General features: G+C 41.0%; 1 protein-coding gene across 3 annotated transcripts; it reads left to right on the top strand.

Moving 5' to 3' along the window:
- Nucleotides 1–5,019: 5,019 nt before the first annotated feature.
- Nucleotides 5,020–117,667, top strand: LCLAT1 (lysocardiolipin acyltransferase 1). Of its 3 annotated transcripts, XM_054290210.1 has the most exons (7): nucleotides 5,020–5,067; nucleotides 5,202–5,295; nucleotides 43,531–43,699; nucleotides 45,845–46,043; nucleotides 58,356–58,502; nucleotides 67,006–67,122; nucleotides 113,562–117,667. In XM_054290210.1, the coding sequence occupies exons 3-7, from the start codon at nucleotides 43,535–43,537 to the stop codon at nucleotides 114,068–114,070; spliced, it is 1,137 nt and encodes a 378-aa protein (XP_054146185.1). In that variant the 5' UTR covers nucleotides 5,020–5,067; nucleotides 5,202–5,295; nucleotides 43,531–43,534; the 3' UTR covers nucleotides 114,071–117,667. The 3 variants fall into 3 exon arrangements, with proteins under 3 accessions (XP_054146185.1, XP_054146187.1, XP_054146186.1); XM_054290212.1 differs by lacking the exon at nucleotides 5,202–5,295 and having other exon boundaries at nucleotides 5,038–5,067; XM_054290211.1 differs by lacking the exon at nucleotides 5,020–5,067 and having other exon boundaries at nucleotides 5,181–5,295.
- The last annotated feature ends 26,512 nt before the right edge of the window (nucleotides 117,668–144,179 follow it).

Genomic DNA, 144,179 nt, shown 5'->3' on the forward strand with positions numbered 1-144,179 from the left:
GCCAGTTACTATATTTGTAGGATAGTAAACAGTGGCCTTTATTGTTTGCTGTTCATGAGGCTGTACATAAGAACGAGCTTAGTCTGTCTCCAGAGATATACACCTACCTTGCAGGCACCAGAAATATTATAGCAGCTTAAATCAGTGCAGCTTTCCATGCTGTCACTGCCTCCTCTGTTTTGATTTGGTGACAGTAATCTCTATTCACTGCTGTGCTGATACCCTTCAAGTCAAGGCCCCTTCTCTACTTCTGCTGTTTCTGGAAGAAAAATTAACAAGTGCAGCTTAGGCATGTTATGAACAGTTAGCAAACTTCCACACCTAGGAGGGTATGTGGGCTCAGATATCTGATTTTCTTTGCAAGCAGATGGAGAGGTGAAAATCCTTCTGCAGGCTTGTCATATCCTTATCTCAAACCCTCCAGAAAAGTAGGCAAATGGAGGTGAGACGGTGAATTATCCAGACATCAAGTAACTTAGCTCTTCTCACAGGCTGTGAAATTTGCTCAGAAAACCCAGAAGAGAGGAAAAACTCAGGTGGATGTGGAGCATGGCAGTTTCAGCAAATGAGCTACATGAGGTCTGTTAGGGGAGAGCATGGATGTGAGGGCAGAGCCATCCCAAGGTGCCCTTGGAGTAAAGGCAGTAGGGACCCTGAGGACCTCATCTGCACAGGGCTTTGGGGAATGCACCTCATGACCTCCCACCTCGGGCATTTAATAGCTGCTTCTCATCTTTCACTTTCTCTCATGTAATCCTTTCCTCTTCCTCTTCTTCCATTCCTTGAATTTATCATTTAATACCATCTCTGGGGCTAATTTTGCAACTGTTTACACGGCATAGGACCATTAGGAAAGCAATTAACACATACTGATGAGATTTAGGAAGTGGAAATAGCCATGTAAACCGCAGATCCATAAGTAGTTTGTGAATCTCAATTTGAAAACCATTTGATGCAAGCACAGCCCAGGCCATTTCTCAACAAGAGCTCCTAGAAAGTCGCTTTATTCAAGTGACTGAGGCTTTTCCAAGGAACAGGAGAACATAAGTTATCTTTTCTGCTGTTCTTTGGCAGTTATAGAGAGGCGTGACTGGCTGCCTAATGATATTTTCCATACTGTTTATCTTTTTTTCCCTTTGAGTCCCACATGGTCTATCATTCCCTCAGTTCAGATATGGGCCCCAAGGGGACTTAGTCTGCAAATAAAACACGGAGCTAAGCAATAGTGATTAAAACCCCAAATGTTTTAGGCATACTGCTCGTGTTAGTAACACTGGTTTCAAATTATTTCCCTCCTCTCTGTGTCCCCTCTCGGAGACCTGCTATGAGCTCCATGATGCCACTTGTCATCCAGCTGAGCTAACGCAAGATGAATGGAGGGGTCCTGCTACAAAGCATATAGCCAAAAAATGTTTTGTAAAGCTAACCCCAGCTATAATAATAATAAAAAAAATTTCCTTGCTCTTGTGTTCCTATGAAGATCTTGAATTCTTCATGCCATATGTTTCCAGGTCCTGTCAGTGGACAGATAGTAGCTTGTATCATTTTCTGTTTTCCCTATTTCTCAGGTGCTAATAAAATTTGAAAGACTCAATCATTTTCAATTTCACCCCCTTGCAAAAGGATTTTAATTTTTGTGAGGTTTTCCCCCCCACGGTGGGCAACTTTCTAGTTTTTCAATCTGTTTTTTCACATGAACTTCCCTTATGTGGCCATGCTGCTTTTCAGTCTGGCTGCAAGTCCCTTTCCAAGAGCTTTTGAACCTTCCTGATGAATTTTGCTCAAATTTGATGGAAGGGCAGAAAGGCAGAATTCTCAGAAACAACCATGCTCTTACAAGATCTGTTAATACAGACATTATGATAGAGGAGTGAGAACTAAATTCATGCCCTGACTAAGCAAACATTATTGTTTCTCTTGGCAGCTGGTACTTGCTGGCCCACCTGCACCTACTGCTTCTTGCTTTGCAAGGATGCTGTCCATGGAGTGGGAAGGAGACAAAATTAATGCAGTGGGGATGGAGATGGGCTGAGTGGCACAGGGAAGCATGGCTGTTGGGAATCAGGCCTTGCTGCTTCCAGCTCTCCCCACAGGAATTGTTTTGTGGCTAAATTAAATCTATATTGTTTTATTTCAAACACGTGGAAAGCTTGACTTCGGCATCAAATGGCATTATTTTTGTGGACATAAAGCCAATACCTTAATATTATTTTAACAAAGCCTTCTGAAATGCACATACATTTCCAGTCAGCCGGATTCTTCCTTTTTGCTGAATACTGAACATTCTTTTCTTCCCCTCACTGTTGTCTTTGGCTGTAGAAATTGTACTTTCCACTTTCACAAAAACTGTAGGGGCATTATGAATGCCTATATTTTTCTTGAGCAGACTTTTTGCTTTCTAACAAAATGCCTACACTAACTCACTTCACACAAGTTCAGCTTTCAGTGTCTGTGTGTAAAGCACAAGGTGCTTATCTGCTTTGCCCGTGTAGTTGCAACTCAAAATTAAATTTGCCTTTGTATTTTCTGCTAGAGTGCTAGGGTGAATGCTTGAAAAGATGCCATGTCCTTCTTCAGCTGCCTGCATGTCAATGTGATAGACAAAGAGATTTATCTCCAAATGGTACAAAATTGCTCTAGGGTTCTTAAGGAAAACAGGAACACCATTACTCATTATTGTTTATCTTACCAATTTATTTTCTCCACAGATTTAAGTAAAATATCTTAACCAAAAATTTATATAGTGAGGTGTTGGCATTTCTAAGCAAATTACAAACTTTGGTTATCATCTCCTGACAGCACTCTGAGCAAGAATAAAATGTCATTATTCTTACTATGCTGATAGGAGAGTGAGATGATTTATCCAGGGTCACCCTGGAAGTGGCAGAGAGTGGGCTGCTGTAAGATTCTGGTCTACATTTTGGTGCATGGAGTGCCAAAGCTCCTTATTAGCTACTTAGAAAATCTTTCTCAGTATTATATTAACCCATTTTAGCATGTATTTCTTCCATGCAGAGACCTTCAACCCAAGAGGCAATTAGCCATATGCATTTTTGCCCAGTTTATCGAAAGAGCCATGACTGCCCTTTGGTACAAATACCAAAAGTCACATGTAGATATATGCAGTTTCACCCCTCTCACCTTCCTAGACTACAGCAGAATAAAAATTTGGGGGCAGCTTTCCATTTAGCATTACAGGGTTGCACCAGGAATTTTTGCAGATATTGCAGATGCCATCACTGCCTTGTTTCTGTTTGAAGTTCTGAGGCTGCCTAGGAGCCTGGCCACAAGTCTATGGCTGACAGCCCACGGCACATGTTACCCTTGGGGACATTCTGCTGATGATATGTCTTTCATGCTAAGTTATAGCTAATTAAAATCCAGCAGTTTGCCTTGCTCTTGTCCTTTTTTTCGGGAGGCATCAGCAAGGACTCATTTCACCTGGCTTTAATTATGTCATCAGCCAGAGTGACCTCAAGGTGAGCTATTTCAGCTCCCCACATGCTGGGCTGTTTTAGACAGTTTGGGACAGAATGGGTCACTTTTTAGAGCTGCCTAGAGGAGGGAACCTTGGTGACTAAGTCTGACTAAATGCCTGTTTCCTGGTTAGCACAAGTCAGCTGAGGTGAATCACACAACAAAGAGCCTCCTGACACAAGAGGCAGAGCGCTCCAGCACAGAGCTGGCTTTGTCTCTTCAGCTAAAGCATTTCGAAGGATTTGAGATGCTATTCTTAATTTTACATAAGACCTGGTCCATTCTGGGTTTGAGATTGCACAATGTTTAGGGAAGCCCATTCCAGTGCTTGACTGCTCTAACTTTGAAGAAATTCTTCCTGTTAACTAATTGGGATTTCTCCTGTGGCATCGTGGGACCAGTGCCTCTATTTGCTTGCTGTGCACCTTGGAGAAGAGTCTGGTAGTAATTTCTCAATTACTTTCCACCAGTTGCAGACAACAGCTAAGTGCCCCCTTAGCTCCTACTTCTCCAGACTGAATGAACAAATCCCTCAAAAAGCGATGACAGCAGAATTTCCAACATTTTTGACTTTTAGGGAGAGATTCCCCAAAGGCTCATTCCCTATTTTTTTTTTTTTTTGAAATTTCAAGTATTGACCAAATTGATGACTGATTCCCAAGTCCACACAGGTACTCTTTAAGGCAACAAATTCTCACTGGATCATTGTAAGCGTATTGGAAGAGACAATGTTGTCCTCAAAGCTAGCTGCAGTGGGAAAGAAGGATCTCAGAGGGAGAATGGCTATGGGGGATATATTCCCAAGTGGATATGGGTTCAGGTTTTGCCCTGGCATTTGTGCTTTGAAGCAGTTTTGCAGAGGAACGTGTTTATCTATAGACATGGAATTGATGTGGAATCAGAGAGAGAGCCCAGGTTGCTCTGGTCCCCATCCAGCAGCTCTTGTCAGCCGGGCACGGAGTCACTTTGGTTTCACACAAACATAAAACTTTATTTAAAACCTCCTGGAGTTTCCCTTCTCAGACTGGGGGTTTCACCAGCTTTGTTTACCTTATAAAAACAGACATGTGGAAAGAGTATAAAGAGGTTAACTCCATCAACAGTGAGCGGTGGCAAAGGGCGGTGTAATAAAAACTGAAAATACGGCTTGTTTCGGGGAAAGTTAAGGGGAAAGTTAAGTTAAACCATCTCCTCACAACAGTGGAAAACACGCCATGGTCGTTTTCCACTACTCTCCCACCGCACAGGCTATTTTATGACGAATTTCGGAGCTAAGCAGGAGTACGGTTTTCCCCTCGGTGCCGCGCTGCGGGGCGGACGAGCCGCTGTCCCTTTGGGGCTCATGCCCGCATTGAGCCCCGCAGGCCCCGAGCCCCGTCCCGCGCGGTCCCTTTAAGGGGGCCCGGCCGCCAGCGCTGCCATGGCAACGGCGTGACCGCCGTGACCGGAAGTAAGCGGGGTCAGAGGCCGCGGGAAGATGGCGGCGGCCCTGGCGCCCACGGGCGGCGGCGGCGGCGCGGCGGCTCCGTGAGCTCCTCCCGCCGCGGCGGCTCCCTGGGCTCCTCCCGCCGCGGCGCTGCCCTGTCCCAGGTGAGGGAGGGGCGGACGGAGGGGAGGCCGGGCCGCCGGGGCTCCGAGGTTCCGCAGCTCCGCAGCTCCCCTGGCCTCGCCGGGTGGTTGTCGCCCGCCGGGCTCTCTCTCAGCCGCCTCCCGTTTGTCCCCAGGCATGGTCGCCGCGCTGTAGGACGGCCGGGAGCCGCGGCGATGGAGGAGAGCGCTTGAGCTTGTCTGCGGAGGCGTTCCGTGTGTGTGAGACGTGTACGGTACCCGAAAGCTCGGTTTCAGTGCTGCTGCTTTTTTTGCACCTGGAGGAATAAATAACCGGAGGCCTGTTGTTATAATCTCATCCTTAGTGTCTTTCCTTCTGGGGAACAAACTGAGTGTCTTGTTTTGGCTTGTACATACACAGAAGCCAGTCAGAGTTTTTTTTTCCAGCTGTAACTGGGTGGTTTTCCTTGGTTATTGTGTCTTTGTTGTCACTTTTCCCGTTAGTATTGGCGTGCCTGCTGCCGCCTGGGCTGGATGTGCTCTCTGGCAAAGCTAAACTTTGACCTGAATGGTCTTTTGTGCAGGGAATGCAGGGCGAGTGCTGCAACAAGGCTTTGCACAACCGGGCTGTTCAGCACATAGCTGTGGTTGCAAGGAGCTGCACACTAAAAATAAACGCTGGAGTTTTAAACTGGGCACCCAGCTTCACACCGGTGCTTGTGTGCATTCATTGCAATGCAGGTCTTGGTCACTGGGCTTCTTTAATCTCTACTTTGTTAGTGTGTGGAGTGGGCTACACTAATGGGTAGTGTATTTTACTTACTGATTAAAAATATCACCATATCTCTCTCACTTCATAGCAGCTGGGTGTTCTGTCCAACAGCCCAGTCACTGCTTTTGGACATTTCATTGTAGATAGTATGGTAACCTTCTGATGTTTCTCAAGCATGAGCTTATTCTAACACTGTAAAACAGAGATTAATAGATGGGTCCCCTTCCATCCTGCTTCTTACTTAACAAATGGGGAAGCTAGGATTTAAAAAAAAAAGCCGCAATATGTCTTAAATTGAACACAGAAATCTAAAATGAGTTGTTTGACTTTGCAATGATGTTTTACAGTATTAGCTCATAGTCTGAGTGTAGAGCTGCAGTGGAAGCTGTACCTCAGCACATCAAGGTAGCCTTTACCAGTGTGAGTTCATAGTTTGGTCAGTGTGTGGGCTGCAGCTGAAGAGTGTGGTCTCACTCCTTTCCACGGCTGGCCATGGGTTCTTGTTGCTCTCTTTGTAGTGGATTTAGTGGTTGGATGACTTCAGGGACAGTTGATCTAAGAGTTTTATGGGGATGGATGTTATTCCAGTGAGTGCTTGCTCTGATATGAATGAAAGCTGTTTCTCCCTCTGTGCTAATGTAACCCAGCTGTAGGTCAACCATAATGTGGAACTGCACCTCGAGAAACCAAATCTCAAAGTGGTCATTCAGAAAATCAGAACTACACCTCAAACTTCTGAAAAGTTTCAGTTTTAAAAAAAGAAAAGTCAGCCATGTGTAGGGAATATGTGGTAAGACTGAAGAGAGTATAAGCCTGTGAAGGAACTTTCTCATCTTCCAAGGGTTTTTTCTCCATTCACTGCTTGCCAAAGTTTCTGTGCTGAAAGAGGGAAGGCACTTACAAACCTTTATTTAGACCTCACATGGTCCACCATGTGTACTCAGTGAAGCAGAATCTTGAAGGAAAGATAATTTTGTACTGTACTATGAAAGCTAGACTGAGATTGTGCAGGGAAACCTTGTTCTGGTATGGTCCAGCTCCTCAGTCTCAATGAGTTTTGCTTTCTTGGCGTTGTCTGCCCTCCCCAAAAAAGCAATCTGGAAGGAAGACTGGCAGTGGAATAAGGTATCATCTTCACACCCACCTGGGGTTTTAGCTGTGTTGGGATTTGCTGGATCACATAAACCTTTCTCCAGTTGCTCACATGGGAAACTCTCACGTGTTTCGTCTGTTCCTGCAGAGTCTCTATTCCTTCACCAGCTATTTTTAGTAAAGCCAGATTTTTAATCCCTAGGTTCTTAATGTGAACTGCCATAGGTGCAAATCCTCTTGTCCTTCTGCTGGCTTTCTACCTGATTCTGTCCAAGAGTTTTCCCCATAGAGTTTATTTCTCCTAATTTTTGTTTGGACAGTCTCATGTATGTCTTTTCTTTCCTGTCACTTGTCTCATCCTTCAGTGTGCTGCTACCCCTTACTCCTCCCAACTCTGCTTTGCCAAAACACTTTTTTTTTTTTTTTTTACTTTTGTTGGCTGCTTCTTCCATCTTCTTGCGATGTGCAGAGTCTTTGTCTCAATTTATACTTTCTTCCTACCTCATCATTATTTACAAATAATTGTGTTTTCCTCTGTCCTTCTTTCCTTATTTCATTCTCCTCTTCCCCAATTACAGTCTTGCTCAAGGCTGTCCCTTCCTTGTTCCCTTGTTTTTGGGAGCACACAGACACGAGGCACTGAGCTCCACAGTCTGGTTCAATGTTTTCTTGGCACTGGCCTGAGGAGAGCTGCCTTGTTTGTGTCCTGTGTGTGGTGCTTGGTCAGCATTCAGGGCTAAGAGAGGGGGACATGGAACCTTTGGAGAGTTGAATTTTTGGAACAGGTCCCTGCTGACTGTGGGCAAAAGCTCACAGTTTGATTTTACTGTTTATTGCCTTGGCCTAACAAGTAAATTGCTCCTGAAAGACAATTCTGCATTGTGAATTGTCCAATTTTTTGCTATAGCATGGCACAGTGAGATATGATAGAGCTATGATAGCAGAATTCTTCAAACATACCCAAAATATCTCTTCATTTTCCTAATTTTTTTTCTCTTAGCTGAGCTAGTTTACTTGTGAACTTGACCTTATTTTGATACAATAAATTTAATTTACCTAATTACATTTGTTTGTATTAGAGTTTTTGAATGCTTAGGAGTTAAAAACTGGGAGAGTCTTTACTTGCCAATGCAAAATTAGTAGCTTCACACGCTATCCTTTCATGAGTTTGAGGAAATTAATTTGCCTTTAATCTGATAATCAGCTTAAGGTGTTTTCCCCTTAGGAACAGAACTGCTTTTTTTCACCCTGCTTTTCCAAGATTTTGCATGTGTGATACTAAAACTCCCCTGACTCTTGAGGAGCTTGTTTCAGGCATCCTTTGGTGTAAAACCTGCTATTGATGTTATTTTAGGTGTCAAGGGAGCAGGTATTGCTTTCATTCCAGTGTTTCTGAAAGACATTTCCTAATCTCAGGTGCTTTTTCATTGAGTTTACGATGGTTTTATTATTTTTAAGGCATCCAGCATCTCTTACTGTTGAGAGAAATTGATCTCTGTTTGCTCTTCCCCTTTGATGGCAGCTCCAGAGGTGCCATGAAGGCTAAATGAAGAGTGCCTCATGAGTCTGTATGAAGCAGTTATGTGGATCAACTCACACTGCTGGTAGAAAGAGAATTAATTTTTACTGAAAAGTTTCTCTGGTCCTTTATAAAATTACTCTTTGAATGATGGTGGTCCTGTGAACTGCTGTGTCCCCAGACATGCTCCTCACAGTTCCTGTGTGTTTTTATCTATAAATGACAGATTGTTTTGTACTCCTTTCACCAGGTCAGTGAAACAACAGACTGGGCTGCAGTCAGAAGAGTCAAAAGATAACTGAACACTCAGGCTTTCAAAGGAGACCCAGAAATAGAACACAACCAAGTCATTAATTTTTCTTACTAAATCAAAGCCAGACAATAAAAGGCAGTGCAGGTACTGACAAGTACATGCCATCATGATTTTTAAACAAGAATGGAGTTACTTTGAATTTCTTGCAATCCTGCTAATTGCATCAAACTGTTAATGATTGTTGCAGATCAAGATTTAACTTACTTTGCAAAGTAACTGGAATTTACAATGGTTATACATGAAATGGACAAACACATCTGGGGTTGAGCGTGTGATTATGTTTAATTTTTGTTTCCTTTTAACTTTTGCATGGTCAAGTATGGTAATGATCCCATGAAGATATGAATGTTAATTTTTTGAAGTAGCAGAATATATGTTCTATGACCCTTTGAATCTATTTGAAGACCCTCTCTGGTGTTGGAAGGTAAAAATGTTGCTGTCTTGCTACACATGAGAGCTTGGGTGAAATGCCTCCTGCTGCAGTTTTAGTGAGGATAAAATGGCTGAGGACCCTCTGTTCAGCTTGAGCAGCTCTTGGAGAGGCAGAGGCAACAGAGAGAGATTCCAAGCCTTTTTTTTTTCCCTCTCCTCAGAGAAAATTCTTGAACTAATGAATTCCACATCACTTGATAATTCTGCTCTTAGATTTCATTATGGTTACTCCTATCTAGTGTTGGTATTGATGTTTAACATTGATTTCCTCAGTCTTCACACAAACAGTCTGCATTTGTTCAGATGGGGTATTAGCATTGTGTTTGAATTCAGAAGATAATTGCATATCTTGCAAATTACCCAATGGCTGTTTCATCTTGAAACATTTAGAAATCCATTTCAGTTTCTCATAATTATAATGTTTTAGTCAGACAGCCATCTAAACTTAGGACTGCACTTTGGCAGTGATATGCTTGTTTTTCTAAAATGAGCACAGTTTTTGTGGTTAAATTTTCCTTTCATTCAAGTATAGATTTTAATCAGTGTAGGCCAAACTTTTCCAACCATCTTTAAAATTAGTTCAAGCCATATTTTAAAAAGTATGTTCTCCTAATGGGATTTAACTTACATAGAAAAATGTATGCAGAAATTAATGTTTTTAAGCTGATTAATGTTTTTGAACTGTTTTTACAATTTGTTTATAGACAGCCTCAAATAGGATACTAGTAGTTCCTCTGTAATAAATACCACTGAAAGCACTTCACGCTGTATTTCTGAAATTTGAAAGGTAGCTGTTCAGAAAGAAACTGTAAATTCCATTCATCAAGCAGCTAAATTACAATATCAAAACACAGTAAAATGCCTCTGTTTTTCCAGACTTCTCTGCAAGCAGTGTGTGAAGTTTTGGAGATTACTGAAGTTTTCATTGTTGTTGTATGTATGTCCTTTGTTGTCTTGTATGTCCTTGGGCAGGGTATAGTCACCATTTTCAGTTGGAGAGTTAAAGCTTTAAACAGATGTACAGCAAGTGCACAGCTCTGGCTAGATGATACTCAGTATTTTATATATTCCCACACAGAAGTAGGAAGGGATTTGGATTGCATCTATCAGGTGACTATTACAACCTTCTGAGTTGCTAAACATTTGCTTGTTTCAGTTTTTAGAAAAGTGCTAGAAAAATCCTCAAGTAAAAAGACTCTGAAAACTGTTACCAATCTTGTATCACTTTTTTATACCCAAATGCAGAAAAAAATGTCTTGGCTATACTGAGAGTTTTCCAGTTGGCAGAGTGTTCAGAGATCAAGGGAGTCAATTTGTCAGCAGACTTCTCTTCAGATTGACTATTTCTTCTGATCACAGGTAGAGTAAATTCCTTTCCCTAAGTGTGAGGAGAAATGTAAGAGAATGATGAGTCCTCTGGATTTCCATTTTGTGTTTTTATATGAGATGTGCTGGTTAGCTTGGAAAAACTGTTTCTCTAGTGAAAATAATGTCAGAAAATTCTGTCCTAGTTTGGACATGGAATTGTGAGAAAGCTCATTTCGTTTTTTTAGATGCTTTATTTTATTACTCAGATGCTAGAAGGACTAGATCCTTCTGGTTCTTAATACCTACAGCAATCAGGCATTTGTTCAGCTGATCAATTCCATTTGTTTTCAAGATCATGTTTGTGGTTTGCGTGAGTGTAAAGAGCATTGGTTTTGAAAAAGCAGATAGTACTTCAGCAAGAATAAAACATTATAAATTTAATAATGACTGGTAAAGCTTTTTTTTTTCTTCTAATATTTGCAGCTTGTGCTATTACCTTTAAGAAACTTATATGGTGAAGCACTTTCAATTTCAGTGAATGATTTTTTCTCATAAACTCAACTAACTCTTCCCCAGAATTCTTGTGGTACAGTGGGAATTTCTTAAGCATTCTGTTCACTGAAAAGCAGTTACATATTTTGTCCTCATTGAGAAACAGCTTTTAACTCTTCTGGTATGATAAGCCAGGAGACAGTGATGACCACATGCTGATCCATGGAAGATACAACTGTTCAAAGTGAGCCAAGCTGCAAATGGGCTTTCAGACTATGGTCAGAACTTGGAGCCTGTTTCTGGTTCTGCTGGGTAAATTTTTAAGATTGTGGATCAACTGGAGCTGGGGGTCATGTGCTCCAGGGAAGTCATTGCTTGGTTCTTTAACAAAGCCAAGGAAAACTGCAAAAGATTTCTCAAAGAGCAAAACAAGTATAAGAAATACTTACCTGTTAAGTTTCTGTTGGGAACCAGTCCATTTTTTTTAAAACTATTCACTCATGGAAATCCTGTTTTCTTCAAAAGTCCAGCATTTTAGGAAGTGTGAGGTAATACACTCATGCCAAGGTTATGGAGACAGCCTGTAGTCTGGTAAGGCAAGGCTAATCGTTTCCTTTCAGCCTCCTAAACAGACAGTAGCTTTCTTCTGGTCCCCCCCTCTTCAGTGTGAAAACACCGCTCATCTGTCAACTTACCTAGTGAATTCCTTTAAAAAGAAAACAGTTTTAGCAATTTCTTTTAGGATCTCTTGCCCAGGTCAGTAGATTTATCCTCAGGACAAGTAAAAATGATGGGTTGACAGGCAGCTATTTATGTGTAATTCATCATCAGATAGTGGAATTCCCAGATAATGCCCTGGGAATTGGCATGCATTTTACATTTGGAAAGGGGGTATTTGGTTTGTTTGAATCTCTCTTAAATAATTACAGACTGTCTAGGAAGATGGAATGTAGTGTTCTGGTTATGTTTGATCTTTCTAAACTTTGGTGATAGACTGTTTGAGGAAAGGATTGGTTTTGCTGCATTTTGTGCTGCCTCCATGAGATGGATAGATTTTGCACTAGAGTTTCCTTCAAAAATACTTGTCTCAATATGATTTACAATAAATGTTTTGCAGACTCATCTATTTCTAACCATTGGAAGTGACAAAGGGTGTGTCTCTCCCAAAATTATGGTTTTACTCAGAGAAGTGTGTTCTTTTATTAGGAACATCAGGTTTAAATTTTCTCTTGAATACCAAGTTTGAAATGAAATCCTTACAGTTATCCACTATTTTGAGCGCTTGCATGGGTCTGCCATTCATTACAGAATGAATACTTCATTAATTTGTTATAAATTATTCTATCTTGAGATGCCAATTTCCACAATTTACATTTTAATAATTATTATTCTGTCTCACAGAATATTTTTACTTGTGTTGCAATAAAGATAGGCATTGTATGTCTTGTACCTCAGTCCTGCTATGAAGAAAGAATCTTGATCTTTTTGGTAAATGTTGAGAAGCATTTAGTTTTGCACCTCTCTTGGATGCAGTGTTAGATGCTGAACAGTGTCAACTCCACTAAGCAATAAAAAACCTCATACTTTCAAACAATGCTTGAATTGAACAGCATATCTCATTTAGATTATGACAGTGGGTAAAAAAGCTTCATGTTTATCCTGTCTGCCACCTTAATAGTTTTTGAAAGACAAATGCCTGCTAAGTTGTCAGAGGTCAAACAGCTACTTTTTTGTGTGTGTTCTAATTACAGCAGCCATCAAAGGACTTGAGAGATGACTGACCTGCAAAATTGAGACAATGGCTCTGTAGTTATGAAAATATGGAAATTAAGTTTAGGCAGAAGCAAATGTGCCTGAAGTGGTCACAACAGGGATATTGCTAAAATGGTTATTGATAGCACAGGAATTTATATTCTAAAGGGAAAAATAGCTGAAATGACGTGGGTTTTGTTGAAGTAATTATGGTAGGCTGGTCTACTGAGGAACAAATATTATGTGTTACATAGTGCTTTTGTAGTTCCTTTTGAAAACATACTAATAGCAATTATTTTTAATTGGAAACAACCTTATGAAAAGTCTAGAGGATTTAGTAAAGTTTTCTTCTTTCAGTCACAGGTTAGGTGGGTTTTCTGAGGGTCTGCCTTCTCTCTGTGTCTGCACCTTGGCAGACTTTCACCTTCCTGCAACAGCACAGGACCCCTGGATTTCCCCTGTGGAAAATCCTTCCCCTTTTTAAAGCTGTCAGGTATTCCCATGTTCCTTCAGGTCCTTGTTCATTTTACATGTCGTCAGTGGCAAATAGAGGTGCCAAATACAGTTGTTCTTTCTTTTGTAACCTTATGGAAGGTATCCATAAAAATCTTTTAGACAAACTGGCACTGCACATATGTCCCAAAGCTTTGTTATCATGGGCTCTGGGCATTCAGCTTGCCTTCAGAACTGAAGGTAGCATTGCTGTGAGCAGAAAGCTAAAATGAGTTTGCATACTAGAAAGAAAGATTATATTCCCAGTCTCCATGATCTCTCAATGTGTATTGAAGTACAAAAGTAGCTGGAAAAGGCATATTTAGGACAGGGTTTTGTAAAGTTTAGAAATATGTAATTTCTTGATAAATATAAAATAGACAAGCCTTCAAATTTAGGGAAACTGTCTGGTAGCTTTGGATTTCAGTGCAAGATATTCTCTATGAACACAGAATTAACACAGATGATAATGTTTACTAGAAGTCTCACAAAATGGCATATTGGCTAAGAGATGCCCAAAAATGGAAAGTAGCAAAATATTACTGTAAATATAGTTCCACAGGCGGCAGAATATTTTAGAATAAAAATTTTTGACTGTACAGGAAATTATTTGATCTGTTAGAAAAGTAATATTTTAATGAATACGTATAGCATAATGAGAAGAAAAAGAAATTAACAACAGGTATTTCTTTATCACTTAAAGACTGCTCTTGCCCTCCAGCCATTTACCCAAAGGTTTACAACTTTTATAGGGAGTGTATATTACAAGCTGCAAACCCAATTGGCCTTTGGCCTGAATATCCTGCTAAGATATTTCCTGCAAATTCCATTTCCCCAAGATTTTTACTTGTGGAACCTTAGTTCTTCTGCATCCAGCTGATACAAGTCTCCCTCTTAAGAACTTGTGTTTTGTTGTTAATATGGAGGAGTGGCTCACCCCTAGGAGCTGCATCTACTTCTGAGAGACCTCAGTGTCTGTCCCCCTCCTGAGAAAGATTATGGTGTGCTTTTCTGCTGATTTCAGGGTTTTGATTGATTTTGGAGGGAAGTTATAAGAACTTTCCTTTCTGGTTTGGGAGGTATTTGTTACAGAACTACCAGTCTGTTGTTCTTGAAAACAGTCACCGAGTTAACATCTCTCTCCTAAGCTGAACCTTACTGAGATCTGTCAGATTTCACCAGACATGGAACTGAGGAGTAGAGCATAAAAGAGAACTTAATGTTGGAGTGGGATCTGGAGAGAAGCAGTGTTGTGGGCAAGCGTTTTTCCATTTTCCAAATGTTAAGCTTCAACAACGTTAATAATATTTCTACAAAAATATTACTCGGCTAATTTAAAGCAAAACTCTAGAACAGTTATATCCCACATGGCATGAAACATTCCTGGTTGTTTTTTTTTTCTTGGTGTATTAACTTCTTACACAGAAAGGAAATGAATTTTAGAAAGAATGTTATACATAAACCATTTGAGACATTCTCTGTTAAGGAAATACCATCTGTCAAGAAAGATGCAGCCAATGTTGAGTTATATTAAAAACATTGTAAAGGAAACATTTCTCAAGGAAAAGTGGTTTAATTAAAACATTTTAACTGTTTTTGTTCTGGAAAAAGCTTAGGAAATGTATATATAAGCATTCTAAATGCAATCATAATAAAAGCTCAATTAATTTTTTCAGAAGGAAGTTAGCTTGGATAAGTTGTTCCTTAATGTAGAATAAAGAAATTTTCTGGCTACAATGTAACTAGTAGGAAAAAAGAAAAAGAAAATCCTTAGAATCATTACTTTATTACCTTCAAATTCTATAGTTGGATTGATGTAATTGACTTTTCTTGATGGGCAGAATATATTTCAAAGGGAAAATAGATTACATTTTAGGGTTTTCATATTAAGGTTTTTATTTGAAAATCAGTTCTTTTATGAGCATTTAATAGCACTAGAAGACATTATTTTGCTTCTGGGGAAGAAAATAGTGAAGTACTCATAAAAAGGTACCTAGATTAGGCATGAGAAACATTAAATATGATAGGATTTGCTCTTTCTTTAACTCAGTTGAGTCTGCTGGTTTAAGGAATTGTACACTGACTATACAGATTTACACTAATGGCTTGAAATAAAAGCTTTTGCTTTAATTAGCACTTTGCTCTTTCATCCATTAACCTGTTGGTGATACCAGACCTACCCTGAAATGTAGCAAATACAGAAACACTTATGTCTGATCTCTTTCTAGCTCCAGTTGTTGTTTTTTTTTTGTTTGTTTGTTTTTTTAATTTAGTGAAAGAATTTGAAGGGAATGCTTGGAAGTTATGGGTTTTGGCCAACTTAAATGCTGAGGTTTTCATTTTTAGGAAAGCATGCATATTGTACATGGGAATGTTGGGTCTTCCTCTGTTTAAGATATCCTACCCTATCATTGGAGTGTTTTCCTTTCCTTTGTTCCTTGAAAATAATAAAATGGCATTTCTTAAGTTACAGGATTGCTATTAGAGATGAGCAGCTGTTACTCTCCCAGATTCTCTTCACAGTAGGCTCATGATCTTAGACTTCATTAAAATACCAACAGAAACATAAGTGACAAGTGATATATGGGCTAAGTTTTTTAATGCCACCCACATCTCCTTATTTGAATTGACAGGATGTATTTTCATTAACACATTATCTTTATTTCCCCCATTAAAAACTGGCTGTTTACCACGGCTTGTATTTTAGGAACACCTTAGATTTAAAGAACGTGGTCTGTGGAATCTGTAGAACACATTTTACTTGTTGCATGTGCCTGATGTTGTATCCTGAACTGAATAAAGAATTGGAGATGATAATCTGAAGGTTTCTGTAGTTAAATCCCACTGAAGACCTGAATTTTACTTTTTGCTTAAGAAGCAAGATAAGTAACATTATTAACAGTAACCACTTGTGATCCTTGTATTTCAATAGTAAGGTTCCAAATTGGACATCTATAAAATAAAGAATGCAAAGCTTTCACAGCTGCAACTGAAGCTCATAACAACTGTGAATTGTGCTTGTGATGTACTGCACAGTGACAAATATTCTGAAAAAAAATTAATCTGGAAACATTCCAGATTAAGCAGACACAATTCATATGCTTCATGCTGAGTTATAATACAGGCCTTGAGTTATTAAAATACAAATAGGATATTTTGTGGAAATAAGTTACTGAAATACAGCACTTTCAGAGAGCAGTATAATAAACTTAAGATGGAAGAAAAAGGGGAAAAAAGAGGGTTTTGCCCTAGAATTTTAATATCTAAGCACTCTATTATGGGAAGGGGAAAAAGAAATACAAAGTAATTTCTCCTTCTTCACCCTGCTGTCATGGCCTGTGCATTAGATAAGGGGGGTTCCTGTGTGAAAAAACAAACCAGCCAGGGAGCAACAGCCTTAAATCTGGTGCTTTAAAATTTCTCTGTGTTTCATTGTGCAGCTGCAGTATCCCAAATGCTTTTTTGAGTGGTGCTGAATCCCCTGACCTCCGCTGTGGATGTAGCAAACTGTACTTACACTGAGAATGACCCCTTGCTAAATGTCATCTTCTCCCTCCTAAATTCCGATGTTGCTGTATCTGACTAAAACACTTTCTGGGCCAAAACTAATCATTATATGTTAGATTTCCACACAATCACTACATCTGTAGTCTGAGACTATGATTTCCTGGCAGTCTGTTTTATTTTAGGCAAATGATAGATACCTGAGATCAATGCTGACTCCACAGAGAGGTAACTGGAATGAGTTCCTGAATATAGGATCAAGAGCACCAGAAAAAGAAATATGTCAGTATTCCAAGTTATTTCTACAAAGCCATTTACAATCACAAATAGTCCTGTAGTTTGACTGAATTCTGCTTTATGCCTCTCAAATTGTGCTTCATGCCTTAAATCTTGCTTTGGTCCAGAGTGAAGCAGTTCCTTGTGCAGTCCCAGATGCATGATTGAACACATAGGTTATTGTTCCAAGAAGTAGGAGGAAAATAGCCTGTTCTAATTTCCCTACTCACATTCTGAAATTTTCCTCACAGTAACTTGTGAAAATTGTATTGGCCATCCAGGACCACTTCTTCTAGTTTCAGGCTGATAGCTCTGCAGTCAAGGTGAAGGATGTTGATTGGAATGCCTTTCTCCCAAGGAAGTAACACTGAACCTCTGTGCTTTGACTTTTACTTCCTAATTGGTGATAGACAGTTTTCCCTAATCTTTGTTGGCTTTCACAGTGAATTTCAGCCTCCTAAAAATGTGCTTGACGTTACTTGATGTTAATATACCTTAGTTTTTTTTATGATATTTAGAATGAGACGAGGGTGACATGATGAACTGGCAGATATCTTTGCAGTTGATAACTTGGAGAGATGCATTTTGAATGAGGTGAGAAGCTTGGAGTTTTACATTTATCATACTTTACCTTATTTGGTAGTCAGTTCAGTCTCTTTCAGCTTTTGATGGAGGGCACAGTGATTGCCTTTATTGACACATCTGATAACAAATTACAATTAATGCCTTGACTTCCCTGCTAGTGGTAAAAAGTATAATATTCCTCTATGCACGAAGTAAACTTGGATGCCAAAAAGTGTTGCCATTTCTGTTATGTGGTCTGCATAATAGAAAGTGACTAAATTATGCTATCAAAATGTGTAACAGCTTTACAGAAATTGCAGGTTGTAGATTTTTTTTTATAGGGTATCTTGCAGCTCACTTGAGGTAGTTCATAATGTATAGAAAAATCTACTTTCAGCTTAAAAGAGTCAGTTATGATATCTCTTAATGTAGTTTCCCATTTATATGTTTGATATCTCTATCTGACAGTATGGAAGCTGGAGATAGAAAGTTATAAAGAGAAATTATTTGGCTAGATAAAGTGTTATGGGAGAGTTCATGTTGAGTCCCATTAGCTATGTTGTGTTGAACTGCAGCCAGACATTTTGAAATACTTTAAATCCCTAACGTTCCTGAACAACTGGAGGAGAATCCTATTCTAATATTCCTTCTAAAAGGGATTATTATTTATTTTTGTTGTAGTTTAGTCTAAGAATTTCAGTGAAGTATCAGGAAATTATTATATTTTTCCTTACTGACTCATGCAGTCAAACCTGATTTGAAGCTTGGAATCTGTTACCAGTAAAAAAAGACTTATAAGTAGGCTGTTAGAGGTTTTAGATCACTTTCAATTTTGTATTTTCCATAATATACGTAAAATACCATTTCTTGCTTGCTCTGTTGCCATTAATCTCTTTCTTCTTTGCTACAGTGTTATTAAAAATTCTGACATCCTAAGAAATGCTCGTCACATAATGTCTCATTTTCTTTGTTACATCCCTTTTTCATAGTGCAGATTACTGTAAACTGCTCAGGAAGCACTGTGAAAGAATAATGGCTTAATATAAGTAAGTGCGAAGGAACTTGCAGTTGTTGCTCATGTCTTCTAGTCTGCCTAGGCATTTGGTTCTCTTACCAAAATGTGGAGGGAGAAAAGTTGGAAGATGGGTAAACTTTTTTTTTTTAATATATTTATGGTTTCCTAAAGTAATTTGAACTGTTTTGATAGGTCATGCTGTGACACAGAGTTGCTGGTTTTTTTTCTCAGCCTTGCAATATTTCACAACAACATTGTCTGCTTTATTATTTGCTTCATGAAACTTAAACTGTTTGAAAGAGAGCTGAGGAATGGTGAATTTTTAAGTGACTTTATAGTCTTCCTAATTTTGCACCTAGGGAGATATTTTCAGACAGAATTTAGTTTCCTGAAAGCTAGCCTTAATTGTTCTGCTCTGAGTTAGGACCAGGACCAAAGCTATTATTGTGGCTAAAGCAGAAACCCCCTCATGGTGAATTTGGAGGGCTCTTTGCCTTTTTGTAAAACCCTGTGCAGCAGCTTGGGTGAAACTTTTAACCCTTCAGGCTCAGCTTCCCAGCTTATCAGGATACTCCATTTCTTTCAGAAATGTTTAGGATTGATCCCCTGCACAAATACATACTGGATATACAGGAGAGAGTTCAGTGAAGGGCCACAAAGATGGGGAGGGGACTGGAGCATCTCTGACATGTGAGGAGGGGTTGGGAGCTGGGGCTGCTCAGCCTCCAGGAGAAAAGGTTTGGGGAGGGACGTGTTACCAGTGTGTGCAAGTGCCTGAAGGGAGGGTGCAGAGAGGATGGAACCAGGCTCTTCTCTGAGGTGCCCAGTGACAGGACCTGAGGCAATGGACACAAACACAGACACTGTCGTATTTATGAGGTGCCCCGTGGCAGGAAGGAATGATGAGTCTGACTCCATGCTCTTAGAAGGCTAATTTTTATTTTATGATCTATATTATATTAAAGAATACTAAACTATACTAAACTATGCTAAAGAATACAGAAAGGGTACTTACAGAAGGCTAAAAGATACTAATGAAAACTCATGACTCCTTCCAGAGTCCCAACACAGCCTGACTGTGATTGATCATTAAGTCAAAAACAATTCAAGCAGAAACCAATGAGACAACCACCTGTTGGTACACAGTGTCCAAACACATTCCAAAGCAGCAAAGCACAGGAGAAGCAAATCAAATAATTATTGTTTTCATTTTTCTTTGAGGCTTCTAAGCTTCCCAGGAGAAGAATCCTGGGCAAAGAGATTTTTCAGAAAGTATGGCAGTGACAAGCCACATCAGAAAACACCTTTTTTGACTGGGAGTGTCAGTGAGCACCAGCACAGGTTGTCCAAGGTGGTTGTGGAGTCTCCCTCAGATTTTCATAAGCTCTCTGGCTGCAGTTGGTCCTGCTTGAGCAGGATAGGACCAGAAGACCTCCAGAGATCCCTTCTATCCTCAGCCATTCTGTGTGGATCTGTTGTTTGTAGGGTACTGTGTCTGTATGGGTTTGAGATGACTCAGGGATGATTCTCTTTAAAAGAAAAAGATGTCTTATTAACTCCTGTAAAATTCTCACAGGAAATAACTACTTAGCTTTAAGTAAGCTGCAGAATAAGGGGTGTTATTTGGGAAACAAATTTCCTTTCCACTTTTAAGTCTTGGGAATCATGGGAATTGAAAACAGAAGCTGTAGTTTTAGCTGCTGTTAGAGCAACTTAAATGTACATTTTAACTAAGCCACCCTAGGAAAATAATACTCCTTCCTGAGGAGGGGAAGGACAGAGGCACTTACTATGTAGTCTTACTATAGGCTGTTTCTCCTCTTGTGTTCATGGTCTTGCCCTGAAAGAAAGGAAAGAAGCACTTTAAAACACAGGAAAATGTGGTTGTTGAGCCACAAAAAAATAAGTTTCAAGAGTGGTTTTGATGCTATTCACAATCTCTCTCATTCTTGATTTTTTTTTTTATTTTGATAGTGACAGTTTAAAGAAAATTATTTGAAAACCATAGTTTTCCTTAAGGTAATGGAAATCTGCTTGTCGTTTTTGTCATGCTTCCATTTTGAAAATGCTGGTTTATTTTCATAACTCTAAATTCAGTGACTTCAAAACGTGCCTGTACCTTTTAATTGGCCTTCTTAACACATGCTTTGTTGTTAAATGAAACATTTTTATTGGCACAAAGATATTTGCCCCACCTATTTTCATTTGCTAGTGGTGGGAATGGTCACATTAAAGGCTGTTTAAAATATATGAAGGGAGTTCTGGGGTCATTCCCCACCTGTTGTTTATTTTGGTTTATGCGAGTACAGTCAAAAGTAATCATGTTGGTGAAGCTCTGTCATTTAAGTAGTGCTTTTGGAGACTCGTGATTTACACATCAACAGGTTTGGCTTCTTCAAGCAAAACTTGGGAATTTTGTGTTAGTGAACAGTGAATGCTGGCAAGAAAGGTCACAGCTTTAAAGTAACCTAGAGTACATTGTATTATGTTATGGAACAAAAGACAGTAAATACAGAAAGTCTTTGATTAACTTCTCCTTTTCAAAGTGTCCTGACCTTTATTGAGTTCCTCTAGCTGACATTTTTAGAAGAGTTTTAGTATTCCTTTCATTATAAAGGGTTTATTTGTGTATTTGATCCCACATATTTCATTGTCATCTTCTCTGCCATTTGACTTTCTTTAGTTACAATGGCATCTACATTTCATATCGGGATGGTTTCTGTCATAGTGGAATGATGTAGTCCTTTTTTGTACAAAATTCTGGAAATGCATTTCTGTGACTAGGTGGTATCTTGGTACACAAAAGAAATAGAAAGCAAAATTGAATGAAAAACAAAAAAATTACCAAAGCTGAAAGCACCTAGGAAAACATTTGAAAGACAGCATAATATATTCATGTTAGGAGTAAGTCCTATAGGATTCACATCACATATCTTTCTATTTTTAGTTTTAAAATTATTAGTTGCCATTTCTATTTAAAGATAATGACATATTTAGTCAGACTTAATGCAAGTGAATCATAGTATTGCATTATTATTGTATTAAACGGTGATTGTTGGTTGTGTTTCTTATACTCCTTATATTTTGGAGGGCAAAAATAACTTCTCAGTGCTCTGGAAGTTGCTCAGACATTTCAGTCTGGGGTGGTGATGAATAAATTATACTCTAAATAAGGCAGGCAACAGGAATTCATATTTTTGTTTTCTTCGACCAGCCTTGTCCAGCTGGCCCCTTTCCTTGTCTTTACCCCCTGTGGGTTTAGCCATGTAGGCTGGATAAGATTACAGATACTTGTTTTACAAGCACTCACTGCAGACTTGGTCTTTTTACACGACTGTTTGTGCTGGTTCTGCTGTCTGAGCTGGTGGCTCCCAGCTGTTCTTTAAAGGGTGTGCCAGGGCTGCCTTTTAGTATGGTTGTGTCCTTCCTTTGCCCAGCTCTGCTCCTGGGCTTGCTGCAGGAGAATGAGAACTTCCTCCAACAGTTAAAGGTTGATTAAATCTTTGTAGTTGGTGCCTTGGACAGCTGGCCAGCCCAGCCAGACCTCCTGGCTTGGAGAGGCAGCTTCTCAAGAGCATCCCTTGCTCTGTAATAACTGAACAAATCCCAGATGTAAGATTTAATCTTCTCCTTACTACTTTCTTCCTCTGTAATACTGTGCTCCCTGAAGCCTTGAAGCTGTTTTACACACTCTGAACCAGCATTCACAGCTAACAATGCCTCCTAGTAAGATATTCCATAAAATGGAAACTTTTCCTTAGAACGAGATACAGCATTTAGACATTATTTTAAAGTCACAGGACTTCAAGTGTGGGGCTTCTGACTGATTACCTACTACTGGCAGCTGAAGGAACCCGAGGATGTGATTTGTACCTTTGTTGCTTGAATGGGCAGGTTGTCTGGCTGCTGTCAGTCCTTTTCCTTCATGAATTTGGGTACTCAGCAAGAGTGAAGAAGGCTTAAAAATTGCTTGTGGAACAAAAGGATTAGGTCTTTTTATATAGAAGACAGGAACAGTCTGCTAATGAATGAGTAGTAGTGAGAAGAATGTAAGCCTGAGTATTTTATGGCATAAGATAAATGTTACCAGAGGCTAAGAATAAACTCACCATCTCTGTCTCTTGCAGGCTTTCTTCCTGCACGTTCTTATTGAGGTGTCTGACAAGACACTGTCAGACAGGACAGCTAGCCAGCACTACTGCTGATTGTTTGGCAGTTTCTGTGGTTTTTCCACTGGTCATTTCTTTGAACTTCATACAAGATAACAAAATTTCCTAGGTCAAGACACTGGAAATATTAATTCTCCATAAATGTTGTTCTGTTCAGCACAAGTCAGATCTGAGTTTATAGAATACTTTCTTTCTTCAGCCTCGGCAATTTTCCAGTTTTCTGAGGGCAAGCAGCCCAGCAAACACTCCTTCAGACAATTCCTCATCTTTCTCCTTTTTCCAGAATGAAAATCCAAAAATCTTGGCAATGGCAGCCAAAATAACAAAAGAAAAGTGGGTGTTGCCCCTTCTTGCCAAGTTTTTTGTAAATGTTTCTCTCCTTCCCTGTCCCAGCATAATAGCAAAACTTCCCAAAAAATCCACAAAATAAACCAGACTCTTTTTCAACCTCTTCTCTAATTCAGAATAAATGCCATAAGGAAAATGCTAGAGAACAAGTACTGTAAAGGGTATATGGTTTATCTGACTGAATGTTTTATTCCTCATCAGTTAGGTTGCAGGAAACTCTAGGGCCACTGGTAGGTCCTTGATGATGCTCAGGTTTTATTCTTGTTTCTAGGATATTGGTTGGGTTGGTTCCAGTTGCTTTTCTTTTACTTGGTTGCCAGGAATCTTAACTGGGGCATAAGTGGATAGATCTGTAGCTTTGGGCAGGCAGGAGTGAAATACTGTTTTAAAGAAGTGGAAAACAAGGGGGTACAAGCTCCAGAGCGTGATTCTAGGCTAGGTGTTCTCCTGCTGGCTTGTTCCTCCTCCAGTGTCAGTGAAATGATTAGAAATAGTAGGGAAGGGGAGGGGCATGGTAGGCAGTGAGATCCCGGGATTAGTGTTAAGCAGACCAGAGGTGAGAATTAGCAACCAAGGCTGTGCTGGCAGAATGAGTTCATACAACTGAGGGGGCAAAGAGCACTGCTGGATCAGAACCTAAGACCAAAGGGCACCAAGAGGGACAGGAAGCAGGCTCTTAGAGCAATAATCAAGATGTTATCTGTAGCTACAGAATAAACCCTGTTTGGGTTTCCTCTGTACCAGGAGTGTGTGGCAACCTCCACTGATGGAGGTCACAAGTTCAGCTCTTTGGCTCCTCTTATGCTGGTGGCTGGCTGCAGGTTTTGTCTTGAGTCACATGTGCTGCTTTTTCTACAGGTTGTTCTTATTTTAATTGAAATTCTTGCAGCTACAGTGAATTCATTAGTAGGAGAGTTTTAAGAGGTTTTTTCCCCCCAGAGGTGTTTTTTATCAACAAACCATTGAACTTAAACATGTTTATACATGTGATAAAGAATAATTTTTTCACCAGTGGCTTTACTAGAAGAAATTCTGTTTGAATTTACACACTCAAACTGTTGAGATTGCTGCTTTTTGATGTGTCAGGTCTGCAAAATTGATCTGTATAATGAAATGGCTGTGTGTGAACTTTGCCATGGCACATTCAAACAGCTAATAATTGATTCCTTGAAATTATCTCTATGTGTGTGAGTCATGGTTGGACTTGTGACCTCCCTAAAATGTTGAGCTTTTTTTCAGGATCCTAATTGTGACCTTTCCTCAAGAGTTAAGTATCTATAAAGTATTTCCAGGTCAATGACTGTCAAAGTAGAGTTCCAAATCAAAAGGAACAGCTGTCCAAATTGAGACATAGTCTGGAATCTGAGTAGCATGTCTGTGTAGGGAAAGAAAGTCTCAATTTCTGTGCTTTTGCTTCTATTTTGATTGCTAATATAGTTTCTTCTTTTATTTATTTTGGAAAGTGCTAAAGCTAGAAAATCTGATTCACTGAATCCAGGCAATGTCTCATTGGAAGACTCCTGGAAAACCACACTTGTTCAAGACAAACATGATGTCATTTCAGTAGCAGAATCCTTTTGTGAGCCTCCTGGAAACAAATGTTTTGCATGAGGACTCAATTTTTCTTGTTCTGGATTAATTCAAACAAATTACCCTGCAGACTGTATTTGTGGTAAACTTTTTTTGACAAAGCCTTTTCTTGGGTCACATTCAGAGACAAGACTGACTCTGAGTGATGTTTAGAAGCTGCAGAGGTTGTTAGCTTGTGAACAGGTAAATGTATCAAGCAGAGCAGTGTGCTTCAGTCTTCTGAGCAGCTGGGAAGATGAGTGTTCTTTAGAGCTTCCAGCAGGTGTTTCCATCTGCTCTACAAACTATTGTGCTCTCCATAAGCAGAGTATGTTGGCCTGGAACAGCAAGGCAGCTTGCTTTTCTTTCTTTAATTACGTGATGACTTAAGATATTTGCAGAGGAAAGAAGATAATTTGCTTAAGTAAAGCCAATTTATAATAGGGATGTTGAGGACTCAGCTTTATCTCTTAGAATCTTTTTTCCCCTTCTATATCTGAACATTCCCAAGTTTCTGGTTTCTCTAGTGCAGGAACGAAGACAGAAGGCTGCCTCTGAATGTCAGGGAGGGACTTAAGATATAAATCCAAATGACCTTATTGGGACTTTGACACATTTGCTTTCCAGCTGATTGAGAACATAGCCATGAGAAGAACGTGCTTGGGAATTTTCCACCTGCCCATTTGACGTAGGAGAAGAAAGAAACCATTCATTTCCTGACAGCATGTCTGAAAACTGGAGATGGAATGGTTATTTAATGTGTTTGGGTTTTGGCAATCTGATTCATAGTTTTTGAATGCTTGTAGTTGCCAGTTCTTGATGCAATGCATTTTTTTATTCCATGAATAAAAAGATGCAGCAGACAAATCTTCAGAATGTCAGAGCACACTGTGGCCTGTTCTCTGTTTTGTTCTCCCTCTAATAGCAGGATAAATAATAGTATTTTGAGGCCTGTCCTCTTCCATCAAGCTTCTGGGAAAGAAAAAAGAAAGGATGTGGGGGGGGGAGAGGGGGAAGGCAGCATGGAAAACTTTATGAAATTGCTTATGGGTTTCCTTTTCATGTGAAATTTCCCTGAAATTTTCCCCATGACTCATTTCCTCCTTATTCCTTTTTAAGTCTGTAGTTTGGGCTTTTTAATTTTTTTTTCCTTTTCAAAGACAAGTTGGTAGCTTTTTCCGGCCCAGTGTGATGTTGATTTTGCAATGGTATATATTTCACATGTGGGCATTGCAGTCTATTCTCCATGTGGGCAGTTTTCCTCTTGTCTCTAATTTCTCTGCACAGAGCAAAGACAGGAAGCAAGGAATACACTTCCACAGAAAACAGATATAAATCATGTGTATTGTGTGAGGGAAGAGGTGGTGGGAAGTAGGTTTTTTATTTTAGCAGATGTGTATTGATGCTTGCAAAGGTCCTGTGCTGAAAGAAGGTCAGTGAGAGAGTTTGTAATGATTTCATAGCTTCTGGCTTGCAGTTTTCCATTCATGCTGATGTACACTCCCTGCTGGGTATAGAATTTTCTAGAACTCATTCCCTGAAATGTGACCCACCATCTTCTGAGTAATAAAGGCAGCTCTTTTCTGGATTGAAAACTTGTATAATTAACTCCTTTTCCTTGTCCAGTGTGGGAGATGCGAAAGCTTGACAGAATGCCAGTCTTTAACCAAGACATAGTCATTGCTACTCAAAAACGGAACCCAAAAATACTTATATTTACTGTGAATCCATCTCGTCTGACCCAATTCTTGCATATGCTTAAAACACTACAAACTGACTTCTCTTGCAAGGGAAAAAAAATCAGTAATCTCAGGGTTAGGGTTCTTGTACTGCTAAGATAAGGCTTACTTCTTTAATGGAAATGTACACAATAATGTGTTCCTCTTGTGCAGCTAGTGTTTAGTAAAGCAATTCAGTGCATCTGAAGAATTATAAACTCTTCAGGACCTTGGCAGTGTTTCTTGGAATATCTGATTCCATAGAAGCTTGTGTGATCAGATCACCAAACTGTCCTCACAGTGAATTAAGGCTACTCCTCTCCTTACCCTCATCCAGGACTCAGATAGATCAGTGTGAGTATTTAAAAAAATCGTGTGATCCCTGTAGTGAAGCAAAATTATTTGAATTCCCAATCATTAATTTACTGGGAAATAAAGCATAAATACTATAAGTAAAACTCTCTGCAAAGATAAATTAGATTTTGATCTCTACATTGGTAGAGGTCAAAATAATGACATGATTTACATAAACACATACTACTTCTATAACTAACTGTTCCCTCTTTAAAACATAAGCAACCAAATGGAAAACCTTGAAAGAAGAATGTCACTTACCCTTAATTAGAAATAACTGCTCTCCTCTTAAGCAGTACAATCCTCCTAAATGTTGAAAAGTTAATGGTTTAGTATCCTCATCCTTTATGAAAAAAGAGCTTTTCTTTTAGAGAAATTAAGTGACTTCTTTTCTAGGCCCTTTCTACGTCATTAATAACATAATTTCTTCTAGTTGGACAGATTGCTACATCTGAAACAAGTTCAGGATACTCAAAAAGAGGTCTCAAGAACAAACTGGAAACTGGAATCCAAAATAAGCTTAAAGTAAGTTTATAAAAAATACTAAACTCCCCATGCACGCCTTCCTATCCTAATATAACTAGCAAAATATCCCCTGCATTAACTTACAGCTGTTACCTGGTAGGATCTTGCAAATACTAAGAGAAAGTGGCATTTTCATCAGCTGTGGCAATGCTGTCTTAGTTCCCCTTTCTAAAATCAAGTGAGTTTTCCATCCAGGAAAACTGCAGCTCACTTTCAATTCTGTAGGTAAAGGGTGAATTCTTAGCTTGCTCTGGGATATCAATGCATCTAAACATTGATAGATGCTCTCTAACTGTTTGTTCAGCCAGATAGGAGCCCTGAGCAAAAGGTTTGCAATCTAATTTTTATGTTCTTGTTGCTGAACATACAAATAAATGTGAGGAGTAGTTGTTGAAAGGCCAAGTTCTTCAAAATTGCTCAGAAAATCCTCTGTTCAACTAGGAAAACTAAATTTTTGAGCTTAGTCACTGTTTATTCTTTTGGATTATGAATAACTCAACTGGAGACCGGCTGAGCATGGTATATTATTACTTTTATCCAGTTCATCTAAGTGAAGACTGAAATTTTGTGGTTAGCTTGCAATTCTCTTTATAGATCAAAATAACCATATGAAAATAGGGGGAAACCTTTTTGCAGGCCAACTGTTGTTGAATATTGTGGAATAGCATTCCATAAACATTTGATTAAGTGAACTAATGATATCTTCTGGCCTTCAGCTTTGAGAAGGACAAGTCCATGATATTTGAAATACCACCTAAATCTAACACAGTTTTTCCAAACTGGTGGCCTTGACTAAAGGATCTTTTGTATGTTCAAATCAGCAGGGTCAAACTGAAAGAACACTGAAGAGGGAGCTATTTTGCAGAAGCCATTAATTTTGCTAACGGGGATTTTTTTTGTTACTGAAGTTTGTTATGATTCTGCACATTTAGTAATTTTTTATAGGTGAAGAGGAGAATGGCAATTTTATTGTCACTTTTTATCCTTTACATATCTCAGTGAGTCTGATGATCTGGCTCTGGAACTGATCTCCAAACCAGCTTGAAAGGGCTAAATTTCATTACTTTGTGAAATTCAGTTTAGAAATCCAAGATGTGTGGGTCTACAGAGATAAGCATGTTCTTGTAAGAAACCTTTTATTCCTAACACAAAGCTCTTCCAGGGCATCTTGTGCCTTTTTCCTTCACCCCTTTTTCTCAGAGGAAAAACTTGAAAAATCTTTGCTTTCACAGTAATTTGCATTTGGAGGGTCCTAATGTGACGAAGATGTGAGGCATTCCTGAGGTTAAGTGTCTCTTTAGCTTTTCCTACTGTGATTGCAAATTTTACCTAGGAGTTCTGAAATATTAACTCTCTGGAGATCAAGCCTTCATGAAAATAAGCTGTATGTATATTTGCTGCTTCACAGGGAGAGAAAGTGCAGTTTTCTTTTGTGAAATTAGATTATAGGATGAGCCTTCTGAATAGAGTGAGATGGGATGGGGAATGAGGGAGAGTAATTCCAGTGACCCAACTTAAGGTACTTATGTAAATGCCCAAAATGAAATGAAGGAAATCCTTCTTTGATGGATTGGTACTGGGCTTGGCAAATTCAAAATTGCATAATGTAGTTTTGATCCAGGATTTTAAAAATCTGTACTACTTTGCTGGTAGGAAGCAGAAGGCAGCTAATTTCTTTTCAATTTAATCTTTTCTCAAAGATTTTTGAAAAATAAAAACAACCAAACCCTTACTCCAAAAACACAGTAATGTATTGTGTTATACATACAAAAGAGGTGAAAGCTGAGTTAGAAGACCATTCTTAAAAGTACATTAATATCTATTTAAACTAAAACACTTGAAGAAATGTGCTCCTTTACATAAGCAGGTCTGGCTGTGGAAGCTGCTTGTGGTTTAATGTTTCATCACAATAATGGCAGCTTATATGTGCTTGCCAAGAAACCATTGCTGTTTCTTCTGCTGCTCAGGCTCTTCCAGTGAAATATCTTTAAGGTGAGAAAATGCATATTTAACAGAACCTGTCATCACTGCCTGTGCAGTGAGAGAGTTTTGTGTGAACTTCTTACCCCATTCCACCAAGCATAATTGCTGATGTTTCTGTGGAGAAAAGTTTAATTAAAAAAAAAAAAATTAAAGGAAAAAAAGGATAAATTAAAACCCAATAATAGAATTCAATGTGACTTACAAGGAGAGGTTTTAAAAGTGACTTATGTAAATAATAATTTTTTTTTTATTGTAAATACTGTAGTATTCTACAAAAAGTGTTTTCCTTTTTGTAAGGAAATAATGGGGTATGTTCATCTGATGTTGTCAGAAAATTGATTGTTCTGTATTAAAACCTTGATGCTTTGAGTTCTTTATTTTTATCCCTTAATGATATTCCTTTCAAAGAACCAGCTGTACCTTTACCTCAGCATCCTTTGCCTGATGGAAACAAATCAAAGAGCAGCACACACTGGGACCAATGAGGGCTGCCCATGTGCTGTTTGATCAGTCAGCCTCTTCCAGACAGAGTTCATATGGCTGTATTGCTTCACTGGGTTTGTATACATTGGTTATGTATTTCTCTTTGAAAAGGGTGTTAAATTGTCATATCATTAAACTAGTGAAGGCGGGGGAAGGATCTAAAAATGTTGGGTTTGATTACTATTACTAGCTTACCTTCTATAGCAGAAATCCTCAAAGGTGTCACTTTTTTGTCTGTTCCCATTTCTCTATAGCAAAAACGCCCAAACAAACAAAATAAAACTTTGATTGCTTAGTAAGTATGTTAATAATATTATTTAAAACTGAATTTACTGTATGCATTGACCATAAAACTTTTTAAAATATTGATGAAGAGGATTGTTTGCATTTCTTAATATTCAGATCCAGGGCAGAGGGAAAGTAAAGACTCAAAGAATAGTTTCATGAGCATTTGTCTTCAATTTATTTTCCTCAATGCTCTGTTCTGAAGTTCTCACCAATACATTGAAATTAATAATGGGATTTAATTGCCCAGCGATCCTTGCCATCACTTAGTCTGATGATTGATTCCTCTTACGGGCATTGCTTTAATAATATATCTGTTTGATCCCAAAAGAAGAGAACTTCATAAAGTTGTTGTGAAAGCTTCTTTTCTTACTGTAATGGTTCAATGAAATGTTCAGCTGTGGCTGAATTGGAAAGGAAACACATGCTGTTGTAGCTTGTATCTAGCTTGGAAAAAAATTTCAGTACAATAAATCTTAGCTGTTGTTGAAAACTCTATGCTCAGCAGGAATCCATGTTTCCTCAAGTTGTTTTCAAATTTTCTCCTTATTGCATTTTCTAAATTCTAAGCAGCTCTACCCCTCCTTCCATGAGTTAGACAAGGATTCTTGGGAAACACAGGCGGTGGAAAACTCAGGCTCATCCATGCCTGAGTCAGTACATTAATCTTCTGGCTTGTAATTGGTTTCAAATTGTCTTTGTTAGAAGGCATGTTGTATTGCCTTGCTTAACTGGAGCACAGGGCTTTCCACTGGCTTTAGGCTTCCCCTTTGACACAGAGTGTTCCTTCACTCCCAACGGTGCATTGTTTTGCTGCTTTCTGTCCTCTCTCCCTGGTTGTTCATCTGCAGCAGCAGCAGGAGCAGGTGAAAATTATTTGTGTGAGAAGAAAGTTTTGAATGTTAAGCAACTTAATGTAAAATTAATATTTATATGTTTTAGCCTTGAGAAATTATGGCCTTCTTTCTTTAAAGTTATTTGTGTTAGTCCAAGTATATAACTGATACTTTAACTGCCATGGATTTTTCTCACAGCATATTTGTAGAGACCAGTAGAAGTTGCAATTTGTCTTCTATTTAAACTATGAAAAATACATTATTTATCTTTAAATAAAACAATACAATGCTGTTTGTATTTCTAAAGAGAGCTTTTAAGGCCATCTACATATTAAGAGCTATCTTCATGGAAGCTTGTGCTCCTGTATAAATTCAGATCAAAGTATATACAAGAGCTCATATTTAGTGTTAGGAGTGGAAGCTCTTAGAAGTGTCCACGTATGTTCTCCTGTGGAAGTTGGAGAAATTAACAATCACAGCTAACTTTTTCAGAGATGCTACTTCCTCAACCACTGTTCAAGGGGGGTCTGCTGAGGGGAGAAGTCAGAACTATGAAGAGCAAAGCCTTGCTTGTCACTAGGACTTTTATTTCACTGCCATTCTGGAGAATTAGGTGTAAAACCCTGCTTAGTAGAACTTAAGACATAGGAGTGAGTTATCTTCATTTGGAGCCTCCACTAGAGCAGAAATTCCCATACTATTCATTCTGCCCATGAGATTGGAAAGTGTTGTCTGTGTATTGTCTTGGGTTTATGCCTTTGTGAAAGACAGCAAATTGACCCAGCTGCCAGTTAATTAATTAATAACATTTTAGCAAAGTGTTGGAACAATTTTCCTGTGCCTTGTTTGATGAAGGTTATGTAACTACAGTTTCTCCAAATCGTTACCTTGTATTTACTTATGTTACCATAAATTAATGGCTTTAAGAGACTCCAAGTGATCCTGTGTAATTTCAGGTCTTTGATCTCTGTGTTGCATCCTTTGCTGTCACTACTCTTGCTCTTGTTTATCAAGCTCTGATGGTCTTTCTGGCAACAAAAATATTTCAGAGGTGAATATCTCAGTGTAGGAGAATAAAGGTGTTTCTTTGTTGCTCAGATGAAAAATGTCACTTAACTCTGGAACATAAAAATATTTCATAGTCAATGCTCTTAATTTTAGTGATGGCTTTTCAGTGTTTAACTTTGTACCTGTATTTGTGATGTTTTTTCTTAACTTGAGCATGCCTTGCAGTCATACTTAAGGTGGGGTAATTTTCTTGAGGCTGTTGTGTTTGAATACAAAGTATCGCAGTAACTAAATGCGTACTGTCCTTTGATTATTTGAAACTACTCTGGGAGTTTCAGCTTTGTGTTTACTTTCAGACAACACAGGGAGAGAAGCCTCAACCTGATGAGGAAGAGAGTGAAGTGGAATGTCATAAGCAACTATTTTTGAGAAGTCCATAATTTATAATTTCCCCAATAAAAGCATCACTTCTTCAATGCCCATTGCAATGAACTCATTAAAAGCATTTCAAGAGCTGTGATTACATTTGAGAATCCTTCTAAAAATGCAACTAGAAAGATGTGCTTGCTTTCTCACATATACTTAGTTAGTTGCTCAGTTACTTACTAATGAGCATGTTTTATACCTTGAAGGTAAGTTCTTGCTTCTATTTCTCTGATATTACTGTGCTAATCAGAAAGAGCAAATTCTTTCCAGGAATTCTGTGTTTTTGTATAATCTTTTTCCTGCAAGGTCGGAGCTCTTGCTAAAAGGGAAAGTGCACACCAGGGTGTGTTCCCACTTGGAAATGACTGAGACAATACTAGGTCTTCTTGGAAGAGATTCTTGTAGTAAAACAAAAAAGGGGGAAAAATCTTTATAACAAATTGATAGATCATTAAATCTTTCTGGCCCTAATGAAAAGTGTGGATATGGCTGATGTTAAATGTGTTTCATTACTATAAGAGCTGCTGTGAGAAGATTCTTGATTTAGATATTTCTGGTCGCATGACCTGCACAGCCAGATTTGAACAGTATCTTCCTTTTTGGATAAGATTTATCTAATGCAAAGATTGACTCACTGCATTTCCTCTTAGATTCCTTTTTTATTGTCATTTATTTTAAGGGGGAGAGGGGATACCAATAAATAACCTTTCCTAGACTATTTCTACCTTGTCACTTGTTTCCTTTGTCTTCCACATGATAGTTTTGGTGTAGGTCAGGGTATTATTTATCTTTTGGCCTCTCATTCTCTAGGTATGTGCTGTGGAGTTTTCTGAATGATCCAAACGAATATGTTTTTTTGCTTCAGTGGTCTTCTAAAAGTTGTTCTTTTTGTTTCTTTCCGCTATCGCTTTTCAGCTTTTAAGGTACTTTTGTAGCAACATCAGTGGTACTGAGTCAGAGACTGGCAGGGTTTTTACTTGGTCTGTAACAATGCCCCAGATGTTGTTGGGAGGCTCTTTATCTGTAGCTCTTGCAGGGTTTCCTTCTCCCCCCCTTTTTTCCTAATAGCTCTTGTTAAGCCAGAGCATTGCTCACACGTGTAAAATCTAGTAGTCCCTGAGTAGCTGTAATAGGTTATTTCCCTGACTGGGTCACTTGCTGTTCTGTAGTTATTTCATGGATACTTTGTTCTTGGATTGACTAGCATCTCTGTGTCTGCCCCAGCATGTCTGTCTAAAGCATCTGCAGCTGCCAAATGTGTTTGCAGCTGACTTGAAGCTCCTTCTTACTGTACATTGACTTGGTCTTTGTGATGGGGAGTGCAGCCCCTATTAAACCACTTCTAATTATTTTTATAAGCTCCTTTCAGTTCTGGAAAACTTTACTAGAAACTGAGTTTCTGTTTCAAATGAGCTACTATTTTACCTAATAAAAGGCTAAAAAGCTAAAAATCATGGTCTTAGATACTGCTTTTCCCCCCCTGTTTGTCTTCTGGTAGCTTAGTAAAGTATTGCATAAGCACTGACAGATAAACTTCCCCAGTTGTCTCAGCACTGAATTACTTTATTTAGCTTCTTATGCTGGTAATTTGTTTTAGGCAAAAATGACCTTGATAAATTTTCATGGAAAACATTTTCATACTCATTTGTCAATAGCCCTGGATCCTTTGCATCTGAATGCCAAAAAATTTACAAGTAAGAATCACATGGTCGCTTATATCTTTGTAGGTGTTTGAGGGACCAAAGCCATTCAGCTTTAACAAGGAACAACATGAGTTGCTTTATTGTACTGTACTGATGAGACATTTTCTGGCTTTGAGAGCATTTAAGTCTGAAGAAAAATGCTTTATAGAATCAGATGCAGTAGCCCTGGAAGCAGAGGCAGCATGTCTGCATCAGGCTGCTGCCATGAGTACCCCTGCTGAGCCACGGAGCTTTACTAGCAGAAGTACAGATGGACCAACGTAGTTGTGCTTCTTCCCAGTCACAGCCTGCATCCATGCACAGCACAGCACCTATGGTTTACACCCTGGAATGCTCTGCTAGAAATGGCTTTGAAGACCTCAATCCACCTGAAGCCCTGGGGACATCCCTTTTGGAGTCTTGTCAGAAGAGAAAAACTTCCCATTGTAGCTGATGGAAAGAGGAAATTGCAGAGCTGAAGATGGGTTAAAGGTACCCTGCTCAGCAGCGGTTTGTAATGTCATCTTAGAAACAGCCAGGTATGCTGTTGACTGATCCTACTGGTGAGCTGTGCAAATGAGATGTGAGGGCTGTTGTCTGGAAGACTGAAAAGCACAGCAGATCTTCATCTCTGACTGTAAGGTCCTGAAGCAGAAATATTGTTAGTTAATAGTGGGATGGTAATTTGGCAACATGTGAGTTTTGACTATGCTTTGGATATTGATCTACACCAAAATGTAGTAGATTGAAAACAGCATTTCATGTCCAGAAATGGAGCAAATGCAAATAAACTCTTTTCTGCTGCTTCTAGTGGGAATGAAACATTTATAAATTTTCTGCAGAACTGCTGCATTTTTCTTCTTTTGCTTTGGAGCCTGCCAGGTAACCCATCTATTGTTTGTTCTATGCTTACCTTGGAAAGCGGCCAGCTTGTAAGCACAGCTCACTAGAAAACTACAATTTATGTGACTTTTAAAGTTGTTATAAACTTATGATATTTGCTGATGTGTAAGCATGCTTCAGAGTGCTGTGTACTCCTGACACAAAGGCAGCCCTGCAAAATTTCAAGTTCTCAAATGGAATTTTCCAATTAAATGGCTAGGGCATTTTTAACATTATTTGCAATTTTTTTTTCTTTGATATTTGTCTTGGAAATACATTTTTAAAAGCCTGAGGCAGTTGCAGAGACTCAGAGGCTTGGCAGGATTATATTCCATTGATAATAGCAATTTATCTTTATTATTATTGGAAAAAAAAAGTGGCATAACTTTGTCTGTAGGTGCTTTTCTCCATCTCTCATCTAAGTGCTGTTGAGCCAGAATCACGTACATGGTGGGCAAATGAAGATAAGTGTCTGGTCTTTCTCTTCAGTCATTTAATAATTTGAGAGTAGATAAATTCCATAATCTGATCTTGCAACTGATTTTAGGTGGAAACTCACTTGCTTCAGTAGGTTTGCTGTTGGATTTTTAGCATAGGACCTGCTGAACTTTTGCAGCATGTAATGTGCTATTGAGAACAAGAATAAAGTAGTTTAGCAATTGTTGCTCTACAGGTGATGACTGTCACAGGATAAAAGATGCTAAAAACCAACAAAGCTGCAGTGGATAAGAAAAACAAACCACACTGCAGTATTACCCATCCAGAATCAAATTCATTTGCAGCATACATTATAGCTGGAAAAGGAGGAATTATTTGTGCCAATATATTCTGTAACAAAATTGAGAGAGGTTGTTATAGAGGATGGTCACAAATACAGAGCTCTCAATTAAACTTTTTCCAAGCTGGGTACCTTGCTTAAGGCATCTGAAAGTTTGCTTTTACATCCCCCCTCTTTATTTTCATAATTGCACTCTCTGAATAACATGATTTAGCATAAGCTGCCATGCTGTTCCTGTCCTGGTGATAGCCCCTGGTTTTCCCAGGCTACATGAGTTTTCTTCACATGCCTTTCCTGTATTTCTTGAGTTGTTAACCTGATGAGAAAATTCTGTCTTGGTGAGGGCAAAAAAAGCCATTTGAAGTTTCTTGGATGTCTTCTTCTTTGAGAGTGATTTTTAGTTCAGTGCCAGTGGCAGAGATTTAAAGATACTCCTGTGAAAATTACTAGTTTTCTATTTGAGTAACTCTTCTTCAGCATGAAGTCCTTTATTTCTGTTTCCCCACTGAGGATTTTATTGTGAAATAGATACTTCTGAAATTATAAATGTCACCCCTTCCCACCAAGAATAGCTCTGAACTAAAGTGTTGGGGTGCTCTTATGCAGGGGAAAAGAAATTGATTTATTGGTTTGTTTGTAACATATCCAGTTACAAAGTGGAATATTTTATCTGTTTTTCATAATTTCTACTTGAATTTGTTATCCATCAATGTTGGTCAGCTTTTTGGTCTGTAGACTTTGAAAACCAACAGGGACAGATTTGCCAGCTGTTGACCACAATAACTTTTTTGAACAACAGAGTGGGCCTCAAGCTGACTTGCAGGTTTTATATAAAGTACTTAATAAACCCCCAAAATTGACACTGCTCCATGTTTATTGCAAGGTTATGTTGGGTTTTTGTTTGTTTCTTTTATTTAAAGAGGGCTTGGGAGGAATACAGCAGCTGTTTTTCATCTGCCAAACCTATTCTTGATGACTTGTCAGCCAGGGCACTCTGTTTATATTGGTTGTTGTTTAATACAGGCTTGTGAGGCCCCAGCAGCTTGATGGATAGTGCAGAACACAGCTCCATGCATGGAAAGCCATGAAAAAGGAATTCAGAATTATTAGTGTCTGCAATATGCATAACAAAAAAAAAAAATGAGGTAGCTTTTGGGAGTAAGAGCTCTTGTGCAGTTCTTCCTACAGCAAATTTGTCAATTCATCTAGATTTTCTGATTATAGTAAGGAATAAAAGCAAGCTACTTTTCCATAAATCGTTGTTTCTTTTTTTTTTTTCAGGAAGCAGCTGTAGCTATTGCATGATACCCTCTTACAAATGATTTCAAATACCTTAGCTCATGCTTTCATTCAAGCTTTATTGGTTTAATGGTTATCTGGAGCAACAGTGGAAAGAGAACAGGTAAAGGAGGGTGAAAAAGCATCAGACTGATTTGATGTCTGTACCCTGACTGAATTACCTGCTTACAGTGTCTGAAGGCTGTACTGCAAAGAATCTCAGCCAGCATTTTTGCATTTGGGAAGACACAATTACTTGGAAGAGCACATTCAATATTCTATTAAATTTTTTATTGAATTATAATAGTCAGATTAAGTCTTGGCAAATAAAAGATATAATAAATTGTAAGATGCAGTAATAATAATATTTTATTTGTTATATTTGCGGAAATTGTTCATTAAGTTTTGTAAGTTTTTGTGTAAGCTAATATCTGCTATACTGTCAGCGGTAGGGCTTGTGGTGATATTACCTTGTATTACCCTGTCCTGTATTGTTTAATGATGAATGTATCTCTTAAGTTTTTTAAATGCAAGAATTATATAAAAAGGAAGTAGTTTCAGTGGTCAAGTGCCTGTTTCTTCACTTTTTTTTTGGTGATAGTGATCTGTGCCATATTTGTGTGTTCCTTAAAATACTGAAGTGCTTAAGAGAAGGATCAGAAACAAAATGTAGTTCATGAAGAGTTCTGTGAAGACTGACGGAGCTTCCTGCTTGTGTTGCGTGGACTTCTGATTAGAGTGGCTATTTCTGCAATTAATAATTCAGCTTCCTCCTGCCATTGCTTCCCCTAGAACCTCTTCTATTTCTCAGTTAAAAGAACTGAGGCACAAGTGAGAAGTTACATGATCAAAGAGACGGGGTGAGTTGTAGATCTGGAAATACAACTGAGTCAGTCTGCACAAACTTGCTGCGAGCAAGTTTCTTTTTAATCCGGTGCTACACAGAAAGTAGTTTCTTGCTCTGGGTGCAAGAATTGATAAAAATTTCCTTTGAAATGCTGTTATGGAAGAAAACCATAAAATGCTTAAATAGAAAAGTGTGGTGATTTTGTTGGACTTGAAACGTTCTGCTAGGATGTGTTATTTCCACTGAACCTTTTGTTTGCTTGGCTGATGTTCAGCACCTGCTCAGACCTCTCATTTGCATCTCTAAAACTGGGAAGGGTTGTCAGTCTGCCTGCTCTCTTGTCTAGATAATTTTGTTTAGTAACCTGAAAAAACAATAAACAAGTGAAAGTTTGGATCATTCATTTGCTGGTTCATTTAATGGACACCTAAGTAGTTGGCAAACTTTGTTCCTCTCTTGCCCACCTCCTGGAACTTCAATTCAGTGCACCCAGATCAAAGGTTTTTAAAATTGTTGTGAAAATGGTATCTTCTGATTTGGAAATTATGTTTCCAAATGCAAAACTGAACATTTTTAAGCTGGAATTTACAGTTCACCTGTTTAACTTGCCCTGCTTGGAGGAAATGCAGAAGTTAAGTCAGTTTGGAGTTAAGTGCTGGCTTTCTTTGCAGAGCTGTTAGAGAAGAGGAATCACTGGCTGTCTGTGCGAGTTTCTGCTTGATTTTAATTGAAGATGTTTACCTTTTCTACTGGTAATTGACTGGAAGAAGCATTAAATCCAGTGCCTAGTATTTCCCATTCGGGTTTGAAGGCTAATGAGCAGTTTTATTGCCCATGCTGATTGAATGGAAACGTGATGACCAGTTTTATTGGCACTGAAGAGCGTTTCTTTATATTTTCAATGGTGTAATAAAACCTGATTTGCTCACTTCGTAGTACTAAGTGCTTGAAGATTTCTCTCATCAGGCAACTGGCTCTGTTTGTCAGGTAGTACTGCTCAGTGCTATGCTGAGGCTAAAATCTTGTTTTACATGGAGCCTGGAAGATGAATTAACCTGTTTGTACAAGCACTTTGAATTAGCTGGGAGCTGTTAAGGAAGTTTGAATCATGGGGTGAGTTGACTATGCTGAGACTTTCATACCTGAAAGTTTTGAAATTTTCTGTTTCTTATCAGATAAACTTATTTTGCATCCTTTGCCCACTTACAAGCCACAAAAGCAGTTGTGAAGAAAAGTTTTGTTGTAGAGAACAGTCTGTTTAAAACCTTTTGAAATCACCATCACAACAAGCTGTGGTTTGTCTGTCATTTCAGTTGTACCTTCAATAAAAGTATTTAGATGTCAAAGGGAACAAGCCAAAATCCAATCACAGGAAAATATCTTTGCTTTATGTTACTATGCAAATGTTTTGTTTGCATAGTTTATCAAAATAATTTCATGTAAATATTCTAATAAAAATGAAGTTTACAAAACTGTTTGGGAAAGTATTTTCTCCACTTGTAGCCAAGAATTTTTCGAATGAACTGAAATAGAAAGCAAAAATTGTATTTAAAGAATTATTGTTTCCAGTTACCTGGAGACAGAGCATGTTTCCCTTCTGCTATGGCAACAAGAACATATGAAGTACAGTACCCCAATAACTTGGAGTTCTGCCATGAAATAGATGAAGCCCAGTATGAGGGTGCTGTCTTTATCACTGCAGCTTTCAGTCTGAATTGTAAAATAATTTTGACTGACTTCTCACAGCTCTGACCCACACAGCTAATGGAAAGTGGCTTTAAGATACATAAAGATCATCCTACACATCAAATGCAGTGTTGAAGGAGATTGCTGCATTAGAAAGAGAGTTGTCAGCAGCAGTAAGAGGATACTTCAATACTTCTGTACTTTGAAAATGCTTGCGTCCTGTTCAGGCTTCCTGTCGAGATCTGTAATTCATTCCTTGGGTGTCTAATCTCTGACATGAGTCAGCTCCAATTTTCTTTGTTTTGAGATTTTTCACATTTGCTTTAGATCATTTTCCAAGTCCTCATTAAGTACTCCTTTCTTTGGCTGGTTTTTATCATGTTTTGAGGTTTCAGGCATGTATTTTGCATTGGTTTGTAGCTGTTACTTGTTGAATGCAGGTGTTAGATTTGGGATGGCTGACATATCTTAGAGACAGTTTGTTTCTAAGGTAGGTATTTAAGGGCTGAGGAATGCAAAAGGATGAAAATAGTCAGTTCCTTCCTTGGTGGTGGGTGTGTGGAATGGTAAAATGGGTACAACAGAGCCTGGCCTGGTGTAGCTGTGTGCCAGCCCTACATCCTCAACCCTTACAAACTTGTGCACCACACTCCCAGTTGGATCTGCTGAAAGTTTCTCCCTTTCTCTCCTTCCTTGGGGTGGAGGTAATTCAGAGACAAAGTCCAAGTCTGTCTGTTACTCCAGATAAATGCGTGTCTAAAGATATGTAATGTGTGATATAGAAGCAAGAAGCAAAATTGGGTATTTATCACACTAAAAATATGGCTTTAAGAGAGATAAATGGCTTCGATTGAAAACACGCGTGGTATCTTTTGTGTCTAGAAATAAACAGCACAGTGTTTAACTCACTGGAATGCACTGTAACTTACAATGTATACACTGGAATGTAAAAGAAAGTACTGCTTGGTGCTGGTTGAAGAAGGGGAATTTCAGAACTTCCTCAGGTCTTTTCCATAGCTCAGATACTTTCATCTAAAACAAGCAAACAAAAAAGTGTTTATGAGGCAGTCTTTCACAGAAAAGATGATTTTTTTCCCTTAAATCTTTGGTTGTGTTTAACAATTTGAGGGAAGGACCAGTGTCAACTGTGAAAAAGACAGCCCCTAAATAAGTGACCCACACTGCTTTTCTAAGAGTCTAGAAGGATGACAGAGCAGTGTCTCCTCTCATTAGCTCTGGGGGTACCTGTGTGCAGCAGCCAGGTGTTTGGAGCTGGAGCATGTCCTCAGTCCCTCTTGGCTGGCAGCCTTTTGGAGCCACAGTGTCTGCCTGGCAAATGTCACTGCGTCTTGTGGGATCTCAGCACATCAGTCCTGATGTGCAGGGACACCGAGACAACCCTTGGGGGGCTCGGAGGTCCTGAAATGTTGCCAGAAGTGTCTGGTGGCTGGACTTTGATCCTGCACAGGGGACGACATCTGTATGAGGATGGGAGGATCTCACTGGGATAAATGGTGATGGGATAGGTTAATTATAGTGTGAAACACAGGTTTTAGGATTTCGGTACAGGGGGGTCTAGAGAAGTAAGATGGAGGAATTGGGGCGTGTCCTGTCCTTCTTCTTCTTCTTCTTGGCCTCCATCTTCTGTGGTGGTGGTGGCACTTTGGGATTGGTTCTTACTAAAAGTGCACTTGTCAATAAGGGTGAAAAGCATTGGGGAAAATAGGTAAATATCTTATACGTAGTTTTGGGTATAAAGATAAGTGACCGCCCCGAGGGCTCGCAGTGTGCTCATGGCTGGCGTGCTGTGCAGACCTCTGTCGGGCCGAGAGAAAATCTTGTAGATAAAAACTAATAAACACTGAAGACCGAGAAAAAACCTGAAGACTCTTTTCGTCCTTTGGAGCGCGGGCTGTCCCAAGGCCTCCCCGAGCCTTTCCAGGCCATCAAAAACAGCCGAGAACGGGACACGTCTGACTGATGGCTCTGAGAGCCTCACAGAGGAACAGAGCAGCTGGCTGAAGCCTAGCAAACTCCTGTCTGGTAGCAGGTTTTACCTGTCTTAAAGCTGTTTCCAGTTGTTTAGGTACATTTGTTCCTCAAAAAATGCCTGTTCAGATCAAGCACATAGAATTTTAATTCTATCTGCTGCCTTTTGCAGTAGGTATCAAATCTTGATGGCAAGAGAAGGCTTTTTCTTCTGGTCTTGCTGCAACTAATAATTCCCCCCTGACCCCCCTTTCTGTTGTTTCCTGCTTTTTTCTGGGTTGGTTTTTTTTTTGGGGTTTTTTTTTTTTTTTTGGTTGGTGGGGGTTTTTTTGGGGGGTTTTTTTGGGGGTTCGGTTTGGTTTGGTTTGGTTTTTTTTTTTTTTGGTCCTCTTCTGCCTTTATCATGGACTTCCCCCACAGAGTATTGCAATAACAAATAGAAAAATTCCCAACAAAAAGATAATTTCCTCCAGGGCCTTACTCTTCAAGGATCCATTCATGTGTCAGAATTGATACTACTTAGTGCATGCTTATGTGCAGATGTGGTTATTTAATTCCTGGTTTAGTACTCCAGGATATAAATATTATGTTTTTGTTTGAATTCAAATTTCATTTCCAATGCAGCGATCAGCAAACATTTGTATTTAATGTTGCTTTTTTTACTATGCTGCAGAAGCAGAGTTAAATACAGCTTCCTATACCCTTCTTGCATTAAAAATTTGCATGGCCCCTTGTCTCAGCCTTTCTCCAAATACCATACAGTTTAGGCAATTGTTTAAACCTAAAAGTATCTCAAGAGTAGATCTTCTTTCTTGTTATTTGTCAAGATGAAGTAGCAGAAGCAAATTTCATTTGCTAGCAACCCTAGTGTTGCCATTTCTTTACTGTCAAATACTTTGCTGTGCAAACATCATTGCTATGGACATTGTACAAAACATGCTTGAGATAAATCATGTATGTTACAATACACAAGGCTTAATGGATTGCTTTTCCATTGCTCATTTTAAAATTAAATCCACCAGCTTCCTGTTTTTCTTGTCCTGAAGTCCTGTCTATCTGAGCTCTTAAAATTTCTAAAATAGACAGTCAAAAAAAGGAATTCAGTGAAGTGACTAAAAAGTGACTACTGCTTAACCTTTGGTTTTATAAACAATTGGCTGGGTCCTAAATAGATGAGAACAGTCTATTTTTAGGCCCTAATTTAGAGAATTGATATTTCCACATTTGCTTTGTCATAGCTGGTAGTAGTTGCTAAATTGTGAAAGCTTGTAGCTATTACAAATGCTTGGAGGATTGCTGAGTGTTCTGCCATAATGCACTAAGAAGCTCAGTGTACTGTACATTTCAATTTATAATAAGACAGTGTAGCTGATAGCACAGACACTGAAATATTTCAAGTCTAGACTATGCCTTAAAAAACACAGGCTATTGGCTTTTTGGTGCAGCAAGTTGGAAAATAACTGATAAGGGCATTGAAGTACAGCAGACTTCAAAAAGTGATGAGTTCTCTAAGCCAGGGTGGTTGGGAGGGTTCAGCCACTGCTTGCCTGCCTTGTTGGGATAAAAAGGGACCTGGTGTTTGAAAGGGCTGGTCAGCCTTGCCAGGTTTGAGTGGTTTGTGAGGGAGGTCACACAAAGATGGGGAAGAGGAGTTTCTGCAACGCTGTGTTTACTAAGAAAAAATGGGATGGAGAAATAGAAGAGCAAAGTTTCCTCTCTTCAGAAAATGGTAATATTAGTATTTCACCACAGACAAAGTGGTAATGGCCAAAAAGTTTAATGTCACTGGTGTTCTCTTAATAGCCCTTTTGTACCTTTGGATAATAAAAATAGCTTGCTGAAGGTTTTGAGTGGAGCTACATATTGTAGTAATGGGAGGAAATTATGATGTAGCTGATACTTTTATGGCCCCTTTAATATCCCAATTCACCTTACAAATCACTGTGTTTATAAAGTCCTTCTCTTACTGCTGCTGGGGAAGAAGAACATTTTGGTTGTGTTTGCTGTTGTCCTGTGTTAGCTGTGGAAAAAAGGAGGAATGTTACCTCAGACCGGGCTTGTGGACTTGAAGAATTACATAATTTCTTTCAGTTTGTCTGTCTAACGTAATGCCAACCGTGTTTTTCAGAGCCATGGTGTCATGGAAGGGGATGTACTTTGCACTTGCACTATTCTTGGGAAGTTTCTTTGGAAGTATATTCATGCTGGGCCCTTTTCTGCCTTTGATGTTCATCTCGCCAGCCTGGTACCGCTGGATCACCGACTGCATTGTGGCCACGTGGCTCACACTCCCTGTGGTAAGTGCCACATCATCCAGTCTGGGCAGCTCTCCATAATCCCACAATTTAGCTTTCTCACTAACACTTTGGATTTTATTTTAGGGCTTTTAAAGCTCTTTATGCTTCTTTCTAAACAGGCCCTTACACACTTTCTATCTGTGGAGACTTTGGTTTGCAGTGTTGTAAACTATGTGCCTATTTACCGTCCCCCTCTTCTTTCACAGTTTAATTTATATATCAGCTAATCTTGTGTGTTCATGTTATGCTTGAAAAGGTCTTTTTTTGACATCTTCATCCAGTGTCAGTCAGATGCAGAGAAGAGTAGGTGAAACTTTAATAAACAGAAGAAAGATTTTTTTTAACAGTTAGCTTCCTTAATGAGTTATCTTGTAAACTCTTTCTTTGAACTGTGCTCTAAGTCTTAGGAAAATTATCCACTGTCTGGTAGATTGTTGTCAACCTTCACATTCCTTAATCCTTGTAGAATTTAGCCCTTCTGGTTGAATTAGAGATAAATGTTTTCAGGTGGGCAAGAAGAGCTCCCCCTAGAAAGGATGTATTCCTCACGTATCATCAGCTTTACAGCTATATGAATCTGGAAATCAATAACAAAGCTCTTCCCTGAATTGTTCCAAAGGAAAGGCAATGTGAATGGGATCTGTCTCTTCTTCCGTTCTCTAAAAGCCAGGGAATGTTGTTCCTCTAGGCCATCAGAGATTTGTTTAACTTTTTCTGAAGTGAAATGCCATTTTGGTATGCAGAAGTATGTGTCTTGTAGAATAAAGGAAGTTCTATCCTTATAGTAGATCAAATAGTTTCTGCTTTTGCTGTTTCTGCCTTCTGTGTTTTAAAGGGGTCTCAGCTCTTTCTTATTCTAAAACTTTTGTAGATTTTATCATTACTAAATGCAGTGAAATTAGGAGGCCTGATGTAATTTACAGTAAAGGAAATAGATTGTTATTTCTTGTCATGATGAAATTTAACTGGGTACTGATACTGTCACAAAAAAACCCTTTCTCTGTTTGTCTTCAGATTTTTTTATAATTTCAAAATCTCCAAAATCTAATACCAGTCTTTTCTTTGATTAGTTGCCTGGGCTTTATAATTCTGGGTTATTAAAGCAAGTTTGTGATAACTTTTTCAGTCTAGAAGTTTGATTTTTAGCCCACACTAGAGCTACACAAAAATAATTTTAACATCTTTGTGAAAAGGATTCTGTCTTCTGAGAATTGTGGGGATTTAGATTCAGAAAAGGAGTCTCAAAAAGATTTTGCATCCAACCATTTTGAGGCTCAGACCTTGTCTGCCTTAGTTTCTATCCTTACACCCACTGCATTCTTAGTCAGGAGAAACAGGTTCTTGGTTTGTGTCTCCAAACAATAAAATGCTCTTGTGCCAGTTGGACTCCAGCAGGGAAACTCTGACCCCGACCTCTGTGATGTAAGAAATTTTCACCTTCCTCACTCTGCTATCACATTTTACTTCCTTTCTAGGAGTCAGCAGGGTGGGACAGTGAGGTGGGTCTGAACTGTTTCAGTTTAGTTTGGCTTCTATTAGGCACACACAGAGCTGGCAGAAATATGAACAGAAGTTGTTTTACTTTCTAGAGCTCTGTTTAAATCCCCAGTGTTTGTTCTTTTGTGGTTTTTGGTGGGGTTTTGGTGGTTTTTTGTTTTGGTTTGGTTTTTTTGGAGAAAGAAAGGGGAAGAGAGGGTAAGGCGGTAATTTGAAGGCCTTTTTCTTATGGTGTTTTGCTGTTTTCTTTTTCTGTGCTGACTGGGTTGGACAGTGTGCTGCCAGTGACCTTAGGGGCAATAAATGTTTGTGCAGCCAATCTCTCCTTAGATTACCTACCAAGTTATAATCCATACGAGTCACTTATGTTCCTACAGGAGAGTATTCCTGGAAAACCAGGGAAAGGTAAGCTCAGTGCAGTGATGGGAATAGAGTGCTTTTTAAGAAGTGCTGCTTAATTGTTGTTTCCTCTTCCGTGAACAGCTATTACTGGAGAAAAGCTGGCTGCTTTATTAGAAAACAGAAGTTTGTTTACCAGTTAGTGTGAGCGAATGAGTGAAATTATATAACTCAAATTAATTTTTATTGCTAATGGGGTGATGCTTTTCTTCTGGGAGTAAAGCCATAATACTGAGATGCTATTTCTAGGCCTTGCTGGAAATGGTGTGTGGTGCCAAGGTGGTTGTCACTGGAGATGGATTTGTTCCTGGAGAAAGGAGTGTCATTATCATGAACCATCGCACACGAATGGACTGGATGTTCCTGTGGAACTGCCTGCTGCGATACAGCTACCTCAGACTTGAGAAAATCTGTCTCAAATCCAGTCTCAAAAGCATTCCAGGATTTGGTATGTCACTAAACCCTTTAATTTGAAAGGAAAGTATGTTTAAATTATGTCCAGCATAGTTCATAACCTGCTAAATGACATAGGTTTAAATTCTGTTTCAGTATTTAAAGAAAACCTTGTGTAAAATATGTGGCATGTGGAGCGATTAAACCATAAATCTCCAGAGGACACCTGGACTAAATGCCTAAGCATTTCTTTTTTAAGATATTACATGTGCTGCTGTTGCATGTAGGTAAATATATTTCTGCTTTACATACCAAAAGCATTTTTCAGGATGATGAAAAATGATTTTAAGTTTTTTCAAAGTCTCTTTCAGCATTGTGGTTTGGGTGCTATTTCACCCCACATTGCAAATGCTCTCATCAAGCTTCTTTCTTCATTATCCAATGTAAACTATTGAGAAGATTAAAAAAAAAGGCTCTGTAGGCAATTGCAAAGTTAATGGTTCATTTTAATAACTAATTTTAAATTGAACTTGGCTATGCAAAATATTCTGTGCAGGATATGAAGTCATCAGGATTTATAGTGATGTAGGCTGGAAAGAGATCTGAGTTGCACGTATTCAGAGAAATTGTTTCAGATAGTCCAAAAATTGTTGCACAAATGGTTTCTGAATAAATAGGCAGACTTATCTGAAATAAAAGCATCTCTGCATTTTATTTATCTCTTAGATTTATTTGCTGTTTTATACAAAACTAGCTTGGGCAGGATATGCGTCAACTTTATGATGTCGAAAGAGTAACCTTATTTATGGTTGCCTTTTGTCAGGCCATTTATCTGAACAGATAATTTTGGCAGGATTCCATCCTGAGGAGCTCTCCTACTGTTGCATTGTGTTGCATTCAGTGCTCTTTAAGTAACACCAGCAACAGGGTAATGTGCTTTTATTTCTCTAACAGCCACATATTAAGGTCAATTTTACTTGACAAAAGAAAAATCTCTTTTAATATGACAGGAAATGAGAAAATGCATATTAGATATCTTCATTATACAGCAGAAATGTTTTGAAATCTTGGAATCAGCTGTGTATGCAACTTTTCATAGCAGTGATGGAAGATGAAGTCAGGAGTATCCTGGGGAAGATTGATAGATTTCTGTCTTCAAAAGTAACATGTTTTGTTATTAAGAAAACCACTTGTATTTGTGCTTATTAATGCCAATAATAAAATTGAAAGGTCAGCTCCAGAAGCTTGGATGCTAAGCTGTGCTTGGTAAAATGCAGTTCCTGAAAGGATGTTAGGAGCCATTTAGAGATTGTTTGGTTTTTTTTTTTTTTAATTTTTAAAAAAATTCTCAATTTGCTGCATAAACTGAGCACATCTAATAGATTTGATCAGTGGGCTCAGGCAGATGGATCCATGTCAGGTCAATATTAGCAGACCATGATGCCATCTTTGTTCTGATATAGCAGCTTAAGCCACTAACAAAATTTTGGTCTTGTCCTCCACTTTGTGATGTGGAGGTGACACATGCAGACATTTGCTCCTGTTGTTTCCATTACAGAATGACAATTTCTGGTGGTAGAGCTAACAGTAGTTGGGTCTGTAGTATTATAAACAGCTAATTTTATGCCCAGTCCCCAAGAATTCTCCACAATACATGGGCTTTGAGGACTTTGGCTGCAATTTTGTGAATTATGGCTTATTTTTCAGTAAACTGTTAATGCTGGATTATTAATCACAGAAGGGGACTTCAGTTAAACTGCATCCTTCACTGAAGCCATGATTTGATGTTCTGAAATTCTGAAAGATAAACTTCTGTTTTATCTTAGTGTATCTAAAAAAGAGGCCTTAAAAATGCATGCCTCTGTGTTCAGTCAGGCTGTGGCATTTTCTTGCAAAAATAAAGTGTTCTGTTATCTATGTAATTAGGGGATTGTTAGAAAGTGAGACTCTTGGATTAAATGAAGACTGATGGAAACAGATGAAGCTGTATGAAGTTTGTTGGGGCAGCATCACTGCAGAGAATGGTGTCTAAAGAGGAGAACCCTAAATCTCACCAGAGACAGCAGAATTTCTCCCACTTATTGCTCTCAGCCATGCTATGTTATATGATAGACCCTTAGTAAGTGTTTATTCAGGTTTTTGGCTTGTTCTTAAGTTGTGTCCTGTGGTTTTTAACGAAATGTTTTATTTTATGAGCTTGTAAAAGCCAGAAGATCACTTGGAAATCAACCAGACAGTTTCAGTGCACTGCATCTGTAATTGATACTTTAGATGTTGATCATTTAAGATTTGATATTTGTGATAATTCAATGAGCTATTTTTATCATGTCTTTCAGATTTATCTTTTCATGTATTCATATGGATTAGTTGCACATAGTCAGATGTATAGGGTTAGGGAAGTTTGATACACTGGCTAAATGCATTGTCTAATAAATCTTAACCTAGTGGTAATCATGCTCTGAATTTCAGAAATATTTGAGTGACTATACCATATTTCTTTCTTTGCATTTTTTTGTGATCTTTCAAAGGCTTTTTTTTTTTTTTAACAAGCATTAAATTTAAAATTATGTTTAAGGTAAGATTTGTAATGCAAACCTTCCATATCCATGTTTCTGAAAGCCTTACTGTATTCAGCGTAGCACTTCTGTTGTCATAAGTAATTTCCCATTTGGGTGTAAAAATAGGTCTGTGAGAGATTATGCTTTTTCCAGTGGCATATATGATAGGTGAAAGGCAAAGCTGGGAATGGAAATAGATCCAGAGTTCTTGTGTCCCCCTTTGTAGGTTAAAAGTGTAAAGGTATCAGATTTAATGAGTCTGTATTACAAGTAGGATGTTATTTTCTAGTTAATTATAATTAAAATCAGAGGATTCACTATTTCAAGGAGACACATTGAGTCATTTATCTAGTTCTTAAGTTATTAATTCTTTGCATTCCAGTGTATGAAAAAAACTTTAAAATTGATTAAAGGTGAGCTTTAAAAAAAGAAGTCCAAAGAAAAACAGATGGTCCTTTCTTCCTGGAACTGTAGCTTTGGCTTGATGAATTGTGTGCAGTAAAGTTTTCAAAAAGCGATATTACGTTTCAGTAATCTCAATTTCAGAAACATTCTTGCAGCATTTCAGTACATCTTGCCAAAGCTGGAGTCTCCAGGGAGCACTACTCTGCTCTTGGCTGTTGCTGCAGTTTCTCATCTGACATCATCAGAAGCTACTGACACATTCTGCAGTATCAGTTTTCAAGGAGAATTTCTAATGGCATTGACAGTTTCCTGCATGGTCTGACATGATCGGACTTCTCTACAGTACTTGTAATAGATAGGAGCAATTAATATTCTCAACTATTCTCATTTAATTAGGAGTAGTTGTGGAAGTGATACAGATTATGGTGCAGTTATGTTCAGAATGTGCTATGGAACACATATTGTTCCAGTAGGTACCAAGGAACATACAAGGTAGTGTGGGATGACCAAATAATGTTTAGGAGATGGTTTTAATTTTTTTTTGAGCATTTGTGGAATTTCCACATTCATTTGTGGAAGTCTTCTTGTGATAACCAGTAAGACTTCACTGGAAATAGGTATGTGTTTTAATGATGGACAATTTGATTGTGTTGGATGAGCTTGCAGTAATATTTTAATTTTAATTGTTAAATGTGTCTCAATATGTATGTGAAAAATAAATTGAAATTTGGGTTTGAGTGCTATCAGATAAATTTATGGAAAAGTGAGAGAGGGTAACCAGAAGGACTAATGTCAGAGCATGGCTGCCACATGAGGTAATATTAATTCTAGTTTTGCTTAGTGCAGATGGAAAAGATAAATACCATCATAATTTGGTGTACAAATGTAGAGTATGCAGGTGTTGCAGGCACCATTAATGGACATATCTTCAGGACTTCTCTGTTCTGAAAAGGCTCACTAAGGCTGCTAAAGGAGGGAATTATAATTGAAGCAGACTGGGCAGGAACAGGTAAGGAAAGGACAAGATGACAAAGAAAAAAGAGGAGAATAAGCAAAGCTGACAAGCCTGGAGTAGTTAAGCACAGATATAACTGAGTAACTCTGTCCAGATCTTCATCTCTGGATTCAAGTTATTCTGTGGCTAACATTAACATATAATTTAGAAGATTGCAAGATGTTGGAGCTTTTTAGTCGTTTTTCACTCATCTGTTCACTCACATGTTATAGCTCACAAAGGCTCAAGTTAAATGCCGGGGGGGGGAAAAAAAGGACATTTGCTCTATTTCAGCACTGGGCTCAGCCCCACCAATCTTCTACTGCACGTCAGTTGATCCATTATAGCTGTCCAAGTGTGCGAGCCTCGCCTGAAGCAAGCTCAAAGTAATTTGAGTCATCTTGTTTTTCAATGAAGCAGGGCAAAACAACTCAAACTATCCTGCCTTTGCCACAGGCTAAGAGCATACACACCGACAGCTATGATGGATCAGCTACCAAGAAGTAAAATATTGTTGTCACTAAGCCTAGAAAATTTTAATGCTTAACTCAATTGGAGTATGGCTAAAGCAGTGCACTGTGGAGGATCTGTACACATTTGTATTGGCATGGAAATGTTTGTGCTGCCGCAGCTACCTCCATAGGTAGGGATGGAAATGCTTCAGCATAAAGCTCCTTTGCTCTGGCAAAAGCAAATCTATAGCTGGATTTGCATTAAAATTGTTACCAATAGAGCATATTATTCAAAAAAATTGAAACTGTAACCTACTGAATTTCCTAGTATAGTTCCTGTGTCAAGTATCTTACATTAAAATAGGCTGAGAGTTTTGAGGAGCTGCAATGTTTTGTCTTCTAGCAATTCAATTATGAGCTGCCAGACTTAATTACCATAGAGTTGTTAACCTACGTGATTTTGAGAGTAGAAGTAGAAAAGCATGCTCTCTAATGGCAAGCACAATTGTTATTCTACCAGCTATTCCTGCTGAAGACTCTTGAAGAAGTTTTAAGTGTGAATGAAGGATTATTACTCTGCAGCAGAAATGCAGTTTAAGTTGGCTGTAACCTTTTATGCTTTTTTTTTCCTTTTGTAGGGAAGAAAAGCTTAGGGGCCTGTTTCCCAGCTTGTCTCATCCAGGAAAGGCATAATAGGTTTCTCCCACCCCTGTCAGGGAAAAAAAAAAAATCCCACAACCAAAGCCAACAAGCCTGTGTTCCATTAAACTTTCCTTATCCTTTCTATATAAGAAGGACTCCATTTGTTCTCTACCCCTTTTCCTCTCCAAAATGCACATCAAAAGTGTGAGATCAGATGCTAACTTCTTTCATTCTCCCCCTTTTGCAAACAATAAGTGATGGAGGGAGGGGTTATTTTGTCCAAGCTCACAGAACAAATGAGAGCAGAATTAGGTTGGCATGTTTTCCTGACTTGCATTCCTTTGCTGTTACCAGTGGGTTATGCAGCATCTGTACAGCTCAGCTCTTCAGGCTGAGCTCCTTTCATGGTCCCCCATGGAGCAGATGAAGCATCTGAAGAGGATGCAGGCCTTTGGAAGATGTGTTTTGTTGTAGATTCTCTCCCAGTTTCTGACTGGCAGTTCGGATGACACATCCGTGGGAGAGTCTCACACTGTTTGGTAGAGCCTGCTTGTTCTTCCTCACAGTCTCACAACTGGAAGTTGTTTTCTGCATGTCTTTGGAGATTTTGGAGTGACGTAGGGCTTTTCTTCAGATACGTATTGGGCAAGACTCATCTTTTTTAACACGTAGGTTTTCATGTGCTGTTTCACTGTATTGATGTATTTTTAAAATGCAACAGAAAAAGCTACTTTCCAGCCATCCCAGAGCCTTTGCTTTAGTTTTCTTTGCTTTTGAGTGATGTTATGGTCTGTTATTCTGATTTTACACAGTGCATCAAATCAAATAAAATTCAAAATAAAATTTAAGATGCATACTATAACCCAAGAGGTTTAATAGTCCGTAATGCCATTTATAGCATTTTGTAAGTGGCACTAATATAATGGTAGAGTTAATCATCTAATTGTCCATATTCTACAACAAGAGCATAATTTAGGAAATGAAATAAATTTTTGAATAATTTATTTCCAAATAATATCCTTCTGAACCACGATTAAGGCACTGAATATTGAAAGAATACTTTCCAAGAAGATGGTAAATCTCTGGGTGCTTTATATGCACACATATCTTGCTGCTCCTGTAATGAATCTTTCCCACCTCTTTTCACATGCTTTGTGTTTGTGCCTTGGCTGAGAGATACCAATTCTTCAATGGAATATTCTTTCTAGAAGGTTCCACAGTTATATTTTCACTGGTGAGACATAGGCCACTGTATCTGACTAGCTTGTTGACAGCATTGTTCTTGCCCTGCAAGGAAATCTTGTGCTGCAAACCTTGTTTGAAGAAGTTTTTATTCTTCCTAAAGAGAGTGAAGCAGAGCAAAGGAAATTAAGAAAGCATTAAGACTTGAATGTGACTTAAATGAACATAAAATTTGGAATCATTTGATACTGAAATAAATGCATGAGAACTATGGGGAAGTCAAAGATAAAACTAGCTAATCAGAGCAAGACCAGAATATTTTTGGTTTTTTTCAGTTACCTTGAAAATCTGTGTTTTTAACATTGCTGTTTGTTAATTGCTTTAGTAGGGAAAAAAAATTTGGTTAGGCTTCACATACATTGAAGGACATGATATTCTGTAGAATGCATGGTAGACTACATAGGGATATATATATGAAATAAATAATCTGAACAGAAACTGGACATCACCATAAAAATAATTTTAAAACAGATGTAGATTAATGTTCAGATTCTGTTAGTGCAAGGCAATAGCAAAAGCATGGTGGTTTTTAAATGAACACCTCACATATTGAATCAAATTAACAAATAGACTGAATCAGATGATTCACTATAAAACCAAGAGAACTACTGTGAATTTGTATTTGTGAATTTTATCTCTTAGTTTACCTTGTAATTTGCTTAAAGAATTCACCCAATAAGACAGTAATAATTCAATTCATTATACTCCTATTAACTAAATTATTGGAAATGAACATGGTTAAAGAAAACTTGCCAGGAGCAGAGATTGTACTTTACGAGATTGTTTCAAGAAACATTTTTTTCTTTATTTTTCTAGTTTCTGCTCTCAAACCATTACATTAAATATAAAAAAAATTAATTATTTGCTTTGGGTTTTTAGACATAAAACTACCTAGGAAATAGGAACAACAGCAAAATGCCCAATTCTAATTGAATTTGCAGAAATGTGCTTATGAGTCTATACTGATTAAAACTCAATGGTGTATATGCACAGTAACTTTACACCCTGGCTTCCTGTGTGATTTTCTGTGAGGCAGCATCTTTTCAGTACCATAGATCTCCGAAACAGGGGACATTCACAACTGCATACTTGTTGCCTTGTGGTAATTTTATGCAGCAAAACGCTTGGAGTACCAAACTGTTAATGGGCCCAGTTATTTGTGTACAGTGGGATCATGAGCTTCCGAGTGATTTCCCTTATTAAGCCTGGATGTCTGGTTCTCTGATGCCTCAAAAGCCCTGATCAGGACCAGACTCCTGTTGAATACAGACACACTGAATAAGGCTTTTATTTTTTACCAAGATATTGCTATGAAGAAACAGTGAGTAATCCAGCTGTAGAAAAGAGAGGATGAATGAATATAATAGCAAACCCCATACTAGGCCTTTTACCTTCCTACCTGTTTCTGTAATTTTGAATAATTTATTGAATTTGTTTGCAGGGGGTTTAGTAGTATTAGTTGTTCTGTTAATTGCTACAGGTAACATACCAAAGATACCATTTTCTTGAGGGGAGGTGTGTGTGTATGTTTGCTCTCAATATCAGCCATAATATCCCTCTTTGAGATGTGACATTTTGGGGGATATCTAATTTCTGAGGTTGTGTAGATAAAATTGTGATACAAAACCAGACAAAGGCGCTTTTTTTTGGCACAGCTCAGCTCTTTCTTGCTTTTGTTCATTGTCACATCCATGTTTGGTATCTGCTTACTTCCAAATTACCTTTGCAATTAAAACACATAAAGGAAATTTCAGCTTTGAGTGTTGTTTTCTTCTAAAGGATTTTAAGATGAGGAAAATAGAAGTGCAGGGTCTTAGAATTTAAAAAGCTTTAGTCTTGGAGCTAGCATTTTTAATACAATGCTGCAAATTCTTGACCTGCATAAGCTGTAGTTTGCTTTATCCCCAAGGCAGTAAGGAAATTCTGATGTACAGCACATCTCTCTATTTCAATAGCAGGCTTTTCTTTTTGTGCAAGCACTTTTTTTTTCTGCACAGAATTACATCCTAATAGGATACATATCATTACTGTGTCTGTGTTCCTAGAGATTTTAAGCTGCTTGTTTATTTTTTCAGCTCTGAAATGTTGATTTAAAGGTCAATGTGGCTAGCTATTCTCTCTGGTAGGTTTTTGCACTGCTGTTTGGCAATTTGGAACAAGAGCTGTGCAGTGTGATGTTTTTTGTGTGCCTTTGCAAGCAATGTTAGTCATCCAAAATGTCGGCTCCGATAAGAAGATTATTTTAGCAAAGAAATGGATGTGCATTGTTGTGGTTTCTTTAGCTTTGCTGTTTCTCTGCTGTGTTTTTGTCATCAATGATCTCTTAAGAATCTGCAAATCCAAAGGTAACCATTTTTCCCCAGTCAAGTAAATGCTGCCTTTGCTAGGAAAATTCCTGTTGTCCAGGAGCTTTTAGAGAACCAGAAATGCTGTGCACAGAAAGCAAAATATATTTAATTCAGTTGAACAATATGTTGACCTAAACTGAATAGCAAGTCTTACTGCAGGCTGCACATGAGAAGGGACTGCCTTCTACTGCTTTTTCATAAATATTACTGATTAGCAAAACTTTTCATTCTGCCCATTGATTTACTGAATTCCTCCTGTTTCCCCACATATTCCTGTTTGGCTCCCACATCATGTCTTGGATTTGTAACATGGTGTTTCTTCAGCAGCACAATGCAGACACACTGGAATAGAAATCAAAGCAAAAGTTGCTTTTACTTTGCACAAAGGCAAGGAAAAGTAGGGTTTCCTTACCCACTTGACACTAGTGGGGTAGTGAGACACTAGTTCATGAACTAGGGCTTTATAAAAATCAAGAATTCACAGTTTTGTTGCCTGGAGGCCTTGAAGCATGAGCACATGTGGAAATTTCTCCACAGTCATAGATGGTAAAATAGCTCGGCTCAGTGTGCTGTGCTGGGGTAAGTCAGGAGGAAACCTGGGTCCTTTACTCTTACTCATCTATCTCTTAGATAATATCTTCTTTTTTGAACAGTCAGGACTGTTTTATCTAATTAGATATACACTGAAAGACAGACACATTCTTCCAGAACACTGGATGTTATTTATTGGAAAGGTTAGAAAATCAAACCTTTTGTTTATCTTAAAAACTGGATACCTCCCAACTCCTTTCCCACTTCTTCTCCCTGACATTGTACTGTCACTACATTACAGCTTCTGTTTAATTATTCATAGCCCATATATAACACCACCACTTAGAGCAGGAATGGGAAACTACTGCACTCTATCCTCTGTTTTATGCAGTTCAGTCAGGTAAAGTACAAGTCACCCAAGCAGCATCTTTTGTTGGTAGCTAAAGGTGTTTATAATTGGATGGTCACAGTGCTGTTGAAGAATGATAGCTAGAGTGAGTTTATGTGCAAGTTTTGTTATAATTTAAAGCCTTGTGCTGCATGAAGAAGGGTAGGAGAGAGGATGGGATCTGGCAGCTTTTTCCATATTCCCTTTCTTATGGACCCAAATCACTCCTAAGGAGCTGCTGACCTGGGAAAGTATCAGCAGGCTTCCTTATAAATGAGCATTTACTTTGCTTTTTGCTTCCATTCTTTCAGTCTACAGACTGTGTTGCAATGAGAACACAAGGACTGAATAATTTAGGCCTGATGTGTGATACCACACAATAAAATGGCTTAGCACAGTACAGGTTTCCATATACTAATTTAGGTGTAGTGTCCTATGTACATTAAACATACAAAAGATCTGGGCTGAGGGCTAAGAACAACTGGTAAACACAGCAGAACTTTCCTAATCTCTGTGTATTTTTCCACTCTGTCCTGTGGAGCATCTGCATTCTCACAGTTATAAATGGTATGGTTCAAGGCATCTCTGTTTCTGCTCAGAGGAATTTTGTCCTTTGCACTGTCCATTTTTATGAATTTGATATCAGGTGAAGTATCACAGAATATCTCAAGTTGGAAGGGGCCCATAAGGGCCATCAAATCCAAATCCCTGCTCCTCACAGGACAGCCTAAAGCCAAACCATGCCCAGGAGCATCAGGCAGGTGCTCTTTGAACTCTGCCAGGTGAGTCTATGATGATTTCCCTGGTGACTGACCACCCTTTCAGTGAAGAAGCTTTTCCTGACATCCAATCTGAATTTCCCCTGATGCAGCTTTGTCAGTCTCCACCTATCATCTAAAGGAACCAGTGCTTGGGCACCATTTGGTATGAAAAGATGTCCTCTTCAAATAACACTAGTGTGGAAATTAAGCACTGATTACTAGTGTGGCACCATTTTTGTGCCATGTATTGTAACAGTAGGAGATGATTACATGCCAAAAGATAGCATAGTTAAATTGCATCAGTTATTTTAAAGTTACTGTAAAATGTACTTTTATTTTTTTCTTTCAAGCAATTTGTTAAACATGGCTAGCCTCTGTTAGTAAAGCTGTAATGGCACTTCTTGATACTGCAGATGTGGGAATGTGATAGGTGCATAAATGCACATAAAATGTTGTGGTCAAAGCTGAGCTTCCTTTACAAAGAGTTTTTCACAAATATAGTATGCAAATATGAAAAGATTTGCTGAGACTGCATTCTGGGCATTTCTTTTCTTAAGTCATATAACCACTTTTAGCATTCAGTTATCTGAATAACACTCATTATCTGGATATCTGAGATGCATTAGGTCCAGATTGCAGACAGCTTGTTAGTTATTCATGTTCCATTTGTTTAACTGATTTTTTAAAATTAGAAGTGTTTACCTCATGATATAGGTCACAAATCTTTAACAATACCATTAATATTTCTAACCAATACAGAACAGGTAATGCAGCAGGTTAATGTATTTTCCAGGCTGACTGGCTTACAAAGTTGATGGAAAAATGAGTGACTTTAACAAGTAGTTTTCTAGCATGTGGTCCTTATGAGATACTGCTCTGAACAGAATATAAAGGAATCCTGTGAAGAGGAGCAGTAATGAAGGGCAAGAATAACATGCTGTAAGTCACCAGCAAAGGAAAAACAGGCTTTGAGAGCGGTGGTGAGCAAAGAGGAGAATGGGCAGCTGTGATGTTTTCTCTTTGATGTGCAGGATCTCTCGGCAGGTTTTCTGATGAGGTACAAGCTCGCCAAGTACAGTGGCAAGGCAGTGTCATGCTCTTCTGAGCCCTGTTTAGGAAGGGAGCATCTCAGGCATGTGGTGGAGCTGGAGCCCTGATTTTTCATCCTGCTGTCTGAGCTAATGGACAGAACTTGTAATATTATGTGATATGCTGTACACTATATACTTGTGCCAAAAAGAGCTAAGATACTGAAGATAATGGGGTGGGACCCCTGAGCTGCAGGCTGAGCAGCAGTTGCACTTACTTCACTGCCTTACATAGTCATTTTGATGGCAAGCTGCAAATCTTTGTGTGTATTAATACAAACAAATAGATATATATAATTTTTTATTCTATAATCAAGTGTAAAGAAAAGCTGAAAGTATTTTCTTCTGTGAGTAATGAAAATTATAAGGAGGTATATGTAATAAAGTCCTCAGAGGAACAGATACTTTCTGGTTTTAAATGCTTCACCTCAGAGAATCATGGCATTGTTTAGGCTGGAAAAGATCTTTAAGATTATCAAGTCTGAGCACATCCCTATGCACTGCATCCCTAAGCAGCACATCTACACAGCTTTTAAATACTCCCAGGGATGGTGACCTCTGGTAGCTTGTTCCTAGGGCTAGGTTGGCAACACTTTTGGAGAATTTTTTCCTGGTATCCCATCTAAACCTGGTGCAACTTAAAACCATTTCCTCTTGTCCTGGTGCATGTTGCCTGGGAGAAGAGATCAACCCCCACCTTGCTACAAGCTTGTTTCAGGACAGCATTTACCCAGTTCTTGGTCTGGTAACGAGTTTTGAGTTTTGAATGCATTTATGCTTTCTTTTTTTTACCAGTCCAAAACTCTTTCTACAAGGTAACCAAGTGCTTTTAATCAGAGTTGATAACAGGCGGGCAGCAGATTAGGTCTAACACAGTTTATAAAATTCTTTGGAATTACAGACACTGTGGAAGTATCCGAGTGAAATGTTGCTGAAGGTGTGTTTTTTTAAACTTCAGGCTGGGCGATGCAGGTTGCAGCCTTTGTTTTCGTTCAGAGGAAGTGGGAGAATGACAAGAGTCACTTCAAAAAAATGCTGGATTATTTCTGTGACATTCGTGAACCGCTGCAACTCCTCATCTTTCCAGAGGGAACTGATCTCACAGGTAGGCTGCACATGTCATCTTCTCAGGGAATGTTCAACATGGAAATTGTTTGTTGTTTATGGAAAGAGTTTGAGAAAGGCCAAGGCAGGAGCAAGACCTGGTTCTCATGGGTAGTGGAAATTATAGTAAATGATCAAACAATGTGCTGATTCATGTGAGAGGCACAGAGTTCCACTGGGAGACTTTGCCAGTCTTCCTGAAATAATTTACATTGCAAAGCATCTACTGATTGACACTGCTTTTTATTGGTCAGTGCTGTACATAGACTGCATTAGCAAAAGCAGGTTTCAAGGCCTGGAATATATCACTTGCATGCTCCTATTTCCTGAATTACTGTGACAAAATCATTTTATACCAATGAGGGATCAATTTCAATCCCTAAGAGGGATTGAAAAGGACTAATGATTCTATTTGATTTCTTGCCCAATGTTTTAAGAGGGGAACATGGAGATACTTGCTCCTTAGGCCATGTAAGCTCTGGAAGCAGTCTCTATCTGCCTCTATAAGGGAAGTGTCTCTGTAAAACAAATGTTGAGATAATCATAGGAGTAAATGTAACGAGTTTGACCCTGTAGTATTAATTTTTAATCAAATATCTACCTTGATACAGGTATCTTATGGCATCATTAGGAAGCTGTTAATCAATGTTGAAGACAACTCAAGTGCCTATAAAAGAAAATACTGTATGAATGTTCTGTGGTGGTTTGTGCCTCCAGCATGATGCCTGATTTGATAAGTGTTATCTTTAAACAGAAAATGAATTGCAATTAAGCTTCTATCTTCTGGCTTATTTTAAAGATTTTTGCTATACTTTTCATTGCAGATATTCTCAAATCATATTTTATTGCAAAGACATGTCAGTAAGTAGTAGACATGGTATAAAAATAACTAACATATGGTGCTGTTTTTCCTTCTATATTCCAAATATCCTTAAAATGGGTATGTGTGTAGTATTCAGATGCTATCACACTGTAGGGAATTATCATCACTTGATCAGCTTTCCTTAAAGGGGATAAATTCATTGAACATTCTTGGACTTCTTCACGTGACATCTCTTGTTGAATTGGTTATCTTGTATCTAAAGATAGGGAGAAGGATGGAATGTTCTTCACTAAAAAAATTGTGAAGCCCTTGGACAGGGTGCCCAGAGGAGCTGTGGATGCTCCATCCCTGGAAGTGTTCAAGGCCAGGCTGGATGGGGCTCTGAACAACCTGCTCTAGTGGGAGCTGTCCCACCCTGCCCATGGCTGGGGGTTGGAACAAGGAGATCTTTAAGGTCCCTTCCAAACCAAACCATTTCAAGATTCTATGAAATTATCTCACTTCAACTTTTTTTCTTTGAATTCATGAGGAACTGTTTCCTCCTAGCTCAAATTATGAGGTACAATCTGTGTCTTACTCATGGAGTCAGGAGGCACCTCCTTGGAGCACTCACACTCTCTGAACAGGTGTTTCCATCTCAAGATGTCTGAAAGAATTGGATTGTTTAGAATTTATCCATAAATTTTGTATGCTTTCTAATCTCTAGAGGAAACTAGTATTCCTGAGAGACAACAGATTTTTAAAGAATTGAGGAAGCTTTGTATTGCAGGTTTAAAAAAGATTTGGCTGAGGACTGAGACAGCCACAGTGTGTTAACATTTGTGCTACAGAGTCCAAAAGACAGTGGTGAGGATGCTCCCACCTGAATGCAAAGCTGCTTAAGGAAACACAGGGTTTTCTCTGTGCTGGAGTTACTGATTTAAATTACTTAGGCTAAACTTGGGTATAAGTTGTTGATCCCTCCACTGAGAAACTCATGGGAACAAGTTTCTTTATTTAATTAATTTTAAAAAAAGCTAATTGACTTTCTGGACACAGGTTGTTGACAGATTTTTTTTTCCCTTTGGTAAGATGATTCTGTTGTTCTGATTTCCCTTCTTTATGCCTGTGTAACATGTTCTCTTTAACTTCACAAAGCCCAATGGAGATGTACTAACTGTGCTGTTCTGCTGAGGACACCACAGGTGGGTGTGAGCAGCCCAGGAGGAAGCAGAATGGTGGGAAGGATGGAGTGATGGATAGAGAAGACAGTAGGGCACTGCTGTGCTGGCTTCTGACGTGTTAAACTGTTCTGTGTTTACCACTCTTAAATTGCCATCAAGTATTGAATGCCACTTGGATACTACATTTGTGCTTAAAACATTGAATACAGATGGACAAAACCCTGTATTTTTTTCTCTGGAAGTAAATAGCTCTCCCTCTCTGATTGTCCTCACAGGAAATAATGCTTAATATACATTTTAAAATAGTGTAGGAGACAGGAAAAAATCCCTTGACAAGCTAATCCTGACCAAGCAGTAAATGTATGCCATATGAGAATGCTAGAACATAATGTATGTACCCTTTTGAAGAAATTATTTTCAGAAAACTGTTGCATTATTGACGTATTAGGACCTGTTGCAATTTCATGTTCCATCCTTTAGAATAAGAAATAAACTGCTTTTTTTCTGAACAGTTTCTCAGAATTGTAGGGAACATTTTACAAAAATAGAGGCAGTGACACTTGTTTTCTGGCCAAATGGTAAAACTGCTAATTACTTCTGAAAACAAAATTCCTCTGATGCTTAAAATGAAAAGTAACATTCTGCATCACTGAACAGCAGAATTGCTGTGCAGCTCTGTGCTGCTGTCATTTCTTTATCCTCTCAATGGCCATGTGACAATGATAGATTTACTCTTCTTTATAATATTTTCAGGTATTTGAGAATGAGATTTCCAAGAAATGTAAAATATGACTACTTATATTTTGCCTGACTTTTAGGTGGAGAAGTACTTTGCTGTGGGAGATGTTACAGAAATAAATTTTAGAAATAGTAATGTCATGAACCCTGAACACTGTATTTGCAGACTGGTTTGTATAGGAGCTGAGGCAATAATTACATAATTGTATACTTATTTCTGATAGGTTGGCCATCTTTTCACTCTGGAGTACTTGAAGGTTAAAGCTCAAAGGTATTTTATTGTAATTGCTTAAAAAGAAGCTCTCAGCAGGTAAACATGTAGCCAGGCTTTCTGAAGCCCTGAAGAAAACAAAGCCACCATGAGTGTCATGCTTCCAGAAAGCTGGAATACAACCCACCATATTGCCTGCTCTTTTGTTTTTCCTGGTGTTCCTTACAGGACTGTTTGTAGTCGTTCTTCAGAAAGCAATAACAGAAAAAAAAAAAAGTTGCTGTGTTGCTCTGTGCCTGGTGCAGCCTGATTTCCTCTGGATTTGTGTGTGCATCCCTGTATATGTTCCTTTCTTCACACCAGTGCTCCTTTCCCATGTGTTCCCCTCCGTGTGATGTTTCCTCCCTGAAGCTGCTGCTGCTGCCTGGGCTGTGGTGCCCCGGCCAGTGCTGGGGCACCCAAGGGCTCTGCATGCTGTGCTGAGAGCCCTGGCACACCAGCAGCCTGCCCTGCACTCTCCCTGACCCACATCTCTGCTCCCAGAAGCTTGCCTTTACTCAGGGCTTTCTAAAGCTTCTGCTGGGCTGGATTATCTTTGAACCTCTTGTCCCTGATAAACTGTGTTTGCAGGGGGCAATAGCTTCAAAAGTTAAGGGGAACAAACAGGTGGACAGAGTGTGATTGCACAGAGCTTTTTTCCTTGAGGAACAACTAAAAAGCAAGTAGGAAAGCTTGCTGAAGTTCAGATTTTGGCAGGGGTGATGTGATGTGGATGACAGAAGGTAACAGTGAACTGCAGTTGGATTTTTAACTTTGCTAGTAAGTGTGATGTGCTTTGGTAGTGCAAAGAAAATATTGATCAGAAGCACTGAAGGGGGTTACTCTAACGTGGAATGGGTTGAAAGTAGCACAAGTAAGAAAAATTGCTTCCCTTTTTCTCCAAGTATTAACTGTGAGCCAATAAAGCTTTATCATTTCTATGCAAACCTCTAATAGGAAAATGAGGATTTTTTTTTTTATCTAATTTGAGAGACTTTTGGAGTACTCATTTACTCTTTCACTGTCTGGCACTAATATAATTTGAGAGTACTTGAAGTCATAGAAGAACATGCATGTTTTTATCAGTGCGTTTTTATCACAAGTGAAACTAAAGAAAAGGGTAGTACTTAATATCAAATTTCAGCTCACAAGCTAAAAATACCATTTTACTAAAAAAAGGAAAAAATTGTTCATTTTATGCACAGCTTTTCAGGAGCATTTCTTTAAAATCTGTAACTCAAAAATAAAGAAAATTTGTTAGCAACATTTCTTCCTTCAGTTACTTTAAATGAAATTTTGAGGTGTGGTGCTTCTAGAAAATGCTGACTTTGCCAGTAATTTTAGAGTGTGGCAAATGGGATTTGGAGAAAAATGGAAAAAATATAATGAAATTATTTACCAAAGGTGGCACAGGAGCACAAAAAAACCTAAGAAGTTTTGGCAAGAACCCTTAAATTCTTGTATTTTTGTGTAGTTTGATAGTTGCTCTGCAGAAGAGTCTAAAGACTCAAATAAACTGGGTAGTTGCACCTGTCACCACCTCAAAGAACATGCTCTGGGAGCCTGCGTGCATTAGCTGAAGGAGACAGGGGAGGAGAGGCAAGTTGGTGTGAGATCTGAGGAGACAGGGCATGAAGCAGCCCTGGAAATGTCCCACATCACCCTCAGCTGATAAACTGGCGCTTTCCATAAAAATAAGTTATTCTCCTTATTCTTTTTTACCAGCAAATAGAACCAATGGGTTAAAACACTCCTGATAGGAATGATGAGCAAAAACTTGGGGACTAAATTTGCTTTGTCTTAAATACAGTGTAGGAAAGAAAAGACTTGTTCCTAGAAAGCAACATTTGCTCAACTTTTCAGAGGGCTTGGTGATAGGGGACATTACCTTTAGCCAGCCAAATGATGTGGGTGGCCTTTTGAGACTGAGGTAAACTGAGTGCATTTCTAGAACCTGTTTCAAGAGCTGCTTGATGCTATTTGTGTTGGTAGTTTAGAAGAACATATGTTTTTCCTCTTTTTGAGGAAGTTTTTAGGCATCCTTCACCTTTTTTTTATTATTCCACCTAAGATTGTTATAAACTTGCCTATGGAACAATAAGACATCTGCATAAGGTTTGCTGCACTGACAGTGTAGCCTGGTCTATTGATTATGGGATTTTAAAGAGGCATTGGTTGTGTGAATTCCCTCAAGCTGCTGAGGATATGAAAATGGGTTTCTAATTTCCTGGATTGGTTTTCTAACCTCTAGATTTCACAGAATGGGGAGCATTGCATGTTCTGCCTTTTGTTGGCTCTGGTTCTGAGCACCAGAATTTGCTGTGAATCTCCCCCAAAAAGTTTGGGCACTGGTGTCTGGCACAAGGATCCTAAACAGCAGTGGGCACCAAGGTCCTTACATTGGATGAGATGGCAGTCAGAACATTTAGTCATAAGTAATAAAAGAGCAAGAAACTGGGTTTTTTCCAATGCCAAGATTACAGAAGGGGGAGGAAGGGCATCATTCCTACTTTTTTTGTAGTGTGGAGGCTTATGCTACCCTTGCTTTCAGTATATCATCAAAGCACATTGACCTTCCTGACTTGCTGTAATAAATAATGTTTAATGCACAAAGACCTGTGGCTTTATAGTTGTTAGGAAGGGGAGAGGGAGATGATTTTTCCAGATGACAATGATCATTGTGTTAGCTGGGAGCATTATTCTAGTTGTAAAATCCCATTACACTAGGGTCATGCAAAAAGGGAGGGGAGCAGTCTCTATTATATAAAACTTACAGTCCAGAGGCAAGACAGGCATACAAATGTCAGGAAATAGCTGAATAGTGTTGGCCAGTGTGCTGATGTCCAGCTGTTCACACATTTCAGAAAGGCAGTGTAGTAAAGGGAAATTTGGAAGATGTTTTGCAGATGTTTACAGTGAGTTCTTGCCAAGTACAGGGAGGTGCACTTAGAAGAAGTTTGAAGATGATTACTTCAAGGTGATGGGCACTGGAGGTCCCAGATTTTTCTTGCAGCATCAGTTGGGTTTTACTCAGAGAACATAAGTGTCCTTTCACTCCTTGCTTGTCTTTGGTGCAAGTAGGAGAGTTTTGCAAACACCAAGGAGCATTTTTGTGCTCCCTCTGAAGCAAGGTGCTAGTGAGCAGATACACAGAGAGAGTTCTGAGTGCTCATTAACTGTGTGCACTTTGACATGTTTAAAACTTAGAGTTCTTGTTTTAGACTGCTTACCTTTATGTAGATGTATATGGCACTTGTGTTTCAAAGCTCTGATTGATTTGATTTGCAGATTTTCTGAAGTGAAACCCAAACTTGGATATGCTGAAAATGAAGAATATGATACTTCTGTCCTTTGGAAACAACAGTACATCACCTTAAGAACTTTTGTGATAAATAAATTTAAAACATTTTACTCAAACCACTCCAGAATCTGGAAAGAAACTCTTGATTTTGGTAGTTTTTATAGGAACAGACTTGGTCATCAGTGTCATTTCTTAGAAAATAGTTTTGTTCATGAGCTAATACTGGTGCGCCTAAGAGGTAGAACCTGTTTTTTTTGGAGGAGCATTTAATAATTACCAGATTACTGTTGCCTTTTCAGCCATTCCAAGTCTGGCTCATGGTTCCCTTTGCAAGTTTTGCCATTGCAGTGGGAGTCTGCAAGGCAAGTCCCCTTTGCTGATTCAGAATAGTAATTTGCAGTATTGAATGGAGTAGTAGTTGAGCAGACAAAAATAGATATTCTGACCATGTGGTTAAAGACATAATGTATATGTCCAAGGGAAGATAAATTAAATTACCTAGCCAAGTGTAATTTTAGTATTTCACACATTCCATAATTTTAGTGCTTTTTGAAGTTATAATATTTTTCAAGTATTTGTATGTTTTGGCAATTTGGCAAGAATTAAATCTTTGGATTCTCTTTGCTGAATCACTTGCTTGGCTACTGTGCAACAGCTTTTCTTTCCTCCAAATCACATGGTCAGGAGATCTGTGCAGTGAATCTTAAGGCTTGCATATATGAAAAGCAGGTCTCTCAGGCATGGAAACAGTAGGTCACAGGGAAAAGATATTTAGTATGGTGATATGCTATAGCATTTATTCATTGGTTGACAAACCTTTAGGAAGGGCACCAGCATTTTTGAGAAATAAAGAGGTCATATAATTTAGGGACAAAAGAAAGATGGGGGAATGTTACATTACAGCAAAAAAGAAATCTCTCACTGCTCTTGATTTGTTCACTTGTGCTATTGTGCTTTTACAGGAAAAATTGGGAGGACTGTAAAAGGAAGGATTTATCTCTAAGTATCACTTCTGTTAAATGATTAGACAGTAATATGTTTTCTATTACTTTATCTTCCATCTCTGTTAAGCTTAACTGTGGACCCTTAAAAAAGAAATTTTTGTTTTAAAAATAAAATAGATTGCTCAAGCAGTGATTTTGTTCCATACATCTGTTGCTGGGATTTTGTCTTTTAAGCACCTGTAAAACTTCATATGTATGAGTTATTAAATAAGTTATTTGCTCAAATTGATTTTTGCCATGTTGCCAAGGGAACCCTGCAGATGTCCATTGCCTTTTGGCCCCAGGGGAGGCACAGCAGGACCCACAGTAAAGAGCTGAGTGTAGCCAGCAAAGTCCTTTTGGCTGTTGTCTGAGGCTGCTTGGAAGAGCCTCCTGCACATCAGAGGAGAACAAATTGCCTCCTCTCCACCTGTCTCCAGAAGTTTTTGCTTTGGTGTCCTTGTCTTCCTTGCTTAGTGGGCTCTCTTAGCAACCAGCTCTGGAAGGCCTTTGGTTTTCTCATGAGTTTTTTTGATTAGCAGAGGTTTGAAATACGTTTGTCATGGGGTTTAGCCATGGTGCTTTCCAGCTGCCTTGCATGTACTGTGTGTACAGTGGCAGGCATGTGTTGTGGCACTGAGGTGCTTGGTCAAAAAGTTAAAATGGGGAACTATGTGCAGCACAGGTTGATGAATAAAATATGGCAAGTTCAGAATGAAGATGTAAAATACCATTTTAAGCTATTAGATTAACTGCTTTCTTCTTTTTAATATTTTCTTTCTGAAATAGGTGTAATGTGGTTAAACACTGACTTCAAGGTATTTCTGTTCATAATATCCAACCTACGTTACTATATATTGTGCCTTTTGAGTTGAAAAAAACCCCAAACACAATTGAGCCAATTAATACATCTTACTGTAGAATGGGTATTGAAGTGTACAGAGAGCTATTAACAGACTATTAATTTATAAATCTCAGATTGCATTTGATAAAGTATGAAACATTTGCTGATGATTTGCTAAAATGAAGTGAGAGGATAAAAAGGCTTTTCTTGCAATCCACATGGCTCTTCCTCATACCGTGGTATGGCCAACTGAAAGCACACTTGTGTCTGCCTCCACATCCGTACTGTGTGAGCTGCTGTTGTGTCCTTCCTGTCGTGTAATCCATTTAATTAATGGATTCCATTTAATCCATGGTCTGTGTGCACAGTAACACCAAGTGCTGCTTCTCCTTCTTTCCTCAGACAATACCAAAGCCCGCAGTCATGCATTTGCTGAGAAGAACGGACTGAAAAAATACGAGTACGTGTTACACCCGCGAACGACCGGATTCACCTTTGTGGTTGAGCGTCTAAGGGAAGGTAATCCTGCCCTGTCCTTGTTTTTCCTTTAAAATGATTGTAACACGGAGAGATTTGAGACTTGATAACAGACTGATATCATCAGGAGGTATGCAGGGAATGAAAGTAACTTTTGTGTTGCTTAGTTTTAAGTATTTTAGCTTGTTTAGCAATCTTACATCAGAAAATCAGTGGAAAAAATCTCAAGGAAGTTCAGCCTGTACCGTCCTCAACCCCGAGTGGGTGGTTGACACTGATCACACAGGCATGTATGTCACTGCCCTCTCAGAAAAGGCTTCTGGGTTTAATTCTGAGAGCTGGGTAAATGAATTGTTATGTTAAATGGACAAGGGAAATGCACAGCAGCATGGAAAAGCAGCAAGTCAGCTGCCCAGTGCTGCCAGATGTTTGGGGTGATGGTGTGTAAGAGAAGCTGTGTGAAATACAAGTTGTGCTGCTTGGCAGGGTAGTGGGCAAGAGAATGTGTGATACTTGCTTTTTACCCAGAAGTGGTCTTCCATCCCAATATTAATCTAGGCATTAGGGTTGAGTCCCTTTTACAGGAGAGCAGAGTATGAAGATGTGATTGTTACACTGAGATGTCTGGGAGTTGTTTTGGGAATGGACACTTTGAGGAGGTTGAGGCCATCAGGATGTAACCTTTAAATGGTACAGATGTGGCAGAGATTCAAGTACAGATGAGTAAATATTTGCAGGATATATGGTTGAAGAAAATAAACATGTACAGTAGATATGAAGTGACTTTTTTATAGTCTGGTTCTTCAGGGAAAAGCAATTCTAGATCTTTACCACATGCTGGTTATTTTGACTGCCAGAAGAAGAAGTTTGAGATTATTAAAAAGAATAGGGGCCTTCTGGTAGGTTTTTTCCTAGCTGAAATCTTTGCTTGGATTTTTGAAGGCAGACCTGGCTTGCATTTTACCTGCTTCCTTCTAAGCAGGTACCCTAAAATCACTGCAAGCGCTTTGGAATTTTGTCCAGCTGGACAATCCCATTTATCTGTTTGACCCTATTGCACATTCAGAGCTGGACACCTTCGATTTTCATCTCTCTTGAATGTTTATTACTCAATTTGCTGTAGTAAAAAAAATTGCCACATACATAGTTTCAAAAGCTTCCTAGACTTAAAACTTCACAGCATTAAGTTAACCTAGTGCATAACAGTATTTCAAACTGGAATAAATTTTCAGTTAAAGAAGTGTTTAAGTGTTTCCACTTGAAATATTAATAACTTTTAAAAAATTCTGTATTTGCTGCAGGAGCAAGCTTTGTGGTATACAGTAATTTTCTAATTTAATAAAAATGTTTTTCTCTTCCATTGCTCTATGAGCAATCTTTGCAAATTAGGCAGTTGGGTTATGAAAAGGAAAATATTTGAGGCTGATTAACTGATTTTATGCAGTAGAAAGCTGGGGGAAAAACAATAACGGTCCAGCCTTTGAAGTGGTTTTACATCTCCTTTTTATTTAAGGCAGGCAAATATTGTGTGAAATATTAATGCCCCTTTTGTGTTGAATTTACTAGATATTGGATACTTTGAAAGGCGTTGTAGGCTATATATATATTATAACTGTATGCTATTATGTAGTAAATTGTGTGGGAGAAGGTAGTTCAAGTAGCATTTTAAAGTACTTGGTTATTACTTGTTAATTTAAGAATTGGTTTTCAACTGCTTCCAAGTGTGCAAAATGGGGACCATTTGTGTTGAAAAGTTTTGGGTTTTTTTATATATGTATATATATATAACTCATCTGTGGCTGCTGCATTTTAAAATACTTCATTATATTTTATAGATGTGCAAATATATATCAATCTCTGTCTTTTCATCTGTACAATATAGATATCAAGGTTGATATTCAGATGCAGATGGCCCAGTTGATACTTGGTGTTATTGTGCATCTCTGGTTTGAGTTATAACTTAAACTGATAGAATGCTTTCTTATAATCCTAATTTCTGATGCTAGCAGTAGTAAATAAAACCAGGATTGTCAAGGGATATAGTGTTGACCTGAGTCTCCATTTCTGAATTGTCTTAATGCTACAATCATAGTAATAATCATAAAACCAGATTTATTTTCTTTTTTTACTCCTCATACCTGCAGGCACAAAGCAGTGTGTGTAACTTCAACATGCAGGAGGGAGTGGTGGAGATTTTAACATCATGTTTATATCTTTGAAAGTATTTTTGTGCATAGATGACAACCTTACTGCCCTACAGCTCTCCTGTGAATACATTTTGGCTTGTGGCTGTTTTCCGTTCCTGAGGCTCAAGTGTCTTTTCTTCAGGCCTGTGTACATTATTTTGCTCCAAAAATAGGTTGATGAAAAGAGGGGAAAAATGTAATTAGAAGTTTAACTGCTTTTCAAATGTTGAAGGAACTAATTTAATTTGGGAAGAAGCCTGATAAATATGCATCACAAGCTGTAGCATGAAAGAATTACCTATTATTATATAAAAATGACTATTAGTGACCCTTCTGAATAGGAAATGAAGAATCAGGTGAAAATAACCTTCAATAAAATTTTGCCTGTGTCTGTGCAAAGGAGTTTCTTCCTGCAGGAAGCACTATCTGCACCCTGCCAGAATAAACCAAGCCCTTACCTGTTCTTTGCTTTCCATAGATGGCAAAAAGCACTCAGACTCCTCTGGCTGGCTTCTCTTTCTCTTTCATTATTTCAACTATTTGGTTTCTTTGGCCCATAGATGTTGTGGTGATGGTTTCTAAGTCACTGTTGAGTTTATGGGAGCTAAGAAAAAAAAGATCTATGTGATGTCCACCAAAAACCCATTAAAGTTGTTTAGGTAGTACATCTCCTTGGCTTTTGATTCATACCTTTTCTTTCCCCATTCTGGTTCATCCAAGTGGTAGCTCTTCCCCTCTAAGCTGTCTCTTCTAAACAGAAATCCACATAGAAGTTGACTGGTTTTTCCTTTCATTATGCTCAAGTGCCAAAAGAGTGAAAATACTGTTTTATTTTTAAATTATCACATTGTTGTCTTCTTATTTATAGAAAACATAGAATCACCACACAGACTATGAAACATGTTTTAGATGTATAATCAATCATAGATATACTCAAGAGAATAAGGACTTAAGCTGTTGCTAGTTTTCAGGCAAGAGATACCTGGTTGGTTGACTATTGATGGAAAGCTAAGAGAAATAAAATAGGTGATTTGCTTCTTTCCAATTCTGTTCACTTGATCAAGTGAATCATTTGTCTTGTCTGCACTGTAAGGAATCCTGATTTCAATCAGCACCCGGTAAAAAACTACTAGAGATTTTTGCTGTATTTCTTTGGGGAACAAAGATGAGCATTTTTTGAAAGACGGAGTAAGAACATGTGAATGAGCAATAGAAAGTGAACTCCAGGCTCCAAAATGAGGATTGATCATTACTTTTTTTAGTTAATCCCTCTCTTTAGCCATCTCCTAGAATCATATTTAATCCTTTTTTTAAGCCTGAAATTTTGAGTAGATGTTATTTGTGGAGTAATTTTTGGCAGAACTTGGGTTAAGGTAACTCATCTCTTTTTACAAAATGTGGGACTTTGAAAAGGGCTGAAATGTGAAGGAATTTAAATAAGACCTTTATAAAATCATGCCATTAATGTTAATTGAAAACATTTGTGTTTATATAATGTTCTTGAAGATCCACTTTGTGAGATCCTTCTATAAGAGGTCAGGAGGTTACTCAGGAATGATGTATAGGTTTTCAGACCTGTTTGTATTTTGTAAAGTTTTTTCTGAAGTGCCAAATGACATTGAAAGTTCAGCTGACTTGAATGCTCAGTTTCAAAGAGATGGAAAATAAGACTGGTTTGATTTGATTCAATATTGTCTGGATTCATTGAATTACATATATTATCTTGGTATAATATCTGTAATTGTGGCCAAATAGTCTGTCAAGAGAAAATAGCTGTTTACAAATGTTTTCTTAAAATTGCTTCATGGCTTTTAAGCATTTTCTCAGGACTAAATAAACAGTAAGTGTTAAGACAGAGCTAACACTTTAAAGCATCATTAGAAGATTATTCATGCTTTTGTAGACAGTCATTTCTGCCAACATTAAATTTAAACTGACCTCTTTTTGACACTTCCTCTACAGCCATCAACAGTCTTTAATAGCTGGATACATTGGACTGGATGTTCCCATTGTGGGGTTTATATTCTACTGGTTGTACAGTATAATGACTAGTCAGAATTAGTTGTCTTATTATAGTATTTCAGCTTTGAATTTATTTCTGGTTCATAATTAGCCAACTGAAAAAAATATTGCAGATAACATCTGCCAACTGCAGAATCCCAAAATAACAAAGATACAAATTTAACATGCTTGCCTTCATTGCACATTCTTACTGATGGAAAGAAACTGTGATTCTCATCCTTTTTCCATGATTGATTCAGAATTGATAGTTTTGCCCTAAAATTAATGTTTATACACATACAGTTGAAGCTAATCTGTATCTTCTAATGTTCATACCTGGGTTTTGCAGTTGCTTCAGTAATTACGTGCAGGTATTCAACCTGATTCATTGCTAGGGCAGGAAAGTTTTCTTTAGGTGTTCGATCCAGGTTATCTCTATATAAAACTGTAAATGCTTTAATCCTGGAATGCTTAGTGACTATTTAGGTTCAGTAGTAGTATAGATTCAGATTTTCTGGGAGTTAGAGTATCCAGATATGCATATTTATATACTGAACTCTTCATGGCATTTATTTGAGTTCTGGTGCAATTTGCTTTCACAGCACTTTTGAGCGATTAAAGCTATAGAGACACAGTTTGTGATTTGCAGATCAATGTAGAAGGCAGTCAATAGGAGATGATGATTTACAGTTCCTGAAAGCTGACACATGGTTTGGCTCCCCTTTGCTGAGGTGTGAAGTAGCCAGGATTAGGCAGCAGGTCTTTGTGAGCAGTGCCTGGACATCCTTGCTGTGCACCAAGAATATTTATTAATGAAACCCTTCAGCTTGAAGTAGCCAAAGTTTATGAGCTCTCAGAGCTTTTTTGTTACTCTGACTTTGAAAGAGAGGCAGGGAGTTGCTTGTATGAGTTGATGAAACGTCAGTGAGAAATGCTACCATGGGTCTTGTCTTCTGCTGTTGATGACACTTATGTCCAAAGCACCTTCAGCTTACAAGACAGGTGCCATTTGTTCTTTCAAACATAAATCAAAGTAATAGCAATTTCTGAGCGTGTTGGATTTTTAAAGAGAAAATTGATGCAAGTGTGAAAATCAGGTCTACTCATTGACTGAAATGTTCAGGCTGTGGTAAGAGGGGCGTATGAATGAATAAATGTACATATTAAATAAACTGCTTTTTATTTTGATTACATAATTTCTTTCCTCTTCACATATATATTGGGTGAGGCATGTGGGTCGCAATCACAGAAGTGTCTGCTGAATTACCTGCAGAGGTTTTATGTAGCAGGACTGCAGCAGTTTCCAGGTTTGTGCAAAGTTTGTCTTGTGTGTAGCAAAAGTATAGGACATAGGCCCCACATCAAATGACAGAAAAGGTTAGATTTGTTCTTTCAACAAAATTTAGCTTCCCTCTTTGTGACTGAACAGATTTTTGACTCCTAGAATTATACATTGGACTACTGCCAAAATTTCTGTGGGTTTTGGCACGGCCAGAGCTTGCACACTGACCAGCACTGCCATCTCTCAGAGCAGCTCTTGCCTGTTTGTGCTGGTTGCTCAGTTGTGTAAACTAAAACCAGTCTGTTTTTGAAATGGGAAAACATAAGTGTCCACATCAGCCTTAGCTTTGGGTCCTCAATCAACTAATTTCCCCCGTATGTCCATCAGATTTGCAGAGATTAAACAGCAGCTCTAAACCATCATTCCTTAATGCAAGGAAATTCTTTCTTCAGGATTTCTTTTTCCTCTATGCATGTGTTCCTCCCAGAGTCATGTTACTAAGTAGATTGATACTCTGAAATTACTGAGCTATTGTGAAAGAGCTTTGAGCAAGTTTTTAGCTGAAAATGCAGTATTACAGCTTCACTGACTGCTGTAATTGATCTTCTGCTTTTATGAGAATTGGATCCTGTGCATTAAATAGCATAGCCTTTGATACAGAAATATCAGTATGTAAATTGAAGCTTGCATACTTTTTATGCCTTCTGTGTCTCAGTAAAAAATTCATAACATTAGTCATATAAAAAAAAAAAACAGGGACCTGGTTCAAAAGCATGCTTTTATCACTGGGCATGTCTGTGAAATTCAGCAAAGCAGAAAATCGGATGCAGGCTGTTGTGCTTTATTGCAAATGCTGACAGTTGTCTCTGTGCTCTGGAACATAGGAAAGGGCAGCTCGACTTTTTCCAGAATCATGTTAACCGCTGATGATTACCATATCTTGCAAACATCTGCGTGTGTTGGCTGTGATGCACTTCTCAGAATGAGCACCAGCTTTCTGTTAGATATTTTCTGGCCTTTGGTACATGTTGAAGTTTCTGTTTCTCTTCTTTCATGTCTTACTGGAGCAACATTCTGCAGTGCTCGCCCCACCTCTGTGGAAAACAGTCCATTGTTTCATTCCTCTTGGGAAGGATTTGCTTTTTCCGAACCACTCTTTTCTGTCAACCCCCGTCCTTTCCTCTTTCCACCCCCCACTGCTATTGAGAAGGGAGCAGAGCCTTTCACTGAAGAGTTTATGGTGTAAGAATCGCTGCCCCTTCAGTGTTTGCAGGGTGACACGTTTGAGTCACCACACATCTGTGGTATTCATCAGAAATATTTCAGGTTTTACGTTCTCGAGCCTCTCAGCGTCCACCTACTGCAGTAATTCCCTTGCAGTCTCTCACGTGTGAGTCATGGCTTGTGACAAGCAGATACACCATGCAGTGGATCATTTTCCATTTACCTCCTCACAGGTTATTAATAGTTGCAGTGGTAACCATACTAAAAACTTACCATTTGCCAGCAGTTACCCCACAGTGGTATTAGAGGTTTCCACTGTTTTCCCTTGACTCGAATACACAGTATCTGTGGTAACGATGTGGTAATGTTTGGCGAGTGTGGACTTTTTTAATTGCTTCAACTGGAGGCCTGGAACCATGCTAGCTCATCAGATTGCATCTGTAAAAACTAAGCCTGGCCACCAATGAGTTCAGGAAAAGTGATTTTTCAGGAAAAACTAGAATTATTTTCTTCAGAATTATAAAAATGTTCCTGCTCTTTGATTTTATGGTTATTTCCTCTTGAAGATATTTTTAAGAAAGGTTTTTCTAGTGGTTAATGTGCTTTGACTAGGTGGTGGACCAGGAGTGTGAGTAACAAAGTGTATCTGCTGGTCTAGACTGGGTCGGCATCTCTCTGGGTGTGTTTTGAAAGGTCGTTCATCGATTTATGTGTTTTGAGTACTGAGCTTTATGGTTGTTTTTAAAGACTTAGGACAGACAATAGGTGAGCCTGAGGTAAAGTACAAGTTCATTAATTACTGCTCTTTCTTGTCAGCCAATGATCCAACAATTTGCAGATGATGTTGGTTGGATTAGTAGCATATTTAATTATTGCTGCAGTTGAAATTAATTCCTATAAGCAGAGGAATAGTATTGGCATCTATTTGTTTCACATGCTATTACCACATGCTTTACACAGCTCACCCATTTCTCAGCTTGGTTTATTAGTAAGGCAGATAATTGCTTCAAGCAGTCTTGAGTAGAGAGGAACCTAAACATACTTTTTCCATAGTCTCTTTTTCTTTTTTGTTTTTTAACTGCTTTAGTTTCCGTTAAGAGATTATGTTTCCTGATGTGTTTTATTAGAAAAATAGCAGCATCTACAGGCTGAATAGACTAATCCCAAATCAAGAGTCCTATTGTACAGGAGATTCTCAGTAATTTTTTTGGATTCTCCAGTCTTCCACTTTTTGCAGATGCTAGCTGTTTTTATTTCCAGCTGCATTAAGGTTGCTGCAAATGTGTTTTGTGTATTCTTGATAACGACTTTTCTGTATGAGTAATTACTGGCAGGGGAGAAGGTCCATGGAATATCCTTTCAGTTACTGGAAATGTTGGAATCCTCAAACTGTTCAGATATAGCCTCCAAATTTGTAAGATAGTAATAAAGCTCTCAATCTCATCTACTTGCAAAATATGCTGCTTATGTATCATTAAATCTTAAGTAGTTTGTTTCTTTCATTCCTTTCTGCTGTTGCAGCTTCAGCTCTCCTTCCCTTTGCCCTCCTCCCAGTCCCCTGCCACTATTTTCAGGACATAAAAAATGAGCCCAGCATCAGACTTTTCCAAGCTGACTCAGATCCCTGAGTTTAGCAATCGTTTGCAAGGCTCTGCTCCAGAGATGTTTGAGCAGTGCCACAGCCACAAATCCTGGATGTTGCTATGGGACTGATACTGAAAAACGAAAAACATCAGGGGGCAGAGGAGCTTGGGAAAAATTGTAGTAAAGCATAAATGCTTTTTAAAATAGATTTTTATCAAAACATAAACTTCAGCATAAATTCAACTCTACACCTCATTCATCACTTTATATGTAATCTGAAATATTCCTGTCTTTGAGACTTATTTTGTCAACCTTTTTCTGAACTGCAGGATTTTCGAGGGCAGGAAGCAAGGTCTTGGCTCTCTGTGTTCTCACTAAACGTTGGTGGGATAGAGGAAGGATTTCCCTTTACTGCCTGTGTGCCATGCCAGTAATTTGAAGTGCAACATGTAGTAAGTGTTATAATGAAGTATATTACAGCTGTAGGATTTGAATATATTTTCCCATAAATTCATTTATTTGTAGAATGAGAACTGTTTTAATACACGTTTGAGTCAGTAGTGTCTCTCTCTAATTCTATTTCATACCATTAAAAACAAATAATATCTTAAAATAAGCATCTCTGAAATGCCTATCATCTATCTATATTTAGACTTCTGCAAAACTGTCATTTTGTTTGCATAGATAGTTATTGTTGCCCTTGCAGTCCAGCAATAAAAATAAATGCTCTTGATGATTATTAAATCATTCCAGAAGCAGGGTCCTGAGCAGGGCTTCTCCTGATCACTGGTCCTTCACTGCTCTGCTCTGAAAGGAGCCAGCCTGACCTGATGGATTCTGGCATGGCAGACAGTAAGGACATCTATTAGGAGAAAAGAAGAGCCTGCACAATAAATAAAAAGAAGAGAGGCATTTTGAAAATGCTTCAGAGACGTTGGAATTTGTGAGCAATGGCATGTTTGCGTTGCCTTCAAGTTGCTATGGGTACTGGCGTTTAAAAGCCAAACACAGAGGGCAGGCCTTAGGGACATAAGTCCCATTTAAGATCCTATAAGAATGAGTGTTCTTTTAAATTTGCTTGGATGCTTTTGAAAAATCATCCCTCAAAAGCATTCTTTGTCTAAGTGCTCTGCAGGTTCATCCTGTCAGCAGCACCATTGTGATTTTAACCAGTTGACTTCTGCCTTCACTTATCCAAAAAGCATTTTTTCCAACGGACCTGAAAGCTCCCTGCCATCCTTTATCAGCCCTTTGCTTGCCTGCTTTTGTAGCTTGTATCAGAGAATTAAATGAAACATATGCTCAGCAGCTCTGTGGCTCCTTCTTTCCTCCCCATTGCTCACACCCCATCTGTGAGGCCTGTGCCTTTTTGAGGCAGGGATTTTGTTTTGGTGTGTCTGAAACACCCATGTCACTGGTGCAGAAGCTTTGTTGGAACAGGTAGCAGTTAAGCCACAGCTGTCTCAAACAGGGCACTCTGCATGCCCACAGCATTGCAAATATTTAATAAACCTGTTAATAATACATTCCAAACCATAGAGGCTGTGGAAGATTCATTAGGATTTATGCTACCTGTGGTGCTGACAAATTCAGACGTTACACACTATGACACACATGTAAGCATGCTCTCAGTGTTCAAATATATACATAATTTCTGAATTATAATAGCAGTGTTGTACATTTGGATAGAACATTTTTAAAGGATTATTCTCCTCCTTGAAGGGATAAATTCTCTTGACTTTCAGTCTTGTGCCTTTCTATTTTCTGGCACATGTAATCAACCAGCAGCATATTCTTTTTCATGTGTTCTTGTTTGAACAGTAGTGGACAGCACAGAATTCATTAAAACTGAACAGTCAAAATGCTGATAGAATATAATGTGCCTGTGACTTAAATGGTGGGGCTTTTTCTTGCAAGGTGTGGTACACTGTGTACATACACAACTGTGTGTATGTATATAGAGGAGTTTTGGTGGCAGATTTCCATCTTTCTTGGAAAACTGTCTAGGACAAAGATTGTAAAAACCCCATTAACACAATTACAGAAAACAAATCTTACTTAGCCTTTGTGAATTTATGCATAAGGATGTATGCCCCATGAGTTTTTACAAGCAAAATGGTTTTACTTTGCCCCTCCCTCTTAGCTGACTGAAAGCACTGTGGGCAGACCAGGGCTGCTTTACACCCAAACAGAAGAGATTGTTGTTCAGAATGAGTTTCACTGGCTCTCGCTGAAGGCCCATTGCTGCCTCTGAGCTGGGTGAAGGGAGGAACTCAATTAAGTAGGTGCACATTGCTTGGAAAGTGTTCAAGCATCTGCTGTCCTGGATGCCCTGTCCTGATCTGCAAGTGAAACCGCTTCACAGGGCCCTGCTTCCTTTCAAAGTAACACTGGAGGAAAGTGTCAAGCATTCAGATTGTGTAACTAAATACTGAGAAATGGGAATTTCAGGAAGGGAGATTGAATGCAGCCCTCTTGTGGTGTTCACTTTGGAGCAGGAGAACAAACATGTTTTGCCAGTTTGGTATTTTCTTTGCTTAGAATGACAAGCTTCTAATAATGTATTTCATGCTTTTTCGTTTCAAACTATAGTAAAAAAAAAGTCAGAATGGAGAGCTTTTGCTGGCAGGACTTTGAAGCTGATCTGCTGTCTGAGAAGCTATGAAGGGATAAAGAAAATTCCATAATCCATAACATTTTCTGGAAGAGCCCAGGACCTGTGAACCTGAGGAAATGCAGTTTCATCCTAGGAGAGAGGTGGAATTTAGGAGAATCTGGTCATAACTCCTGAAATGTTGCCTTCATTTTCAAATATTCTATAGTAACACTTTTACAGCTGTTATTTCAGCATTGTTTTCTCAAAATATTTTGCTGTCCAGAAACACATTCCTAAGATATTTTCATTATTTTAGTAGAAGAGTTGTGGCAAATACGAAAGGATGGAAGTAGTGGAGATAGATGAAAGAAATGAGAGGCTTGAAGATTCATCCTTTCACAGTAGTACATGCATCCACATGTAGATACAAAAATGGGGTTTGTGCCCATGAGTAATTCAGACTACACTTTGGGAAACAGTGGTCTGTCAAAGAGATACTTGCACATGGTTACATAATAGGCATCTAGCTCTCAGATTTTGTTCTCTTAAGAAAAAAAAAGGACAAAAGCCCCCAAAACAAAGAAATAAAAGACCACACAAAAGCTTTTCTAATTTTCAAGTGATATATTTCTTTGTTAACTTTCATGACAAAATTTTACTTCTGCTTTATGGAGCAGAAATGTCACGTTGCTTTTTCTTCCCTGGAATTTGCTATGCATACCTGATGTGGAAAAAAAATTCAAGAGCTGTCTTGAAAAGGAGCACCAGCGTAGCTTTAATCCCAGAAGTATGACACTTCACAATAATCATTCTCTGAAAAATACTAAACACACTAAGAAACCAATTATAAACGAATAGGAACATGAACAGTATGCTGGTCAGGCTTTTGTCACAAAATAAACAAAGACTGTTGAGACCTGCATGTAAAATATATTTTGTCTGCTACTTTGCACACAGTGTAGCTAAAATGGAAAATTCTGTAGAGCTGAATGATAGCACTAAGTGAATTGGCATTTGCAATTAGTTTTCCAGTGGTTTGGCAGTATTAATAATGCAGCAGAAGGACAGGATATCCTTCAACTAAGTCAGTATGAAAAAAGGTTTTCATTAGCATTACAATGAACTCTGAGAACCAGGTATTCTTACTCATGGGAAATAAGGTTTGGGGAAACAAATTTTGTGTTTGAAAATGTTGGGTGAATTTTGAAGCATATCTAAATGTGACTATTATCAGAAAATGGTTTTAGAATAGTTTAAGGATAAAGTGTCTTTCTCAGGCTGTTATTGTAATTCATAAGATATTATTTTCGGCAGTGTTTATTATACAAAAGAATGTTCAGAACCAGATAAATACACAAGGGAGCCTGGTTAAATAGGAATAAACCAAAGAAGTTACTTAAAGTTACAAGAGAAACAAAATGCTGACATAGATGAGATAAATTATTCTTTCTGTTGTTTTTCCATAATACTCTACTTTGGTCAAAACCGAAGAGCAGTAACTAATATATTTGCATATTTGTGGTTCAAATTTACATGAAGATCTCAAACATTCTGATTTTTCAACCAAGGTAAAATGAGATTGAAGCAATCAAGTCCAGAGGAGCAGATTCTTATCAGCACAACCTTGGCACTGAAGTAGATTAATTGGAAGCCATCTGATGCAAGTTGCTGACAAGGAAGGGATAGAAGAGGAAGCAGAGTGCCTTTATGTAACTGATGTCACCACAGGCCACTTGTGTTTGTCACAATGGTCAAATTAGTCTAGCCTTAGTACCATAGTGTGCAATTCTGCTAAAATGGAGCTGCCTTTCTAGCAGCCTTCAGCAGCTTTGGAATTGGTGCCTTTGCCAGTGTACCCCATCCTGAATGGCAGCATGCTTAGATTTTAGCCTGATGGCCAGCTCCCTCTTTATCAGCTAGTACGATCTTTTAGGTGAATTACAATGTGTGCTATTACACAATAGCTCAGGGTCATCCAAATTCTTAATCTTTTCCACATACTTGGTTAGAACACTAGCACGGTTTTTAGGAAGGCTCTCTTCCTACACATCCCTGCTATAAACACTCCAAATATCCTTCCATGTAATACTTTTAAGTCATTGTGGGTCTGTCCTCTGCATGTCCTGATGCCTCTCCCTCAGAGAGGCCTGCAAGAGTGTCCTAAGTGGCATCACAGTTCTGCAGAAGACCATTCATTCTTCAGTGTTCTCTCTCTCTTACACCACCTGTTTGTTTTTTTTGGTTTTTTGTCTTCATCTGAGAACAGAGGGAGGAAACTCTCAAATTCAAGAGAATTAAGAAATCTTAAGCATTCCTGATTTTGGTTATTGGACATTTCTTCTTTCTGCTCTGTGCACTCACCACCATATTCTTGCTTTGGAACTGACTACAGTGCAATTAATTGCTGGTAATTTCTGTGTGTTTTGCTCAGCTGATTGTCTTGAAAGAAGCCATAACTTGGATAGGCTCCTCTCTCAAATGCAAAAAACATGATGCTTTGCTAATTTTCTTCAAGAAAGTCATTTCAGATCAGGCATTTGTCAGAAGGACCCTTCTGTAGCCTCTGTGAGACTTCTGCTCTGCATTCCTCCATCCAAGGCAACCCTGGTTATACTGGTGCCTCAAAGTTGCCCAGTACAACAATGTTTTAATCCAGCATACAGTGGATAGAATTTCTTGCCACACAACAGACCCTTGTGATAGTAAACTTCCAGCTCAACACTGCTGAGATGAGATGCAGTTGGTTTCTTTTTTTTTTTTTTTTTTTTTTTGGTGTAAATAATGCACCCCATAGATGAAATTCTGAGTGAAATTCAATGAGCTGGCTTTATGAACAGTCATGATCAGTAGAGTCCCCCAAACTCGTGTTTTAGATGACAGCCAGCCAGCTGGTCAGTCTCAAAGGAATTTGCTTCCAGGGGATGTTGTGCTTGAGTGATCTTATCTATCAGATTGGAAGGCAGATCCATATTGAGAAAAGCTCCCAGAGGATGTGTGAGTAAAGCTGGGTGAGGGACAGGAACGTCTGTACCTGAACTTCAGTGATGCTCTGGGCAGGAGGCAGAGGCTTGGGGGGCAGATGTCCAGCTGTAGCTTTGCTGTAAATTTTTGACTGGCCTTAAAAATAAATGCCTGGAACACCAAGTCTGGAAAGGAGAAGAGATTAAGCCTCTGCTAGCGAACAAACAGCATGCAGTCACCTTAGTAGGTGTAGGTGAAGTTTGGTGCAAAGTGTTTAGCCAAGGAATAACAGATATGAGTGGAAACTAATCTCAGAAATGAAAACTGGTTTAGGTATCTTTAGAAGGAAGGAAATGGCAAAGTTGTTTTTGTCAAACCTGTGTCCTAGTTATTCCAATACCTTGGTATTGCTCAGTCTTAGTGTACTGTCAAAATATAAACATTTTTAATGTTTTGGGGTTTTTTTTTGTTTTTATAAAGCTCTGTCTTTTTTAAAATAAAGATCTGTCTTATCTAGTAATTATCTAGAAATTCCTTTCCAGAAATTTCAGTGGCTTTTAGCATTAAGATAATTTTAGGTGTCTGTTTTGGCCACCAGATCTTTGCAGAATCCCTCCCTTGGTGAAGTTAGTAGAAAATTTCACATTGACTGTACTAGAAAGGCGGTTGCATGTGTTCTTGTATGTGACAAGAAATAATGTATAATGTCTATATACAGCAATTTTTAAAATCCCAGTGTGTCAAACAGGTATTGATGTATTTATTCTAAATTTCAATGAGGCTTTCTCTGCATATCTTGTATGTCAGTATGTTGGAATAGGTAGAATGAGAAGGGGCAGTACAAAGGAGGGGAGAGCTTTAGATGTGTGTTTGAACTCGGTTGAGTGAAACTGAAATGTTCATCTTCTTTAAATGTAAAACATCAGAAAAAAAAAGAATCAAAACACAGAAGAGGTGAAGATGAAGGGAAATTGCTACTCATCTATTGAATGGAAACTTGATGTTAAATAAGATCTTCTTATGTTTCACCGTTTGAAACACAGTAAGAGTTCCAGGAACTAATTACCTAGCAATGGATGATGACATGGAAATATATTAAATATACATAAATAGCTAACCATGAATACTTGATGCATGCAAAAGAAGAGTCTAGTTAATTTTTATGTAAATTAAGAAACTTTGAAAATGGCAATACAATAAGCAACAACACTGTTTTGCATTTGAATAGAACAAAGCAGCAAATTCACACTTGTAATTGAGCCTTTCTTCTTAAACTGTCTTTTTCTGGGTAGATATCTTAATGTCTGCTTCATTCACAGTAAAAAACCCTGTGGTCCTCATAGGTAAAATCTTGTCCAGAAACAATCAGACAATTTAGACTTAAAAGCTAATTTAATTCTTCGGTGGGTTTCATGTCTGTGTTCTCTATTATAGTGATGGAAGGGGTGGAGTTTGTGTTGAATCAATGTGATAAGAAAGCATAGTTAATGCCAAGATTGTGTAAGGATTAGCTTATTTCCAAAACTTCGTGGAAGTCATGAAAAGGGGTGCTCCCTCCAAGGACATGTTGTGAGACTGGTCTGGCAGAGGTGGAGATGCTCTGAGGGTGGGCTCAGGTGCACCACGCTGCCTCCTTGGGCAACAGCTCCAGCACAAACTCAGCTCAAGCCCATTACCGGAAAGAAAGAAAACTCACCTGTGTGGAGAATAAAAACTGAGGAGCATTGAGCAGGAGGAAGTTCAAAAAGAGGGTGCATTTGTTTTCAGCCTTCTGCTGCAGGTTGCTTGATAGATGGCAGTGTTTTTAATGACTTTATGCATGGTTTATTTATGGTCCTCATATTACTTCAGTTCAGAGTTGTCCACGTATACATAAAAAGTTCAGATGTAGATGTATATACCTTTTAAAACTCTCTGGGAGCTGTTAGTCTTTGAGAGTCAGGGAGGAAGGTATTAAAGCCATTATTAAATGTATTTTTATTAATATGTACTGGTAAACAAACTTCAAGCCCTGTGAAAGAACAGCTGCCTTTGGCACGTTTCAGTGGTAGCATATGGCTATTCAAGTTTGCAGTACAAATCCCAAGGCATTTAGATCAGCAACTGTCAAATAGTTTGTCATGACAGAGAGTTCAGCTTGAAGCTGCAAATTTGGTGCTATTCCTTCTTTCTAATCTACTGTAGAATTTGATTAGTTGAGCCACCACTCAGCTTCCTGTAAGACAGGCATTCACAAGCATCCTTCATCAGCAAATGAACTGCCAGAGACATGCAGGGCACAGTGTTTTACCTCTGTGTTATACAGTGCTGTGTATTACAAAGGTTTGAATAACTTTGGAAGGGCTGAGGAAAAGTGTTTGTATTAGGGATAGTTAATAAAATTAAAAGCATCATCTCAGTTCATGTTACAATGGCCAAAATAAAAATAGTCTCTTACTGCAAACAGCTTACATGTACAAAGCTTGTGGGTGAGGCTTTAACAACTGAGCTGAAAATCAAAATGACAAAATTCTGATTTTTTCCTTAGCTTATTTCCAAATCTACAACTTTCACATGGATTTGAAGTTTAAAATAAATGAATAATTTTATTTATATATGTCTGAGAAACAGAATCAGAAAAATCATAGTGAATTAGCTTTATAGGGGCTAATGAATACTGGTTTTATGCATATAAGGTGCTAAGAATTGATCATTGGCATTATAAGATGTTAAGTCTTCCTGCACAGATAGATTTGGGCTTTGAATTTAAAAGCTGGTGCAAAACTGAATATTTGAAGGTCTAACGTATTCTTTAGGACTGAGGCCAGATTTCTTTAACGTGTTTCTGCATCCAATATCATTAAATCTTACAAGGTTATTTTATTTCATTAGTTGCAGAACTGGTAATTTTAATTGGATGAAACCAACAATGAAAGCAAAATTAAAAAGAGAAGGAGAAAAAAAAGTACAGCCTTTGGAAAATGTGACACCCAGAAGTTGACAAACATCATAAAGCTATTTGTAGAATCTTAATTCGGCTTTCTTACATGTATATATGAGATTATTTGGTCTTTAGCTAAATGATTGCATGCCATTCTCTCCACACACACGTCCTCTGCCTCATTGAGCACTCACTGAAGGAGGAACTTTTAAATATTTTGTTTTCCTCTCCTCTTCAGTGTGTGGCCCTGGGGCTTATGTGCTGCATTATTCAAGCTCTTCTCTGAAAACAGATTTCCCATGTAAGCATCACTGCTGCTTGCTGCTCTAGTGCTAGAGTGCTTCCTGATTTTGAAAGAATTTATTTTCTCAATGCCAGTATCTCTCATGTGTGTGGGAAATGGATGTGTGCAGCAAGACTAAGGTCAGGTCTGCTGTGTGGTTTCAGCCACCTGTGGGTTTGTTTCCCAGCCAGGTGCTTTCCATGCCCCGTGCAGCTCAGCCTGCTCAGCAGCGCTGCAAAACTGACCCCAGAAACATCCACTCAGCCTAGCCAGAAGATGAGAAATTCAAGTCTGTTTATGAAAAAGGCCTAAATAGCATGCAGTTCTCTTGGGTTTTATTTAGCATGAAGAGTGGTTTGAGACTCAGCTGCCTAAAGTTGAACTTGTCCTTTTTGCTCCCCCCTCCCTCTGTTTTGTTTGTTGCAGACCTTTATGCAGTAGATGAAGCAGAGCTCCTACATTCAGCTGTTAGCCCTGATTCACTGGAGGTTCAGGTCCTGGGGCAAAGTAGTATATCATCACAGAACTACAGATAATATCCATTATATAGGCAGAGGCAACCTCAGATCTGGCATTTCCTGAGATCTGAGAAATGAACTTTACAACCTAATGTTCTTCACTACTGATGTTTTCAAGCACTAAATCAGCTGCCGATCACACAACAGATACTGCCATCATCCCTCCACAGGCTGGGTCTCTGCTTTGGCTGCCAAATTCCCTTCAAGAGTTGTTAAATAGTTGTCCCCTTTGTATTTGAATCAGATGGCTTCCTTCCCCATGCTGCATGGGTGGTCGCATGCAGGAGCCACAAGGAGATGGGGATATAGCGTGGTCCTTTACTCATGGAATTGTGCATGAATTGAGGACCAGAAGTTGAGAATACTCAGAAAGGACAGATTCTTTTTAAATTTCAGCTGTAAACTCTACAAAATGTTTGCTGAGCATGTGCAAAATTAAGATTCTTCAAAGGCTCGTAGTTGTTGGCCAAATTTGGGATGTTTTCTTGAAAGTTGGCAAAAGGCATATTACTGACACAAATACCATCTCCTGCCAAACTTCAAGTCCCGGCTCCAAGGCTTGGGGATGTTATTCCCTTCCAAAGAACAAACCATCTGAAATTCTTTGTGACTTTTTAAGTAACAAAAACATTTTTTCCATAGCCTCAGTCTTTGATATAGTTGAATTGCTTTAACTGAGATTGTGGTGCTCCTTCTTCCCATCAAAAAAACATAAAAGAAGGAATCTGTGTCTGAAAGAGCCTGGAAATTTAAACCACTTCAGTTCGAGAGGTTTAAACTTGTAGTTACACATAGCAATTACAGTAGGTTCTTGTAATGAAAGACTTGGGAAATTGTAATGTGGAGGTACTAATCCTGCTTTATAGTAAGAGAAATTGGCTGTTGTCGTCTGAGTTGTTTCATACTAACATAAAATTTGTGTTCAGGAACTCTTCTTTTTAGATTAAATAGCCCAATCTGGACTGGACAATCTGTCCTATTTTGATTTTTGCTTGGCTGGGAGAATGTGTGCTATGTTGGCATTGCCACTGTGCAAACCTGGTCCCTGATCCAGCCATCTAAGGCTGGTTTCTTAGGGTATCGTCTTGCAATAGGAAACATCTTTTTGTTACAAGAATGTGAAGAATTTTGTTACCAATAGCATCTTGCCCTTTATGGGTAAAGTTATTTTGCTGCCTTCCAAGTTGAATCCAGCTCACACTGCTTTTCTGCCTTACTGTTGCAAGTCTGGGGTGAATTAGTTCAGCTCTCTTGAAATACAGATGAATTTGTCACTGTACATACAGTCAAGTATTTGCACTTTTAGCTAGAATGTGTGGATTTGCACTTGGAAGCTCAGGTTTTTATTTCCCAGCTAAACTTTAGTAAGGATAAACCAGGAAGCCATTTGTAAGTTGTTTTGGTTCTCAACAAGTTACACAACTGGGGTGGAGGGGATGGGGGGGATTATTAATCCACCCAAAAGCTTTGTAACCAACTGTGTAGTTTTATGTGCATGTAAACCAGCGACTGCCACTGGGGAAAAATACAGGAAAAGGATTGTTTTACAACAGGAGAATTTTTCTTATATGATTCACCATCTGGCCTGCAAATCCTGATGTCATAGCAGGGGTTGTGGGGGGAAGGAGCAGACCTACAATGCCACAGCCAGAGAGCAAGGGAGGTGGTCGAAGCTGTTTCATTTTGATGGCAGTGGAGAATGCCACCTCAAGTGCTGCAGCTTCATCTGAAACAGCAGGGCAATCAGACCAGCTGGCAAAAGAAATCATTGATTTTTTCATGCACAGATAGGCACATGACTCAGTTTGATACATCTGAAAAGACCACAGGGTATTGAACTGTTTTACTTTCGTGGGGGTGGGCACATGATGAGTCCAGATCTCTGCAAAACCTCCTCTTCACACTCATGTGTTTGCTGGACTACAGAATAAATTGGTAAATCTGGTACTTTTGCCATTTTCTGGGATGCTGTTCTTCTCCAGTTCACTGTCATCTCATGAAATTTAGTATTTGCTGTCTCCTCTTGAATATGAGCTGAGAATTCAATGCTTCATTTCTATGGATCAAGGAAAAAACACAAATTCATTTGAAATCAGATTGATATTAGGTGTTGACATTGCTGGTTTTAAATTTCTCATGTCTTGTGGATACAGATAAATCAAAAACATAACCCACAGCTATTAACAGGTGCAAATGCCTTCTGATACTCTCTGATCAATCTGTTATTATCTCAAGCTCTTAGAGCTCCTTGTTGAGTTGCAAAATACAATGAATCTCAGACACATAGAAAGGTTTGGGTTGGAAGGGACCTTAAAAATCATCTTGTTCCATTCCCTCCTCTGGGCAGGGCCACTTTCCACTAGACCAGCTTGCTCAAAGCCCCATCCAACCTGCCAAAGCAATTCATTACAAATATTTAACAAGGAACAGTTAAACATTTTTCTTTTCTAGAATATCTTTTGGGTTGTGGGATTCTTTGATTTTTTCTTAAAGCTTAAAAAAACCACTGTGCTTGGTATAAAATAATTTGGTAAAATACTGGTAGTCTCTATATTCAGATTAGTCTCTCTTTGAAAATGAATGTGTTAGAAATACCAAAATATAAAAGATATTTACTGGAATTTATAGAACTTCATCACTCGGTTTTGTATCTTTTTTCTTATACAAATACTAAAGGTATTGTTTGATTTAATTAATGTTTTGCTTTTTAAACAACAGGAGTCAACAAAAGATGCTAAATGTTTCACTAAATGTGGCTATTATCCTGTATTTAAATCTAATTAACTTGAAATTATAAGCCAGCAGTGGCTTGTGTGTTGTAATGGTCCTAAGAAATGGTTTTGATAAAATCATGACATGGCCTGTTCTACTTCATATGAGATAGAATCATTCTAAAATCAGCAAATATCCTCCTCACTCCAGACAAACAAACAAAAACCCTTAGACAGAAACAAAACAACTTTTTTGTACTTCATGAGTTTGTTTGTTAGCCTTACCAGCAGTTGCAATTTTAGTGGTTTTGCAAGAGATTGCATAATTTAAGTTTAACTCATGAGTACTTCAAAAGGAGCTGTAAAAGCTGAACCTCTGGGTGCAGCCAACTTTAGGGTAACAGTGGGAACAACCTATCTGCAGGCACAGCCTTAGGAGCAAATGCCTTTCTTCCTGACCATCCTAAAAGTTTAAACTAAGCAGGAGTATTTTCAGAAGATTGTTTTAGAGATTTGAAGAGTAATTACATGTATCTAATGCAAAATCTATCACCTGTGGTGACAGTTGTTCTGGCAATTTAAGGAATTGTTCATTTTGTGCATACTGCTGTAGCTTCTCTGGGAACATCTGATGAATTGAAACTCCTAAGGAAATATGCAGTCAGTTGTAATAAGTGAATATAAAACAAATGTGTTTTTTGAAGGACACCAAAATACAGGCTAAGTCATGCTTGTAAAACAGTGATAACCTATTTTCTCTTCTGAATTTCCAAGAATAAGAGACACTTTATTGTTTTCCTTTCTTGGCTAGAGCTTGAAATTCAAAGCCTCAGCCACGGAAGGGTTTCCTTAAAACATTGTCTTTAAATGTCCATTCATCTATCAGTGGTTTTGATATAGTTTCTTACATGAGGATTTGTTTGGGAACCTGACTTTTTGCCAGTTTCAGTTCTATTTAGCTTTCTGTCCTCTTTTCTCTCTCTTATTTTCCTGAAAAGGGAACATGTAAGTGTTGGTTGAGTTAAAGCTTCCATTTGGTGGTTTCTTGAATTAGGCCTTGCTTCCCGTGCCCTCCCACTCCACCCAGCATTTTCTTCATGACTCACACACTAATTTGTCGGTATTAAAAGTAGTGGGAGCTACAGATTGTCCCTTTGCCACTACTGATTTTCTTCCAGGAATTACTTTAAACTGTAACGGAGCATATCTGTGAGGCCCTCTGCAAATTGTGCCTGGGATTCCACCTCTTAGTAACTCACGTGAAGTCTGGCTTGTTTGGGGCACATTGCTCTGTTTTGTTGTTGTTTGGGTTTGTTGTTTTTTTTTTTTTTTAATACATAGTTCTTTCTTCATTCTTCCACTGTAGTTTAAAATGCTGAACCAAGGAATTCACAGTCAAAATAAAAAGAATATCAGGCAGAACACTGTGAAGGGGTGCTGTAGCAGCAAATCTCCTGTGCTCCCAGCTCCTGAAGCTCAGAAAACAGAGCCCTGTCCACTGAAATTGTGGAGAGGATGGGGTTTGGGAAGGCATTGTAGTGCAGTGGCAAAGGTCTTTTAAAAGAAAGAAAAATGAAGTAACTCGTATCCAAACTCCTTCAGCAGCTGCTTCAGTAAGAGATACAAGGAACAAAGAAATTGTGTGTAATAACCAGCCTATGTAAGAATCACCCAGAGATGTAAATGCTCTGAGTCTACCACCTAGATCATTGCTGGTTTACTACAGAGAGAAACATGGGTTTGTACGTGCTATAAATCTGTCTAGCAAAATTTACTTTTGTGAGCTGTGGGAGTGGGCAGGCAGACTGAAGGGACACATTCTGCAGCTCTGTAGTGTCATGTACCAGGTGTGTGAGGAAATGGCTGAGCTTAAAAATTGAGGTTTTCAGTAAAAGAGGGGCAAAATATCTTACCAGATACTAGCAAAACTCTTAATGAGATTCTGCTCCTTCAAGTATGGGAGCCTTGTGAAATGTTGGTTTTTCCATCACTAATTACAACCCTGTAGCAAAAATGACATATCTGGTTTTGTGTGTGTGTGTCTGTAGTTATTACCCTATTGTTTTGTAACCTTAAATGGGACTTAAGTTTTCGTGTATTGTCTGGTTTTATTCAGTCTTAATTCCTTTGAGTTTAGTTTTTTGGAAGGTTCCAGTTATTGATGCATTGAAGACTATCATGGACAGAGGTTACCAAAAAAGGGTGTGACTTGGGAGTGGAGTAAATTTAGCACATCCACATTTTATTAAATTTATGACTCATAAAATGCTCAATATTTCACAGAATAGCCAACTGACCCTCATTTTGCTTGTGCTGATGGATGTCCTGAAGTTTTGCCAAATAGTTTTGGAATTATATCCTCCAGAAAATGTTATTGCCTATTAAAAGCTTGAATGTGACCTTTTCTCCTTTCTCTTTTCTCTGACCTCTTTCTCTGGACAGATCCCATATTGAAATTCTTTTTTTCCTCTGTCCATTTGGCAGAAGGATTCCATCTCCTGCACAATTGTGTTTTAGTAGATGTGAAAGTGGACATTTTTGCATGCAACATCATCTTCAGAGTTACATCTGTCTTCGTACATTATCTTTGTTTCTGCATCTGGACAATCTGATACTTGTAGACAGGATATTTGTAATAAGCTTCAGCTCTTCAGTGAAAAACTGCTTAATTGTTAAGAGGCGTTTTTTTTGTTTAATCTTGTTATGAAATGTTCCTTTTTGTTTTCTGGGTGGTTTTTTCCATACAGCTGTTGATACTGTAAACTGCACATTTGCAGGGACACATGTGTCTGCAGCCCATGAAGCTGTCGGCTTCTCAGTAGTTTTTCCTGTTTATGGACTGGAGAATATTTCAGATGGAGAGGAGCAGCTGGAGGGAGAGCAATGTCAGCATACCCTACTGGGATTTTGATCACACTAAATTCTGTTAATAAAATTCAGGGTCTATATATCAACATAGAATAACTTGGAAATGTTATATAAACATTTTCCAGTGAAGACTAAGGGTCTATGAGATGCAACTTAAAAAGTATTATCTTTCTTTAAATCTTTTCAATTCAGAACTGTAAAAAAGCCAAGGTTTCCCTAGCTTCACTGGCAGGTTTTAAAAAACAAAGATTTAGGAGTCCTTTTTGGTAAATGTTAGAGGTAATACTTTTAATCATGAGCTAAGTCAAATCTATGAAAATAACCTTTAGTGCTGGTTTTAAAAATTACAGCACTAAAGATAGGTGGGCTTACAGCAAACTCTGTAGGTCGAGATATGCAGATGTCCTTTCCAGAATGGCAGTGTGCACTCACCTGATCTGTGTCCTGTTACAGCAACTCCTTGTGCAAACAGAGAGTGACCTGGGGCCTGTGTTCCTCCTTTGAAACTGTGTGTCCGACAAAATACATCAAATAATGTATGTGAGGAGAGAATAACACGTTATATAATGCTCTGCTCCTCTTACTCACTGCCTAAGCAGGCTCATTTGGCCACTTCATGGCCTCCCCTGCCTGCCTGAATGTGGTTTGTGGATTGCAGGAAATAAGGAGAAATGAAAGAGCTGGCACAGGGAAAATTAATAAGCGTACACAGAGGGGCTGTAAACTGTTCAAGGCACCGGTGGCCGTGCATATGAATAAACAGGTACAAGAGGTGAAAGGGGCTTCTTTAAATTTTAGATCCTAATCTAGCAATTTCATTTGTGGTCAAGGGACTGCACAGATACACAGGGCAAGTTATGCACATCTGATTTCAGGACTGTCAGTGCATTAGGTTTCTGAAAATAAAAATAAAGCAATTTATATGAAACTCAAACAGCATTCCTTATGTAATTCATCTTCTGCAGGCATCTTCTTTCCTTCAAACATGTTAAAACACAATATATTTTTATTAGTTACCCTGTCAACTAAAAAAAAAACAGGCCTGATTTCTATTTTATTGTCTTTTTCCTCCAAATGTATTTTGCACATTTTGTTAAATGCTGTCAGTAGTCACTTTCTGTCCAATTTGAATAATTTTTTACTCTAAAACCACAGGAATAAAACCCTTCAACTTGCTTTTTTAAGACATGTAGATAAACAGATACAGCTGCATATATATATATATATTTTTCTATATGAAGTTTTCCAGATGAGCAGTTGATAATTTTTAATAGTAAATTTTAAAAACTCTATTTGCATTCCTTTTTAGGCTAATTTAGTAAGGTTTGGTATATGAAAATATATTTACTGAATGCAAAAGTAGGTTACATTGTCTTTGCATTTCTCTCAAAACCAAAATTGGCCATCTTTTTATGTAGTACCTGGCTTGGGGTCTTTTTCCCACACAGGATATCAGTTCTATAATGTGGTTGAGGAATGCAGATTTTTACCTCAACAAATGCAATGCAATCATCCTCAATTCAGAATGGCTGTATAATTTTTTCCAAATAGCCTGTCTCCTTTCTGTTTTGGAGTGGAATATAAAAATATCTTTTCTGAAACCTTGGTTGATCCCCTCTCTGAATGTATGAGGTTAACATTTAATTGCAATTCTGTGCATGAAGCAAGAAGTGAACATAGCATTTAGTTGTGTGATCTTGTTTCCACTTGAGAAAGGGAAAAGTACAAACTCAAGTTCTGTTTGAGTGAGGCATCCTTAAACTGCCAAGTACTTCAGTTAAGCAACAGGAGAAAGTCAGTCTACTGCACTTAGGAGCTAATTTTCAGAAACAGGCAGTGAAACATCATAGAAACCATTTAAAAACCTGAACCAAGCTTTTCAGCAACCAGTCTGGGTAATTTTAAATATAAATTATGTGTTCTGTCCTAGTGAGAGCCTCCCTGGAACCCACAGGATTGTTTTTGAAATTCATCCATAAAGCTGAAAGTTGTTGTAATGAATTGCATTTTAATAATGTTCTGCAGGTTCCAACCAGGACCCAAAGGTTTGATTTATATCTGCCAAGCACAGAGAACACATGATAAACAGACAAAAAGATACTGAAGAAATTGTTTTCATGCAGAACTTTGGTCATTTTGCACATGGTGGGAGCATTCCCAAAAAGCAGCATGAAGCATCTTTGAACTTTAACACTTTGGAGATCACTTTTTGGTGGTGTGGGAGCAGGCACTGAGGTAATCCATGTGCAGGGGTGCCAGTAATGTGCCTGCCATGCAGTTTTTGGCAGATTACCTATACAGGGGTGAGTCACATCATTTGCAATAAAGAATCCTAGGTGTAATTGAGGATGGAAATTCTAGATGCGTTTCATAAAGGCAGAAAATAAAATTAGACAGGTTTAAGCATGCATGTTTCTTGTACACATTGAGTGTGGAAAAAACACTCCTGTCTCCTAAAGCATTGTAAATTCCAAGTGTGAGGCACGCAGACTGCAATCTGGTTTTGAGAAAATGCATTAACCATCATTTTATAGCTACTTTTTCATACCTGTAACAAAAGCCACAGTGGAGAATGCCTGTGTCTTGTTCAGGCTTGTCTTTTCCATGCCACTTTGATGGCAAATCTCTTTTTCTTTGTCTGAACCAGGGTTTTTGCAGCCATTTACTCAGAGTTTTATTACTGTTTAGGTGTGTTTAGGCCTCACATGGTTTCTTATAAACAACCCTAGGTGGGATTTGGTTACTGTTTCTGTCTCTGCAGTTAATTTTTGGGTCAAGCACTTTGCCATTTGGAAAGCGGTATAAACTCAAGGAAGCAAGACTGAAGGACTAGGCAAAGCCGGGGTAATTTCTTTCTTTTCTTTTTTTTTTTAACATGGTTGCTCATTTTCAATAGTGCTTTCTGTAGCAGAAGTAATTATGTTGCATCAAGCGTTAGCACTGTTTGATCTGTCAGTTTACAAGTGTATGTATTAAGCCTTCAGTAGGAATTCTTACGTTGAAACTGAAAAGCACTGAAAGGCAGAAATGCACTGTTTACTAAGACAATATCAGCTCAATATGCCACAGAGGGAGCTTTAAGCATCTTGCAGTATAATAAGGAATATATGTGTCTTGTCAGTTCTCCATCAGTTAAGATCAAGAGCTGAGTGACTGATGGGAGGCAGGAAGCATCTTGTAAACATTGCTGTGTTGAAACACAGGACCTCAGTTTGGAAAAGAAAGGAAACAACCCCCAAACCTAAAATTATAAATTGAATTCAGTCCTGGCTTTTTTTTTCTGCTGGTGGAGACGAAAAAAAAAAACAAACAAGCCCTAAGAAATTATTCCACTTGTTTTTCTGTTTGTACTTTAATTTTGCTTTTAAGATGGAATCTGTTACATTCCAATATCCAGGAGTTCAGGGCAATGCATCTGGAGGCAGTGGCATAGCCCAATCTTCATTCTGCTCTTCTTGTTGAGGCACTGCTGTTTTGAGTATCCTATTGACAACAGGAACCTTTTTCTTAGTGTGAAGGTGTCAGAGCTGACTGATGTCACAGGGTGATATTTTAATATGGATTTCTTCCTTCCTGAAAGTTTTTGCTTCAAGAATACACGGTAATGTTTGTTCTTCTAGATAAATGAATGCATAAGGATACTGTGAGAGGGATTAAAAAGTGCTAAACCCCACAGTTTTTTGACAACTTGAGTCCATCATTGCTGTTTTCTTCTCACCTAGTTTGGGGATATTTGTGACAAAGCACATGAGGCAGGTACCTGTTCTGCAATGCAATTTCTCTTGTGTTTTGTCAGTGGTGAAGGGATTGGGTTCTGAGCAACAGCGAGGAGCGTGTTTGTCTGCGGGGATGGAGTGAGTGCCTACACCTCTGGAGGGAGGAGGGAGGGTGTGCCCCTCACTTCTGATGGAGTTTGTCGCTCAGAGGTCCTCTTGGGCCCTTCAGCATTTCAGAAAAGGAACAGCTGTGGTTCCATGCCTTTGTTTTTCCATCTGTTGCTAGCCAGGAATTTGTGAACATCCTTCTCGGATGTGGATCTTGCTGAGGTTATTCATGTCTTTGTCACCTCCCAGGCTGAAATACTGCAATCCATACTTGGAGTAAATGTTCTTAAGTCTCCCCAGCAATTAGTGTGGTGTGTACAAAGCAGTGGCATACTTCCCAATGGGTTTAATCAGCATGGGCTTGATTTTTTCAGATAGCTTTGAGCCCTTTAGCTCTGTGATGAATTTGCTGAAAGCTGCAGGTGTGTTGTATCTCTGAAAATCAGGTCTTGGGAATACACTGAGCTCATGTCTGTTACTCTCCTCTGGCTACCTAACTTGTTCCAGATGCTCCTTCTAGGCAATAGCAACTAATAGAGGAAAATGCTACTCTAGGCAATGGGAAAATAATGAAGACAAAATGTCCCAACCCTTGGCCCAGAATTCATATGAATTGCAGGAGGACTCTGTGTTCTGTGTAATCTTGTTTTTGCATCTTACCAACACAACAGATGTCAGCTGCAGGTTGGGTCTTCTGCCACGAGAAGACAAGCCTGGGCCCACATCTTAGATGGGTGGGGGAAACAGCACTTACCCTCTTTGATGGATGAAGGAAGGGGTTTCTAATAAGAAAACATACTGTTCCTATAGCATCCAGCCTGATGAACTTCCCTGGCCCCTCAGGCTAGCAGTAGGAATACCTGTAGCCCACTTCTATACATAGTGAGGGATTCAGATTCCTGAGCAGCCCCAGTGCAGCTCTTCAGCAGGTCTGGCTTCTGCTGACTCCACGTGCTGAAAGGACTCAGTGCAGGATCTGGTGAAGCAAAGGGAGCATCCAGTGTGGGGCAGGAGACAGCAAGATACTTCCTTTTGGAGTTGGGACATTACTGGATTGGTTATCACCTGCATCCCAAGAATAAAAGTGGCTTAAAACCTCCTTTTGGAGGGAGATGTGTTTGCTGTCAGACTGAACAGGCTACACTTCTGGTTTGGTAGCATACTGAGCACTCATGTTCTTCTCTAGGTCCAGGACAGTTGTCTCAACAATTAAAGGAGCACAAGCAGCAGATCAGAAAATCCATATTCAAGGTGTTCCCAGGGGGCAGAGAGCAGTCCTGGGCTCAGATGTGTTTATTTGCCTGTGAGAACATGTGTCATTGTGCTGATGCCGCATGAGCATCTACCATACAAGTCTGCCAGCTGTACCTCCTGCTCCCAGCAGTCCCTTTCCCTTTCCTGTTGCAGGGCATGGAGCACGCTCCATGAAGTCCTTCCAAACACTCTCTGTGCCTCATACCCAGTAAAATCAGAATCACAGAATGGTTTGGGTTGGAAGGGACCTTAAAGATCATCTTGTTCCAGACACCTGCCAGGGACAGGGACACCTTCCACTAGAGCAGGTTGTTCAGAGCCGCATCCAGCCTAGCCTTGAGCACTTCCAGGGATGGAGCAGCCACCACTCCTCTGGACAGCCTGTGCCAGTGCCTCACCACCCTCACAGAAAAGAATTTCTTCCTAGTACCTAACTTAAACCTACCCTCTTTCAATTTAAAACATTCTTCCTTGTGTCACTACATGACCTTATAAAAAGACCCTCATCAGCTTTCTTGGAGATCTCAAGATCTCAAACAGGAAGAAATTTCTGGAAATTTCCACCTTCACAGGCAGAAGGATTGTTTGGCCATGCTGTGCAGGGGTTAGGGGTAGCTTAGCCATGCTATGACTCTTACATTACCAGTGGGGCCATTTTTTAAACCTAGTTACAGAGTCCTTAAATGTAATCCATGTGCAACAGTCCTTGTTGCCATGGGGAAGAGGGGAAAAAAAGAAGAAAAATAAAAAGGAAAAAAAAAAGGAATGTAAATATACATATTGTATCCAGAGATGCCTCTTGCCTGGAAAGCTGATGTCTATAAAAGGCTTATAGGCAGTCTGCTAAAAGTAGTAGAATTAGTGGTCTCATCTTACAGAGAAACAAGGGGCTTTCCTGTGTGGTTTTTAGATTTTAAAAAGAGCACGGAGCTGTTCGTGGGCTACCTTTATTCTTGCTATGAGCCTAAAACTATGTATGTTGTAATGGACAAAATAGAGAATATCTAAAATAAATCCCCTCATAGCTCTTCTTCAGCTCTAGATTGCAGAGAAGAGCTGAGTTGGAAGGCAAGTCAATTTATTGTCTGTGTTTCTCCAGCCCTGCTCCAGTCTCTACTGCTGATCAATTATAACAGCAGTAGCAGATTGCTTGTCAGGACATCCTTGGAAGTGAGAAATTAGAACTGTTAAAGACTACTTCACAGTTATGTCAACCCAGGAATTAAGTGAGAATTAGACCTAAATAATATGTGTGGTCTTAGGAACTGGCTTTGGGTTAGGTTTTCTATTTTATAAGTGAAACAGTACTAAACTATTCACAGAATTTCACAGAAATTGTGAGGGTATGTCCCCAGAAAAATGATTGTCTTGTTCTCTAGGTAGAAATAGGGTATTTAAAGCAAAACCAGTGTCATTTCATTCCTCTAATAAAAAATAATGAAAAATATTTATACACATCTATTCACTCTGGATAGTGAAGACAGAAAATGAAACTCAGTGCTCTCAGTGGCATTTAGGAACATAGAATTTATGATGTGCTACAGTTCCTTGTATATTGTGTTTATTGTGTTTCACAATATATGGGGGTCTCACATTTCCATCAGTGTGCCTTAATGCCTGACATGCCTCTGGTGCCAAAACATCTCACTGTGGGTTACCCACAGGCTATGCTGGATTTACAATTTCCTATTTCACCTTCGTAAGCAGAATGTTTTCTGTGCCTGGATAGATAAATGAGCACATCTTGCAGTAAAAATTTTATATGGGAATTCCTGGAGCAACCAGCACAAAAGCTGTGGCATGCTATACAATTAATGATAAGACTTGGGCTTTCCATTTGTGTTGAATTGTGAAAGGAAAACTGAAATCCCTTTTCTTAACATAAAATATTTAAAATCAAGCATTTATTATGCCTAGATTTGATAAGGCTACTTACCAGCCTAGACATGTTTGCACACAGCAGTATCTTCTCATTTAAATTCAATCACAGTCACAAAACAAGGCTGGCTTAGACTAGCTGAAGATATAAACTTCATTTTCATCTCATTAGGCCACCTGGAAGCAACAATCAGTGAGTAGTCCTGACGTCAATGGTCTCTCTACTTCATTAAAATGTTAATTTCATGGCTTTAATTCCCTTTGTAAAACGTGCTGCTGCAGGACACTATATGCAGATTTATTCTGAAGCAGACAAATCTGCATGCCATATTCCTTTTTAGTGCCTTAGGTTCTTTTGGATTTTTATTTTTAGTCATCCCTATTTTTATAAACTGCTGTGAAAAGATGATCACCATAACAACCAAAAAGTAAATATTTTCTTAAAACAGCCCTTTGAGAATGTATACTTAAGAGTCAGGAATTCAGGGCATCATGCATTTACTGGTATTTTGCTCTGCTGTTCCCTTTTTCAGTCTTTAAAATTGAGACAGGTATTGTTATTGGCTAACATTTTCAGACCATGGATCATGAAGGGAAAGCAATATGTGGTAAATCAGAAGCAGCCACATAGATCAGCTATAGCATCAACATTTTTAGTTGAGGTTCTGCTTAATGGCAGAACAAAATTATGGTCTTCTCAATTTTGGAACCCTTCTTTGATAATAAGTATTTCCTCAGCATTTAGTCATCTTCCTCTTGCTTTAGGGGATACATTTCTGGTTGTGTACTTCAAAATAGAGAATATGGAGTTTGAGTTCAACTGTTGGCAGTAGAAGTGTATCTTCAGTGCAGGAAACAAGAGAAGGTAATTGTTCATCTGGTCTTTCCCGTTTTATTGCAGGCAGTTCTTTTTAAGGGTACAAGCACTCTTGGGTATTTTTTAAAGTGCTGTGTAAATTATTATTGTGTATTAGTGTGCCTGTGGCATCTCTAGATGGGTGAGCTGTTTGCTCCTGCTGCAGATGGTCAATCCAAACCTCAGGGCCTGGGCTTCTCAGGACCCGTGGCTGCTGGAGCTGCCTGCTCAGGAGTGCCCTGCTCAGCCAGAGGGCTCTGATGGCACACTTGGAGCTGGGCTGGTGACAGCACAGCAGCACAGTCCTCCTGCTCTCCCCTGGCTGATCCTGTCACTGCAGCACTGTACAAATCCCACTGAGGCCCCGCTGGCATGTGGTGCCAGGGCCCAGCTGTGCAGGACCTTGGGCAATGTAGAGGGTCTGCCTGGAGTTAGCCTGCCTGGAGAGGACAAAGACCACCAGGTCCCAATACAGCAAGTTAGGGAGGGCATCCTTGCTAACCACTGGACACATCTGAATTTTTCTCTCTGAGACTCTCTGGGATCTTGCCCCACAGGATGGTGTTCCTGATAAATAACACCACAGGATGGTGTTCCTGATAAGTAATTAGGAACAGGTAGCTAATTTGGCCTCCTGCCTGCCCTGAGACTGCCAGGAGAGCAGTGGAGATGTAGCTTTATCACTCTACTACTGGGTACATCTCTGCTGCTTCTCTGAAGATGTGTAGCACAGGGAACAATATAGAAATGCACCCTGCAATTGTAACTGAGAAGTAGCCAAAATAGCTTCAAAGGTGTGAATAAAGGTGAATAAAGTTAGTGTTCCAGACTTCTATAAGGTTCCTATTTCAGATTAAGTAAGATAATTTACCAGCAAGTCTAAAAACATGTTGGTACCTAATTTTTCACTCTTAGTGTCAAGGGAGAAGTTTTTTGAAAGTCAGTGAAGACAAATGGACAGTAGCCAGTTCATTTCCATCTTGGGTCTCTTGCCTACAATGTTATTTCATCACAGGCAGTGCCATAATTCAATGTACTAGTCAATTTAAAATGCCAAAATGTGCCAGGGTTTTACTCTATGGATAGAATTATTCATTCATGTCTGCAGTTGGTGAGTGGGGTGATACTGTGACAACTTCCTGGATCACAGACTGATCTAGAAAAATATTCCATTTGTAACCTGAGACATTAGCTGTTACTGCAGCAGTGTACTCACTCTTCTAACACTGTTTTGATTTGTCCTACAAAATCTCTTACAAGCTAATCAAAAAATTCATCACTTTGGTGTGCAGGCCACTTAAACATGAGTTACCACAGGTGCCTGGACAGTTGTCATCAGATGGTCAAATGAATTTTGTGGTAGCCTGGATATTTGAAAGGCCATTTCTATAATAGAGCAACACAGTTAATGTTGCTGTCATCACTTTAAGAATTCATGACTCTGGATTGACATGGCATTGGGAGAATAAAAATAAGAGGTCTTACTGTTTGGTTTGCATTTCTTTTCTAGTCTCAGACACTAAGTGTGTGTAGTTCCAGAGATATTCATGCGATAATTGCTTATTGTTTGGTGTGTTTATTTGTTTTAGTGCTCCTGGAAGCAGGGCAGATGGAAGAGTTGGTGGGAGGTAGTTTGTGTCACCATTGCTTAGGCAGCAAATATACTGAGTGATGGACTGTAGGTTTCAGCATTCCATGTTTCAAAAAGTATATCAAAGCTACTTAAGTTCTCCTTGCTTGTGTTTGCCTAAAGAGAGAAAGGTTTTGACCAAAAGTACCTCTTAGAGCTAAACTGTCTTTGCTCAGCCAAGCTACACTGGATTTTTCATCACCCACCCCATTGTTTATTTTTGGAAGATTAACTGGCAGTTCATCATTCAGCAGCTCTTGAAAAGACTGACTCTTCCTCAGAAGAGAAATTATGCTCTTCAGATAAACTTCAACTCTCTCACCACCTTTGTTGACTTGCCCTGTATGCAATGGCAACTTCTTTGTTCTGTTTGGAAGGACAGCCTTCCCCATTTGCACCTGGCTGGTGAAGACATCATGCTGTACCACAGCAGAGCTTTCCTGCAGGCAGTTGAGAGTTCCACATCAGCCCAGGGCTGGGTCTCTTCCTTGGCTCTCATCCCTCCAGAGCAGAGATGTTGGTGTGTTCAGTGGTGTTCAGGAGGTCTCTTGTCCTTTCCCCTCCTGCCTGGAGCCCTCCACAGCTGTTTGTGTCTGTAGGCCAAATAGGAGTGGGAATAGCAGTCTTGCCCTGAAGGCTGTGCAGATAGTGTGCAGCTTGTCCATGGGCACTGAGGCAGAATTTAGCAAGGCTAAATGTTGTTTGCAGTGAACAGGGTTATGTTCAGGAGCACTTGAGGGAAAATAGCAACGTTCTGCTGAGGAACATGGAGTTTTCTGGGATATCCTCCCAGTGTGAGTGTTTCCCATCTGTTTGCTGTTCCTGTACACCTTGGGATCTCCCAGTGGAGGAAGCTGTGGAATGAAGGTTTTTGTGATGCCTTTTGTGCTTTCAGTGGTAAGCCTTAGGGGAGCAACAGGCAGATAGAATGATTGTTCGGGTAGTTTTGAGGGAAAGCGTTTCTGAACTCAAATGTGTTAGGTGTAGCAAAGGGTATTAGTGGAAAACATTGCTCAGAAGGATTTTCTCTTGTGACACATAGTTTCTCCCTTTAATTAAGCATTGTCCTCTCCATGCACTGTGTGAAATTTAGGGGGCTACATTTTTCCTTGAGTTAAAATATTTAAGGAAAACAATTGTATACTGACAACAATGGGCTTTTTAAATTGTAGGCCATTTGTTTCTGTAATTCCTATGAAATAAATTCAACTGCCTAAGTTGATTCTATTCACTGTGGTTTAGTTATGTACATACTCATACTTGTGTAAAAAAGCAATGTTAAAAACATTAGTGATGAGTGCTTTCAGAGCTTTCTAGCATGCAGTGCCAATGGAGTTAAATGTTCCACTGGAGTTCAGAAATGGAAGTTTATAGCAGATGTTTTTAGGAAACCAATTTTAGACTTCTGTTCAAAGATGCCTCTACAAGAAGGATTTACAACATTTCTCATCTGTGACTTCAGCTGGCAGCATGGGTTTGCCTTCTGATGAGTATAAAAACCAGCAGACCACTGCTGTACACATGTTTAATATGAAGGTACAAGGCACGGAGGGTGACCCTATACCTGGTTGTCTTTGCCTTAGCAGAGAAGCACATTGGCTCTGTGTTGAGCCACTCCATACTGGGATAAATGGCCTCTCTCAGTCTTGTTCTGGTGACACTGAGACCAGATGTGAACATGAACCACTGGCCTGCTTCTCACTCTCTCGCTGTCCTTGCAAAAGGAATTCAGTTTTTACTTCTCTGGCTGGCAGACTGACAGCACCATCCATGTGGAAGATGGGTGCCTAAAATTCCCCTTCCATCTCAGCGCAGGAATGATTATCCAGGCACTCCCAGCAGTCTTTGTTCATTTTCATTCAAGGAACTGACTTTAGTGTAATTCTTCTAAGCATCTCTATGAATAGCAGTAGTTGGGAAAAAAACATTAGCAAATCATTTTATCACTGGAGACAGATCTTTTTGTTGCTGTGCATTTAAAATTGCTGCAGTTCTTAATGCATTTGTAAGGCCATGGTGTACTGTGTTTCCACACGTCCCATGGTATGGAGCATCCCTTTCTCTTTTCTGTGGCACTGTCATGACAGCTTCTGTTGGCACAGCCATTCTCACATCACCATGACTGAGCTGGAGCTGAGAGAATTGTTCAGTGCTTCCAGCAGTCACTGTCAGAGGAAGCTCATTTGCTCCTGGTCCTCCCTGTGTCTGTTTTCTGCAGGGCACTGCTGGGTAGAGGAGCAAGCACTTCCTTCAGTTTTCCTAACATTTCACCATGAAGGGAAGAAACACTGTTTGCTCTGACACTCTAGAAATGTGCTGCAGAGTAAACAGCTCATGGCCTTCACCTTGGCTTGAGTGAAGGGAGGAGTAGCAACTAGTCCAGTGTTCTGTGGGGACCACCATGCCACCAGGAGGATGTTTGGTTTTGCAAGAAGAGTGGATTGGGCAGCTTTTTATTTTTTATTTAGGAAAAAAAAATAGGAAACATTCAGTTATGTGCCATGGGTACCTCTAGGGCCATCCCTTCTTAAAGAAGTGCATCCTGATCAGGAACAGTCAGTCCTGCAGTCACTTCCTACAGGTAGGAAGGGCTGGAGGGGTCTGCACTGGTTTTCCTTTCTCCTTCCATAGTAGCTGGGAGGGTGCTTTTGTTATGTGAGGCTTCTCTGCATGAGGAGGATGCAAAGGCCATTAGACCCTTCAATGTTATGGCTCATTTCCCTCAGAAGAGCTGCACCAAGTAGCTGCACTGGGGTTTGGGTCTGATCCTGTGTCATTAGGGAGGAAAGAAACTATATAATCATTATCCTTTTTAGAAAGTTTAATCACAGCCTGCGGAGGGATGGCAGTGTTTTATCTGACAAATATGTCACTGTCTTTCATCAGTTGATTATAATCATCTTGGAAGTTCCAGTGTGTCTGGTTTTCCCTCTTCTTTTTTGCTATTGTGTTTTGTTTAACTTTCCCTAATGAGCCCAGTGAAAAGCAATTGTTCTAAATAAATCATGTGCGCTACAAAGCAGTATATCACAATTAGGTTTCCATTGTACTTTAATTAGGCATTCCATTATTAAATTGATGTCTTTGGCTTCTTCCAGGTCTCAGACTAATCCTGAAACAAATTCCTCTTTGTGGATAAATATTAGTCAGTCGTAATTAAAGAGTATTCATTGGCGTTGCGGCTTTTCATTAAATCCCTTTCTGATTAAGATGGCTCCCCCAAGAACCGGGCTGATTAAATTTAACAAGATTTGTTCACTTGTGTGTATCATGGTCTGGTGGAAACTGTTTTAGCACCAGGGGATTGGGAACTCTAAGTCCATATCTTGGTGCAGGCAGCCATGGGTCTAAATGCCCGTTTTGTGCTGTGCTGTAGACTCTTGTTTCAGGGGGCTCTATGGTTTGTGTGGCCAGCCAGCAGTGGAAAAAAACCATGGAAATTGAATTAGCAGTGTTAGAGTTGAATTTCAAAGGGCCAAGTTACATCTAGAGGGTTACAATAAAGAAGGGAAGATTAAAGTATGTTAGAGGCTCTGTTTTCTTGACTCTTTCATGACTAGGACTTTGCTGCTGAGTTGAAACCTGAGTGCTTTTCTACCCCAAACTGTTTTCTCTCCCTGAGATGTAGAGATGAGCTCATTTCTATGTAAATATGCCTCAGCTGAAAATTCAGATAATAAAACAGATGCTCCTGACAGAAGTTCTGCTAACAGCAGAGAATGAAATGTTTTCAGAGCAAAATCCTTGTCCTGGGTTTCAAAATCAAGGTTAAACTGAAGCGTTGCTATGGCTTTAGTGTATATATCAATTGGAGAGAGCTTATAAGCATCACTATTTTCTGTGTGCCGAAATTATGCCTTCTCATGGGGCTGCTGGTGCTGTTCTGCATTCCTCCTGCTTTGTACACAGAAATGAAAGCAAACCACTGTGACCAAGAATGGCAATAGCACAAATCGGTGATGCGTGCAAGAGATTGGCTCAGGACATCTGCAGAAGCACTCCATCCAAATATTTGAGGTGGCAGCTAGCAGGTGTTTTTTTCAATATCCAGTTCATACTCTATTTTTGGTTCAGGGTACGTTTTCATTTAGTGTTTTGGTTTGGGATGGGCCATATTTGTAATATCAAATATCTCAAAATGCGTTTTCAGTTTCGTGTATCTCAAAAGTGGTGGTACTGGGTACATCATCTAGCCAGTCTGTCATATTGCATGGAACCAGAGTCTCCCCCTGGTTCCTGATTGCTCTTGCTGGGGCTGCTGAGGGCTGAGAGTGATGCCTGGGACGGTGTGAAGGGGCAGGGCTGGAGGCGGTGTCGGGTCAGTGCACAGCTGAAGAGTTCTCTCTAGCGGCTGGCTGTGGGTAGTGAGGACAGACAGCAAAGTGCCCGGAATTAAGGAAAGGGTGCTCATCTGTAGCGACTGGAGAAAGGGAGAAACACAGAGTAAGGTGAGGAAAGGAAGCTGACCTTTATATCTGAATTATAAAAAAGAATAGTTGTAATGTGCTAGAAGCCAAGAATAAAATGTCTTTTCTCTAATGGTCATAATTTATTTTCTTATTGCTGCTGTTGCAGTACAGCAGTGGATGATGTTATGCTATTCATAGCACCATCCTTCCACTGGCCTGAAGTGAGGGCTGATGGACAGCAAGAATCCTTGGCATTTCCGAGGAGATGGGGTGCACTTTGATCTGTTGATTACCAAGCAAGAATTGCCACGGCTGCTTCCTTCTTAGTATCTGTGGTGAATTAGTTTCCTCTACTCACAGTGACTCACACTGATTTTGTAGTGACTTTACCAAAGACAAGGCTCAGAATAAGTTGCATCCTCAGTCTGCAGGTTTGGCAAAATGTTTATTTAAGGCAATGATTAAAAATGACGAGAAAATGAGGAGAAAACTCCTGCTTTACATGCTGGCGAATCCTAGAAGTATAGAAAAGAGATAGAAGCATTTGAAAAGAGTATGAGCTACGATTTTGAAAGAATTGAGGGAATTAAATAACATCTATTAAGAAGACCAGGGAGATTGGGAAGTATAACCTCTTTAACCCTTGTATTTTAATTGGGTTCCCAAAAGCCTTTGTATGCTGTTGCACTACAGCATGGCAGTTTTTATACATACTGCTACTGCTTGCATCTTTTAAAATGTACCACTTTTCTTCTCCAAAAATTCCAGGGTTTAAGCCAGCTCCATTGTTTACCTTGCAGTAACATCCTGCAATGTTGAGCATCATTGGTATGACAGTTGTGTATGTAAACTGTTCCAGAGTGTTTTGCTTTACTGTTAACTCAGTGAGACCAGTCAGAAATGGCAGTGGAAATTGCAGATACAACAGCTGGATTCTGGTAGAACTGGATTACCTCAAATAGGAATGTGTTTTCTGTTGTAGAGACTGACGCTTAATGTCATCTGCATTGGAGAGAGATTGTTCATTCAAGTAGACAGCAAAGAAATGTACATTCATACAGGGGTGGATTATTTCTTTCCCAGATTCCCAGGGATTTGAAATGCCCAACAAGTAACAGAAAAATTAGGTGAATAGTCTGTTAATATACAGATAAGAATAAGCTCTGTATGTCTGTGTATGATTTATTTTAAGGGTATCTGGTGTCTTATTTTTGCTTAATTCTAATGATACTTAGCTTGCCAGAAATACCTGGATGACTAGTTTAGCATTTTTTTAAATAAAAATAACTCAGCCATTTCCTAATTTAGGTATATTTGCCTGCCTATCAAGACATCTTATTGTAACATGGTAGAGTACACATGATTTTTTTTGAAAAGATTTCACTGAAGTGTAGCAAATTATCTTCATTTCAAACAGAATTGTGATTCTTGTCTGAGCTGGTTGGCTGTTTGCCAGGAAATGCATGTTTGAGCTCAGAGGAGTTGGAAAGTTGCATACCAGTGTGTCAGTGTCTCTCTGTTACATAAAACATCATTTTTTTCTGTTTGAAAAACCAGTGGTGTCCTATAAGCCTAGAAACAGCAATGTCTTCTTCTACCTAACTTGTAACATACCTGTGAAACCAAATCCCATATGTGTGTGTCAAGAAGACATGTAGCAGGGGAGGTTGGGAGAGAGCAGATATGCAGGCAAGGGAATAAACATGGCATTTTTGTTATCTGGATTTGATAAATATAGTTTGGGAATGATAGAGTAAAGAGTGGTGAGTCAGTTTTGCCTGGTCATCTCCAGTGACTGAAAATAACTTGTTATTCCAACCCTTTTATCCCTTCATTCCTTTCTCTCCACATATTTTTGTGTTTTATTTATAGCTCGGCCAGCTTTTCCTTTGCAATTTGTAAAATAACCCTTCAGAGTCAGGGAGGGAAGACTGAGGAGCAGCTCCTGGGCAGTATTGTGGATAGAGCCAGTGGATCATTCCCTGTTGCTGTGGCTGGATCCCCCCTTTCCTGTGCACATCCTTCCTTCATCTGCACAGAGATTCATTCCTCTTTCAGCAGGAGCCTCGGTTCCTAAAGTCATTCCTGGGTTTGTGTTGACAGGAGCCACATGAGGTGTTTCAAACCAGCTGGCTGTGACTTTGGCAGCAGCAGGGTCAGAGGCCTCACGTCTGGAGAGGTGGGAAGGCTGAGTTTTATCAGTGAAACCTTAGTGGAGGCTGTAAGCTGTCCTGAAACATGAAATCCACCAGCATGACCCATACTTGCATGAATCCTGTAAAGCACAGCTGTGTAAACAATGCTTGCAATAATTCTGAGCTAAATCTTCTGTGTTTTGCTTCAATTCCCGTGCCCAGCATTTTTGTCCAGTTTAATCCACAAACTAAGGGTCCGTTTAGCACTTGATACATCTTAACTTGCAGATCAGGATAAAATACTTCTTGACCTGCTCTTAGGTCTTCCACAGTACTGACTTCTTCTGGCATAACTGGACTATTCCATATTAAACCATCTGATTTGGTCTGGAGAGGAGGAAGGGAGCTGGCAGGCTTAACTGCAGTCCTCCTTATTAATTTGTCCATGGAGGGGAGAGACGTGTTCAAGCAATAAATGTGAATCATAAAATCATAGAATGGTTTGGGTTGGAAGGGACCTTAAAGATCATTGGGTTCTAAGCCCTCTGCTATGGGCAGAGACACTTTTCACTAGATCAGGTTTCTCCAATCCCCATCCTTGAGCACAAGGCATCCACAGCTTCTTTGGGCCAACGTGAGCCAGTGCTTTACCAGCCCCACAGTAAGGAATTTCTTCTTAGTATCTAATCTAACCCTACTCTCCTTCACTTTAAATCTTTAAAGCCATTCCTGTTTGTCCTGTCACTCCATGCCTTGTAAAAAGTGCCTCTCCAGCTCTCTTGTAACCCCACTCAGCTACTGAAAAGTGCTCTGAGGTCTCCACAGGGCTCTTCTCCAGGCTGAACAACCCCAACTCTTTCAGCCTATCTGTAGCAGAGATGCTCCAGCACTCTGAGCATCTTCATGGCCTCTGCTGGCCTTGCTCCAACAGGCCCATGTCTTTCCAATGCTGGGGATCCCGGAGCTGGATGCAGCACTGCAGGTGGGGTCTCACTAGAGCGGAGCAGAGGGAGAGAATCCCCTCCCTGGACCTGCTGGCCACACTGCTTGGGATGCAGCCAGCATGCAGTTGGTGGAGTCAATTAGCAGCACCAGCCTGGGGTGTGAGAATCTCAGGCTCTGTCACAGGTAGGAGTGGAAAAACAAGAAGTAGGAATGTTAGTACAAGATGCTTGTGTATGGACTAAATGAGGCCATTTAGGAAATTTCTACTGGTTCCAGCAGCCATGCTTTGAAAAGTATATTGAAATATTAGAAGAGATTCAGAGAGCTTTAGTAAGGGATTTGAGCTTTAAAAGCCATGTTTCATATTGAGATCTCAGCAGATAAGTACGTTTATTTTGTTCAAGACCAACTTCTGAGGTTGACAGATCATACCACCACTTACCTCTGTGAGCAGACAGGTCTCTAATTTAGCCAAGTTACGTGGTCAGGAAGTAGAAGTACAAAAATAATGCACACAGACACATGCACGCCCCCTGATTAATTAGGGGAGCTGCTTGTCTCGTGGTAAAAGCTTTAGGGCAGTGTGGGCTGTCTGTCTCACCACATCCATGGCAGAACTGAAAGCATTCTGCATCAGCTCCTGTGTCATTCAGGAGATCAGATTAGATGATGATAACATTCCAGTCTGGTCTTAGAATAATTAAATGAGGTATTTACAGAGATTTCAAAGTCAAATTGGATCTCCTTCCCCACCACCACCCTCTCAGCAGCTTCAGTTTGTGGTATTGTTTACATATTAATGAGATGTAGCATCAGGCTGCAGAACCATGTGATTTAAATGTATTTAGCAACAGAATTAAGCACATGTAATGGTTGCTGATAGCAGTGAGGATGTCCTTACATCTCTTGGTCTTTGTACTGTCTACCTGGTGTGGGATGCCAGTAGTCCTCTACTCCTGAATGCAGCACCCAGAGCACATTTCCTTCCTGCTGGGCAGCAGAAAGCAGACAGAGCTGTCCTTTCCCCTGGCTCCCACCCTCAGGGACCAGAAGTGCAGTGTCCTTAACCCCTTAGTGTCAGCAGGTGGAAGGGCTCCCTCTCTCCTTGTATCACAATGCCAGTGGAAAATCAGATAGGTATAGAAAAAATTGGTATGCAGGATCACTCTTCTCTGTTAATCAAAGCAGCATTATCATTCTGTCTTTTTTTGTTTGCTTATTTGATTGCTACACTTACCTAAAAAAGATTTCCAATAACTACTGAGTTGAAAGTGATTTAGATTAACCCCAGCTGACACCGCTGCTTTAAAGAGGGCTGCCTGAAGTTTTAAATCCTCACAAGCATGATACTTCCCAGGAGGAGCTGTAAATCCTTGAAGCTGCTCCCTCCTGATACTGTGTTCTCAAGGAAAAATCACTCAAATCTTGTGAGCCAAGACAGTAATATTTCCCAGTAAGCAGTTTTAGATGGCTTTTGTTTTAATGTCCAAAAGTGTATCTGTGTTTAAGGCTAACATAAAATACTCATATATTCTATAATCTGACAAGTTTTCTTCTACTTGTTTCCATCTTTTCTTTCATTATCTTGCTGATCAGTTTATTTACAGAAGTACCAAGCCTCCTTCTATCAGGTTTCCTAAGGAAATGTGACTAGGGTGGAGGATATTAAGGCATAGGTGGGTGAGCAACAGCCAGTGTTTAATGGAAACCTGGGAATGTGTGAAATATCTGGCGCTGTGCAATGAAAGGACAGGTATATCACTTTGTAGCAGAAAGCAGTTGTATTGGGCTGGGAGGTAGGATGGACAAGGACCTCACATATAGGTCCCACTTTCAACAGAGCAGCTTAAATTAAGAATGGATATTCTGTTGTGAGAGCATCTCCGTGTGCCTCTCCCCGTGGTGGCTCAGCAGCTCATCAGCTGCTGTTCTGTGATGTACCCTGGTTAAGAATAGCATCCTCTCTGCTGGATCAGAGCAGGGAAAGAGCCAGTGTAATCCTTGTGAGGTGTAAAGGAATGTCAATGATAACCAGAGCAGGACAAATTAGGGCTGCTGAGATCCTTGGTAGGGATGGAGATGGGTAATAGCCACCCCTGTTAATGCCAAGGAGACTTGAATTCACCTTTGAGGCTGCTGAGAGTCTGAGCAGTTCATTGCATGGATTTGCCGTGGGGCCATCCTCTTTTTTAGCTCACTGGTGATCATTTTGGCCTTCAGAGCTCCTGTTCTGAGTCATTATTTTGGCCCTGGCTGGTACAGATCCCTTTGTGTCACAGTGAGCCTGCTCAGCATTGCTGGGTAGGAGCAAGGAAGTGTCCTTGTGGCTGGTGTGAGTCAGAACTGAGGAACAGACTGTGCCTGAGCTCCCAAGCAAAGCTTTAGCACAGGGAATGGGTCCATCCCTCCCTCCATCCATCCATCCATCCATCCATCCATCCGTCCGTCCGTCCGTCCGTCCATCCATGAGCAGGGTCTGGGTCCATCCCACCTACTTGGGATGGTGCTGTAGGGCTGGGCTTCACCTCTGGTAGTTGTCTCCAACTGCAGCTGCACTGCTGTAATCTCTTTGTGAATGTGTTTGAAGGAAGCTGAAAATCATTTAATCCTGCCTTCTACATTCAGGCTGGGTTTTTTCCCCTGGAATTAAAATACTGTGCTGGCATGGTATTATTGAACACAGAATTAAAAGTGATTTTCAGTTTACCTGTAACATCTTTATTTTAAACCTAGTAAGAGGCTCTTGTAAAGTTTTATGATAAGTGATGAGATAAAAGATGCTGGCTGGCTGTGCCAGTGTACAGTGCACCTGTGTTGTGTGTGAGCACACTGGGGATGTGTGCTCAGGTTTGCTGGGGCAGGGAGTTGCAGAAACTGAACTGTAACCGGGGCTACCAGATGCTGCAGGATAAAAATTCTGATTGAGCAACTGGTGTAGTGAAAGAAAACATCCTCATTTTTCCTTGGAAGTGTTTTTTAAAAAAAATGTGTCTTTCTCTGGTGCTGGTGTTTTAGTCCTGAGCATGGTCCAGTTCTCCCCATGCCACCTCCCAGTGCCCAGAGCAACCAGCTGTGCATTGCAACTGCCTGAAGTAATGTCGTGTATCAACAGAGCTGGAATATAAATAACTTTGATTTGGCACAGAAAGTTCAGTAAGTTAAAGAATAATGCTTTTGAGGCATTTTGTCATCCCAAAATGGAGACTGCCACATGGGTTAATCGTTGTGCAGTTTACAGCCAGTTAACAATATTTAGAAATAAACTTTATATTCACTCCTGAGCACTGCAGTAAGCTTTCCTTTTCTGAGGTGCTCTTACAAAGCATAGGACAAAATACTATTCTTGGGTGCAAAGGATACATAGTTCCACTACTGCAGGAAGAAAGTCATAGAACTGTAAAGCGACTGAAATTGGTGTTTCTATTTGTCCTGTGGAGCTGGGCTACCTGCCTGACATCTTAGCCTAAGTAGCAGTTTCTTAGCTTAATTAGATTTCAGATGCAGATCTCTGAACATTATTTGATTTCCTTTGTCCTTCATTCCTTCCTCAAGGGGTCATGGATACTCACAGGAAAAAGACAATCCCTCAGATGTCACTGAAAATATTGCAAGAAGTGTTTTGTCCTCCTCAGCTTCTCTGAGCTGTATGTTTGCTTACTTCTTTTTTGACCCACCAGAGACATAGAATGATGTGGTTTCCCATGGGAAAATTTTTCTTCAAAACTAGTAGAAACAGGTTGTTCAAGAAAGTCTTTAAATTCAGGTGGAAAAAACATCCTTAAGTGAGTGACTGCCCTATGTCTTCACTTCTGATCACTTGATTTTCTGGTTGATTGGCACTTTGCTATGGATCTGAAACATGTGGTGTTAGATATCTCCAGATTGCAGAGACAACAGCCTAACTTCACAGGGAAAGAGACAGTAAAGATGCTCAAAGGATGAAGGTTCAGAGCTGCCTGATTAAACCTAGCCTAAGGGAATTCCCTTTCTCATGAATGGTCTACCTTTGTCTGCTGTGGTGACTTTTCTTCCTTTTAGCAGATTGTCTTGTAGCTTGCCTTGCCAGGGAATTAAAGCTTCAGGCTGCCATTTGTGTGGAGCTATTAAATATGGAAGCAAGGGGCCTCTTGCATATGAAACCTGGTATTCTGGTCTTCTCCCTTTCTGTTTTCATATTTCTGTTCTTTCAGATATGCTAAATATACCTTTGAAGTTTCTTTTCTTCTTGTACAAAATACAGTTTGAGAGGTGAATCTTGCAGCTGGAATTAGGAGATACTGGTTCCAGCTGGACACACAGAGCAGGCCATGTAATCATTCTTTGCCTCAATTTCCCCATGTGTAATGTTGGAACAGTAACATCCTCCCTCCTCTGTGCAGCTCTTTGAGCTTTCTTTCTTCTGGGTGACCAACTAAGGAGCCATAATGTAGTCTGGACCTTCTGCAGTCTGGTGGGAAGCCCTGCTGGAAGGTATCTTGTCTGGGGAGGCTATGGATCCATAGGCAAGGAGTAGAGTCTTTCCTGTTTCTGATCAGGAATTCATGGGGAGAAATACCCCTGCATGCTAAAGACATCAGACCAGCTATGTGAGTGCAGGGAGTCCCGCCAGCCCTGCTTGCACAGAGTCAGAAAATCTGTGTCTTAAGCAGATCTGATGATTTATGACCTGTGGTCTGTATGCCAGTGGCCCTTAAGTGTAAAGCCTTGATTTTTCAAGTAGTTCATGCAGTTGGCAGACTGATAGTTTATCTGCCCAGGCATGAATGACTGCAAGATGTGCAAGAAACTCATTTGGCTAAAAACTCATTTCATAAAAGTCTTTTTTGATGCAAGGATATCAGGAAGGCTTGACTTTTCTGGCCTCCCTTTTGGGGTAAAGTGTGTAATTTTATGTTCCACTAGACCTGAGGAGCTATGGAGGATCAGGAGGAAGGAGATTGTAAGAGATGGAAATCTCTTGGAGGTTTATGTAGCAGCCCTTCCCCTGGTTGGGCCAGGAAGTAAGGGATGGGTGTCTGTCCTGCAGGATGACTGTAAATCTCATGCTAGAAATATTTGGAATAGGGGAGTTAAAATGCAAGCTGCTCTCAAAGCTAAAATGTTTTGTGCCAAGGTGCAACAGGCTGGCAGTTATTTCCCTTTGTAATTCTGAGTTTCTAAGACATGATCCATTTTGGTATCTCTTGGAAAGAGATCTGATAGGTTTTACCTGTGCAGAACACAGGGATTGTCTGCTCAGTTCAGAGGTGATCCCAGAGCTAGACAAAAGATGGAATATTGAGTTTTGCTGTGATAGACCTCCAAGGAGCCATATAAATCTCTTTAAAACCCCAACTAACCTACCACAAAACTGTCCAAGAGAGATTGCTTCAAGACAGCACAGTTATAAAATATCTGAAAGGCTGAATAGGGTTTTTCCCCCTCTTGTGATATTTGGAGTTGAACTTTAGATACATCATTTTGAACATGGCCTTTTAAAGTAACTTTCTATTCTGGCCCTGTCATTTTTAGGGCTGTAAAGAAAAACCAAAATGCCAGGGAAGGAGAGGAAATGAAAATGAAGAGTGGGGCTAAAGAGTAGGTTTTGATCATTTTTGCAGAAGTGGCATCATCTGTGAGAACAAAAGTCTTCAATTGCTGCAACTGGAGACAGCTTTTAGTCTCCAATTCTATTTTGCCCTGAGCCAGCCAGCCAAATAAAAACAGCAACATAAATCACCGCTGGCAGAACTTAGCAGTTATGCAACGTCCAGTGCACCACATGCCTATTTTTAGATCAGTTTTACACTAGCAGAATTTACTTTATGAAATCTAAAAAGAATGTCTGTTCAGAGGCTGGGGGATAAAGATGATATTTAGAAAGTGCAAAATGTAAAAACACTTAGAACAAGGATGCTCTAGCAAGCCCTGCTTTGGCAATACTGATATTCTTTCAAAAATGTTGGCTCAATCAGGCATGCTAATGAAGACTAGGGATTTTTTTCATCAATAGCCCCTTGAATTTCTAATGTGCAGTTGCTGTTTGAATGGTTAGCTGTGCTCCCTTTACCCAAACAGCTGAACATCAGACTCGCAGACAGCGCTCGTTATCCAACACCAGATGTGCCTCTTCTCTCCTTTACATTTGACTTAATTCTCCTACTATTGTAATTCTGCATTAGTTTGTACTGTGTATAATCTTGTTCCCAAAGCTTGTTGTTCAGATTCAGAACAGGCAGTGATTGGGAAAAGTTTGACCTTTCAGCCTTTAGATACTCTAGCAGATGAAACACAGTCTGCATAGTTAATGCATCTCTGGGATTTCTGGGATTTCTGCCATAATTTTGACAGTTTTCAGTCATGTCTTGAAGCAGATTAGTATTCTGACTGTTGCATGATCCGTATTGATCTTTTTTCCCCCCAAACCTTTCTTCTAGGTGACAACCTCGATGCCATCCATGACATAACTGTGGCGTACCCCCAAAACATTCCTCAGACAGAGAAGCACCTTCTGAAAGGAAACTTCCCAAAGGAGATTCACTTCCACGTCCGGCGATACCCCATCGAGACGGTGCCCACCTCCAAGGAGGGGCTGCAGCTTTGGTGCCGGCAGCGCTGGGAGGAGAAGGAGGAGAGACTGAGGCGCTTCTACGAGGGTAGAAGGTGCTTCAGTGCAGCTGGGCAGGGCATTGTCCCACCCTGCAAATCCGAGCTCAGGGTGCTGGCCGTGAAGTGCGCCTCGCTCCTCTACTGGACGGCGTTCCCGCTGGGAATGCTGGCGCTGCTCTACCTGTACAGCTTTGCACAGTGGTACTTTGCAGCCATGATCGTCTTTTTCATTGTGCAGCAGAAGATGTTTGGTGGGCTGGAACTCATTGAACTCGCTTGCCATCAGTATTTTAAAAAGCAACAGAAATTTCACGACACGAAAGTAAAAATCAATTAGTTCCGGGGTAGAGGAAGGGTGGTTTTGAGATGCCCTGCAAATTTTATGCACAGGGAACAATTTTTGCATGAGAAGTGTCTTTTACTATCGCCATTGTTAGACATTTGCACATGATTCTGTGAAGAGAAAGAGAAATGTTAGATATTGCTCCACATGAAAATGGTAGTTTTTAATCTCTGAATGTAATTTCGACATTGCTCTCACAAGCAGCTAGCAACTGCATTCTGCTGTCATTAAGAAACAAATTGCTGGATTACTGAACAATCATAAGGACATTAATAAATGTGGTGTGCACTGAAGTTTCATGTAGAAACCCAAACAGTTCAGCAAAGAGAGGTAGATGTATGTTTTCTTTACAGTCACGTTGGTGTGAAGTAAGCACTGAATTTGGAAAACTGGTAAGTTTAGATGGTAGATGAAAGTTGAAGGAGAAGTTGTTCTGTTTCTTTTTTCTATTTCAAATACTCAAACTTATTTTGTAGTAATATTTTTGCATAAGCTTTTCCAAACACTACTGAACCTACCAACCATTCAACTATTCTGGCTTGGTCACTCAGGAGGATTTTCAAGCCTTGCAGTCTTGTGTCATACTACAGAAAGCAGTACAGTGCTCACTCTGCCTCCATTTAAGTGTTTGCTGATTATTTAATAGACCTGTGCAGCTCAGTTTTTATCTCTCACTGTTTCATACTGTTCTAGTCTCCCTGTTAGCTGTGGGAGACTTGTTCCTACTGTAGTATGCAGAGCTGCAGGATAGGGGAGCTGGTTTATTGGTATTTTTTTTCTCACAGAGGCAAAAATAGCTGTTTGTCACTGAGTAACTGGAAAAAGTTTTTAAAAAAGGCTTCCTTGTATCCTTGTAGACCTTCTTTGGTTGAAAACATTTTATTTCGTTTTCAGAGTAGGCAAGATACCATTTTTTTTCTTTTTTTAAATTTTTGTTGTATTAATTTTGGTTTTCACATTGTTTCCTTTGGCATTTCACGTGTCCATGTGCATAATCAGGAAGAGGGCTTGTTCCTTGCATGTCAGGCAGACCTGTTGAAATGCAACAGTTCTCTCCTTGGTGGTACAAGAGATGGGTCTGAGTTTTGGACTTAGCACAGGGAAGAGCTGCATCTTCCCTTTGCATACTGGCTTTGTTTCCTGATGACATCATTACATTTTCAACCTCCTTCACAACTTTTGTTACTTTCCCTTATTTTCATGATATTCGCAAAACCTGAAGGCTTAAATTCAGACAAGGCGCTTTGAAGTGCATTCCTTGTCATGTATAATAAAAGTAATGTTCATGCTCACATAGAAAAAGACAAAAACATTGCCAGCACTTTGGAGATACTTCAGGTCTTCAGGTTAAATTGTTTTGCAACCTCCAAAATTTTAGACAACTTGAATAACTGTATTGCTGCAAAACCTTCCTGACTTAGTAATTATTTGTTTTTTATTGCATGAGGGCTTGTTTGAGCTGGACCCAGATGGCCTGGCTCCGTTTGTTGAGTGGTGTTGCTGTGAAATGTGAAAGTCCAGAGTGGAAAACGTACCTCGTGCTGTGCTACGTGTCTCGAGTGTTGGGCTGGCATGGTGGACACACCTGTTTGCTTCTAAATTACAACACTAAGCATGTTGTCTAATGTGTTTGTTTTAAAGACCATTTTTGGACAAATCACCAGCCTCTATTCAACTGTCCCTTGCAAGGTGACAAGTCTTTTTTAATCTGTGCTTATAATAACTAATTGTTTATTATGATGAAAGTACTTGAAGCCATCTGGTTTACTCCAAATTTTTTAATCCCTTTTTTCTTAAAAATAAATAAAAGTAGGTTTATATTTAGGGTTATATTGCTTAATGATTTTTTCATGTTTGTATTTGTGTACCTGACAACTGGTGTTGCATTGTCATGAGTGGAAGGAGGTCTTTTTTTAAAGCAGTTCTGTGATACCACAGGCGTGGTTGCAGCTTACACTTCCATAGCCTGTCTTCTCTTCAGCCAATACCCTGCACATTCAGGTAACCCACTGCAAGGGAAAACCTAAAAACCTCATTTGTGGTCAATGCAGAGGAGACCCAAAAGGCTTCTTCCAGTCTGTCCTGAGCCACGGCTGTGCTTTCATACCAGGAGTAACCATAGCCAGCCTACTCCAATAGCCTTAACATCATCTTCAGGAGTGACTTCAGAGGACAGGTTCCATGTGTTGGTGACTAAAATACCAGCTACGCTTTTCTGAGTCGTTCAGAGAACTTTGTGGTGTCATCAGATGTACCAGGAACACCAGTGTGAGTCTTGGTCATGGCATGGTTCAGGATTTATGTCTCTGTGTAATTAAAGTTGGGCTCTGAAAATGAAGTCAATGCAATCCATCGTTGACCCTTACAAGGGATTTCCTCCCAGTTGGAGCCAAACATGTAACCTACCGTAATGTGGTAAAAACATCCTGCAAAATCTGTAATTCATCCTCCTCCCTTATGTGTTTGGATCAAAGAGAAAGAATAATCTGCTTTTCAGCTGGTAATGTCACGTTTGCAATGCCCAACTCCATGGTGCAGAGTGAGTGGTAAGTGAAGAATCCTCCTCCATGCGTTTGAGGTAGATGTTTAGATTATGTGCATCATTTTTCAGGTCAGTTAGAAATGCAAGATGGAAAAAATGTTGATTAAAAACTAAAAGTTTTGTGGATGGAGAAGCTTCTTTGTTTAAAAAGTGATTAAGGAACTGGGGTAAGATTTTTTCTGTGAATGTTTTTTCCTCTCTGGTGAAAATGTAGCTGTTTAATGAAAAGGTTCTGCTATACAGATTTCTTGGAGACTACCTTGTTCCCACCCTTTCTCCTTTTTCAAAGATCACAAAGTTGGCATTTAAGGATGTGGTTTAGTGGTGGACTAGGCAGTGCTGGCTCAGTGATCTTTTCTCACCTAAATCATTCAGTGATTCTGTGCTGGGTGAATCACTTGGAAATTTTTTCAGTGCTGTTGGGATAAAGGTGCTAGCACTGCAGGAATCCGACAGCCCTCTCCATGGGACTTGGATTGGCGCTGGCTCTCATCTCACTCAGTAGCAGGTTTGTCCCAGTTCACCTTCTCCTACAGTCCCAGCAGCTGCCCCTCTGGGCTCTGTCTGCAGGGCCTGCAGGTCCTGCTGGGTCTTGCACACATTGTTTGGGATCAGTGCTGTGCTTTAAGGATGCTGCTTCCTTTGCTCAATCAAACGTTTCCTCATCAGCATCAGGGGTTTCTTTCTCTCTGCTCAGAGCAGCAGGTTGAAATCCTGCCATCTCTGTGTGTCATCAGGCTCATCTGGGTAGCAGGATGTCAGACCAAGACATTTTTCTCTTGACTTCAAAGCTGCAAGGCCCAAAGCTGGTGTGTAAGGTGTTGTCTTGATCATAGGAGATGTAGTTCCTAGTTTTGTGCATTGCATCAATCGGTGGTGTTTAAAAGATCTGTGTTTTGATAACTTGATTTTATATGTGCACTGTGTGAAAGAAAACACCAGGACACTGCAAACCTACAGAAAGCCTTAGTTTTCAGATTTCACTGATGATATTATTAGAATGTTTTAACCATGTACCAGTTACTCTACAGCAACAATAAAGACCTGAAGCATTGCATGTGTTTAATTTTGCTGTTTTCTTTTTATTGTAAGGAACAAACCTTGTGTCCAGTTATGATATGGCTGGCTGACTCGGGCAGACTGGTGTCTGTTTCCATGCTTGACTCATGGATTGTGGAAGGAGAGCCCCCCATCTCTCCATGGGAGGCTGGAAAGGGGTGTCTGGCTCTACCCTCCCTTCCAGTTTCTTCATGTAAAGAAGGCACAGAAACCTTTGAGTGTGCAAGAACTGCAGCTCAGCTTTAGCCTTGCTGTGCTGCTTAACCAGGATTGCTGAAGAATTACCTGTCTTAGGTAGTGATAGGTGGGTAAGGGCTCCATTTTAGCTGTATCCTGTTACCTCCCATGTAATTACTGACACAAGAAACCATCTATGGCAAGGTTCACATTCTTAGAGGGCCTTTCTTTATGTGACTTCAGGTCACAGGTCCCTTGATTTCTCTCTCCATTGCTTGAATGCTGATCTGGTGTGGAGGCACAAGGGCTGTGTTTCTCAGCTCCTGATTACCCAGTGAGAATATCCTGGCTGTGCTGGCTCTAGGGAAGTACCCACATCTCCAGCAGGTATACTGTGGCAGAAAGAAGAAACAGAGACCCTGGCAGCAGTTTCTGCAGCTGGAAATGATAATTGGCCAGGTCTGTATACACTCAGAGCATTCAAACCCTTTCCCCAAAGTCAAAATGAGTGGCTTGTCACCCTGGAAAGGTGGTTGTCTCTTCTTCTTGGTTTCCTCACTAATATGCAATGAAAAAATGTATTTCTCTGTCTTACCTGTCCATACAGAAAACATTAGTAATGGAGGCCAAAGATTATTTCACCCTCCAGCTGCCCCAAACCCCTCCTTTGCAGCTCCATATAATGGGGGAAAATGGTCTTATTTCCTGAGGAAATAGGAACTTTGAATCACACTGCAGGCAATCTCAACCAGACAGTGCTCCTGGGAGCAGGGAGCACGGGCTGTGTTTGTAGCATGGCTGGGTCACTGCCAGCCTGGAGGGTTTGGCTGAGGCATGTGAGAGAGATAGAGCTTGCCTCTGTCCTTGCTGGGCAAGCAGTTTTATCAGGAGCTGATAGCAGGCCCCGAGTGTTTAAGTAGATGTCTTTGTTCTGTTACAGCAGGCCCTCCAGGTGGTTTGTCATCCCCTTTTCTGGAGGTTTTTGTCTGGAGTCCTGTTTCTCAGGTGGGCACTGCTGCCCTCAGTAGAAGATCGAGAGTTTGCTGCATCTGAGGTGCTTCATGCATGAGAGAGGCAGATGTGCAGGTAAGTGTAATGGTTTTGGTGGTCAGCAGCCTCTTGCTGCGTTTCTCTCCCCATCTTGCTTGTCTGGGGGAGGAGGTGACAACCCACAGCCTCAGGGTCCTGTGCCCTCAGCTTCAGGGAGCAGAGAAGCACCTCCAGCTTATCAGAGAGAAGAGCTAAAGGGGCTCAGGCCTCAGCATTGCTTCTGCATCCCCAGGACAGGTATGGAGGAGGATGAGCTGCTGCATGGAGTGAGAGCATGAGATGCAGTGGGAGGAGCAGGAGGCACAGCTTTCTGCAGAGCCCTAACCTGGCACCCACATCACTGCGGGATCTTGCCCTCTGCCCCCCTGCACGGTTTCTTCCCCTTCCTTCAAGGCTTGCTCTGCTCTTTGAACAGCTGGGTGTCCAGTCAGCCAGGGGAATGGATGTAGGTTAACACTGAACCCAAAGAGGAGGGAAATGTCAGGGATAATAGGATAGAGGTGCTAAGGAAGGTGTTGGCTCCTGCCAGTGCTGGGTGCAGCTGTTGGGAGCATGTCATCCTGTTCTAGAGGCTGAAGGAAAAGGTCTGTGTTAAAATACTTCTTTACTCAGATGTCTTGCAAGAAAGTGAAAAGAGAAAGAGCATCCAGCATAGGGTGGCTCCCAGCAGGACCATTGGACTGCCCCAGGAATCTCTCTGTTCTTACCTGACAGGCTGCCCATTGATATTGACATTGCCTGTGTGTCCCTGTCGTGCCGTCTCCTCTCTGTGCTCACATTTCTCACTTGATGTTTAAAGATATGCAAATGGTTCCTCCTGCTTCTTTTCCTGGCAATTGTGCAAGACCCTGAGTTCTTTAAGGATAGAATAATCCCTCACTGTCAGTAAGGTTCGCACTGCCAGGCTGGGAAGCTCCCCACCTTTCCAGGGAATCTTGCAAAATCACTTGTAGCAGTGCTACCTTATGCAATCCATGTTTTGCCTGGCAGCCAGGTGCTTCCTCACCTTCCTGGCAAGGAGCTGCCTCATCATCCCCCTCCCCACTGGCACAGTTGGTTTCCCTTCCCGATTATCCACAGAAATTATTCAAGTGGAGTTGTTCTGCCTGCTGGTAGGTCCTGAGGTTTGCTTCCTACAGCTTTGCACCCCCTGCCAGTGCTGCTCAAAGAGCTCTCTGAAACTCAGCACTGAACCCACTCCATTCAAGTGCCCTTTTTATAGCTACCTAAGCAAAGGTCCCCACTTTCCCAGGACTTTTCTTGGTGCTTTGTGATGGGCACAAATGATCAGCCAGTGGGTTGGTCTCAAGGTCACAGCAGGGAAACCTTCCAGCACTTGATCAGACAATCATGCACAGTCCTGGACATGGGCAGGTCAGGATCTGAAATTGTGCTGCTTCTCACACACCTTAACACCAATCCCTGCAGGAGCAAAACCAGCATTTAAGGGAAATGAGCCAAACCTCTCTTGGCAGCAAACAAAACTTTTGTTATTCCTTTCTTGCTCTATGCCTTCCTTCTCCTCTCTCCCTCCCAGGAGTAAGAGATGAGAAGGTTTTGGGACACCCTCTGTTGCTTGAAGCAGGAGGAAAATTATTCTGGAGCCATTGTCCTACATGGATCAGGCTGTGCTGGCCAAGCTCACAGAGCAGGAATTGAGGACTGCTTGACACTGCAGGCTTCTTGTGCTTGTCTGTCCCTGGAGAGCCAAACAAGGAGAGAGAGACTGGGCCCAGTTCCTCACTGGGCTCTGGTGTGGGCACTGCCAGCTCGTTCATCTGCACGAAGAATGTGAGATCCTCATGGCCAACACAAGGACAAAGGACATGGAGCATCATCCCATAGCATCCCAGAGCTTCAGCCAGCAGCTGGAAGCCAGAGAGCACCTGGGAAAGGATCTGCTGAGCAACAGCCCTCAGGTGGCCTTGGTGCTCTTGTCAGAGATGCTGTGAGTGATGTGGGCCAAGGGTAGGGACAGAGCACAGGCACCTTTAGTGCAGGGCTGTGTCTGGCATCAGGCTGTAACACTCACCTGTGGGTTTGGTGCTGCATGTCCATCTGGGACAGGTCTAATTCCTGGCCCCCAAGGCCTTGGCTGGGACAAGGGCAGGACAGTGCAGGATGCAGCAGGACAATGGCAGCAAATGCCACACTGCCAGTAGCAGTGAGGGCTGGCACAGATATTCCAGCCACAGCCACACAGGGGCTGCCTGGGCCTGTCCCTGCCACGTGCTCAGCACATCCATCCCCCAGGAGTTCATCCTGCTGATTTGGTGGGGTTTGTCTGACACAGCTGATGCTCAGCTGTGATCTCTGCTCTCTCACAGTTCCTGGTCCTGCACCTTGTGAGGGATGTTGTGTGGTCTCAGAATATGGGGTGCCTCAGCCCTCATGCCCAGCCTGGCTTTAAATGAAGGTGTTGAAGCTCTTGGAAAAGTCTGTTCTCCTCCTCTACTCCTGCACTGGGGTGAGTGACAGGGGCAGGGCAGCTGGCTCAGGCCTCTCTGGTCCATCACAGGGCTCTTGGAGCAGGGCAAGGGCAAGCCTGATCCTGTGCTCACTCTGTGGCCAAGTGTCACATCCAGTGGACATCTCCAGCCTCTCTCTCTAGAGGTTTTGCTTTCTGCCTGCACTGGGGAAAGGGAGATTCTTTTCCAGGAGCTCCTGAGAGGCAGCACAAGGAGATGTTTTATGCAAGATCACCGCAAGGTGTTCAGGTCTGCCTCCTCACAACATGGGAAGGTTACAGGCAGGCTCTCAGCTTTCCACTGCTAATGACAGAAAGTGCTTTGTGAGTGAGAGAGAGCATAATTAGGGATTAATGAGAAAGCAGCCTGTGGTTTTATTGCCCGTTGGACACCAGTCCCGTGGATGAACAGGAGAGGTTGCATTAGCTGCTTCCTGCTGAGTCCTTCCAGCAGGAGAGTCCTTAGCAGAGTTTCTGCATCATTTAAGGACAGGAGGTGGAGGAGGGCACTGCAGGCAAGGAGTGCTGGGGCTTGGTGTCCTCTGCTGCAGGCTGGGACAGGCCCCAGGTCTGTGACCCCATGGGGAGACTGTGGGCCTTGGGGCAAAGACCTTGGGCTCTGCTGTTGGCTCTGCCACTGCCCAGTGTGTCAGCAGTACTGAGACATCTCCTCAGGTGGTGCCCAGTGGCAGCCACAGCATGCCAAGAGAGGCACAGTCTGGGTGCAAAACAGAGCTATTTGCTTGTGTGAAGGTCAGAGCAGATCCCACCACTCTTCTGCCCTGCTTCAGCCTGAATCCAACAGTGAGGGAAGCTGGAAGAGACCAGGTAAAGGCAGGAATAAAACCAGGGAGGTTAAACACCTGATTTTGAATTAGCTTCATCATTCCTAGCCATTGCATAAAAGCTATTAAAGTTATTACAGGACATGCTGGATGCTGGCACAGCAGGAACAACAAATCTAAGTAGAATGGTCCTTGTCATAAATATCACTCAGGCTGTCTTGACAGCCCTCTGCCAGCCTGGCTGAGCAGTGCCAAACCATGGCTGCAGCTGATGGAACAGCTCCTTCTCTCTCTAAATGGTACAAGGAAAGAAACCTCCTGCTGTGGGGCAGACCTGCTTTCCCTGGGGCCTTTCCACAGGGATCTGGCTGCAAGTGCCACAAGGAGCCAGAGGCCAGGATTTGCAAACCATAGCACAAAAAGAAATCATCCCACTTGTGCATGCATTTGTCAAGTCTATTAATAATTTGCTTCACACTGTACTTTGAATGCTCTTTTTAATGACTGCTCTGCATTTTGCCACTCAGCCATTGCAGTCACATATAAGTCCTAAAATTATCAGACATTCATCTTGTAAAATCACAGCCTGACTCCCCTGATATCTCACTCTGTGATACCAAGGCATCTTTATTGCCAAGCACATGGACTTTTCAAGCCTGACACAGCACACAGGTAGAGAGGTGCTTTTGCTGCTCTGTTAGCTGAGCCAGGTGCCTTTTCCAGTGACAGACCATGGCACCCCCTCGGTATAAAGTCCTCTGGTTACCCCTCTGCTCTGCCAAATGCTCTGACACATCCAGTTAGGAAACAAAGCCAACTTTTAGCTCAGTGTCTCCAAATCCTAATCCTCCCACTCTACCACGTCTCCCAGAGCAGAGAGGAGAATTAGAAAGGGGTGCCTTGCCCCCCACACCAGCAGTGATGGGCAGAGCAGAGAGGTTGCCCTGAACCTGGGCTGCTTCCAGGGCCATCCACCCTCCCTGAGTCAGTGTTAAGAGGATGCAGCAGGAAGTCATTGAAACCAGAAGACAATGGGAATGAAATGAAGAGCGAGGCATCCATTCACACCCTTGGCAGAGGCATTTCTGTTCCCCGCCTGCCCGCAGGGAGGACGGGTGCTGCTTGTTAGACAGGTTATGTAATTGAAGTGGTCTATATTTATCAGGAGAGCGTGGCGTGCACACCTCGAGGGTCAGAAAGCCCGGCAGTTTGGAGAGCATTAGCTCCCCTAATGAATCAGCAGGGAGAAGGACCTAAAAATATGACTCGGCTGCAAAGGACATCATTGGGTGGCTGGGGGAGCCAAGGTCAGGAGGCCCTGATGTGCCTTTCCAGCTCTGGCTGCAGTGGTGATGCTGTGCTCAGATGGTCATTGCCTCAGAAAAGGCAAAATCCACTTGTGCTAAACTCCTTCCAGACTTTGGCTGTGGTGTTGGATGTTGAGCTGTGCCTAAAGGAGAAGGGAGGGGGTCTCAATCCATGCCATAACCCCCGTATTGTAAATCAGCCTCCTTTTTGCATCATTTTCCCTCTGAGCCTGAAACATCAACACTCGTGGGATCTATCCTCCTTTTTAGGGCATAGAACCACTAAAAATGGTTGGTTTCCTTCAGGGTCAGGGTAGTCCTTGGCTGCTCCCAGCCATGGAGGCTGGTTTGTGCTCCCTGTGCTGAGCCCTGCTGTGGGGGCTGCTCAGACATGAGATCTGCGCCTGCTCCTCAGCACTGGGGAAACTCAGGGCAGGTTCTCCTTCATCCTGCTCCGTGCTCAGCCTTCAGGAGCAGCTGTGCCACCCCACAGCCCCCAGCTGTCACCTCAGTGGGGAAGCTGGAGCACATCAGCAGTGGCCCACAGTCACTCTGCATCAGAGTGCAGACACCGAGGTGAGCCGGCAGCTGGAGGGGTGCTCCTGCTGCTCTGCATGGATGTTAGCGAGGGTTATTTTTAGGGAGCTGGAGAGGGCGGAAGGAAATAACAGATAGCCTTTTTTTTCTTGGTTTCTGCTATTTTAAGTGAATTTATTTGCCTGTGGTGCCAGGGAGCTCAGCTCAGTGCCCTGGTTTACTCAGGGCGTAGGCAAACAGTGGCCATTGCCCCATGCTGTGTTTGTGCAGTGTCCACACTGTCATTTACCTTTATAAGATCCTGAATGCTGTGCCCTGGACCAAATTCTGCCTTCTTGTAGACAGGTTGGTGGACCTGCCTGCCCAGGGCAGAGAGCAGAGCCTGGACACTCAGTCTGTCCCCTGAGACAGGCCAGGCTGTGCTTTCCTGCCACATCCCCTGTAATGTTTTGGTCCTTGGCTTCACATGATTCAGACGAGCTCTGAGCCCTGCCTACCACTTGGCAGACACTAAAACTACAGAGGGGTAGATTTACCCCTCTCTATAATTTGTATCATTAGGTTGATTTATCAAAGCTGCTTAGTGACCCGTCACAGCCAGGGCTGGTGTCCCTCTCAGTGGGGTTTGCAGAGCAATGGTACTTGATTCAAACTCCCAGGGGCTCCCTCTCATCCACCTGGAGCCTCCGTGCTTTGCTGTGGTTTGGAAGAGCTTGGTCAGAAAGTCCTTTCTTGTTGGCATTTTTGTGTGATTCTGCAGAAGAGCTCTCCCCCATGGATGTCAGAGTTATTTAATGGAGGTTACCTACAGGGGCAGCACAGCTTCCCAACTCCAGCTGGCATAAACCAAGCCCTGAGAGGAGGATCCTGCTGAGGTCTGAGGGGCAGCAGTGCCTTGGGGGCAGTACAGGAAGAGGTCAGGGGACAGAGGAATGCAGATGGGTGCTGTCACTGTGTCAGTGCTCCATGTGGAGCTCTGCAGTCAGGCACAAGCTGGGATCCTGTTCCCTACACCTGGAGATGCTGCCAGCCCTGATGGCAAGCATAGGCCCCTGGAGAAGGACCAGGAGGTGAACACCAGTGGTCACATCTGTGCTGTGGGCCCAGGGCACTGGTAAGGCATTCATCTGTGCTGTGCATAGTCTCAGTCCTTCCTTCAGTGTAAAACTTTGGTGAGTTTAACATAAACCACAGGGGATGTTTTCCCTGTAAGTCTCTTACTTCTTGTCTGTGGGGTCTCTGTGTTCCCTGCAAATCCACCCATGCCTTTGGATCGTCCTTCTGGGCTCTCACTTGGTCAAGCACCTGGGTGCCACCTCCTCTCTGCTCCCAGCAATGTCACTGGCTGAGGCTCAGAGACCCAATCCACCACCAGCACTGGCCAGCATCCCTGGCCTCTCTGGGATCAGGTCTGTCCCTCAGCAAAAAAGGAACAGGACTGATTCAAACATAGCTGTAGGGCTGGTCTGCCCCATGCACATTTCCTGAGCAAGGTAATTCATTTGGAAGAGTTGCTCTTGGCAGAGGTGTTTGATTACAATTCTCTGCTCCTGTCCATCCTCTCTACTGATAACTCAGCTGCCACAGCAGCTCCTCCTCCCCTGGCCCCACATCTCCTGGACAGGCTCACAGGGCACATCCTGCTCCTGCAGTGGCTGCTGAAATTGCTTTTTATTTTTAAACCCTGGGACACAAAAGCCCTACCTTTATCATTTGCCTGCAGCCCAGCATCTCCACAGATCCTCATTAAATAACCACTGATCATCAAGGCACTGATCATCACTGACAGGCCCCAAAAGCAAGGGAGATCCAGATGTCTGGTGTGCCCACAGCTGGTCCCAGCTCCCTGTGGATGTGAAATATGGGGGTTGTCCTCCCTGTGGGGTGGGGAGAAGGGCTGTGAGGAGCCCAAAGGAATGGTGAGCTTGTGCCTTTCACTGCAATGTAGGGGCAGGTGGCTGCAAGGACTGAGTTTACCCCAGCCCCACCAGAATTTATACAGACAAACAATAATAATGGTTCTTCACAGGGGGTTATTAAGATGGAAAAGTGGCAAACTGGATTATGGCCTGTGCAATTTCATATTCCTCTTCTGAGACACAATTTAAATAATCCTTTTTCATAATTTATTTTTAATCTCTGTAGCACAGACCCTGAGGGAGGATGTCGCCAGAGCAGGAGCACTACCAGCCATGAGTCAGCTGAGTGTGAGGAGGTGGGTGTCCATGGGGCAATTTGGGTGCCAACCTGACCCCCAGAAAGAGGTGATTTGAAGGGAGGGATGGATCATGCAGGGATATGGATGCAGCTCTCTGTCCAGGGCAAACCTCAGTCTGACCTGTCCTTAAATGCCCAAATTTCACAAGTGTTTGGACTCCATGTGTGAAGTTTGTGTCTGGGTTGGGATTAGCTCCCAGCTGGCTCTTCCAGCCACCAGCCTTGTCTCCCAGGGGAAAGGCCATGCTGCATTTTGGGAGGGATCATGCAAAGATTGGTACATGCACAGAGGGAGTCCTGATGTGAAACATTCCAATGGACTCAGTGATGGGAAATCAGGAGTCACACCTGAGGGGGGTGACAGGAGAAAACGTGGTCACTGGTGGCTGTTTAGGGCCAGGAGTCTGCTCTATGGAACAGGCTCCAGTGGGCCTGCAGCAAATATGCAGCTTGACAAGGATGCTCAGGAGTCCCTGCTGGGGTTCACTTCACCCTGAGACAGGCACCAGCTGACACATAAATGAACTGGGTTTTCCCCCCAGCTTTCACAAAGGCTGTAATTGCACAAAGTTTTAGTACAGCTCCTGTCTCGACTAAATATCTTCAGGCATCACTAATTAAACTGAATTTACTGGGATGACAAGTGTCCCTCTCTTCTCAGCCACAGATGTTGTAAGTGCTGCTCAGGCTCCAGCAAAGCCTGTTTGGACCCTCAGGCTTCTCTGGCTCTGGGGCAGTGCCTGGGTGCCTCTCCCAGTGTGAAAACCAAGGGGCAGACCAGGCATCAGCCCAGCATGGTTTTCATTTCTGCAAATAACTCAGATGGCCACAGATCAGGCTGTAGATCCTTTGTCCTCCTCTCCGTGCCCGGTGGGGAGAGTTAATAATAGATGTTGGATGCTGCAGGAAGATGCAGAATTTAAATGAATCCCTTTCCTTCTCAGTAATAAAAATGTTTCTCCCCTAAGAGCCCCTTGATTAATTGATCCGGCAATTGACAAATCAAGGATGGGGAGGCATAAAATCCAATAGAAAGGAATGAAAATAGCATTATGTACCATCTGATGCAGTCAGCGATGTCACGCTACCAAATGACGGCAGAAAACTGGGGCCTTGGGCTGGAGGAGCCCTCATTAAGATGTGGCATGGGTATTATTAAGTAAAAGAACATTGATTTTGTTTGAAAGATTTGGCCATCCATATTAAATATAATCTCTGTAATGTAATCTCGGGAGTTGCTTTAAATGTCAGCGTCACTTGGCTGCATCTGCTCGCTGGGGCTGCTGCTCCAAAATGAAGACGGAAACTTCATTCTCCATCACCCATTGCGCCCCCTTAGCAGCTTGATAGGCCGTGCCCAGGCAGGGGAACATCAGCATGTGGGCTCCCCACAGGGAATAGGGGTGTGCCAGAAATCCCTGTGCATGTAAAGCATATGTGACTATAGCAAAACAAGTCATTTACTGAGGCAGAAGCAGCCAACACACAGGATATTTCAAAGCCAAAAATCACTTTAAACTCTGGGCTTTCATGTGAAACTTGAACACCTGGCTATATCCTCAGCAACAATTAACCCATGTAGCTCTAACCAAAGTCCTTGGAAGCAGAACCCCTTATCTCAAGTCAAATCTGACAAATTCTGATAAAGATTTTTCTTTGCTGTCACACAGATATCCAGATTTAACAACAGCAATGCCCTCTCAGGGGTTTGTGTGAGCTCACTGGAGAGAGGTGGCACTTGCTGATGTCCCCATAGCTCATCAGAGAAGCAGATGCCTCAAGACTGGGGAAAAGCACCATGGCACTCACAGCCCTGCAGCGCAGGTGATGCCAGGGTCCTCACCCAGGTGTTTCCACAGAAAAACGGAGCATGGTACCACTGGTCCCAGCTGGGAGCAGGGCACAGTCCCAAAGAGCCATGAATCTCACATCTCCCAAACTTCAGAGGAGCTGGGGATGTGGCTGGGCCACAGTGTGGGAAGGAGCTGAGGAGGAGGAGGATTTCTGATGGGGCCATGAGGCCAAAACCCACAATGGTTGGTAAGATGCTCTTTGCTGGCTGCCAGGGGCATCTGCAGTCAGAAATCCAGCTCGGCACCTGCAGAAGACTCTCGCTGTCAGAAACAGAGAAGATTCTATGACGGGAGGGACCATGGGCTTGAAAGCACCTGGGCAAGCATTAGTAGGACCAAGGGAAGGTTGGAGGCTTTGGATGCAGTTATTCCTGCCTCCCACAGGGCCAGTGTGCACAGAGGAGGCTGTGGTGTGAAGTGCAAGTACCTGAGCACATGGGGTGCATGGCTCTGCTAAAGGAGCTCCACAAGAGGCATCAAAACAGTTTCCTTGAGAATCAGAAGTGTCCAGACACAGCTGAAGGCACTAAGCCACTTGACTGTAATGGAGTCAATTTTCTCCTCCAAAGTGCAGTATATAAACCTTTTTATAGCCATGCACCAGCAGAGCTATTTTTATTCCCTGCCAGCTGTTGAAAGCCATTTCTGTGGCTCCCTCCTCTCTCCATGCCCTTGCCCACCGTCCCACAGTCATCATTTCATTGCCTGCTTGAGCACTTGGGACATGAATGACAAAGAAACAGAAGGTTATCACTCTACTCTGGCACTGCTTTGGGGCCAGGAAGGAATTCTGTATGGCTGGGGGCTGGCAGGAGATGGGGAGGGGGGCAGTGGCAGCAGTCACGTGTGGCAGGGCTCTCCCCACGTCCCTCCATCAGGAGGTCTGCTCTGTGGGGTTACAACAACAATGAGCTGGGCCTTTGTGTGGTGAGAAAAGCAGCAGGGTCCAAGGGAAAAGCAGGCACACTGACAGAAGACCCTTTGGAGGCCCAGAAAATGTCTCTGGTGCCAAGCTCCTCAACACCATCCTGCTGGAGATTGTCGGGCTTGTGAGTAAGAGCCCTTGTGGTTCTGCCCTGATTTTATTCTTCTCCCAAGAGCCCCTTTTCAGGTAATGGGCTATGCAAACCTTTGCTCTGACCAGCTTCTACCTGGCCTGGTGTGGGAGCAAGACAAACCTTCCCATAGGTCCATTGACTATTTTTACATTTCTGTTGTGACTGTGGAACAAGAAATGAGATAAAATCACTCTCAAGATCACTCTGGGCAAAGCCCATGTTGTCCTAAGGTAACTCTGAACTGTTAGGCTTGAAACAAAAGGGGTTTTCCCCATGGTTTTTGTCACAGTAACTGCAAAGAGGGAACAGCATTACCTTTCCCTGCGGAAAAGGAGAGGGTCACCTGCCTGTGACCTGTGTCACCACAGCTGTGACTTTGTGGATCAAGTGCAGAGCTCAGCATTTGGGGCACAGATGAGGCACAAACTCTTGCCTCCCCTCTCAATCAGTCCCATGGGGTGTCGAAGGAAATACAAACACCTCTTTCATAACCTCTTTTTGGGGGGGGAAAAAAAAAGAAAAAAAGGAGGAGAAGAAGAAGAAGGAGAAGATGGAAAGAAAATAGATTTGTATTGGTTGGGTGAATCCAGTCATTTTGAAAAGCTGCAGAGCACAAAGGTGAAAACATACATGGAAAGCAAAATACAGGAGCTTTTGTGTGCTGCCAGCAATTTTCCTTCCCTTCACTGAGAAAGGAGCTGCCTGGATGTGTGGTGGTGCAATCTGCTCTTTCAAATGGCTGAGTCAAATACCAGCTAAATTACAAAGAGTTGTACAGAAACATGAAGGACACATCATGACAATATTTTGTCATTCCTCCCTCAGATGGATGTGGAAAATGGGAAAGAGAAAAACTAATTACATTAGGGTTCAGATAGGATTTTGATAGCAGTTATTAAATGAAATGTAAAGGTTATTTTCAAACCCAGACCCTGGATGCTTCTCCAAGCATGAACAGACTGGCAAATGATCTGAATTTTTCCATTTTCTTGGTGTTGTTCCTATGGATGTGTTTACCACATAGTCTGGCATTGCAAACTTAAATTTAAAAATAAAGGAAAGGAACAAGCATGTTGCTGGGTACCTAGGCAAAACACAAACAGGCAGAGCAAGGACTGGATCTGATACTTCATTGCCAGGACACCTTGCTCTGGGATAAGAGTAGCAATGAGCAGGATTGGGATTTGGGATTCAGACTATATGAAATAAGAGTATTCTGTTTCTGCGCTCAGTGCTTCAGTTCTTCAACCCTGAGTACAACCTGCAGCAGATACTTGGGATTCAGAGAAGGAAATGTGCCTGGTATTGTCCAAACCTGGCTGAAAAGCCTCGGTATTTGATGCCTGTTGACTTTGATGAGTTGGTTTTGGGCACAGGCAGCCAGAGCAGGCAGGAGGCTGGCAGGGCTTCTGGAGACATCCAGGCAGCCTTCACACCTGAATTCATAGGAAGCTCCTGCATGTCCTGTTTCTGGTCTTTAATGTGGCCAAGTTTACATTGGATTCAACTGTGCTTAAGTCTTGTCTGAGAAAAGGAAAGAAAAGGGCTTCTTGTTGCTCAAACTAGAAAAGTCAGTCTTGAAATCAGTCCACCAGCCCTAGTGAGGTGATGGACATTGCAGAGAGGAACCATCAGCCCAACCACATCAGGGCTGACCTTCTCTCCTGTATCCCAGAGTGCAGGGAGCACTTCCCACGGTATTCAACACCAGCTGCCCCTTCTTCCATCACACTGGGCTGCACTCTTACTTTTGAACAGCTCCTCAGAGTGACTTGCTTCAGATCCTCCTCTCCAGCTCCGTCTTTATCTTCTCCCTCTCTGCCGTTGTGTTTTATCTGTCAGGGCTGGTCCCATGTCACCTCTGAAAAACTCACCTCAGCTTGAGGTCATCTGTCATTTCATCTGTCTGGTAGTGAAAAACCAGTTGTGACCCGTCCAGTGTTTTTGGGGCCACAGCTGACTATTGCACCTGCCTGGCAAGATTTTCCTCTCTAAAACCTTTCCATATCTGCCATGCTTGGAGCACAGGCAGCCGATGCTGTGTGGTTTTTGCAAATGAGCAAATGAGTTCCCATGGCAGAAGATGAGAGGGAGCAGGGCAGTAAAGGTGGTTGATGCCCACAGTGGTTATTTTCCATAGTGGGGCAGAGACTGTGCTCAGTACCATCCCTTTCCTCTTGCTGCAATGTGCTTGTTGGTGTTGGCTTTTGCTGACCTGTGGTCTCAGTACTGAAGCCTGATTAACAATGTGTCTGCTTTCCTTTTCTTCTCTTCAAAGCCTTTTCTTCTCTTCCCATTTCTGAGGAGCTCAACACTGCAGGATCATAGAATCATGAAATGGTTTGGGTTGGAAGTGTCCTTAAAGATCCCGAGCTGTATCCAGACAGTGACACCAAGCTGAGGTTACCTATACCAGCTCCTGCTTGCTCTTCCTTCCTGGGTAAGCGAGGCATCCTGTGGCATTCCAGTTATCTTTAACATTGTCACCATATTATTTTTGGTGAGTATCAAGCACAGCTGTAGTCACACTATTGCTGTGAGAGCCTGGGAAGCAGCATGTGCTGTCTGTGACACACCAGCAGCTCCCTCCCTTCCCAGATGGGGTATTTAGGTATTTGCCCTCCCTTTCGAGCTTCTCCTGGCTGCTGCCATTCCCTGGCAAGTGGTGAGGGTAGAAGGATGCTGCCACCTCCTGTAGAGTGGGTTGCCCATCTGCATGCTGTGCGTGGCTGTCACAGATATCAGACATGGCATCATCTGAGAAACGCCAGAGAAAAACGCTGAACCACAAAGGATTAAGGGGAAAAGGTTAAAGACCTCTCCCAGCAGCCCTGCGTGCCTCACCCCAGCGAGAGAGGAGCGCAGCAACCCCTGCCCACGGCGCTGCCGAGCTCCCGCCCGATCCCGCATTTTGCTGTCCCGGAATGTGCGCAGGGAGGACTGGCTGCGCTCCTCGGGGCTGTGCGCTGAATGATGATGAAGGGGCATCGTCATGGCAACACGTGCAGATTTCCCGGTCGCCTAGCAACCTGATGCAGGCTGATGTAAGCGGTGTGCTGGCTTCCTCTGCTGGCTGCGCTCCTCCGATGTGTCCGGGAGATTTGTGGCGGCTTCAGATGGGGTTTGTCATCGGTGGGACGTGCCGTGACATCAGAGCGATGAGGATGTTGCTCTGTGTGTGCACAGAGGGGAAGGGATGGAGATTTTCTGCTCTGAGAGCCTCATCCCGGGCTCTGTCTTGCTCAGGAGCACTAATGTGCTCAGCTTGTTTTTAGAGGTTTCATAGTACTTAATTTAGTACTTACTGTAACTGCTTTGTGTAATACAGACTCGAGGAGACACAAAGTTGCCTTTAAGGGATTTTGTCTCAAGCTATCCCTCTTGATTTTTGCATTGGTCTTCTCAAAGGTACGATATTTTTGGGTATGAAGCAGCTGTAAACAGGTCTGATTTTTTCACAGTATGACAGCACATCAGAGCTGTAAGGGAAAGCTGCAGGCCTGATTTTTGCGCAGACCAGGTACCTGCAGAGCTGACTGACCCATTAGCTGTCTCACGGGTCATCTGCAGTACTGCAAGACTAAATCCTTGTTCACAGTCACACTAAATCTCTGTACACAACGTGAAATGGCAAAAGACTGCAACATCCTTCTGGCTTAAGGGTGTGTTTCTTTATATGGAGCAGAAAAATATCTTTACAGTGATGGATGGGGCTTCAGTCCCTGCTGATGGCCAAATCAGGATCTGCAGATGCCAGCGGTGTCTGCCAAACATGTCTCAGTTCAGTGACAGTGAGGAGCCAGGTAAGATGCAGGAGGTAGCTCATTAGAAGCTCATGTTGCATCAATCGCCTCCTCACTTTGGAAAATCACTTTGGAAAATCTGGTTCTCAGCCTCAGGAAGCAAATTAGCACTTTGATAGCCAGTGGCCTTAGTGGAAGGTGTTAATTCAATCAGCGCAAAGTGCTTGGGCTTTTGGACAGCTCTGCTCTGCTGCAGATCACAGGGAGGCAGCTCCTGTGAGCCACAGCACAAAGCAATGAGGGAAATGTGCTTGGAGAGGAGTGTCCAAGGGCCCTACTGCAGTCAGCACATGTGCAAAATTGGCACAACAGGTCTTGTAGGAACAGCAAAGCTCCTCAGACTCCTCCATTGTCCTGGTAAGGGTGAGAAAGAATCCCAGGCTGACAAGGGGAGCTTTGTCTCTGGCATCTTTCCTGAGCTTATGGTGGGATCTCAATCATGTGGACCCCTGGGGTGAACATCAGCTGCAATCTCAATCTTCCCAAATTTATTTGGGAGTAAAGAGCAACAGTACAAAGCAGGGGAAGCTGAATTAGAACTAGGGAATCAACATCATTCAGCAAGCCCTTCCAGATCTACTGGACTATCCATTTCTGCCTGCTTAGCCCTTTGTTTGTCCTACACAGATCAATGGAAATGATGAAATACTTCTGGTGATGCTCCATATGGCCCAAGGAGAAAAGCAATGAGAGACAGCCTGAAAGAGGGAAGGGGAAGCAAGCCTTTAATGGGCCAGAATCTGCATTACCAGGGTGACAGAGAGGGAGGGCAGTCCTGGGGGAGGCCAGGACCACCTCAGTCAGCCACTTGCCCTTGCTGAGAGAAGCCCTCCTGCTTACAGACTCATGCTTGTATCTTCTTGTGCTCTATGGGCTAAGAAGTGTTCTATGGGCACTCAGCAAATTATGCCATCCATGCCATCATTCATGAGCAGACAATGCCCTCAGTGGTGTGGGAGAGGTGGAGTGTAAAGGAAAAAGTCCCCTGGCTCAGGCAGGAAATCCATGCAAATCCCAATAATTCCAAAATATAAGAAGGGCCAATCATAATAAATAAATAAGTAAATAACATAATAAACAATATATGAAAAATATTGCTGTCAGGTTTCATCAATATGGCACTGCCAATTCTGCAATGGATTTGTTTCCCAGGTTTCTCATCATCAGGACCAGAAGGTGCAGATGAAGAAATCTGTAAGGAGATTGATCTGAAGGCTTTTATCATCCCAAAGACAGATGGAATGGCTGTATAGAACACTTCTCAAACATGCAGGGTGTTTTTCAGAGACAACAGTCTCCAAACAGCTCCTCCGCATGATTGATGGTAGTAAAAAGGAATCCATCACTGTTTGGCTTCAGGCTTTCCACTCAAAACCACGTTGTATTCTGTGTTTGCTCACAGAAGGAGAAACATTACTTCAATGAAGACTTTATTTAATTGCCAGTAAATTATAGAGAACCTGAAAAATGAACATACCAAATTGGTGGTGCTTTTCCCCAGGTCACTCGGATGAGATTTCCCAGGGTTGGTGCCAGACAGGCAGTCAGCCCCAGTGGTCAAGCAGGTAACTCTTACCCTGAAGCAGCCCCTTCTGAATCTGCTTTTTTGTTATCTCTCAGAGTTTATCATCACTCAGAAATTTCCTGCTGGGAAGCCTGTGTTTCTGGAGCAAAAATCTAGAAGAGCCTTTCTAGATGCCTGCTTGTCAGGTGCTGTGGAAGTGCCAAACTAAACAAAATTACTGTTGTCTTTTAAGACATGTGCCTAGGAGGGGCTGTGGAAGGCTTTAAAAGCCTCTTCCTGTCATAGATTTTGATACCACAGTTCTTTCTCCCCTCATCCCTTACCCATCAACATTTACAAGTTGCTCTCTTGCCAGCAACTCGTAAATGGAGAATCTCTTTCTCACTTAAAAAAAAAATTAATTTGTTGTCTTTTCCTTTTGAATATTGAAAACACTGCATTTATTATTTCTTCCCCATCCTGTCCTGTCCTATTTAGTCAGGTAATTTCTTTGAAGGGATACACCTGGAGCAGTACCTCCAGTTTCACTCACAAGGCTGCCCAAGGTTGTATGGCTCAGGTCAGGATACTCAGATTGCTCACATGGGAGCATTTTCTCCCCACTGCAACATTTTTGGCTGAAAACTGACTTCTTTGCTGCCAAAGAGGTGACATTTCTGTGAGAAAGGCAGCTCTTCCCTGAAAACTCTGAAACACCTGGAAATAAAACAATGTGGTAGAGGACATGACAGATTTGTTATCCCTTTGGAAGTTGTACTGATGCTTATGAACCCCCTGAGGGTGCCTGAATGGCACCTCTGGCCAAGCCTCCATCCCTCTGGCAGTGTGGTGTCTATCTCTGCAGCTTTCCTTGCTTCCATGCAGCCTTGGCCACCAGCAGGGCTCCAACGTGAGGCCACCAGGAAGGGTTTGGCTCCTGCCAGGGTCCCCCTTGACTTCTCCTCTGCCTCCCACCACAGGCCTGCTGCAACCACAGTGTTTGGGGAACATTTGTGAACATTTGAACAGGGATGAAGGTCGGTTTTACCAGAGCCATCATGAGGAAGAGCTTACTGTCTGTCTCAACAGTGCCAAGGTAGTGCAGGCTTTGCACCAGCAAGGACTGGAAGCATAAATTGATTTGCAAACTGGCTTGATGCCAGCCACTAGTATTGGACCAATCCTTGCAGGCTACAAGTACAAAAACTCTGTATGAAGCTTGGAGAATTTTAGTATTTTTAATATTCTGCACACACAAATTACTCCTTAGGTGGGCAAATACCACCTCATCCTCAGGCTTCTTACCAGGCATAAAACCTGCCCTGGGGGGTGCATCACAAAAGTGCTAGAAACTGCAAGGAGGTAAGAAATCTTGACTTGTTTGCAGCTCCTCTTCTTCTGGCTGTTGTGTTTGGGTGAATGGTTTATTATCTTCTGCCTAATTGCTTTGCTTCCCAGCCCATTCACAGAAAATCTGGGAGCAGCAGCCATCTGCCTCCCTCCTGGGAGTGGAAATATCAGAGCTGGCAGATAACGTTTGCAGGGGGTTTTTTGAGGGAAGGGGAAAATTGTTCCTTTCATTTTTTGTTTATGAAAGACTGTGAAAAGCCTCTCTGTTTGCAGATTGATCTGTTTGCTTTAGTTTTGTCCCATTCGATTGATTTCCTGGAAATCAGACACAGCTAGCTTTGCGGAGGAGACCTCTTCTAAGGACTCGGCATCAAGTTTGTTCAAGAAAAGAGGGAATGCAATCTGGGATAATGGCAGGCAGAGGCTGTTCTTACCTCTGCACTGCCAGGCCACCAGCCCTCACCATCTGTGTTTCCCATTTCCCTCTTGGGAAGGGCAACACAGCCCTGCAGATGTTGTCTGACTCCCTCACACAGTGGCTGAGCTGAGGGCACGAAGGGTATCTGTGTCTCTCTCCAGCTACCTCACAGTTTGGGGTTGAAGAAGACATTTGAATTCTTCATTTTTACTTCTTTTTTTCTCTCTCATAAATACAACATGGGGATTATTCTGGAACTTGGAAAGGAGGCACTGCCATTGCTGTTGCTGTTATTATTGATATTGGTATTGCTGCTTGAACACCTCCAGGGATGGGACATCCACAGCTTCTGTGCAGTGCTTCACCTCCCTCAGAATGAAGAATTTCTTCCTAATATCTAACCTAAACCTACCCTCTTTCAGCTGAAGGACATTCCTCCTTGTCCTGTCGCTACATACCCTTGTAAAAAAATCCCTCTCCAGCTTTCTTGTAGGGCCCTTTGGCAACTTATTTCTGGATCTTCCTGTCCTGGGAGACTCTGGGCTGCAAAACCCATCTCTGTCCTGGGCCTGTGGAGGCAGGAGAGGGTAGCAGAAGTGTTGTCCTGATCTGCTCAGCCCGAGGTCTGCCTGCAGAGCTGGATTCAAGGCTCAGGAGCTGTTTCTATCTGTCCTGGAGGAGAAGGATAGGGCAGGTTTCAGTTACTGCTGATAATGTAAGGCAGGATTTCTGCTTTGCACCCAAGCCTTGCACTTCCTTCTCCTTCCCCTGGAGCAGCCATGAGTGCAGCCACTAAACTCTGCATCTGGAATTTTTCTGGGCAATCCTGTTTTTCACCAGGAGGCTGAGATTTTCAGCCCCACATGTGAAACACAAGCAGGGGTAACCACAGGATGGGAGCCTTTTTCAGTGGTGGCCCCAGATGTTTCCTGTGCTTCTTTCCCCACGGAATGTTGGTGTGAGCTGGGGCTGGCTGAGGGGCAGAGTGGGTCACAGGGCCCCTCCAGCCCTCGGAGCTGGCTCCTGTTGTGGAGCAAACCGAGGACAAGCAGCAGTGAAGCCACTGAAGCAGAGCAGGTCCATGGGAGCTGCAGCCTCCAGGTAAAACACAGCTGGAGCTGGGAAAACAGGAGATGATGGGAGCAGCTAAAGGCACTTGGCAGCCTTTTGACTCCCAGCAGAAAAGTTCTGCAATGTTCATAGTGAAAGAGAAAGAAATGATGCAGAAATAGGGAAGTAAGGAAAAGGTTTGGGTTGCTGCTGAGCAGTGAGTCTGTCAGGGGGAATGACTGCCTGTGCCTTTCTGGACAGGTATTGCTGAACTGTTTCCTAAGGGTGGCCTGGGATGGGTGTTGGCAAGATCTCCAGGCATTCCTTATACTGTTGGAAAGACCTGCTCACCATCCAGCATTTCATTACTGTTGGAAAGACCTTTCCATTATTCAACCCAACAATTTCTCCCTTCTTTAACCCACACAGCACTAGTCCAATCAATTTTTCCTCTCAGGTCATTTTGTGAGCACCAGTGGTGGCTGTCATTGTGGATGCTGGCAGCTGTCCCTTGGACACTCTTCTGTCCTCTTGATGCAGGGACTCACTCTGAGGTGGCTTTGTGGCAGCTGTCAAGGCTGGACCACGCTGGAGGGGAGAAGACAAAGCAAGAAAAAGAAAAATCAAAGCCAAAAAGCAAGAGTGAGGACAAGTGGTAGCAATTTGCCTCCCAAGTTGCTCATTCCAAGCATACTTGAACAATGCTTTTGCATAATGTGTAGGGCTATATTTGTCCATGAGACAGAAAGGCTGAGAGGGAGAAAATATGTTTACATTGAGGTCATTCTTGCTCACTTTTTCCTCTAAGAAAATCAGTCCTCTCCAGTCTTTACAACTCCCTTTCCCTCCACCCTGCAGAGTGAGTTTTGATTCACATGGAAACAGCAGTTTCCTGATGTCAGTTTGCGAGAGGTGCTTGGCACTGCCAGGGCAGCCCAGGCTGTAGGTGGTGGTGATATGCAGAGAGACTCTAAAGCTCAAAGTGAGTTATAAAGAAGGCATGTACTTTCAGCCAGATCCATGTGAGATACCTCCACAAAGCCATGCATATCTACCTGCTCCCAGCATTCTTTTTTATCCTCTAAAATGTTACATATACGTTAGAGTTTGCAATACATTTATGGATATTCATTATCTGCCTCCACCTTGTCCTGCTTTGTATGCTAATCCCTTATGCCTGTGTACTTGTCTCTGGTGGTCCTCTAGGGGGCCAGAATTTAGGGGCCAAGTCTTTCTCTGCAAAAGACTTGACATGCACATAATCTCCAGGCTGTATGTGATGCACTGGTCCATCTAGCCCTCTGCTCTGAGTTCCAGCCACATGTTTTTCAATTTTTCTGAGTTGTTTACCTAAGACCACCATATAGGCAGTCCTCCCAAATAGCCTTTCCTCCCCAGTTTGGGTGGATATCCCTTTTTGTGCAATGTGGTCTCCCAAAATGCATTTCAAAGAGGCTCAGCTTTTCTTTAATTCTGGGTTTAAATTCTGGGGTTTTTCTTTAATTCTGGGTTCTGCAGCAATGCTAACAGGAGGGACTTAGGCCAAGGCAAATTAACCTCTTGCCCTAGTCTCACAATTTGTTGCTTGATCAAATAATTCATTCTCTTGGCCCTTTCCAATTTGGCCAAGTTTTGGTTTAGGGGTATTCTTATTGTTAGTTTGGAGGCAAAGTTCCCACTGCCAGGCCACTTGAGTGATAGTGGCATATAAGTTCCTGGCAGTGATCTTTCCAATCAAATAATTGTACAAAGTGCCAAATTCCTCAGTGTGTTTTCCAATATTCCTCTCTTACTATTGGCCACTGTAAATGGGAGGGGATAATCAGTTTTCCCTCTGCAGTAACAGCCCATCCCTCCTGCTTTTACATTCCTTTTTGATCCTCAATTAGCCTTCTGTCCTTTTCATTATACACTGGCTTACCTTCTAGGGAGATTTGGCCATCAGGAATCAAGGCTCCTTCTACTCTCACCTCACCTTTCGGTGCTTCTTTTGCTTCTCTGTTCTCCAGCTCATTTCCCTCCTAGAATTCTGAGCTCACTTTCTGATGTGCCTTAATGTGCACGATTGCTGCCTTCTCAGGCAGTTGAACTGCTTCCAGCCATTGTATTATTTCTTATGCATGTTGAGTGTTCTTCTCTTATGAGTTTAACAGTCCTCTTTCTTTCCAGACTGCTCCATGAGCATGCACCACCCCAAATGTATATCTTGAATCTGTGTAGATGTTTACTCTCTTCCCTTTTGATAACTCTAAGGCAGGGGTTAGGGCATTTTTTCCTGCCTTTTGTGCAGAAATACCTGCTGGTAAAGGTCCTCTTTCAATTAGGTCTCTGGATGTGGTAACCACATTCCCAGCATGTCATTTTCCATTGATGACGTAGCTGGTTCCATCTGTGAACCAGGTTTCTGCATCATCCAAAGGAGCATCCTTCAAATCTGGGTGGCTGGAGTAAGTGGCTTCAGTGGTTTCCAGGCAGTTGTGATGTACCAGCTCTCCTTGTTTTCCACTAAGGAAAGAAGCTGTGTTGACAATGTTAGTTACCACTATCTCTACATCATCTTCCTCTACCAGGATACCTTGATATTTCAGGAACCATTGTGGGGAAAGCCAATGGCCTCCCTTTGGCCTTTCCAGTACTGCAGATTCTGTAGGAGACACTAACATGGTCGTGTTCTGGCCCAGGGTGAGCTTGAGGGTTTCTTGAATGTTCAGTACAACAGCAGCAACCGTTCTGAGGCAACCTGGCCATCCTTCAGCTGCTGCATCCAGCTGCTTAGAGACAGAAGCAGCTTCTTCTATACGGGCCCAGGTCCTGTGCTGGTATTCCCAGGGCTATTCCCTGTTTCTCATGGGAGAAGAGAAAGAATGGTTTACTCACATCTGGAAGTCCTAGAGCTGCAGCTGACATAAGGGCCATTCTCAGTTGATCAAAGGCCTGTGTGGCTTCTTTTGTCCACTGGAGGTCTCTGTTCCCATTTGCAAGGAGCAAATACAGAAGTTTCACAAGTAATCCATAATGATGAGTCCATAATCTGCACCAACCAGGCATCCCTAAGAAGTTCCTTAGTTCTATTATGGCCTGGGGTTTGGCATGTCAATTCTATGTGCTCTTTCCCCATTGTCCAGCACTGACCTTGTAACTCAGGCAGATCACCTTCTGTTTTACCAACTGAACCTTTCCTCTGATACTCTGTACTCCTGAAGCCCCAAAAAGTTTAAAAGGCTTACTGTCCAAATCACACACCCTTATTCTGTTGGGGTAGCTATTAGGGTATCATCCACATACTGTAACAGTTTCCCTTCTCCTGGCGGAGCTTCCCAGGATTCCAAATCCTTTGCAAATTGTTCTCCAAACAGCATGGGTGAGTTTTTGAAGCCATGTGAGCTGAGTTTTGCATCTGATTTTCAGATTTTCCCATTCAAATGTGAAAATTTCCTGGCTGGCTTTGTGGAGAGGGAGGCAAAAGAAGGCATCCTTCAAATTTCGAATGGTAAACCAATTTAGCTCTGGTGTTAACAAGGTATATGGGTTAGCCACCATGGCGTAGAGATCCTCAGTTATCTTGTTAACACCTCATAAATCCTCTACAACTCGGTATGACCATCAGGTTTGCGGACAGGCAGGATAGGAGTGTTGAAATCAGGTTGGCACTCCTTCAATAACACTGCAAGAATTTTCAATTATTAGACTAATTCCTTCTCTATCTTCCTTTCTCAAGGGATACTGTTTAATTCTAACTGGTTGTTTTCCTTCCTTAAGCTTAATTTGTATTGGGGGCACATTTTTCACCTTCCCTGGTACATTGGAAGCCCATACTCTGAGAAACACTTGGTTCAGCATCTCCTCACTAATTTCCTCTTTAACCTCTACAGCTGTTAATATTAAACTCAACATTTCAACATACTTTTGCTTATTCATCTCCAGAGTAACCTCCCCACTTTTAAACAAAATGGTTACCCGTAATTTCTCCAGTAAGTCTCTCCCTAGGAGTGACTCTGGAGAGTTGGGCATATACAGAAACATATGGATGCCCCACTGTTTTCCATATTTATATTTCAGTGGTTTGCAAAAATATGTTATTTCAGATTGGCCAGTTGCTCCCTTTACCCTAACATAATAGTTCCCCACTTGTATCAAATCTTCATTTAAAACTGAAAATGTTGCTCTCGTGTCCACCATGAGTTCCACCTCTTTCCCCTCCTTCCCCAGTTCCATTTTTAAAACCAGTGGATCTCCTAGGGTAAGATACCCTAGTTCCCCTCAGTCATTTTCTACATGAGCAACCACCACCTCCCTTCCTCAGTTCCCTTTCCCATTTCTTCTCTGTTCAGGGCATTCATTCTTCCAGTGTCCAAATTTTCTGCAAATTGCACACTGATTCTTGTCCAGTTGGAGTAATCCTTACCTAGAGGTTCTTATCCACATTTTCTTTTCCCTTCTTATTTTACTACTGCTACTTACTTTCTCATTCCTTGCTTGTATCCTTCTTCTTAAGTGCTAAAAACCCTCCATGCCTCATCTAACAAGGCCTCTAAATTCCTTCCTTCTGGTCCCCGGAGCTTCTGAAGTTTTCTTCTGATGTCTCCTGTAGACTGCCCTAAAAATAAACTTACTAGCTGCTGTATCCCTTCCTCAGATCCAGGATCTAATGGTGTATGGTGTCACATCACGTCTCTTAGGTAACCTAAAAACTCAGAAGGAGTTTTGGAGGGGGTCTGCTTAATTGCATAAATGCTGGCTAATTTATAGTTTTGGGGATGGCCTGTTCCATCCCCTTTGCTAGCTATTCTCAATAGTTTTGTTTTTTTACCAACTGCCCAGGTTCATTTGGATTCCAATTTGGATCCTGAATAGGGAAAATGTCCTCCACATCCTCTTGTGTTGTTATGCAAACATTCTCTGCTAAGTCCTCTGCTGTTTTCAGAACTGTTTTTCTGTCTCCGTTAATGCCTCCCACAATAACTGCAGGTTGGACAAATCTGGGTTGTGCTGCTTTATCATACATCTTAACCTTTTGTCTCTTCCTATCAGATCACTTCTATAGTTCTAGGCAATTCTTTCCCAGCCCTCTAAGTCAACTGTAGAAAAAGGAATTTTGTTTCATATCCTTTGGTTCCTGGATCCTACTGCCTCTCATAAAGGGTCATATTATTTCCCTTGTTTGTTTTCTAGTCCGGGATGCCATGGGACCACTTATAGAAGCTTCCCCATCATCACTATCAGGCAATGGGGGATACAACATACTTCATAATTCGGAAGTAAGCCGAGGAGCAGACAGCTTAGCTTGACTCCCTTCCAAGGGAACTGAATCTGCTCCTCTCCTTAGTCCCCCTTTCTCCCCAGGGGCTGGCCCAAATAGGTCAGTGACTCTTGCTTTTTTGTCTCTGCTTGATAAACCTTGTCATGATGTGTGCAGCACTGGTTGATTGAGCACATACTGCAGCATCGCTTAGGTCTCCCTCTATCAGCTTTGTTTTCCTTTTCAAGGCCTAACACCAGGGGATCAGAGGGGGCTCTAATTCCACAATCCCTCTGCCATTCAGGATGGTTTTGGAGGGAGAGGAACATGTCCATGTATGAAACCTCACTCCATTTCCCTTCACCTGAGGGAAAGCATAAGCTGCAGCAAGGTATTATATTCCAAGGTCCCAGTCTGTGGCCATTTTGCTCCACTTTCCAGTTTGTATAAGTGCTACCACTGTGTGCAGTGCTTCACAAACGTGTTTGGATTCTGTGCTTCCCAGGCCTGTAATTTCCTTCCAATGGGTTAAAATACAGCCCAGAGGACTTGCCCTAGGGATTTCTTTACTCTCTCCTGATGCCATTATTTTCTCTTCCTTGTCTTGATTCACTTCCACCTAAATATCTTCTCACACTCTCACACAGTCTTTTCCCAACACTCTTCCCCTTACACTCCAAATCTCTGGGACTAAATGGAATCTTCCACAGAAATACTCTAAAATTTCTGGTTCAGGGTCTCCCTGAACCAGAACCCAACACTGGGGACATGCAATGTGTCTTCTATCAGAGGAACAGTACCAACGCTCTCTGCAGGATCTGCACTTAACCAACACCCACACAACGTCACCCTTGCCTGCACAAACAGATGATTCCACCTCTCCTGTTCGTCTGGATATTCAAATCCTTTGGTGCTGGCTGTTCCAGTCTAATGCAACTAATTTCCCTGAAGAGGTCCTATATAGTCCCTCTAAACAGACTCACTGATTCCCTTTTTATCACCCTATTACTCTTGGCAGTTACGAATTCCCAGGAATCGAGTCCAAACCACTGGGGGAGAGGGATTCCTTCCATCTGTCTCACAATGGTTGGGACAACCATGATCCCACAATCCTCTCACAGGCCTTTGCTCTTGCCTTAAAACACACTTTACAGCAAACCCTAAAAAAAATACTCACAGCAAGCAAAGCCAAACAAACCTTATAGACAGTACTTCAAAGTAAAGTGCAAAAACCCTGAAAAAAAACTCCCGGCTGCAACACCAAACAAGCCCAAAAGACAGCACACAGTAAAAGAGATTATGCAAGGTAAAACACAACCCTTCCTTTTTGCCGGTGTACACGGCAGTTTGCTGCAATCATAACTTCTGACACAAGATGACAGCATTACCTCAAAAATACACCACAGCTTCATTTCACACCAAGGTGCGGCTTAGGCACAGGCACAACCGATCACAGCACAGGTCCGAACTTGTAAAACTCACACACACAATCAAATAGCAGCAACCAAACAGGAATTCGCTCGGTCCACACCTGGACACGCTAGCGGCTGCTCCCCGGTCAGTGAGTCCCTTCCCCCGCCGGCCGCACGTCCCACCAATGGTTTCTTGCCAGCCCAAACCCACCAGGACCCTTTCTCTGTGCTCAGAGGTCTCTAAACAGCTTATCAGTGGTCCCTACAGGGGCCCC

Source organism: Melozone crissalis, unplaced genomic scaffold, assembly GCF_028551555.1.
Source record: "Melozone crissalis strain CALT ecotype California unplaced genomic scaffold, PUWL_Pcris_2 ptg000081l_1, whole genome shotgun sequence".
Lineage (NCBI taxonomy): Eukaryota > Metazoa > Chordata > Aves > Passeriformes > Passerellidae > Melozone > Melozone crissalis.

Coding starts and splice junctions, on each gene's coding strand:
- LCLAT1 (XM_054290210.1), top strand. CDS start 43,535: ATGGTGTCATGGAAGGGGATGTACTTTGCACTTGCACTATTCTTGGGA. Junction 58,503..67,005: donor AGAGGGAACTGATCTCACAG/GTAGGCTGCACA, acceptor TTCTTTCCTCAG/ACAATACCAAAGCCCGCAGT. Junction 67,123..113,561: donor GGTTGAGCGTCTAAGGGAAG/GTAATCCTGCCC, acceptor CCTTTCTTCTAG/GTGACAACCTCGATGCCATC.